Genomic DNA, 144179 nt, shown 5'->3' on the forward strand with positions numbered 1-144179 from the left:
TCTATGCATCCGACTTGCTTTTGGTATGACCAAGCTGTGCAAAGTTTTCAGTAAGGCTTGCAATTTCTCAGCATCAGAGTCGTACATTCTCCAGTACTTCCACTTCTCTTGTTTTTGCATTCAGATAAAATACAGCATCCTGTTTACAAATGACAAGATAATGGTAAATGTCATCAATAAAAAGGTATTTAGTCCTGTTCCAAAACTATTTTGTGTTTCTGAAAGGTTAGCTTGCTTCTTTCAAATTTAAAGTTTTATTTTTTCTTCTTTTTGCTTCCTCTATTTTTCGATCTTATTGTTGATATCTTTTTCTATTCCAGTCTGAAGTTACCATTTGCAGCCTAATTCTTGATAGTGGAGTGATCTGTTCAATATGCAAGAGAAGTACAGACTCTATTGATTTTCAGACATAAGAAAGAGAGATCATAAAATGTAGCATACTTAAAAAAACATCTAGAACATGTCCTCCCAAAACGTCACAATACGGATTATAAACTTGCCTCTACATGTCCACAAGCTAAATCAGACCAATTCGACTTCAAGACCTTGCACTAGTGCATGTAATGATTTTTGACATGGGAGCATTTCTTCAGAATATGTACCTGAGAAATGTACGCAGAAAAGAAAACGGAGGTAGACCCTGAGATCAACCTAAGAACTTGTGATTACTTGCATAGAGGCATCTAATGGTAATCTAAGTTCCTTTGGAAGAAACTCTCTTCAGAAAAAAAACGGATGATCAAACCTGATTACATTCGAAGTACAAAGATAACACAACTACTAAACTCTGAAGATATAAAAGTTTAGTAAGTTATAATTAAATCTGAAACTAAGCCATGACAGGACTTGGAGAGGATTAGAAAACATTTTACATATACCTTCAAAAGGTACTATAAGTTCAACAGAAATTAAAATCTGGGCACTTGCAACAAAGCTAGACAGCATTAACAGGTATTGCTGTCTTGTTTACTGAAGGTGTTACAGAATGACTCTGTCTTTTCTTCTTTCCTTTGTGAACTGAGAAATAGTGGATCAACGCAATTAGAGACTTGGCATCTGATTCTTATCCACCAAAGAACAAATTCCCACCTCGAAGAGACTATCCTGATCCTGCGAGCAGTTTCCTGGAAACGACTGTCCTGATCCTCCCAGCAGTTTTTGGCATGTTACATTGTCAGGAAAACTTAGTAAAGTATAGTTCCTCAACTTGGATCGCTCATATGTGGTCATTACTGTAAACCCAAAGGCGGGACTGGTCCAGGTGTCTACAACAGAAGAAATTGCAGGCAAGACTACTTTCTCAACACCCAGATTCGACAGCTTTTGTTCAAGCACATCCATCAGTGTCTTGCACATCCCTAGTCTCCTATACTGAAATCGTGTAGCAATAAGGGGCACTTCTGCCACTTTGTCTCCAAAAATTCTTACAGTTGCAACCGTGACAACTTCAGCCCTTTTCTCCAAGATCACAGTATAAAAGCCTCGATAATCTAGTCGTTTCACCTCAGATGACCTGCTAAAGATTACATCTTCAGCAACATCCCTCCCATTCCAAGGTTCTTTCACAGACTGGAAACATTCGTGCATCACAGTAAGAGCCTGATTCAGCTTTCTGGTTGTCTTGACATTAATTACATTTTCCACATTCTTTAGAATAGTCCAACTTAGATTATTGTCCCCAACAACAAATGTTTGCCCCAACAATTCACCAAGGCCAGCAGATATGCCCTTGCACTTTTCACTACAGAACCATTTCTTCCTCTCTGAGTCTGCAACACCATACTGACCTATGCACTTTACATGAAACTGTTGTTCGCATTGATCACATGTATTAGTTGGTTCTGAATCATCTCCTGGACCCTTGTGGCCACAAATTGTGCAACAACAAGTTGGGCAGTACCAAAACTCGCTAGCAGGAACCTCTGACAAACCAAGACATTTTGGGTGAAAAGCAGATGTGCACTGATCACACAATATTAAATCTCCTGGTTCCCGACAAACTAAGCAAAAATCATCATGTGGCTTTTGATGCATAGTCTCGCTTACTGAACCATTTTTACTCTCATTCCCTTTCGTCTTGATTCCTTTCACTTTGTTGTCAAGAGCTCCCATCTCCTGCTCTATTTGCATTAGTGATCTTCCGTCTTCAAGAAATATATGGGCTGCAGGTCTGTGATAAGTACTCTTCACATGACTCTCAAAATGACTAAGGTTGAAGACACCCTCACAACAAGAACAATCTACCCCTTCACTAGTCACCCTCCCTTCTCCCATCACACTACCATCTTTCTTTCTGTAATAAACTTTTGCCAGAGGTTTAATCATTCCACTTTTAAGAAACAGAGCCAATTTCCCCCCTGACTTCCCCCTTCCACCAGCCTTCCTCTTTCTACCCCTCTTCGACACCTTAGTATCTTTCCTTTCGGGCACAAATAAGTCATTAGAACTAGTCTCCTGCGATTCAGTGCCACCACTTACTTTTTCACTGTCTGGTTCTGATTCTCTGCACAATTCTTTATAAAATTCCGCAAAATTTTCCTCTTCGGACAAAGTATCCTCAAGCAAGGGATCATCTTCTACCCTCCCTTTCATGCAGGCCAACATCCTTTCTCCATAAACATCCCCAGAACTCAGCCTTCTCTTCTTGCTCGTCGAAGCATCCACATTGGCTTTCCCAGATTCCAGTTCAACAGCATTATCAACTGATTCAAGAACATCATGATCCTCAGTTCTTTCCACATTCTTTGGTCCAAGAACACTAGCACCCAACTGGGATTGGCTATCTAAAAAGCCCTTACACGCCATTCGAAGCGATATGTACTTCTTCTTACTATCAGGAGGACAGTACCTCAGTTCCCTCTTGCCAGGCTTCTTGATAATGTAATGAAAGCTCCATCCCATGGCTGCAAGATGTTGCTTAGCCTGCATCTGCACATCTCTCACCGACCTACTCTTCCCCGATTCATCAGAATTATAAAAATAATCGAATACTGCTTGTGGGTTGTTCTTGGGTTCAACAACATACATCTCCTCACTACTCATCGCCATAGCCTCTCTGTCTCTGTTTCACACACTGAAAAAAAAAAAAAAAGAGACATGTAAAACAACTACATAATAATAATGGATAGATAACAAAGGAAGTATACGTGTTTATGCATGTAAAGAGATTGAGTTGTTGTAAATATACAAGAGCTAAAAAATATAATCACAGCTTCTACTTTTCGATTAGGATTCAAAAACATAAGTCTAGCTATGAAAGGAAATTTTATAATTAAACGTTGGTAAAAGAGGTAACTGTCTACATAACAAAATTAATGAAACATGTAAACAAGTTCAACCAAATCATATTATAATTTTAATTTAAAGATCATCACAATTAAAATATTTAATCAAAACTAATCCATATATAAGAGCTAAAAGTATTAATCACACAACTTCTACTTTTTGACTAGGATTTAATAATATCAAGTCGCGTTATAAAGGAAACTTTATAACGGATGTTCGTAAAAGAGGTAATTGTCCTACCTCCAAAATTAAGAAAATATGTAAACAATTATTATAATTAAAATGTTTGATCAAAATTAATCCACATGAAATATGCGTATCGGAAAATTTCAATCAAATCACATTATAATTTTAATTTAATTTAATTTTATCAAAATTAAATTAAATTAGGTTTTGAATGATACGTCTATTTAAAATAAAATAGAATTTAAAGTAAGATAATATTATTTGACAAAATTAAACTTATTTAATTATAGAGGGATCATTATAAATTTTTTGTATTAGTTAATGATTTGTGTAGCATCTATTATTTTTGTGCTATATAATTGATACATAATTTTAAAGAAGCTTTTTTTGAACACATTTTAGTCTTTTATAAGATACATTTTTACTAAATTGTTGTTGTTATTAGATTATATTTTTTATAAAATTTTCTTTGTAAGTGACTGCAAGAAAGTTAGAAGTAAGGAAAAAGTAAACAAACATTTTTTGACTAAACATGATAAAATAGATCTCAATATGAAGATCATGAATTTAATTATGAATACACGTCACTTGTGGTAATATCGTTAGAAAAATTTAGTTTTCCATCAAAAAGCTTCTAGACCCTCTCTCAGGTGTCAATTTCTCTCAAGAACTGTCAATTCGAAAATTTGCTAACTAACTTTATATCCTTGAGTAGTGAAAATGAAAGGATCAAAGAGTATGATGTTGAGCTAGTTGGAAAAAAAAATATTCTATAGGCTGCATTAGTTCAAGACTACAAGTTGACTAATGAAAATTAAGATCTAATAAGATGAGGATAATGAATTTTCACAACCAAGATTAAGACTCAATCAAAGTTAAATAGAAACAAGGAATATTGTTGTACCGTTTATTCGAATAATAGTAAGAAAGGATCCAAAATCCAATGGAATCCTAAAAAGGTCTGATCAAATGCTAATTAGTTATATAAAGTTGGAAAGAAGAATACCATAATCCTGGATAGTAGATGCTTAGGACACATGATTGGAAGAAATTTTTGGCTAAATAATTTTGAAGTAAAATAGATCTCGTAGTATCTTTCAGACTTCGCAAAAAAAAAGAAATACCTTGAAATATGGCTATATTAATTAAAAATGTCATTATCAATAATGTAACACTAGTTAACAGCCAGAAACATAATTTTTGTCAATAAACTAAGTAATAATTGATTTATTGTGAACTTTGACATTAATGCTTTCACCCTGTTAAACAATAAAATCGGTCAAATTATTCATACGGGCTAAAGAAACTGGAACATATATGAAACTATCTTGAAAGATTAAAGTGAATTAAAGGCCAAAGTAACATGTCTATATGCAAGGTCTCAAAACAAGAAATCTGGAAATGGAATAAGAAATTGTGACTTGAATTTTAAAATCTTGAATCTATCAATAAGGAACATTCGAGCGACGAAACTAACTCAAGTGGACTTTATGAAAAATTGGCTATGTGATGCATGTCAAACGGTCAAGCAAATAAGAACATCATTTAAAAAGAGAGGCTATCAATATAGTTACTGATCCGCTTTATATGCTTCATTTTGATCTTTTTGGACTACTTAACATCACATCCATCAATAAAGCATGATATGCCTTAGTCATTGCGGATGACTTTACAAGATTTATTTAGGTGCATTTTCTACATAAGAAAGATGAAGCTCCACAACCTCTTATAGATCATGATATGTTGATTGAAAATAAATCTAAGTTCAAGGTGAAAGTGCGAAAAAGTAACAATGAAACATAATTTAAAAGCTCTTTGTGAAATGAAGAAATCCTTTAACTATTTTCAGAATCAGGGATGTCTTAGTAAAATGGAGCTGAAGAGAGAAAAAAGAAGACCTTCTTAATAGAAACTGCAAGGATCATGCTCGTAGAAGCTAAACTTTTATGTAAAAGTAGTAAGTGTGTGATGCTTTTCTTGAAATTGCACCTTAGTCAATACTTATGAAATACACATTATGTGTACTCAAAACAACGAGACAAATGTGAATCACTTTCACATATTTGAATGTAAATGTTTTGTACTAAAAGTGTAGTGAATATGCTCCAACAAGAAAGGTTTTCAAAGTCTACAACTTGATATCAAATCAATTAAAGTATTTACACACTTGAATGTGGTTGTAATTATCAATCTATCTAATATTAAAAATGAAAAATATTGAATAACAAACATAACTGCGATGAGTTTTATGTATGTAAACAGAATCCTAAAAAAGAACATTTACCTGAAGATTATATAATTACGTTCTCGCCAATATATTTTTTTATGTGATAAATCCTTAACAAGTTCACTTGCACCATTTCACTTGTGTTAAAATGATAAAAGTAAAAAAAATTCATTACATGATATAAAAATCATTACAAACACAAATACTGAATCTCAAAAAAATTTATGCATCTAACTAAATTGAAGTTAACATTTAAAATGGTTATGTTATTAATGCAACGACAATAATTTAAATTCACACATATCATTCTAATATAGTAAAATCAGTATTATAAATAACTTCTTCTGATTTGAGTCAAAATTTTAAGGATTTGATTGGAAATAAATTATAAAATAAAATCACAATACAAAGCTATATATATAGATTAGAGAGAGGGAAAGATAAATCTTAAAAATTGCAAATTAGAAGACGCATTATCAGAAACATTAGCAAATATACATAAATATAAAAGAATACGAACAAAAATCTTGAATTTCAAACCTTATAACTGAAGTATCGGAAACGGGTTGGATGTATTCCCAACTTTCTGGTACCAAATATATCAAGCAGCTTGAATTATCCAAGTTTATTCAACGACAGAGAGAAACAGAACTAAAAAATCGACTTGAATTTAGAGAGAGAAGAAGCAAAAATGGGGCAGAGTAATAAAGAGAGATATAGAGAAAGGGGCGAGGATATAGAGAAAGGGGTGACTGGATAGAGACTAATTGAAAACGGCCAAAATAACTCATCTATATCTTCTTTAAAATTGTATTCTTAAAATATGTGTTTACAAAACTAGCTTTCTCAAGACGCTTCAATTTAAATTTTATATAATTATATTATATATATGTTATGTATGCATATATAGTAATACACGTGAGTGGCACGGTGGTGATTTTGTGATATGAGCGCATGTTAGGGGTGAAAATGATCTGAGAGGCTGTTATTGTGAAAAATAGACAATATGCAAATAATATATATATAATATTGATTACTAATACAATTAATTACCGGATTGTTACTCTACTTATTTAAATATTTTTTTGGTTTTTTAATTACTTAAATACTTTTTATGGTATAAGTTAATCAATTTAATATATTTAATTGTCGTAGTTGCACAAGACAGTTGTGCACATATGAACTTAAGTTGATTAAAAAATTTAAATTATATCTATGTTTTTGATTTAAAATTTTCATTTTCATAAATAAGTTAAGTAATAGATGTGCTGAATGTGTGTATGGAAAGTTATATACCTAATTGTAAAGACAACCTTATCTGTTAAATATGGATGATAACTCAACACCAGGACATGACACGTAAATAATACAATGCTTGTATAGGAATGAAGAGGATACAAAGACCAAGGGTAAAAATTTCATCTATAATTTTGAAGAAATAAACTTATTGAAAAAAATTAATTAATATGTTTATGCCTCAGTGAAGAAAAAAATTGCAGCATTCAAGATTGTGAAAGCAATGAAGATGTTGTGTAAGCACTCTGAAGGTTTTAGTATTCTCAATAATTATTGTTGAAATAATATATGTTAGTGCCCAATAATGTATGAAGATAAGACTAAGTGAAATCGTGAAGGTATGAGAATCAAACAAATACAAGAGTGCCAAAAGATTTTATCTTGGCCGGCCATTTACAATCCATTAACGAAGCAACAAATATTATGTACGCTGATTAATCAACTGAGGTAGGACATAAGATATGAAGATTAAATTATGTGCTAGTCATCTATGAATAAGACCAGTTGCATTAGGCGTCTACACGAGTAATATAGATTGACATATTTATTTATTAAAAAAATTGGTGAAGTCAAAAATATTAATTTTTGAACATGACAAACAAATTAACATGAATTAGTAAGTAAATTATGCATCACCAACAGAGAAGAAGTCATTGGAAGAAACCTATCCGAGTAAATTTAAACGGTTCAAATGTACAAAAATTGAAGCCTCGAGAAAAAAATTACAAGAAAGAAAACTAGATGATTTAGTTGATAATTCAACCAAAGTTTTAGTGCTAAACAACACTTTTGCCAAGGTATGCATTCTGCCTTGCGACCAACAATAAAACACTCTTAAACTACGATATCGCAAGCCAACAACAAAAAAACTCTTAAGCCGCGATAATTAGTAGCACATAAATTGGACTAGGACTTAACAAGTGTTATAATTTATTTATAAACATATATAATTTTGTTTTATAAATTTATTATACAAATTAAATTGAATTTGTTTGAATTTGTTAGGTTTATTATTTACACTTAAATATGTTTTTTTAATAATTTTAATATGTTTATTAAATAAATTTATCATTTACATTTGAAAATAAATTTTGTAATTATAAACTTAAATAATTCGTAATTGGCCACCCTCATTCATATAAATGCATACAACAATTTATGTTAAAGAATTAGTTGAACTAGATTAGTACCCGTGCGTATGCTCGGTTATAATATATTTATTCTATAAAAAAATATTATTTTAGATGTACAATTTTAGTTATACATATATAATATTAATTTATTTAATATTTGTATACTAATATACACACACACACACACATATATATATAGGGGAGGGTTCTGGTACAAACTTACAAACTTACAAACTTTTTTTGTTCAACACATATATAACTTGAGTTCAACATTTTTTTAACATATTTTGTTGAACATCGATTAAAATAGTGGTGGAGAAGTACATAAACCAATTTTTAAATGTTAGAACTAAGGTAAACATATTATATAACTAATATTTATGATCTAGACCCTACCCAAAACCCCAGAAGTATAGTTTAAACATCTTTTTAGATATATTCAACACAATGATAATTAGTGTTCAACAACCGATGTTGAACCCCAGTTATAAATGTGTTGAAAACGCGATTTATTTATGCATTATTTATAAAAATTGCGATGTTTTTTGAAAAATTTTCAAAATGGATACTTTATATAACTAAGGATTAACACGATGGGAGAATAAAAAAAAGTTTGTAAGTTTGTAACTTAAAAAAGTTTTTATTTGATCCTATCCCTATATATATATATATTAGAGTTTTATTTTACTACAAACCCCCCTATTCTACAAACTAAAAATCAGCTAAAATATCATTAAATTCTAAAAGCAAAACCAATAATTTATCTTAAAACCCTGTCTAGCCGCCACTATTCCGCCAACGTTGCTCTAACACCCTTGTTCAGGCTCGCTCTCCACCCGATAATGACACTTCGCTTGTGGCCGCCTAGACCTCCACTAAACTCATCTTTCCCGCTCCTATCCCGACGGCGTCGGCACTCCGACCTAGCCGTCCCGGATCACCAATCACCCCTGTAGTCTCCTCCCCCTTTGATTTAAACACTCACAATCACCCCGCACAATTAACACAATCCAGTATATGCACAGTTCATATATACGTTTACTCACAAGTTTGCATCAATGTTTTGCAGGATATCACTAATTTTTAATTTTTACAACAAAAAATAAATATCATAATTTTTATTTAAAGGTTGGTTTGTATTGGATCACTAGTCTATATATAATTATTATATATAATTATGATAAGAATACCAAAAAATATTATTATTGCTATTTTGAAAATAGTATTATAAGTATCTTATATGTTTTGGTACATGAACCTAAAACTCATTCTGAATGCTCAAGTAAGAATAAACTGTCTTAAAAGTGTAATTGCCATTAATCTATTGGAGGGAAGGTTCAAGGGTGAAGCATCAGGGATATGCACACCTAAATGTTAGATCTATGGTTCACGAAGGGGAATAAGAAGGCATTTGAATGGCCCTTAATCTAATCCATCTATGATAAGTAGACCTCCGAAAGAGGGACCAGATATAATGCCAAAACCAAGATCATAAGACAAGAAATGAAGATTTACACATAGAGATACTACTAAGGGAAAACTACTTACAGAATGGAGAACAAAGGGCCAATAAGGCACACACTAACTGTTTAGAAGGAAAATACTATAATAGTTTTTTCAGGAGTACTTCAAGATTTCCTCAAAATTTACCAGAGTATCATTGAACCTACAGTGTTTAAAGATGCAATGGAAAATGATAACAAAGTGTTATAATTGGCTTTAAGTCAAATATATTATAGAATGCTAAATGATCAAAGCAAACAAAAGATTCACCCCAATCCCCAGAAATGTTGTAAAGAAGCTCTTCTCAAAGGAAAAAATTCAAAACACTGTAATAGCTTTGACAAAGGAGAATTTTCAAAAAATACTGGCACATTGAGCGCATATCATACACTTTTTCAATTCACTAGATGAGAAAAATATATGTAGAGTTCCAAAACTTGTCATCGAAATAGACTGCCCAGATCATGTAGATAAATATGTCAGTATATATAAGTACTGAAACTGAGAGTGAGCTTATGGATTCGCATGAATTTGAATAAGATAGGGGAGAGCTAGGAGAAGTAGAGGAAAAGCCTGGTATGAAAACACCAAGTAGAGTTAGTCTCTAGCAATACGAAGAAGAGCCCGGTCTCAAGCTCCAATACTGAGAGGGGGGAAATGAATGTGACACAAAATCTTTATTAAAAGAGTGATCAAGTACAAGGTGAAGCAAAAATCACACACAGAATGGGGAGAAAACTGTTATTCTCGAAGTACTTGCAGGAGGGAGGGTTGAATACAAGTACGCTGATCTAGGTTTGTTTCTCGATTATTAAAACAAATATTCAAGTAGCGACTAATCAATAAACTCGATGACGAAAAAATCTGTTTGTAATATGAACAGGTACAAACTTTCTCTACCAAGGCGTAAATATACTTTAGAAGCTACGCCATTAAACCTTGTAGTCAAAATCTCTCTCCATAAAAATATAAAGCTTCACATATTACACAATCTCTGTATTTGCTCATACTATCTTTGTATTCACTCGCACATATAACAAGAGTTTATATACTAAATTACCTATCAACTAATAACAGCAAATTCGGTCATTTTCGTGTAAATAGGAGCTATGTTCTTTGCTGCAGGTTAATGATAGTTAATCAGTACTACCTCCATCTCTTAATACTTTTCCTGTTTCTCTTTCTCACGCTTACCAAAACGCACTTTTGATCATTAATATCTCCAAGACTTTCCATCTTTGGATAAGACTTTCCTTTTCTACAACTTTTATAGACTATTTAAGCATACAAACTCTGGTAGTTTGTTAGACTTTGATTAGCAGACTTTTGTCTACACTAATACGCTCTGATCAGCTTCTTGTTGTAATATGCTAAGTACAAACTTCACTACATAGAGTCTTTTTTACCACAGACTCTGGCTAATTCTATATAGCTTCCATGCCAAACATTGTTCTCGTATTTTGATCATTATCACTATTATTTCAAACAAAAACATCTCAGATAGTTACATGATAGGAAGCGATGTCATTAGCCAGAATACACATTAAACAATATCTGACTCGCTGATCAATCTAGTTACTCGAAGAGGGCTTACATAAGATGTGAAATTGGAATCGGGGGTACTACATTATATAACACACAAACCTGATGAATGAAATTGGAAGCCAAAGAGGTGGTCACTCTCACCACCTTTTCAGATATCTCATAGAAGACAACAACTCAGTCATAGTGAACAACACGCAAGATGACATCTCAGAATTGTGCGAGCTACATATTTTGCTCGTGAAAGAGCTCAGCAATTTGAAGATTAGAAGTAAAAGAGGGAGGCCAAGAAACCTATAACAACAGAGAATAAATAGACATTTTAAATTATTCAATATAATTTGATATTCAGTCAGTCACTTGATAAAATGTACAGATAGATGGCTGAAGACTGTCAACGTAGTATTAGACAGTTAGCACAGATAGATGGCCGAAGACGGTAACATAATATATTACACAGTTATACGTACTTGAGTGATTTGCAAAGGGCTTTGAAAAATTTACATTACTTATTTTGCAGTAGATGCAACATTGACATGGAACATAATGTTTCCTCTTCCTTTACTATATCAAACATCTTCCGGACCAGTTGGAAGCTGGTCATAACCATCATGCTGTTTGGGAGTCTTTGTTTCGACAGGTTTGGGAGTCTTTGTTTCGACAGGGATGCACTTCAAAACTACGGCGATGGGCATGCTCACAAATCCTATCACAATGCTAAGCAGCCATAGTTGCCAACTTAGCGGCACAGTGCTTGCAAAAGTTCCCAGGAACTCCACTATGATAACTTGAAACACTACTGTAGATACCATAACGCCAATGAATATCCAGTTACTGAACATGCCACGAAATATGTTTATCTTTTCGATATCCCGGCTGTTTATTTCATTAAACACCTGAAATATAAAATTAGCATTGCATTTTTTTAGGATAGCCATCTAGTTCATGACATAACAACCGACTGCTCTTCAATATTTTAATTTCATTTACTAAAGAAAAACTTTATGAAAATTTTTGCAGATTAATGAGACATGATAAATTTTGCACAGAAACTAGCTATTTGTGGAAATACCTGACAAAAAACAAACGTGTTGAATATGAAAGTATTGATAATGTCCGTAGCATCTGAACCATGAATTCCCAGAATTTGCTTTCCTGCAAAGTTGAAAACAAACAGAACAGACATTTGGTAAATGCTTTGGCCTGCAATATTCCTCCACATTGCCTTGGTTATAAAACCTACGCCTCTACCAATAGGGGGCCTATTCATCAGTCCATCGTGTGGAGGTTCCGTAGCAAGTGCCAAAGCACCTAGTGTATCCATGATCAGATTAACCCATAGCAACTGAACAGCCGTAAGGGGAGCAGACCCTGATTTTAAAATTAAAGACTATTACAATTTTGTTTTTCCGGTTAAAAAAACCCGACTCCAAGAAACACTTAACAGAAAACACACCTGAGATGCATGCAGAAACAAAATTGATCATTAGAGCAACAATATTAACCGTAAGCTGGAACTGAACAAATTTTTGAATATTTATGTATACAGCTCGTCCCCATTTCGCCACGTTTACAATAGTGGAAAAGTTGTCATCCAATATGATGACATCTGCAGTTTCTTTTGCAACCTGTGGGAATAATTATGAGAAAATGGAGAACAGTAAAAAACTATACAGGAGGCAAATATAAGACTTGGATTACACTGGCTGATACGATTATTACAATCCATTTCAAGTCTTCTATTTCTTATCCAAGCACGCTCTTGTTCTTACTTGGAAAGTTTACTCCTTATTAATGAAGTACACCCTACTCAATCAGGCTATGTATAGAGATAGGATAACCAACAGAAACAGGTTATTGTCTATTTGTCGGTAGAGGTTAAGAGTTTCTTTAACATGTTTTCAAAATACACTTGGACATTATTGCACCATGAATCCATATATTTCAAAGAGAACATCAACTAACGTGGTTGTAATCAGTAAAGTTCACTACACAGATATTCGTACCTCAGTTCCAGCTATTCCCATAGCAAGTCCAATATCTGCCTCATGCAATGCAGGAGCATCATTGCTTCCATCACCGGTTACAGCTACCACCTCTTTATGCACAGTCCTCAAGTTTGTAACCAGCATATGCTTGTCCGAAGGCAAAGATCGAGCCATTACCTGTATTTTCACATTTTGAGATCACATGTCAAACATTCTTATGCAAATACCAATGCACTAAATTATAAACCTGGATTCTAGGAATTATTTCCATCAGTTCATCCGATGTTTTGTTGCGAAATTTAGATCCTTCAATGGCTAAACCCCCTTCAGTGAGTATTCCACATTCTCTTGCAATTGCCTTGGCCGTATTAATATTATCGCCAGTGACCATACGCACAGTGATTCCCGCTGCTAAACAAGTTCTTACAGCATCCCTTACCCCTGGGCGGATGGGATCCTTGATACCAACTACTGCAATTAATGTATATCCACTGTCAGGCAAGCTATTCCCATCATCATAGTTGCCAGTATCCTTAAACGCCAAGCAGATTGTTCTTAGTGCCTCACTGGCAAAACCATTGATGACATGTGTCATCATATTTACTAGTTCATCGGTCATTTCAACAGTTTCCCCATTGCTATTGACCATTTTGTCGCACATAGTCAAAATTATCTCTGATGCACCTTTGCAAAAAGCTCGTGTCCCCCCATCTGGAAGAGCCACAACTACAGCCATTGTTTTCTTTACAGAATTAAAAGGTTCAACCTTTAGTATCTTTATTTCCTGACGCTGAACTTCGAATTCCCCTCCTAGATGCAATCCATATTCTAATAGTGCAGATTCTGTCGGTGTACCTAGAATCGAAACTTTGCCATCTTTGTCCTTGACCACCTCAGCACTAGTATTTTGAAATATAGACTGCAAGAGAATGGTAGATACATTTTCTGTTACTTCTGCATTTAAAGTATCCCCAATTTCGCTTCTTTTGATCTCCTTAGCTTTTCCACATATCCATATCTTGTTAACTACCATATGGTTTGTTGTTAGTGTCCCTGTTTTGTCTGAGCATATACAAGTAGCGGAACCCATTGTTTCACATGCAGCAAGACGCCTCACTAGTGCCTTGTGACCCATTAATTTTTTCATTGCAAATGCAAGACTTAATGTCACTGCCAGAGGTAATCCTTCTGGAACAGCAACCACAATTATAGTTACAGCAGTTGCAAAGTAATCCAAAAGCTTCAGAGCATCAACAGAAGACCAACTTGTAAACTCTTGGCGAAGTGCTTTATCCACCAAAAATCTAACTGTCAACACCAAAAATGTAACCACTGCAAAGATCAGGCCGATAAAGCCTATGACTGTAGCAACACCATTCAATTTGGCTTGAAGTGGTGTTTCATCGTCACCCTCTTCACTCAATGTTTCCATCATTTTACCCCATTCAGTTCGCATACCAACAGTTGTAACAAGCATCTTACCTGATCCATCTTTTACTTTAGACCCAGCTAGTAAAAAAGGATTCTTTTCACTCTTATTTACAGGCTCACTTTCACCAGTCAAGCTTGACTCATCAATTAAGAAGCTGTATCCTGATATGAATAGCCCATCAGCTGGAATTTGGTCACCAATAGATAAGTGTACAATATCTCCAACAACAAGATCAAATATGGAAAGCTTCTGCCGCATTGCATCTCTAGTGACCTGAACAATTATTTTTTTCTTCTCTTTGTCCAAATCTCTAAACTGCAAGGATTGCTTATAGTCACTGATCGCTGTAACCATGACTACCAAAAATATACTAAGTATGATTCCTACTCCATCATACATGCCCTTCGGCCACCCTTCAGTGGCTAGTCCCACACCTATAGAAACCACAGCACAGACTATAAGGATGATGAGTGTGTAATCATGCAAAGCATCCCAGACAAACATCCAAAACCTCTTAGAAGGTTTCTCAGTGTATGTGTTGATGCCATATATCTGTTGCCTGCTAGACAAATTATCTACTTTAACACCATCGTCCAATGAAACATTTAGAGCATTAGCAATTCCTTTAACTCCATTGATGTCTTCTAATCTCCTAAGGTCGTGGGTACTAACGATATTTGCAAGTTTGTCAGGGTCAATATAGAATCCTGCTTTTATAACCTCGTCTGAGGGCTTATCATCTATAGCTGTAGGAGAAGGCAGACCATGAATGGATCAAAATATGGTATGAAATCATTGATACAATATATTTGGAACTAAGGTCCAAGGACGCAATGACCCTATATTACTAATGTCTAATGCTACCAGTTTAATATAAATGATTGAAGAAACATACCATCGAGAAATCTTATAGCAACCTTGATTGCTGTGAAAATAACTCGAAGTCTTTCCTGGGACATAATATCAAAAGGAAAGTAATAAGTTGGAGGATAAACGCTAGCTGCATCTGTATGTTGTTTAAATATTTGTATAGCTGTTGTAGTAAATGCTAGGTTCTTGGTGTCTTTTGAACAAAAAGAACCATCTTCACAACCAAAAAAAACAACAAATGAGTAATAAGAACATCTAAGAAGACATATGCATCACAAATTACTTAGAAGAGCAAAATTTTGTTTCATTGCAGCTATTGCTGTCCCATTCCTATCCAACCCTAAAATAATTCTCATTGAGTAAATTTTGAGCTTTTTAGCTTGAAAATCACAGGGCAATTAAAGAATCTCAAAATCTGATTACTATAATGAGTCCCGGACACTACTGTCTTACATATTTAGTTAATATATGTTCAGGTACCGAAATAACATTGGATTAACGACAAAGAACATCATCTTATAGGACAAATGGATAATTGATAAATACTCTAATTCAGTACGTAAGTTAAGCTATCTTTGATATCATCCCCAGGAATTCGCTTGTTGGACTTATTTATATTTTCCCGGAATGAAATATCTTGTAGTAAAGTTTCAACTCCATATACAAGGATTTGAACAGCATGATGCAGTTTTTAGAAGTAATTTATTGATTGAATATGTTGATAGTCATTTATACTTTTGTATGTTGTTCTAGTTTTTAAAAGCATTTGCTTGATCATCAAGAGATTCCAGTACTGAACTTTGTATGAAGTTGAAGGTTTTAATAAAGAAATACAGCGTATCTGCAGTCATAAAAGAAACTAAGCTTATGCACTAATCCCCGAGATGTAAAGTATCCGCGTCCAAAAACAAGACAGGTGTTTATGGAGTACGGGATCCTAATTAGATCCTTTATACTGAAATCAAACACTTGACCTGGCAACATATAGGTGAGAATGACATATAAAGGAAGCCTAACCAGTTTGTTTGATACTATCATTTGGATGTTAAGCTATAAATTTGACATATAATTAACTGCATATGATTCATTCGTAGAAGATACTCCATTAAAAAATCTGTATATAGTCAATAAGATGTTTTGAAATTTCACTGTGTCTTAAATTTACGTGTCGAGTTTGTGCATCCATCTCTAGTTTCAGAATATAAACTAATCCGTATTTGTGTCCGACACCCTTGCCAAGTCTAGATAACAAAAACATGGTCCAGAAATTCATTATCAAGAGCCAATTTGGGAAAATAATGTATTCAGACATGTGTGATGTGTGGTCCCTTTCAGCCTTGTAGAGTATTATCCTCCATGATCAGATGAAATTTCCTGGAAATTTCTTCTCTTGCCACTACTATCACCAAAGCCTTCAACTATTCTTGACCCTAAATTTCTTCAAACATGTCATTTACATGTTGAAAAAGCAGGCATAGCATTCAACTTATGCAGCACAATTATTTCCAACCACAAAATTTACAACTTGTTGAGTTAGGCCCCACTGCTATTTTCTGAGTTGATACAAAATATTCTGTGTCATTTACTTTGAACAATTTGGGTGTAAAATATCAAGGTATTTCAGAAGCTATCTGTGGTTGTAAAGTATAATATGAAAAAGCTCTGTTTTTTTTACGAAGTTAAATTTATTTAGCTTCCAGAATAGAAAGGCTGTTTTGGAAAAATGACAGAAGAAAAGTTTGTGGCTTATATAAAATGAAGAGGCACACAATGCAGGAAAAACTGCAATGTAGGGTTTGCAAACAATATTCAGCATGGAGTCAAAGTTGTTGTCGATTTAAAATTTTGACATAATACCATACAATTTGTTGGACAGGCTATAATTCAATAGTCAGATGTAAATTTCAACTAAATTTAGAAAAACAACTACCGTAGAAATGTAGAATATAGGACTCTGGGCAATATCTTCAAATTTTTGATTTTAACAGGTTAATTCGAACAACATTCAATACATGTGCATGAGTTGAAGGAATTCTAAGGGCGGTACCAACATTTCAAGAATCAGCCATGTGAGTAGTACAAAAAAGATATAAATCTGAGGTACTGTCTGGACTTATAAAAATATATGGAACTTTAATTTCAGGATATATAAGAAGTGAATAAAATTAACTTCAAAATGTAAAATGAATGTGAAGTAAATTATATCCATTATATTGTGGCATAAATAACCAAAAAGGAGGTTTGTTTAAGTCGGACTTGCATACCTGAGCATCTCGAATTTGAGTTTGAAGTAGTGATCGTTTCTGAAGATCGGGAACATGGCGGAATCGACGACGGTGATTCCTGACAAGAGCCACAGCCTTTCTCCATTTCTTCTGAGCTTCTTCTGAGGGATGCTTCCCTGTGATCACATCGAATTCTTTCTCCAAATACCACTCCATTTCAGTCTCTTCTCCCTGCGTTACCTTACGCTGCCAGACTACTATTATCACCACGTCTTAAGAATTTCTCCTTTTCTTAGGTGTGCTGTGTGCATGACATTTGACACTAAATAAAATGTGTTCATAAGTGGGCGAAAACTTACGCGTAAAATTTCCCATTTTACTGGAACAAAAGTCGTTCAAATAAATTGTCCTAGTTTTTGACATGGACACATGTCCAAAGTATTTATACATTACTCTCTCCGTCCCAAGATAAATATCATTTTGATTTTTTGTAATTTGAATTGTAAAAAAGATATATTTTTATATATTATTTTTTGGAAATTTTTTTTGAACAAAAATGTAAATGTTGAATTTTTATTCAGAAAAAATATATTTAAAAATAATGCATTGAAATTTGTTTCTTATAAATCAAATTACGTGAAAAAAGTCAAAATGACACTTAATTTGGGACAAAGAGGGTACCATATTTATTATATTTCATGATTTCTTTATTGTAAATAATCTTTGACTTTGCAGGCATATTAATTACATATTTTCATATATTGTTTATCATTTTGTTCGTAAACAAAATATTTTTTTTTTTGATGAAATGCGGGTGATTTATACCATTAAATCTCCAAGAATACAATCCTTAACATTGATCGGAACCGACCTACGATCGAAGATACAATCAGATGTGACACATGAGCAAGTTCGTGTGCCGACATATTCACAGACCGCATAATATAAATACAACCTACAGTTGTTAATACTGACGAGCTATCTCTCTGCAATCTTCAATTACATTACCAACTGACAAGCTATCTCTCTGCAATCTTCAATTACCTTGCCAAGTCTGGAGTGCATTGGAGCAGCACTTCTAATTAGTTGAATCACTACAAGACAACCAGACTCTATAGAAAACTCTGTCCACCCCATCTCCGTAGCCAAAAGTTTAAGCAAGTGAAGTAAAAGGTTTCGATATGAATGAAACCAGAGAATTAAAGTTTATCAACATTACTGAGTTTATAAAAATGTTTAACACCATTAAAGGATGTTCCTGTAGAGAGACTTTCATGATCAACATGTATTAACAGCTTGGTGTGCAAAACAATCGAAACTGAACTGCAACCGTCAAAACGGTTAAAATCAATGATTAAACTGAAGCCGGAATATTTAAAAATCGGATCATTTTAAATAGTAGAGATAAAATTGAACCCACATGATTATTCAGATATATAATAAGCTGTCTAGGAACTATAAAAAAGGAGAAAGAATGCTCCACTCATACCTAATGGCCAAACATGCCCATTGTTACAGTATTTTTGGAAGTACTATCCTTTGCAAGCAAAAAATCTAACCCATTCTATATGCCCAGAACATTTCTATGATTTTGTTACTATGCCATTTAAAGTAGTGTTAATTGTCATTTGTCAATAAACATTTAACATAGGTATCACAGGGTTCCTCACACATGTGCACCAAGAATTCATATAGGTATCTCACACGTGCGTTATGAATTCATATAAATTCTTTCATTGACGATTCATTGTGAGTGATCTGATGCACAAGGAGGTGATTAAATACCAGAACCCTTCCACTAAACTCACAAAGGAGTCATGCATGCTTGAAGAGTTTCATGCTAAGCCAATGAAAATAAACCGCAACAATTATGATAGGAAGTGTCAACGGAACCAAGAAACAGTAATATCTGCCATTAATTAGAAACAAAAGTTAGAACTTGGAAGAAAGCGTGAAGCATTAGAAAATGACATTACTTGGAACTTCATCGAATATATGCCATAACTATACCACGAGGTTTCAAGCAGCTGGGCTGCAATAATTATTTTAACAAAATATATATAACTGAACATTGTAAGAGTACCATGTCACAAACTTTAAAAGAAAAATTAAATCATGATAACTGAGTTCCTCTAAAAAACCCAAGTTGTCCGCCAACTTCTTCGACAGCAATTGACATATTTTGAAGGTTGAAAACTATTTTTCAGCAATTTTCTATTGTTAACCAAAGGGATAGATGACTGTATGACTACCAGCAGATGGGATCTTATAAATGGTGGTGAATTTCAAAGGCAGCATTTACCTCAGTCTCTTAAGTATATCATTCTTTAATAAAATGTTCTTAAAAATTTAATTAGATTCTGCTAACATAAAAGTAAAGAACCAAAGTTTATAATCCAAATGGAAAAACCAGAGAAGTTGCTGCATAAGACGAGATAAAACAACATAATTAGAACAATGGACTAGTTTTGAGTTGCTTAAAAAGGACCATTCCTCTTTTGTATTGATTTCCAACTGGCAGTAAGTTTGAGTTGCAGAACAATTAATATAATGTTGATTGTTGAAGGAATAAAAAGGCACCTGTCATTTTGAATGGCTGCTACAAAATAATATTCAGATGGTGGAAGTAACTTGGATAAAATTGCAGAATAGAGGAACGCCAAGAAAGTCATGGAGCCAACTAAGACCAAGATCAACCCTTGCACTCTGGGGGCATACAGATTTAAAACAGACAAGCCTTTCATTAAAGCACGTCAGCACGTGACAGCCAAACAGTGCTTCTCAGCTAGCAAAACCTGCTTGCAGTTCACCTCTTACAAACAAGCCAACACAAGTAGCCGGGGCAAAACAATTAACTTTTTAGCCCTCTGCACAAGAACAATAAATTTTTCAATAAAACAGACAAGTAAGGCCACCATATGCTTTGAACTAAAAGTAACCCAAACTTAAAACTATTTAAGAACCCTACTGGCTAGAGGACAAAATTTTGAAGTACAGTATAGGAGCTAAAAGTGAAGAGTTTTGTGCCATGGTAAAAGGTTTTCTGCTTATACTGATCAAAGGTCAAAATAAGGCAAAGGTGTAAATATTTTCCGAACAACCTTCTCTATGGACATATGACATATAATTTGGACCAAAGATATTTATGTTATAATAAGATACTTTTACTCCACGTCTTAGGTGTATGTTGTTACTCGTCTTGACAGAAATGATTAAGTAGTAATTCATGTTCTCTTTATTACTGAAGATATCTAATTGCTCACGCTTCTTATTCACACATACATGTATTTTCTCTATACATTTAACCAAATTTGCACGTTGATCTAGACACTGAAGCTTAACATCATTTTAGAGTCAATAACTCCTCACTGACATCGTTTGTTAGCCTGATAATCATCATTTAAATAAATTGCTTCCCTCTGTTCTTATTGGTTTATCGAGTCGTATTTACACAATCTTTAACTTCGAGAAAGGAATCAAGAAAATCTAGACACATAGACATATTGCAACACGGGTACATGAGAATCGGTCATTGAAATATAACAGCTATGTAATATAGACAGTACAATCTAATATTATATATCTCCTATCAACAACTGTTCACGCAATGTAGAATGTCCACTGAGATCAGTTTAAAGAGTTATGATGATCTTAAGTGGAACGTGCCTAACACAAAGAGATACTATCGCGCAATTCAATGGAGATTTTACAAAGTTCACATAATTATAGGCTAAATTGTGTATATTTGTGGTACAGGCATGTAAACAACATTCACAATGCTATCGAGCTGAGAGTTTATATTTCCAACCAAGTGCTCCGTAGCAAGATCACTGATAACAGAAACACGAGGCATTCTTCTAATTATACCTCAAACAGTTACATATACGATTTGACAGCGATCATTAATAGAAAAATTATCAAATGCAGAATGCATATCAATTAAGCTTACTAACATTTATTCAAGCAACAAGAATTAATATTTTAACTATGCAATGGGTATAAGATTTGAATTCAATAAGCAATATATGAAACTAGAGTTCTGCTGATGACATATATAAGTAGATATATAAAAGTTTTACCGAGGCAGAGGAGCAGAGAAATACTCAAAAGAAGCAGCCAAGTCCAAGAGATGATGGAGCGGGTCGGGTTGAGGAACCGAGACACTGTCATGAAAGCTTCTTAATCCCAAAAACAAACCAAACTTGATTTGTGTCTTCAAATCATTGTCAAAGGAATTGCTTGTTCTATTAAGAAGTGGGATCTGTTAGTACAAAATGTTTGAAATTAGATTAATTGAGAGTAAAGTTTTTGGAGTCTTTTTTTTTTTTTTTAGTATTGGAGACCATCATTTAATTCGTCCAACAATCTTTAATCTAACGGCCGACAACTAAAAAAAAAGGTATTTTAATAAACATTTAATTACATAGAAAAAATATGTACGCAAGTGATAGACATCAACAGTTGGTATAAACAATTTCATGAGGAATGAACATCTACCAGTTTTCTTATCAAAACAATCGGTAACTACGTCCTGCTTTCTTTAAAATGCTGTATCATCTCTTTGTTCTGCAATTTTTTTGTTGAGTTAAAAATTTTATCCTTCCACCTTCCCATTTGCCTGAGTTAGCAGCACCGTTAATCGATCATTCCTCTTTTCAAATTGTTGTAATTTAAATTCATTGTCTACTATAAAAACTGATTATTTTATCTCTTAATTTAAATTCATATTGTTTACCATCATAATATTATTTACCACTCTAGCCTCTACTTATCCTCCACTTTTTATTTTGTCTCATAATTTAAATTCATATTGTCTCCCATCATAATATTATTTACCACTCTAGCATCTACTTGTCCTGCACTTTTTATTTTGTCTCTTAATTAAATAAATTCATATTGTCTCCCATCATAATATTATTTATCACTCTAGCCTCATTCTGCACTAATTAAAACTATAAGGATGTTCCACAATCGTCTTCTTATTGTCTATTTTATTATTTTTAATAGATCTATATTGATTTGTAACTTTCGATTGTGGTGATGGAAGTACAGGATTTTGGTTATCACAGTGCATGCCTCCAACCGGCTATAATGACCATAAATACATATATTGAATGCATCAATAAGATAATTAATACAAAAATAAATTAATATGTTTTTAATCGTGTCCATTAAATAGATATAGAAATCGATGGTGGGAGATGCGGTCCCCAAGTCTCTAATAAGATTGGGTCTCCACAAAACCCAACTCTAATTTCGAATGTATTATTAATTTTAGGCGAAGTTATAATCCTCAGCGAATTTTGAAATTTTTTTAGTGGCCGGGAGTCAGGATTTCATTTGAAATTCTGTATTTGATCAAATAACCTGTGGCAAGTTAGATTTGGATCTCATTTGAAATCTAGAGTCTAGACATTCAAATATCAATATAAATCTGAGAATTTGAAATGACAATTCAAATCCTATCATTTGAAATCCATCATTTGAAATGAAATTCATGTTTTCAAACGGCCTCTAAAAGTATTTTTCGTAATTATATAAAAAGTAGAATTTTATTTATTTATTTTATTTTAAAAATAGAAATTGCAAAAATAATTTTTAAGTTTTAAAAATTATAAAATTACTACCTGAGGTACTTGTTCTTAGTTGTTGCAAGAGAAAACAGTCACACAACCTAATCTTCGCACTTTTTCTCTGCTAATTATCTCTGCGATCTAGCAACAAATTCCTGAATTATTTCTACGATTTCGCAACTACTTTCAGAGGTAATTCAAATCTAATCTCAATTTTGAATCTCTTTATTCTATGTGATTGAATCTGGTTGAAAATTATTCTTATATAGCCTAAATTTAAGATTGAGATATTGTTCAAACTAGTTCGTAAATTGAGTTTCATATGATTTTATACTTGATTTTAGTTGCAATTTAACTTTTAGTTATTAACTATTATTATTTGAATACAAGTCAAACATATGTAAAGTTTTGTGAGAAGTGTTGAACATTTTAGATTATTTAAAATTAACTATTTATAGTGGTTGTAATTTATTTTAATTTAGTTATACTTTATGTGTTTGTTCATGTCCTGGTTACATTTAGTACAATGCAGAGTTTTTTTATATTTTCAAGAGATTTTTAGAGAATTTTGAGTTGATTTGAATCCATGAATTTGTAGTGGTGACATTTTAGTGCTCGTTTGGTTGCCTCTCCAATACCCAGGAATTTCAACTTCCTAGGAATTAATTATAGATGAAGTTGTTTGGTTGACAAAAGTAAGGGAAGAGCAACTTCCATGGAAGTATGAATACCCATGATTTGTAGGAAGTTATTAACCCACCCCACCCTTGGTCATTGGAAATTCCCATGATTTTAAATTCCACTGTAACAACCAAACAATTATTTTCACTTCCTATATATTTTAATTACCAGGAAATTACTATTTCCCATAGGAAGTTAATTCCTGGATGCAACCAAACAAGCACTTAGTTTAAACTAGTTACGATTTATTAATCGGTACATGTGCTGTTTACAGGTACTAGAAGCAAGAGGGGTACTGTTTAATATTTTATGAAACTTGTTGAGGATTTTGTGCTGATTTGTACTAATTGATTTGAGTGGTTTGATTTTTAACTTATTTAGTTGCATTTTATGTGTCCGTATATGTTGTGTTTAAACTTGCTAGAGGTCACGGGTACTTATATTTTGAACAAACTTGTCAAAGAATTTATGATGATTTGTAGCGGTTCAATACTTAGATTATTTAGTTGAATTTTATGCATACGTGCATGCGCAGTTTAAACTTGGTAGACGTCAAAGGTACTAACATTTTCGATAAATTTGTCAAGCATTTCAAATCTAAACAGAATAAGATTAGCTTGTTTCTTCCATTTTGAGAGACAAATACCAAACTTTAATTAAAATTAATTCAAATTAAAATTATCATGTTAGTTTTAGTGAATGTGTTTGGGTGAAAGAATATAACCACTATTTTACTAAATCAAAAAAAATTGTTAATTCAAGTAAATATTATATAACTGTGCTCATGACACCTCACATATCTGGGCTCATTCAAAATGTTCTATGCTGCAATACACGCATGCATTATTATATAAAGAAGAGTAAATTACAAAGTGGTGACTGAAGTTTCGCCAAATTTTGCTAGACTTTGAAAACTAAGGAATGGTGGCTGGAGTTCACTTCAGCCTTTTAAAAAGGCGGCGGCCGTGAAACTACGTTAATTTCTCTATTAACTCCAAAAAAAAATTAAAAAAAGAAAGGGTAGATGCGGGTTTCGGGTTAAAAACTCCCAACTGATTATCCCCTAAATTCAAAACTCTCAACTTTCTCTTGTTTCATCTTGGAAACTCTTATGTGCTTACATACATATCGCATCTGTATTTGTATTTTGGTGAAGTTGATTGTGGTGTGTTGACTGGGTCGTGATGACGAGTTAGTTTCGTCGGAGTAGTTGGTGTGGTGCGTGGCGACGGTCGGAGTTCGAAAGCGAGAATTTGAGAAGGATTCTAAATTGGTGGTGGTTAGGGTTTGCATCGGAGGCGGCGAAGCCGTGTTTGGTGAGGATGGCTGCCGATTTAGGGGCTGTTGTCGGAGGTAATGATTGGATGTCGACGGAGGAATAAAGAGGCTGGACTACTGTTTGATCATATGAAAGAAAGGGAAGGAGTCGGGTGTTTGTGATTTTTGCTAGAGAGAGAAAATGTAAGACGAGGGAGAAGGAGAAAAATGGAGGTAAGAGACACTATTTTTAGAGGGTTTTGGGGTGATTTTTCTTTTCTATCTTTTTTCTAATTTTATTTTTTGGAGTTAACAGAGGAAATTAACGTAGTCTCACGGTCGCCACCTTTTTAAAATACGGAAGTGAACTCCAACCACCCATTTCGTAGTTTTCAAAATCCCGCCACCATTCTGTAAATTTGACAAACTTTGGCCACGGCTTTATCGTTACTCTATAAAGAATTTTATCGAGTTTTGTAACACTTAACCCAGACATTAGTGAAGGTAAATGTATACGCTAAAATTGGTCGGCTTCCAACTATGCCACCATGAAAGTATGCAGGGGGCACAGGTTGCAGTAGGGGTGAGCACGGTTCGGTTTGGGCGGTTTGGAGGTCCAAACCGAACCAAACTGGATTTTTCGGTTTTGAAAATTTACAAACCATAACCGAACCGAATATTATAAAAACCAATCCAAACCAAACCGATTATTAACGGATTGGTTCGGTTTGGTTTCGGTTTTTGACCAAAATATTAATAAAATTGTACATTTTTATTAATTTATAATAATTCTAGGTGCTCCTTTTTTGTCACTTAACAAAATACCTTATAAAATGATAAAGGTGAAACTTGTATAATTATTCGATATAAATAATTTTAGGTGCTATCCTTATACGTTGTAATGAAAACAAATAATTCATTTTATTTTAAAAACTAAACAAAATGTTTTATTTAAAAGAGAAAAAGAAGAAAGGTTGATTATTAATGAAGTGGGGATAAAATAAGGATGGAGAAAAAAGGGAGGGATAATCTTGAAAGTAAGAAATATTTATGATATTGATCAACACTACACTTAAATACCTAAACTAAATATATAAAAATAATAAATTTCTAATATATGTGCTAACGGTTCGGTTCAGATATTTCGGTCGGTTTGAAGTTGAAAACCGAAACCAAACCGAAATTTTTCGGTTTTCTAATTACCAAAACCAAAACCAAACCAAACCGTTAAAAAACCGAAATATTCGGTTTGGACGGTTTGGATCGGTCGGTTTGGACCGGTTTCGGATAATTATGCTCAGGCCTAGGTTGCAGACAAAAATGTTTAGTAATTTTCAAAAAAAAAATAAGCACTCGTATATCTATTATGATGGTTTGCAATATCGGATTTCAAAGCATTTATACTTGGTTAACTACGAGTCAGAATATTTAACCTTCGTAATTCCAAATTTTTGGACAACAGTAGTTGTTCACAAAATGCATTTCAAAAAAAATCATAAACACATAACAGGCTATACTCAGTGAAAACACTATAATTCTAGTCCCTCCGTTACAAATGTATGACGCTTTGATTTTTTACGCACATTTCAAAGTGTTTTGACCAAGCACCTAGAATCATCTTTTCTTTTAAAAAAAATTCTACTTTAAAATTTTGACTATATACTTTTATTTAAAAAAATAAAATTTCAAAAATAATAAATATAAGTACATCATCAAAGATTTTTAAACTACGTGCAAAAAATCAAAGCGTCATACATTTTGAAACGGAGGGAGTATTTAACAACTTACTAAATATCCACATGTATGGATATAATACAACAATAAATAACCTATATTTATAAATATTTTCATGCAAAGTTATACACTCAAAGAAAAAGTCACTATAGTTGTCATGAATAAATATATCATGATTTTTTTTTCTACAATTACCGGAAAATTAAGCATATTTAAATAAGTTCTAAGAAATCGACTTGTGTCTCCCACAAGTTATTATGTTAGTTTAGATTTAATTCTGAGCTCTAGCGGAATTTATATTGATAATGTGTTGTAATATTATGACTACGATAATATTAAACAAGGAAAAAGGCAAAGAAGATTAATTTGCTCCGTACATTTTTTCTTCTTCTGAGCTTATCTTCATAAACAATATAAAGTGATGCATCTTCGGCAAAAACTTATACTAGTATTATACTACCGGATATAGCCATACACATACTGAATGTTATTGACATAAATGTCAATCCCTTACAGCCAGACCTGAGGAATGACAAATGACAAACTTTTGCAAATTGTGTTCTTTTATTAGTGGACGGTAAATCAAAAAGAATTCAAATACTCTCACAAATCTCTTGTTACAAAGAGCAGAGGAGAATACGCTGGGCTTAGTTTTGCATAGTTTAAAAATCAAATTCTACCTGCATATGTGAGAGATGAAATCACCAAATTCTTTATGAGTATCACCTCCTTCAGCCATTGATCTCTTCATTGCAGTACTCAACTCCACTGCCCTCCTCCTTAACTCTTCTCCTTGTTTCGACGCCATCAACTCTTTCACAGCTTTCTCAATTGTCAAAGACTCCACGAACTCATCCCAATGCGCCCAATCCTTCACCACAACGCCCATTTTCAGAACCTTGGTGACCAACAAGGCATTATGAGGCTGGTCAGAATGCATAGGCCATGTTGCCATAGGCACTCCCATACTCATACTCTCCATGCATGAATTCCATCCGCAATGACTCATAAATCCTCCTGTGGACGCGTGAGCCAGAATCTCCAGCTGTGGCGCCCAATCTCTCAGTATAATCCCCTGTCCTTTCAATTTTATTCTTTCTTCGTACCCTTCTGGCAATTGACAAACTCTAGTATCTCCCACGAATATATCTCCTCTGTCAGCATCTCGCAAAACCCAAATGAATTTCTGGCCACTGTTCTCTAGGCCAACCGCAATGGCATGGATTTGTTCATTGGTTAAACTAGTTGTTGTTCCAAAAGAAACATATATGACAGAATCAGGAGCTTGATTGTCTAGCCAGTCTGAGTAGCTGTACCTCTTCTTTGCTTTGCATACCTCAACCGGATTGAATGGTCCAATAGCCCATTGCTTCGCGTTTACCTTTTCAAGTACATCCAGAAAAGGAGCTTCAATTGCTCGACAAGTATTGAAAAGTGCACCTGAACTGTATTCGCGGTACTCACTCTGGCTATTAAGCAGTTCCATCATTTCTTGAGTCATCATAGTCGTAATCCCTCCAGAAGGTATCTGATTAACGACATCATCATCCATCCCGAGAGGCTTCCCCACCATTCCCCAATAGTAAGACGAGATACAGAACGTGGAGACAGACTGAAAAGAGTAGGCCTCTCCGTTTGGTATAGAAGCCACATCCTGAATAACCGAAGGAATTATAGAGTCATAAATAACAACAAGCCTTTTAACAGTAGGTGAAAGTTCTGATAGAACAGAAGCCACAGGCTGTCGAAGGAGCAAGGCAGCATCGAAAGACGGCTGCAGGTGGGAAGGGAATTTAACAGGGTCATGGGGGTTAGGATCAGGGGAATGAAAAGCAGGGGTTGGAAACTCATGGAAATGAATCAATTGGGAATGAGTTGACAGAGGATCCCACCCCTGGATTCGAAGCCTGGCCTGGCGGCTGTGCGTGGCAGAAGCGACGTAGTGGACAGGAATATTGTAGGAGGAGATGAGGCGTGAGAGGTGGAGGAGCTGGTTGAGATGGCCTTGAGCAGGGAAAGGGACCATCACTACCACTACATTTTCATTGGCTTGCATGTCTTGGACTCCCATTTGTTTTGACTAGCTTTAGAAATCAGAATACAAGTATCTTCTCGGTGCAATTTTCTTGTATTATTATAGGAATTTTTCTACTGATACTTTTTTTGTTTTTTTGCGTATCATTGCCGAATCATTTTGTTGTTACTTTTTGTTTTTATGAGATCTGTTGTTCGTTTTATTTTTGTACTGAAATGTGTCGTCACCGCTAACGTTACAATCTGCAGAGTGTTGCTTTAGTACTTGAACTCATGTTGCCTACTTCGATTTGAAAGATTTGCAGCCATCTCCGATCAAGGGTTGGCATAAACTTCGGGAAACCGTACAATCTGAATATCCGATCCGATATATTGTCGAAAAAATTCGAAAATTCGGATATTTTATTAAAAAATCAGACCGAATATTCCGTCCAGATTTTTTATATAAATTTGAATTGGGATCGAGATCATCAAATTCGGATATGGTCGAAAAAATCTGAAAATTCGGAGATTTTCAAAAAAGTTGGACAAAATATCTCATTTGGATTTTTTTAATATAAATTCGGATCCGAATCACTAAAAGATAAGTTTACAGATACTAAAATTTAGAACTTTGCCTTTGAAATGGCTGCTAATAAATTTATAATTCCAGCTTAAACCAGATCTCAGTTGAATAAACTTGTTTTTAGTCTTGTGCTCAAACATAACTTCTAATTTGTTGAGAGATCATTTAATTTGCTGAATGATAAAAGAATAAAATGATGAATCGAGTTAGAATATTATGATTTTCAGATATCATATCATGTGTTTGGTTAGGTGTCGGAATTAATGTATTTAATATTTTTAAAAAATAAATAAATTATTTATTTAAATCAATTAATAATAATAATAATAATAATAATAATATATAAGTATTTAAAAAAGTAAAAAAAAAAAAAATAACGTTCATTATCAAACCCCTCTCTCGTGCCCATCACCATCTCTGTATCAAAAATTCATACCGACCAGTTTGATACATTAGTTCCAAAATTTAGTTTGTGACGTCGTATGAATTTGGATCTAACAAAATTCATGCCTGATTCCGGCCAAACCACATGTGCAAGAGAGAGTATCAAGCTTCTAAAATCTCGATGAAACTGATGACATCGACATGCATGACTTTTCCAATCCTGCCAAATATCTTGTTTTCTTCGTCAAATATTCTATACTGCTCCACACATCACTTGTGGTTGTCGCTAAATCAATCATAGATTCCAAAGTGTTTAACTTTCTTCGTCTACTTGTAAAGTTTCTGGTTCAACTGAAACTCTTTCCTTCTACGCAATTGTAAAAAACTAATATTAACAATTAATAAGAATTTAGTCAAAGTTGGTATAGTTTGGACATAATGAAATGCACCCATCAACTTCTGAATTCATAAATTACACAAACCATTGAGATATTGTAACTTACTGCAATGAAAACAGAGAAGAGACTGTTTAAGATAGCTACAATTATGAACTTGTAATGTGGTCGATAAAAGAATCCAATTCCAGGCCTTCTGCAACAGATTTCTTGATTTCATTTCTCAACTCCGCCGCTCTTTTCCTCATTTCATCTCCTTCATTGGATGCTATCAACTTTTTAACTGCATTTTCAATATGGAATGATTCGACTAAGTCGTTTTCTTGAGTCCATTCCTTGACATCAATGCCTAGTTTGAGTACCTTGGTTATTAGCAGAGCATTTCGAGGCTGGTCCGAATGCATTGGCCATGTAACCATAGGCACTCCCATTGTCAGGCTTTCTAAGCATGAATTCCATCCGCAGTGACTCATAAACCCCCCTGTGGAGGCATGTGCCAAGATATCCAACTGGGGTGCCCAGTCTCTCACTATCATCCCTTGTCTGGTTTCAGAGATTCTGTCTTCGTACCTCGTTGGCAAATCATATTTTCTGACATCTCCGCTGAATATATCTCCTTTATCCGCGTCTCTCAGTACCCAAACAAATTTTTGGCCACTATTTTCTAGGCCAAGTGCAATGGCATGGATTTGTTCATCAGTTAGGGTAGTTGTTGTCCCAAAAGAAACATATATCACTGAATTCAGAGCTTGATTGTCTAGCCACTGTAAGCATTTGTGTCGTAGCTGGTCTTGTTTCTGGCAAATATCTACAGGGTTGAAGGGTCCAATGGCCCAATGTTTCCTGTCTGCCTGGTATTTCTGGAGCATATCAAAGTAATGGCCTTCAATTGCTCTGGTAGTATTGTAAAGTTCACCAGAGCTGTTTTTGAGGTGAATTTGCTGTTTTTCCCAGAAAGCCGAGATTTCTGGAGTCACGTAAACTTCCAGAGAATGGAGTAGTTGAAGTATATGGTCATCATCTGAACTAGGCCTTCCTGCTATTTCCCAAATGTAGGAATAATTAAAGAAAGCAGAAGTACTCTGAAAAACATACTTGTCAACATTAGGTAAGGAAATAGAATCTTGTACCACTGCAGCCATAAAATAGTCATGAATGATGATAATTTTACGAGCAGTGGTGGAAAGAGAGGTAAGGAAGTTGCAGACAGGCTCGCGGAGGTAAATGGAGGCTTCAAATGCTGGCTGAAGTTGAGTAGGAAACTTATTTGGAGCATTGGGGTTGGGAGCTGGACACTGAAAAGCTGGGATTGGGAATTCATGAATGTAAATATTGTCATAGGCTAGAAGGTCCCATCCCTGGTGCCGACTGCTGGCTTGGCGGATATGAGTTGTGGTACTGACATAGTGGACTGGTATGTTATAAGAGGAGATGAGGCGGGAGAGATGGAGGAGTTGGCCTAAGTGGCCTTGTGCTAGTAGAGGCACCATTACCACTTTTACATCGGCATCCTTGGCCATTGCAGCTAGCTAGTGTAGTAAAACCTTTCTACCAAGTTGCTGCTTAAATAGCATTAGCATGTTTATATGAAGGGTCGCAATGCTGCATTGCCGTTTTGCTATTCGGTATTACTCTGAAAATGGGATTGAACCAACAAGGCAGTTTGGCATTACTGTACTAAAGCCGTCCAGGAGATACCATTATCAACACATCATGAAAAGTAGACTGCGATGTGGACGTCAAGCATAAGACCAAAAATTGTCTTTCATAATATGAATGATATAGGAAAATTTAATTATTTTTGTTGCAAAGTTTGGTTCCACAGGGGCTGTGAAAGCACAAGGAACACTTGCAAAATAATATCAAATGTCAATTTTGCATACGGCAATATTCCTTGTAAATACACCAGGACATTTATGTATTGCATAAGATGGTGCCTCTAGGATAACTAGAATAGCGAATGACGAAGACTGCCTGGGTTGATTCCAGTGCTCTACCATCTAATGAAATTGGATACTATCTTTACTGTACCACAAATAATGAATGGTAATGAAATTGCATAAAGATAATGAAGAGTATGAATGTGGAAGGCATTATTGCTATTGTTTTGACCTTTACAAGGACAACAAGACCTCATACATGACAACCCTATGCGAATCAAATTTCTACCTACATATGTGAGCGATGAAATCATCAAATTCTCTACGAGTATCTCCTCCTGCCACCGACTTTGTAATAGCAGTACTCAACTCAACCGCCCTCCTCCTTAACTCTTCTCCTTGTTTTGACGCCATCAACTCTCTAACAGCTTTCTCAATTGTCAAAGACTCCACAAACTCATCCCAGTGTGCCCAATCCTTCACCACAACGCCCATTTTCAGCACCTTAGTAACCAACAAGGCATTATGAGGCTGGTCAGAATGCATAGGCCATGCTGCCATAGGCACTCCCATACTCATACTCTCCATGCACGAATTCCATCCACAATGACTCATAAATCCTCCTATGGACGCGTGAGCCAGAATCTCCAGTTGTGGCGCCCAATCTCTCAATATAATCCCCTGTCCTTTTAATTTTATTCTTTCTTCATACCCTTCTGGCAATTGACATACTCTTGTATCTCCCACAAATATATCTCCTCTGTCAGCATCTCGCAAAACCCAAATGAATTTCTGGCCACTGTTTTCTAGTCCAACCGCAATGGCATGGATCTGTTCATTGGTTAGACTAGTTGTTGTTCCAAAAGAAACATATATTACAGAATCAGGAGCTTGATTGTCTAGCCAGTCCGAGTAGTTGTACCTCTGCTTTGTTGAATTCTTGGTCATCTCAATGGGATTGAATGGTCCAATAGCCCATTGTTTGGCATTTATCTTAGCAAGCACATCTAAAAATGGAGCTTCAATTGCTCGACAAGTATTGAAAAGGGCACCTGAGCTGTATTTGCGGTACTCACTCTGGCTATCAACGAGTTTCCTCATTTCTGAGGTCATGGTAGTGGCAGTTCCCTTAGAAGGTATCTTTTCTGCAACATCATCATCAATCTCAGAAGGTCTTCCCAACGCTTCCCAGTAGTAAGAGGAGATGCAGAACGTGGAGACGGACTGAAAAGAGTAGGCCTCTCCGTTTGGTATAGAAGCCACGTCCTGAATAACCGATGGAAATATTGAATCATAAATTACAACAAGCCTTTTGGCCGTAGGTGAAAGTTTGGATAGAACAGAAGCCACAGGCTGTCGAAGGAGCAAGGCAGCATCGAAAGACGGCTGCAGGTGGGAAGGGAATTTAACAGGGTCATGGGGGTTGGGATCAGGGGAGTGAAAAGCAGGGGTTGGAAATTCAAGGAAATGAATCAATTGGGAATGAGTTGACAGAGGATCCCATCCCTGGATTCGAAGCCTGGCCTGGCGGCTGTGCGTCGCAGAAGCGACGTAGTGGACAGGAATATTGTGGGAGGAGATGAGGCGTGAGAGGTGTAGGAGCTGGTTTAGATGGCCTTGTGCAGGGAAAGGGACCATGACTACTGCTACATTTTCAATGGCTTGCATGTTTTGGACTCCCATTGTTTCTGTTCTTTTGTGACTAGATGGAGTAGAAGTGTTCTGTTGATGCAATGAGTGTGTTTTCGCATCAATGATTTTATGGTTAGTTTTTTGTAGGCATATACAAAAAGGTATCGTCACTGCAAACGTTTCAAAGTGTGCACTGTTTTAGCATATCAATTCAAGTGTCTGCTGTTCGGTTGTTTGACCAATCAACAGAATTTCATCCCGAGCGCCTACCATGAGACTTCGAAGAGGTAAAAAGGCATATTTCTTTCATCCTGTCACCGCCTAATCAGGTACTCCCTCCGCCCCCGAGTTGTATACATTGCTGGACGGGGACGCGACACGGACTTTAATGCTCCTGTTTGAATGCTATATTTTTATTCAGAAAAAGAAAATTTAAAAAATAAGTTATAGAACTATATTTGTACGAGAGTATTAAAATGCGTGTCGAGCAGTAAAAAAGAAACGTATAGAATTAAATGGGACAGATGGAGTATAAAATAAGGTATTTATTAGGAATATTATTGTTTCTAAGTTTTTTTTGTAATTTTATTATTTTTCGAAAATATTTATGAAAATACCTTTAAATCTAATATAACTTTTGTTTTCTAATTTATTTTTAGTTGATTTTCTCATTGTTTTATTGATATTAGTATCATCTTGCTGGATATAATTAAATATAATATCAACAATTTTTTAAAGCTATATAAGTTTGATACTTGTTGTAGTTACGGTTGCAAATGTTGTTGGTTGCGATGCATAAAGCACAACGAAAATAATTTAAAACATGAGAAATTCAAAATTTTGATCGTAGGATCCATAAAAAAAAAGTAATATTTAATTCATGTTAAGTTTTGATCAGAAACGAATACGTAACTTTAAATTGTGTTATGAAGTGGATGTGGGAACCTTATATATTAAAATAGTAACATATAGGACATTATATACTCCCTCTGTGTTACTTTTCTTGTTCGATACGTCAGGACTGCTCATAATATGAGACAAATTACTGATTTACATCTAATTTATAAAATTAAATATAATCGTGAGTGATCTTGTGGATTCGTATTCATGAGTATTTTGATATAATGAAGTTTTTATATTTAATATTAATACGAACTTAAATATATTAACGATTAAAAGTGTGTGCTGACAAATGTTATAGAGACAAACAGAAAAAGTATTGAGAGACGGATAGAGTATTAATTATGTATTAAAGTAGTGATATTGAAGGCCTTTTGTCTATATATTTGTTTGTTTCAGGACTTCTGCTTATTTGCCAAACACTTTAATCACTTATAAGTCTTGTCTGGCTTCTAACTTCTACTCCACTTATTTATTTTAAGCAAGAAGCACTTATTTTAAGCTCAGCCAAACGGCCCCTATGTATTATCGGAATTTCTAGCGTGTGTCCAGGAGTATACACTAATAATAATTTTTTAATTAGGTGTTGATTTTTATCGACTTTTAGAGCATCTCCGATGGGGGTGTTAACTAAAATTGCCTAAAATTACAAATCATCAAAAGTATTTACTATTTTATTTTTTCTCTCTTCATTTGTATTTTTGGCAACTTTTATATAAAAATTTGCTCCAATGGTTAGCAATTTATATAAGAAACTATATATTTTCAGAGTGATATATACATTTTTTTTTATTTTAAGATGATACCAAAAGTTGGCAATTTTGCTTGGCACTCCTTCCAAATTCCACCCGAAGGGAGAGCCAACAAGGATGATACGCCAATCATGACACATGACATTTTGGGACTCTTTTTGACATCCCGATTGAAATTGCTCTTATCCCATTAATAAATGATGGTCACCTGCATGCACAAAAAACAACATCAATAAAAACCTCCCATAGAAAATTGTTGCTACTATGTGCCACGGGTGAAAGATCCATGGACTCCAACAATACTCCAAAGTGAGTTGCAAGACAACATTATTTGCTACTGAAACTAGTCACTGAGAGTCTGAATCCCATGCGATTAATTTCATTTCGTACAGAGGAACAGACATGGACACATGGTACCTGGTCAACACTCCATTTGGTTGTGATATAAATGGAAGCCATTTGGTTGTGATATAAATGTACCTAAATGCAAGTAGTTGAAGTTTATGTAAAAAATGCAAGACATAGCTAACTTGCAAACAGCTGACAATGATAGTACCATATCACTCAAAAACAACAAAACTAATTGCAGTTTATTCGAAAGCCGATGGCATTGGACTGCTAATTCAATCTCATAATATGATCGATAAACGAATCCAATTCGAGGCGACTAACCCCGCCTTGTGCTACAGATTTCTTGATGGCATTCCTCAAATCCGCTGCTCTCTTCCTCATTTCATGGCCTTCTGTGGATGATATTAACTTTTTCACTGCATTTTCAATATAGAAAGACTCAACCAAGTCATGCCCTGGAGTCCATTCCTTAACCACAATTCCTACCTTCAGTACCTTGCTTATTAGCACAGCATTTCTAGGCTGGTCTGAATGCATCGGCCATGTAGCCATAGGCACTCCCATTGTCAGGCTTTCCAAACATGAATTCCATCCGCAGTGACTCATAAACCCTCCTGTGGAGGCATGCGCCAGAATTTCTAACTGCGGCGCCCAGCCCCTCACTATCATACCTTGTCCGGTTTCTAGTATCCGGTCTTCGTACCCCATTGGCAATTCAGATTTTCTGACATCTCCCCCGAATATATCTCCTTTATCCGCGTCCCTTAAGACCCAAATGAACTTTTGGCCCCCATTCTCTAAGCCAACCGCAATGGCGTGGATTTGTTCATCAGTTAGAGAAGTTGTAGTCCCGAAAGAAACATATATCACTGAATTTGAAGCTTGATTATCCAGCCACTGCAAGCATTCGTGTCGTTGCTGATCCGGTTTCTCAAAGATATCCACCGGGTTGAACGGTCCAATGGCCCACTGTTTCTTGTCAGGTTGGAATTTCTGGAGCAAATCAAAGTAATGACCTTCAATTGATCTAGAAGTATTGTAAAGTTCACCAGAGCTGTTTTTGACGCAAATCTGTTGTTTTTCCCCATGAGCCATCGACTCGGGAGTAAAACAGCCTTCGAAAGAAGGTAATTGTTGAAATACATTGTCATCAGGAGAACCAGGCTTGCCTGCTAAATCCCAGTAGTAGGAAGAAAAAAAGAAAGCATTTGTGCTCTGAAAAATATAGGACTCAACATTAGGCAAGGACACAAAATCCTGAACCACGGAGCCCATTAGAAAGTCGTGAATGATGACAACTCTGCGAAAAGTGTTTGAAAGAGAAGTAAAAAGTCTGGCGACAGGATCGCGGAGATGAATCGAGGCTTCGAACGCTGGTTGAAGCTGAGAAGGGTATTTGGTCTGAGCATTGGGGTTAGGAGCTGGACAGTGGAAAGGTGGGATTGGGAACTCATGGACATGAATGTTGGGGTGGGCAGCGAGGTCCCAGCCCTGGTGGCGGCTGCTGGCTTGGCGGATGTGAGTGGTTGTGCTGACGTAGTGGACCGGGATGTTGTAGGAGGAGATGAGACGGGAGAGGTGGAGGAGTTGGCCCAAGTGGCCTTGGGCTAGAAATGGTACCATCACTACGGTTACTTGACTATCTTGTGCCATTGCGGCTATAGCTAGGATGCTCAAACCTCTCTGTGACTGTTATTTTTGTATGCTGTGCTATTGCGGTTAAAGAATTTATAGAAGAGGGGTCCAAATTTGGGTAGTATATATGGGTCCACTGCACAGCTTTCACGGGTAAGATGAGTTTATCTTCTGTTGTACCGGATATTCAGGTTGGACTTTGAGTCATCGTGAAAAACATTATATTCCCTCCGTTTCATAATACATGTCCACTTTTAAATAAATTATTTTTAAATAAATTACGCATATTAAGAAACACTAACTTTCTTAGAAAACATTCATTTATTATTATATTTATTGCATTAACCAAATATAATATATGATAGATATTTGATCTAGGAAAAATAACTTGATAAGATGTGGTATACACCTCATCTTGAAAATACAAATTTTGACTACAATTCATTGAAAATGGAAATGGACAAATAATTTGAAACATTTTTTTGTTCTCAATAGTGGACATGTAATAACAGATATCACTTGTAACACATATAAGTTTAAATACTATAAATCAGACTAGCAATTATTTGAGTAATTTTGACCAAATAATAAGTAGACGAGTTTCTTTTCTTTTTGACTAGCTAGACTAGAAGTAAACTCTCGTTTACGATGCTGTCACAGCATCGCGATGATATTTTGTTGTTACTCGTTTACGGGTGTCAGGGTGTGTATGGGAAAATGGCGTCATTGCGAACGTTGAAGTGGGGTGGGTTATAGAGTACTAAATAGCCTAGTAAGAGCAACTCTAAGAGCCTCCTAGTAGGCTCTTAAATATAATATAAAATAATAGGCTCTTAGCAATTTAGTGGACACTTAGGAGTGTCAACTCCAACAATACTACTTATACTTACTCTCTATTTAATATTGTTGTATGTCTGTTTTAGATTGGTTTAGGTTGTTTGATGGGTTGGTTTCGAAGGCTAATGTCCTCTAGTTTCTTCTCTGTTTGGCAGTAGGGTCTGTCTCATTCCTTCAACGTTTTTGAAGGAACTTTTTGTAAGAAACTCATGGACATTGCTAATATATGACACCCTTTTTCGCTTTTCAAAAAAAAAAAGAGAGGAGGGATGAGAGGCTCTTAACTTTTTGAAGAGCCTCTAGAAGCCTCTTGGAGTTCAATTTTCATGAATGACTCTTTATTTTTTAACTTAGGAGCCTATATAAAGAGCTTCTTGGAGATGCTCTAATAGGAATATTAAATAATTTAAGTGATTGTCAATGTAAAAGCATGAAAGTTTTTTGTGGCTTCCTCCATTCCCAATACACGGGAATATTAATGCGAGGTTACGAGAACTTGCGGTAGGGATGAGTTTTTTCCATTTCCCCCCTCCGATCCGATGAATCGGAGATTTTTTCGGTTTTGAGACGGGATCGAGAATGCAAAAATATATATATTTGTTTTGGGATAGTACTATCCGACCTTAAAATGATCCAATGTCCATGTAATTGCCGTAATCTTTACGTGTTCATAGTAAATAAGGTATTTATCATATAATAATAAAATCATACTCTATTTCAAAATATATATGAACTTCAAAAAATTACGCATATTAAAAAACTGAATAAGAAAAAGTTGTGTTAATTAAATTAAATTAAGATAATATATGGTATATGGTTGATCTTGAAAATATAAATCAGAGTTATGTGGGGAAGAGTTGATTTTAAAAATACAAATGTACATTGAAAGTTGAAATGAACAATTAATTTGAAACAAAATTTTTTTTAAAATGAACATGAACATGTATTTTAAAACGGATGTACTAATTCTCGTATATTATTTCAATAGATATATGAATACTCTAATATTCAAAAAGAAATTAGAGATGAATACACCAAAGTACAAGTTACTATGCAATTAGAGAAGACACCTCGAAGTGTTACAAGGCAATCGTGTGCTCTAAGCTAAGAAGTTATTACGGGTTCTGGTAATTATTACGTAGATTTAGTGGGTTGAACAGGTGTCATCTTCTCAGGTTGTTTTACATGCGAGTTAACAGGTGTCTTACATGCAACGCTTAGTACATGGATGACTCAAGAACACCATTTTTCCAGGAGTGTTTTGTTGGTACAACTTTCCTTCTCACGTCCAGTTTTGCTATACTCCTACTCCCTCCGTCCCACCCAATTCTTTACATTGGGTTTGGGCACGGAGGTTAAGAAATATGAATAAAGTAGTAGAAAAGAGAAAGAAAAGTGGGTGAAGTGGCGGGACCCACTGATTTTTAATAGTATATAAAAGAGAGATAGTGGAGTAAAAGTAGTGTGAAAAGGAAGAAAAAGTGGGAAAGTGGTGGGACCCATTAACTATTTTAGGAAAGTTTTGTAATGTAAAGAAATGGATGGGACGGCCAAATAAGGAAACCGTAAAGAATCTGGTGGGACGGAGGGAGTATATTACAAGGAACGCTGAATTGCATAAATTGAAAAAGTCACTCCAGATCCTCATTGTACATAATCTATCACTCAAATTGAGACAAGAACCTGATGTTTTTCCAAATTAGCTTTACACGCCGTGAACCAGGTTGACATTGTAAAGATGGTTGAATAATTATTGTGGGTGCTGGCTATTCCGGTGAGAAACGATTAACGCGTCACTTACTAATAAGGCAGCACAAAATTTTGCATTCTTGTAATGAATATCTCTGATCAATGGGCGGAGGAGCCAAGTGTACGGGTCGAATTTCCAATTTTTTCCCCGTGTCTATGATGTATAGTTATGTAATTTATTTTTTAAACTTTTTTTGAATAAAAAATAAATGTATTTAATTTTATACAGATTTTTTTTTACAAAAATAATTTATAAATCTATGCTACTTATTAATTTAAGATGTTGGCCAAATTGTCCCTATCTCAAATGAAAAAGAAGATTTGGAGTAGTAATTAACAGATTAAACAATCATTTAAGCTCTTTTAATTTCTTTTACTGGCTTAGAGCATCTCCAAGGGTATTAGCTATACTCGATTACTCGTTAGTCAAATGAGTATAAAATAGATATTATGTAAAATCTGTCGACCTCGTAAGTAATTGTGCTCCAGTGGTATTAGCTATAATGATTAGTTATACATGAAAGATTATATATTTATGGTATAGTTAAGTTTAAATAAGGTAGAAAGCTGACGTGGATGTTATAGATAATTGTTTCAGACTCGACAAATATAGAAGACCGAATAAAGAATATCTAAATTTTTCACTAACAGGTCTTATGGTTGGAGGGGCTATAATTTTTACCTAATATCTATATATAGTGGTTGGAGGAGCTATAATTTTTACCTAATATCTATATTAGTGCCACGTGGACATTTTAGCTTAAAATGTGGGAAGGGTCGGAGATGATCTTATATTACCCAAAAAAATCTAGAGTGGACTTATTCACATCCATAAATGGCTTTAAAAACCAGGCAAGTTGCCTTTTTAGTGGTAATCAATGTTTGAGAGCTTCTCCTCCAGGACCTCCACACTGTTAGCGCAGAACATAAATATAAAACCAAAGCAATTGCTTTGTACTGCCTTCAATTCTACATTATGTTTTATAATGTTTTAGTTTCACACACATTTTTATATAGGATATTTTCATAATTAATATTAAATTTTTTTCTATATTAAACTACAAACATTATATTTTAATTTAGGAAAAAAATTAAAATAATTTATGAAACTATAATTTAAAAACGTCTTAATATATGTGTCGAGTTCCCGTCCTCCAGTATATACAATTCATTGAAACAGAGCCTGTATAAAAAAAACTTAAATTATGATGCAACAATTCTACAAAATATGAGGAAAATAATTGATAAATAAACTGTCAGGACCTGAGTCCTGAGAATTAACCAGAAGACATATGCCTACCGCACTTGGTCTAAATAGATGTACTCCAGTCATAGATAAATGTACCAGGAAAAACCGGAAAAGCAAAACATACGTAGAAGGCAAAACATATACAGTATCAAGTACATTACAGCATGGTGCACTATGGCAGAGGAGAGATTTGCAAGATACTCTATAGTACTATCTTGAAGATGTTTCAAAAAGGAAGACAGCGAAAAGACCCTCCTCTACCATTATTTAAAGCTTTATTCTCTTGAAATTTTACATATCTTTCTACTAGATTATCTTTTTTAAGCCGTAAATGAACCGGACTCGCCAAGTCGATTTTTGAGTGAACCGAGTCTAGCTGAACCGATTTTTGAGCGAACGGAGCCTAGCCAAGCTGAGCCAATTTTTGACTTAATTAAGCTGAATTTCAGTTTTTTCTTAATGAACCGAGAAAGACCGAGCTTTCTTATCACAAGCTGTACAAGAAAACAGTTCAGCTCAAACTTGTTTACTTAACACCAGTGTTGTAAAAAGCGAGAATCGGACTTAGTCGGTGAAGGCACCGTCCAGCGATTAATCAGATAATCGGAGATTAATCGGAGTGATTAATCGGATCATTAATCGTAATCAATTTAATATTATTTTTTAAATCATATATATATATATATATATATATATATATATATATATATAGTTAAGTTCTATGGAGTACAAAAAAAATTGGAGTATTGGAGTACAAAGTTTGATAAAATGTAATCTAGTCATCTAAATTTCAATTTTTTTTGTCCAGTAATATTTGTAAATATTTGACAACCTGCACATTATGTTCTGCAACATAAACATCGTGATCAAATGGTAGAATAATTACTTTTATAAATCATAGGATTCTATGTTCTGCAATATAACTAATAAGCAGAACAATAATCTTAATACTTGTTAAAGTTGAAAGATATTAATGATTAATTGACAATTATGTGCAAGACAACTTATAAATGATAGATTATATCAAAATTTGGATAATCAAAGATATTATATAGGATCAAACTACAAAATTATGATTTGTACTCCAATACTCCAATGTTTTTATGTACTCCATAGAACTTAACTTTTATATATATATATATATATATATATATATATATATATATATATATATATATATGTATTAATATAATTATATATAGTATAAATTTATAGCCATATAAGATCAAAAGATTAATGATTTTTTGTAACACAAAACATGTCTTTATATACATACACAAGTCCAGTCATCTCATATATAAACTTGAATTTGATTGAATCTGTGAAGTAAGATATTATAAATTTATGTAATTAGAGATTATGAGCTAATCTTGAAAGAGAGAAAGGTAATAAAAACAACTTTAATTTCTGTGTTTGCCTTTTTGTTTTATATAAAATTAAATTTCAAATTTCAAATTTTTTTACTTTCGATTTTTAAATTTTTTAAATTCACCGATTTTTGACCGATTTTTTCCGATTAATCCCGATTTTCAGAAAAAACGCTTTTTTCACCGATTAACGCTTAATCGAGACAGTGGCCGACCGAACAGCGATTAATCGGCGATTAATCCCGATTAATCGCCGATTTTTAGAACACTGCTTAACACACACATTGTTTTTTGTTTGAGCTCGAGGTCTTAACGAGCTAACCGAAGGTTTGTTCGTAAACAACTCAATTCAATTGCGACTTATTTTTTTGTTTATGTCAAACTTGGTCGCACCAGATGGAGAGAATAATTATGTAAAATTAATATTTCTGCGTGATATTATAATTATATCAATATAAATTCCCATAGAAGGTGCCCGCTAGGGTATGTGCTTGGAGGCAGGGGTGTACATGGGTTGGTTGAACCGACCTTATTCACATGAATCAAACCAAATTTCTTAACCCGATACGTAGTTGGATTGAAAAATCGTAAATTCGATTTAAATGGGTTGGGTACGGATTTAATTTTTTTTAAAACCGTCCCAACCTAATCTAACCCAACCCAACCCAATTAAAAATAAAAAATTAATCATATATATATATATATATATATATATATATATATATATATATATATATGCAGCTTAGTATTCGGTACTCCTATCAATGCTTACTAAATCATATTCCCTGGAGTCTAAAGTTTAAGGTCCACAAGGGGGCCTTAATTTCTATCTAAAGTTTCTATTTCCAGATTACTATGTTTAGAGCATCTCCAGCAGTGTCTTAGTGTCTTCCTTGTAAATATTATAAAATATTGAATCCTAGTGATTTAGGACAAGATTTTGTATTTCAACTCCAACAATGATCCTTATAATTCATTCCTTATTATTATTATAATATAAATTTGTAAAAAGATTGATAAAAGATGGGAGGAAGAGAGAGAAAATAAGTTACAATAAGAGAGAGAAATGATTTTTTTATTAAAGAAATCAAATAAGGCATGGCTAGTGGTGCTTTATTAATAAAGCATGGAAGGAGGATCCTAGTGATTTAAGGCACCTCTAAGACACTGCTGGAGCACTAATTTATGTCACATTCCTTATAATTGGACTTAGGACATGAAATAGGGAAGCTGCTGGAGTTGCTCTTAGTACCGGTGTACTCCCTCCGTTTCATAATACATGTCCACTTAGGTGAAAAAAATTTGTTTCAAATTACTTGTCCACTTCAACTTTCCATGCAAGTTTATATTTCCAAAATCAATTCTCCATCTCATATCTCTAATTTATATTTCCAAGATTAACCATAGTCCACATATTTTGTTCATTTAATGCAATTAATACACTTTTTCCTTATCAACATACACTTTTCTTAATATGCGTGATTTTTCAAAAGTGGACATGTATTTTGAAACAAAGGGAGTATTTAATATTAAATATTTGACATTTATTGGCCCTAGACAATTGTAATATTTTGTTAAACTGACGTATGTTGTTCATTTTCATTTTTAGTCCGCATGCTATTTGATAGGAAAAATATTTATTTATTTATTAACCCGACCAAACCGATCTAAATCGAGAGTACATGGTTCGTGTTGGATTTCAAATTTAATTTAATAGATTGGATTGAAAATTTTAAAACTCGATTTGATTGGGTTGGGTCGTTAAAATCTCTTAACCCGCCCAATCCGAATCGTGTACACCCCTGCTTAGAGTCATTTTTGGAGGCATTTTTTTGTAGGATAAAAAATAAATTTATCAAAATTAATTTTTTTAGGATAACCAAACGCCGAACGTGGTATTAAACTGGGAACTTGAGACGTCGTTTGTATTAACTTTCGCCTTCCCCTTTCACTTAGAACAGAACATAAACTCGCATTTCTCTGTCTTAAAATAAACACCTTCAAACCCTAAAGCTCCCCTGAACACAAAAAATGGTGAAGAAGGGAAAAACAAAGAAAAAATATCACAAACCCTCCAAACCCCACCATCACTCAAACCAAGAAGAAGCCAAGGAGGACAAAACCATGACAGTAAAGACACTCCCAGCCGATCTTGTTCTTGAAATACTCTACAGGACTCAAGTTAAGGCACTTGTAAGATGTAAGTGTGTTGCAAAATCTTGGTATGCTCTTATTAATCACCCTTCTTTTATACAAAAGCACCTTGAGTTCAACACTCCAAGAAACACAACGCTTATATGTAATTTTGGCTATGATAGTATGTTACCAAAAAACAGTCATTTTGATGATTATAGTCGTAGACTCATTGGTTTGTTAAGTGTAACTGGGCCTCCCACTCCGCTCCTTCGAGTTGATAGACACTTTACTAATAGGCCTAATTACCCCAAGAAAATTAATTTTCCTGATTTTTCGAAGAGAATGTTTGTTGCTGGTTCGATTAATGGCATTGTTTTTTTAAGTCATACTCAAGAAATGTCGGGGCGTTTTGTTGCTTTATGGAACCCGGGTACTCATTATTGGATGCCGATTGCTCTTAAGAATTGGGATAATGCGTCGGTTGGTTTTGGGTTTGATGCGGTGCGAAGTGATTACAAAGTTATATGCATTGTTCCTGAAACTCGTCTTAAATATCTAGGACGGTCTCGGGTTGAGATTTACTCTACAAACCGGGGTTCTTGGGAAAATGTTGATGGGAAAAGCATCATTCCATTCTTTCCAATGCCTGGTATTCAACATTGTTATTGTATCGTCAAAGGTGTTCCATATTGGGTAGGGAGTGATCTACAGGCAAGAGATACAAATTCAATTAGTTTGGGAAGAATTGATCCTGTTACGGGGCGGTATAAGAGTGTAATGTATCCCAGCCATCTCCAGAATAAGGGTCGTGTGTGGGTGAATCCTGTGAAATGGAAAGATTCAGTTGCTTTTGGAGTTCTTTTCCCAGCTGGGTCTCCGAATCAGATGTTCGATTTGTATGTGCTGGCAGATGAGGACACATCTAAATGGACAAAGATGTATAGTATTGTGCCACCCAGTTGTATAAGTGATCTTAAAGGTACACGTATTGCTCAGTGCTTTAGCACAGGTGAGATTGTATTTGAGATTTCGACACAGGACCCTAATATTGTTCAAAATGTGGATTATTGCATTTGTGACCCTGAAACTAGTCGTGTGTACCGTAATAATGAAATTGAGGCATTAATTCCATTTTGGCACGAGTCATGCAGTCATGTAGAGAGCCTAGTATGTGTCAAGGGAATGATACAGATTGGAAAGGAGCACAAAGACAAAAATATTAGCTCTAAGATGGACTGGTATTTCCACTCACTAACTTTGATTTTTGTTACGTGTTGTTCATAGTTCATACTGTGCTTCCTGATTGTTATAAATCTAAATTGATGAGCATGCTAAATGATTTTAAATTTAGAGCATAACTAATCTTAGTAACTCTATGCTGACACTACTGCAGAAGTACCTAATTATCATGTTCTATGAGATGCTTATATGCATGACTGAGTTTGTTTGTTAATTCTTTGTATCATTTGTCATCTACATGTACCAGGTCTTTGCTATTTTTTGTCATTCTACTGTGTACACAGCTGTTTTTGGTCCTTCCTGTGTAACGCCTATACATAATGATTTTCAATTGCAGGACTGAATTCTTGTTGAAAGAATTTGAGTCGGCGTTACATCTTTAACTTATCTGCTGCTGGATAGGTGGTGAAGGCAGGAAAGAAGCCACCGGAGAACCCTTCAACTTTGTAATGTAATGTTTCTATTATGATATCACTTTATATCCATGTGTAAAACATCGAAGTTGACCTCTTGTTAAAATTTTAATCTACCTCAAAATAGCTTTATATGCAAGTTTTGATGGTTGGAATGTAATGTAAGATGTATGGTTATCGTAATTCTAGTTCATTTTTCGAACCCTTCTTTATCATTTTGTCTTATGTTTATCAAAAACATCTAGATTTCAACAACATTCTTGCTATTTTCGATGCCTACGAACTTGATCATAAGTTGTAAACTTATAAATTTCTTATACATAATCATCTGGGGGTCCTGTTCCCTGACAACTGATTGTCAGGGAACAGTTACACAACAACCTGTTTCTAAGCCGTTGGATCGACGATCCAACGGCTGGGGTAAAAGATTCGGTTTTTAAGTGTCCGCGGTAAATAACCGCGGATACTCTGTCATTCCGCGTTTTGTTATGCGGACACATGGGGTATCCGCGGTTATTTACCGCGGACAATCCAGAATGAACCACGCAAACTTTAAACACACATTCACAAGCATAAAACCCTAATTTTCATGTTCTCCTCCCTCTCAAACAAATAAAAATCACTCAATACCTCTCCAGATTGACTAAAGCAGCTCCACAGATAATTCTCATCCATAAAATACTGCAGATCTCCGATCCACAGCGTCCGAATTTCATCCATAAAAATACTGCAGATCTGGGGAGAGAGACATACCCTTGGAGCAGGAGGAGGTGGCTGTTGTTGGGGAAATCTGTTCTGCTCAGACCCATTCCCCTTCAACTAACTGCCTTCAGTTCAACCCGATCCGACCCTAAATTGGTTGAGGTGGGAGAGATAAGTGAAACTGGAGAGATAAGTGAAACTGGTTTGGGTGGGTGGGTTGGAAAGCCTGCGTTAATTTGTGTCGCAATCGTAAAAATACTACGGATTTTTTTGTGTCCGTGGAAAAAAAGCGCGGATACCCCATGTGTCCGCGTAACAAAACACGGAAAGACAGTGTGTCCGCGGTTATTTACCGCGGACACTTAAAAATCCTATCTTTTGTCTCAGCCGTTGGATCGTCGATCCAACGGCTTAGAAACAGGTTGTTGTGTAACTGTTCCCTGACAATCAGTTGTCAGGGAACAGGACCCATCATCTGGTGGTCATATAAGCAAATAATATGCTGTAGTTTTGCTGTTTTATTCCTTTTTTCTTTAGCTTGGTGGGAGTGAAATCAACGCAGGGGACTGAACCGGTGATCGAATTATAATTTTTAAACTTCAAAACAAATAATTTATTAACTCAGGGATGGTAATAGTTGGTAATGGTATGGTTCAAATTTGATAAAAATCAGAACAAATCATTTTTCTTTGTCAAAATCCAAACTGAACAGGATTGGTACTTAGTCCAGGGACCAAACCTAAATCACTGGTTTTTTGTTTATCAAAATCACAAAATTATATACAAAAATACTTTTAAAAATTTACAAGTCAATTTGCTTTAAAATTTAACATATTTGCAACTTGTTGCAATTATACTAAAGTTCATATTCAGTAGCCTCATTCAGATTGATTTAGTCCGGTATCCATCGGTTCAGATTGATATAGAAATAGGAAGCCTAATTATCGGATATAAAAACTTATAATCGAGGAAATACTGTTTTAGAGGTGATAAACCAATTAATCAACTTTATTATGTATCTATTTTTCTCTTTGCCAATTCTAATTTAACTGGAAAAGTGGATTGTCAATGCAAGGGATGAGGTGTGAAATTTTTATTACTTGACGCTCATTGTATTATCAATTATCTTATAGAATGGGCGCTAAATTGTTGCCACTTATAGTTTGCGGGAACCTCTTGTCATGAAATAATTTATATTCAGCAAGCTGTTGGTTTTCTGGAATGTTTAAATGTGAAGTGTTCTTAAAATTTAATTTTCTTGTATTGTTGGCATGTTTCAATTTGGTTAGGTGATCCTCCAAAAGAGAAGAAATCGCTTCAAGGAATAAGGCAAGATCTTTGTCCAGTATGGCCTTCTGTGTTAACTACAATCTAGATCATCATGATCAACTCCCTCGTGCATACTTTTAAAATTTCTAGTGAGTATTCTTTTGAGAGTAAGATTACTAATTTTCAATTATCTTGTTTGGGATTCTGATTGACCGTTTCTTGCAGACGCAGTATCCCATTTTATAGTACTATCAGTTTGGATTTCTGTATCATGTGGTTGGGTTTTGACCTGTCGGGATCAGATATAAATATGCAACTACAAATTTTAAACATTACTGAAAACAACAAGAATTTATTAGGGTTGTTTGGGTAAATTTAAGAAAAGTGTTATAATAGATTAGAAATCAAAAATAAATTACTTCTTCTGTCTTTGGGCACACAATTTAAGGTTCATTGACCGCATAGCAACATGACTTATTTTTAAAATTTTATTTTTGCTAATAAAAATTAAAATATGAAATTTTTATTTACAAAAGAAAAAATAAAAAAATAAATTTCGAAAGTAGACAGTCAATGCACTTAAAGTTACGTGCCCAAAGTCAACTAGCTCATCTAATTTGGGATGGAGGTAGTAAGATTATAAATGATCAAAGTGTTTGAGAAATAAGCAGAAGTCCTGAAACAAAAATTAGCATTCTCAATTTTGTATAAGTACTTTTGACTTTTACACAAACATGTCAAAGAAAATGGAAGCAGAATTTTTAGTAGAAAACGACATAAGTGGCGGTGCCCAAAAATGCGCATTATAAATTTGATACAAGTTAAACTAATTTTAATTACTCCAACACAGGTCCATCTTGGAGAAATAATTTTGTTTAATAAAATTTGTTCACTTCAACATTCAATTTAAGTTTATATTTCTAAAATCAACTCTCCTTCACATTTGTTTAATTTATATTTTCAATATCAATTATATTTCACATATTATGACTTAATACAACTTTTTTTATTATCAAAATTCATATTTATTAAATTATGTGATTTTTTCAAAATGGACATGTAATTTGAAACGGAAGAAGTATTTTTTTAGAGAAAAACACAGTACAAATCGATTTTAAAATTTATTGAGATGTTTATTTGAATACATTTACATAACTATCACTAAAATCAACTTCAACCATGAAAAAACTTTACCTAAAAAGTGAGTTGCATATATAAAAATAAAAAATATATATAATTTCTTAAAAATATCACACTCGAACCATATTATTGCCTTGTCTATAATTATAAAAGTGAGTTGACATATAAAAATAAAAAATATACATAATTTTAAATATCACACTCGAATCATATTATTCCCTTGTCTATAATCTATAATTATAGTTAGAGATGTGCATTCACCTAGGCCGCTCGATCTGGATCCGATGCTCACCCGGTTCGGTCATACGTAAAACATATTGAAATAAATGAGTGTACACAGAGTGCACCAACCTCATAACTGAGGTCCACACTTTGCAATTTAGTCCCATAATAAATTTGGATTTGCAAGTTCTGCAATATGTTTTACCCGCCAAAGTACTGAGCTTTCTTTAATTCTTTGCGTGTATTAATGTAGCAATAATTGTCATAACTCATGTGTCCAATCTGACACCATGATCCAAATAATTTAGATACGCCACGCCTTCTCGATGGGCATGGTAGTCTCATTCAATCCTGACAACTATGTACTACTGATTTTAAAGAATTTTCAATGTTACTGCACATATATTGTGGACAATTTGATCAAAGATGATAGTATTAATTTTTCTCATTGAATACCAGACTATCAGGTTACTGTTTAAAATCTGCGAAACGTTAATGAAATTAGCAACAGGTTGCAAGAATTTTTATTTTAAGTTGCTGAAATGAGAAATCTGAAGAAATGACATGCATATAATTCATGATTTGTAAATAACTATAGGTAATCAAACCATTCATATATCACAAGTAATTGCATTTGAATAGAGCACAGAGCCACAGTCTGTTCTTGAACGCGATTATCATGATCTTGTAATGTGGTCGATGAATGATTCCAATTCCACGCGACTAGCTCCGCCCTCTGCCACAGATTTTTTGATTTCATTTCTCAACTCCGTTGCTCTCTTCCTCATTTCATCTCCTTCATTGGATGCTATCAACTTCCTCACTGCAGTTTCAATTTGCAAGGACTCAACCAGATCATTCCTTGGAGTCCATTCCTTAACGACTATGCCTAGTTTGAGTACATTTGTTATTAGCACGGCGTTTCTAGGCTGGTCAGAATGCATTGGCCATGTAGCCATAGGCACTCCCATTGTCAGGCTTTCCAAGCATGAATTCCATCCGCAGTGACTCATAAATCCCCCTGTGGAGGTGTGCGCTAGAATCTCCAACTGTGGCGCCCAACCTCTCACAATCGTCCCTTGTCCAGCCTCAAATATTCTGTCTTCGTACCCCATTGGCAATTCATATCTTCTGACATCTTCAGTAAATATATCTCCTTTATCCGCGTCCCTCAATACCCAAATGAAATTTTGGCCACTGTTTTCTAGGCCAAGAGCAATGGCATGGATTTGTTCATCAGTTAGGGAAGTGGTTGTCCCAAAAGAAACATATATCACTGAATTTAAAGCTTGATTGTCTAGCCACTGTAAGCATTTGTGTCGTAGCTGGTCTTGTTTCTGGAAAATATCTACAGGGTTGAAGGGTCCAATGGCCCAATGTTTCTTGTCAGCCTGGAATTTCTGGAGCATATCAAAGTAATGACCTTCGATTGCTATGGAAGTATTGTAAAGTTCACCTGAGCTTTTGGTTAGGTGAATTGCTTGGTTTCTCCCAAAAGCCAACATCTCTGGAGTTACACAGCCGTCAATAGAGGGAAGTTGTTGAAGTATATTGCTGTCAGCTACAATAGGCCTGCCTGCTAAATCCCAGTAGTAGGAAAAAAGAAAAAATGAAGAAGTACTCTGAAAAGTATACGACTCAGCGTTAGGTAGGGAAGCAAAATCTTGAACCACTGAGGCCATTTGATAGTCGTGAATGATGATAATTCTTCGGGAAGTGGCAGAAAGGGAAGTAAGCAATTGGCAAACAGGGTCGCGAAGGTGAATGGAGGCTTCGAATGCTGGCTGAAGTTGGGAAGGGAATTTGGTTGGAGCATTGGGATTGGGGTCTGGACACTGAAAATATGGGATTGGAAATTCATGAAAGTGGATATTGTGGTAGGCAAGGAGGTCCCATCCCTGGTGACGGGTCCTGGCTTGGCGAATATGAGTTGTGGTGCTAACATAGTGGACCGGGATGTTGTAGGAGGAGATGAGGCGGGAGAGATGGAGGAGTTGACCCAAGTGGCCCTGTGCTAGAAATGGAACCATCACCACTGCTACTTGGTTATCTTCTGCCATTCTAGCTAGCTCAAGTATTGACTCAAGTTGCTGCTAAGTAAATAGCATCGCTGAGCTTACTTACAAAGGAACAGAGAGTAAATAGTCCTGTTAAAATATTATAATATAAGAGATCGTGAAATCTAGAAGTTCTTTTTTCCAGTAGTGCTAGGTACCCCGAATTTTTTTCCTAATGACATGATTTTGATTTGTGGGCGCATGTGTACAGGCACGAGTCACACGCGTCTGTGTCAGCATTTGTAAAAAATTTGGATAACTTTTGAGGCTGCTGCATTTTCTGTAAACTATAACAGAACTCACCTTAATACACCAATTTCTCAATTTCTGTCAATTTCTGAATTAAGTATTTCTCAATTTCTGTCACATATATAGCATAAGACACGTAATTAGATTTCAATGATTTTAGTCCAAATTGGCGATCTAGAATACTTAATTTGATAGTAATTGTTTTGTTTGGTTGAATTGGATTTAAAAGAGTAAACATTAATAATCTAGTTGATGTTAATCGAGATATCAAATGTAGTGGTTCTTGTCATATGTCCAATCTTGCACCATGGTCCAAGTGCAATAGTTATGCACGCCTTCTTGACATGGACGTGGTAGACTTTGTGATCATCTTCCTGATCTATTCTATATTGTTCCACAATAAATGTGAATTAAAAATTACAAATGTTCTTAGATTTCCATGTGTTTGATTTTCCTGTTCTTCTTCCAGGGCTGGAGAATCAGTGTGAAACTCTTGGCCAGTTAGTTGCGCCCAACATGTGATGAACTGGAAACATATATTGCATTTCTCTTATAGTCTGGAAACAACTAAAACATTATTATACCACACTAATTGCATTACATTAGATAACACATGGTTTGATAATACTGTTATTCTCTTGTGATGTGATCGACAAACGAATCCATTTCAAGGCGACTGTCTCCGCCTTCTGTCACAGATTTCTTTATGTCATTTCTATACTCTGCAGCTCTTTTCCTCATTTCATCTCCTTCTTTGGATGCTATCAATTTTTTCACTGCCTTTTCGATTTGTAAGGATCCCACCAAGTCATTTTCTGGAGTCCAGTCCTTGACGACAACGCCTAGTTTTAGTGCCTTTGTTATTAACTCAGAATTTCTAGGCTGGTCAGAATGCATTGGCCATGTAGCCATAGGCACTCCCATTGTCAGGCTTTCTAAGCATGAATTCCATCCGCAGTGACTCATAAATCCTCCTGTGGACGTGTGCGCTAAAATCTCCAACTGGGGCGCCCAACCCCTCACTATCATCCCTTGTCTGGCTTCTAATATTCTGTCTTCATACCCTGTTGGTAATTCAGCTTTTCTGACATCTCCAGTAAATATATCTCCTTTATCCGCGTCTCTCAATACCCAAATGAATCTTTGGCCACTGTTTTCTAGGCCAACAGCGATAGCATGGATTTGTTCATCAGTGAGACAAGTTGTTGTTCCAAAAGAAACATAAATCACAGAATTAGAAACTTGATTATCTAGCCATTCTAAGCATTTGTGTCGTTTCTGGTCTGGTTCTTTGCAAATGTCTACAGGATTGAATGGTCCAATGGCCCAATGTTTCTTGCCAACCTGCATTTTCTCAAACAAATCAAGGTAATAACCTTCAATTGCTCTGGATGTATTGTAAATTTCACCAGAGCTTTTTTGGACATAAATTTCTTGTTTTTCACCGAAAGCCAACAACTCTGGAGTCAGAGAACCTTCGGTAGAAATAAGTTGCTGAAGTATCTGATCATCAGCAGCAATAGGCCTGCCGGCATAATCCCAGTAGTAGGTAAAAGTAAAAAAAGCAGAACAAGTCTGGAAAGTATAACTCTCCGCATTAGGTATGGATACAAAATCTTGAACTACTGAGGCCATTAAATAGTCATGAATAATAACGATTCTTCGACTAGTGGCAGAAAGGGTAGTAAGGAGTTTGCAAACAGGACCCCTGAGGTGAATAGAGGCTTCGAAAGCTGGCTGAAGTTGAGAAGGAAATTTGCTTGGAGCATTGGGATTAGGATCTGGACAATCATAATCCGGGATTGGGTATTCATGAATATGGATATTATCATAGGCCAGGAGGTCCCATCCCTGGTGACGGCTTCTGGCTTGGCGGATGTGAGTCGTGGTGCTGACATAGTGGACCGGGATGTTATAAGTGGAGATGAGACGGGAGAGATGGAGGAGCTGACCCAGGTGGCCTTGTGCTAGAAACGGCACCATCACTACTGTTATTTGCGTATCCTTTGCCATTGCAGTACAAAAGCCTCTCTATTGCCTTGTTGCTTCTATGCTAGCTTTGAAGAGTTTATATATCAGAGGTCCCCGTGTTGCATTGTCGTCTAATGAATAGATATCATTGTAAATATTGGTATTGCGCCAAGAAGATGGTTCACTTAATTTATATTGGTGGATGAAAACCGTCCTGGAGATGCTGTTTTTAAAACGTTGACAGGGATGCATACTGAGAGCACAAGTTTAAAAAGTTTATGTACTTCCAAATTTTCTTGATTGCAATGTTCAGCTTGATTTCCAGACCAATAACATTCCTTTCATGACTCCTTAGTTTAGTTATAAATTTGTTATTGTTAATGATGTTCCATTCACTAAACTAACATTAGTTCTGGATCAGACGCATCAGCCAAAAGTAGTCTTTATCGCATAAAACAATAGCCGAATGAAGCACAAGGAAGAATAGAATTTTAATGTGCCTGATTTACATAGGCAATATTCCCTGGAAAGACACCAGGCCAGTTACGTTGGTACAAGAGCGTGCATCCAGAAAACCTAGCAACATTAGTGTCCACTGTCTACCATCTACAGAAACTGAATACCATAACTATAACTAGACCAGGCAATATAGTACACGACATGTTTCTAAACAGGTTTAAGATTAAGTACATGAATCCTTAACACGTCAGATGTGAGTTTCATCAAGTACACGAAACACAAAAGTACTACAAGTAATGTAATATTCTCAGTTCTTCTACAGAGGCTATAAGCCGATAGCTTTACTAGTCCTGGACATGGGAACCACCCTACCCACTAATAAAAATAACAATGATTTTTGGATAACTTATGGTTTAAGGTAATTTTTGTATTAATAAATATTAAAAAAAATTAGCAATTCAAAAAATTACCTCAAACTAATTTTTAACTTTAAGTTAGTTTCTGACTTCTTTCGGACTTTAAACCGACTTCTGACCTATTACATAAACAAAACTTTTTCAGTTTAAAATCGAAAATAGCTTAAAGCCTGAGTTTTAAGTCGAGGAAAACAACCTCTATGTTATAGTCAGTGTGATATTAACAACTTCAAGTTTATTGGAGATATATGTCTAGAAACTAGTGATTAATCTGGGCAAACGTTGGTGGCTTTATTACGTGACATATCACACCAGAGAGTTATTTTGTATGTTGCGCACATTGGTACCTGTTGGGTTATAAGCCTTTCGGCCCAATCCATTACGGCCCAAAGCAGGTCCAGCCCACCGTTTGAACTTAAACGTTACTATGGCAACGGTCGAGGCGAGAGAATCCCGCCTCCTTTACTCATCATAACTTCCCTCCCGCATCGGGCGGGAACGTTACATAGCAGGGCTCCTCCTCCTCCTATAAAAAGTGGGTAAATCAGTGGTAAAAGACATTCACAACTTTATACATTCTTACATACTCGCTTGCAGTTCTCTAAACCCTTCCTAGAGCCACTAACTTATTCTCACACCGGAGGTGAATCGGGGGGACAAACCCTCGCATTCTTCTCTGTTTCAGGTCATACTTCGGCTTTGGTATCCGGCAGAACTTTGGCTCTAACATTGGCGCCGTCTGTGGGAACTGCAAGTAGAATTTCTCATAAATCAACACCATGACAAACACAACCGAACAAACCACTGGAAATACCTCCAACCCAAACCCAGGTTTCGACTTTGGCAATAGTCCCGAAGGGCTGTTGCCCACCCCCGAAGAACAACAGCAGATGCTGTTGAAATGGCGAGAAGAGCAGGCTGCTAAAGCCCAATCTTCCAAGACCAAAGAGCAAGAAGCCGCCCGACTAGCCAAGAAGAGGGAAGCCGACGAACTACGGCTGAAGGCCCTCCAGCTACAAAGGGAAGAGATTGAGCTCCAAGAAAGAGCCCTCCGAGAGGCCTTGGAGGCCGAAGGAGATCGAGCGCCGGAAGGCGAAGGAAAGAAGAAGAGAAATCGGGAAGACCAAGACGGGTCTTCGGACTCCGAGTCACACTCCCGAGGGCCTCGTCACAGGCATGTCACACCTTCGGATACCGAAGGGGAGGAAGGACCCCACGTCAGGGACCGACTTCGCCGAATGGAGAAGGCCATGTTTGGGGACAAGACGTTGACCCATGAGCCAGTAATAGTCGAGGAGATCGAGCAATATCGGCCGCCCCCGGGTAGACAGTTCCCGAAAATGAATGAATTTAACGGGAAGGGCGACCCGATCGATCACTGCGACAAGTACGAGTCCCTGATGACTGGAATGGGGCATTGTGACATCATGCTATGCAAGATGTTCAAGACCTACCTGAAGGGATCTGCTACGATGTGGTACCGATCCCTACGACCAAGGTCGGTCAGTTCTTATGACCAGTTGAAACGCAAGTTCTTGAGGCACTACTCCCACTTGTGCCGAAGAGAGAAGGATACCGAAGCCCTTATCCATTGCCGACAGAGACCTAATGAGGAGTTGGGCGACTACTTGGCCAGGTTCAAGGAAGAGGCCGGAATGGTCACTAATCTGGATAAGGTGAAGGCTGCAGGATTCCTGACGGCTGGACTGGACCCGGTGAAGGGAAAGAAACTCCGATCATCTTTGTACGATATACCCCCCAAGTCACTGAATGACATCTATTTGCGGGGAGAAAGCATCAGAAGGAAGATGGAGTCCATTGGGGGACACAAGAGCGACCGGAAAGATGATCGGTACAGTTCCCGTTCGGACGGCAGGGGAAAAAGGAATGATAGCCACCGAGGCAGGAGAGATGAAAGGGATGAAAAGCTGGATCGGGGGGCCGAACGAAGGAGAGATAGAGACAGCACTGTGTTCACTCCTCTGAATACATCTGTCTCCAAGATTCTTAACGAAATTAAAGGAAAACCAGGATTCGTTCGACCGCCGAAGATGAAGATCCCAGATTACAAGAAAAACTCAGACAAGTATTGCGACTATCATCGGGACAACGGGCATAATACCGATGAATGCTACCACTTGAAAAAGTTAATAGAAAGGATGGTCAAGGCTGGTGATTTGAACCAGTATGTTAAGGATCTGAGGGATCGGTTGGGTCCCAAAGAAGATAAAGGGAAGGCGCCCGAAGAAGGAGAGAGGTACAGAGGTGAGGTCCGAACGATTTTCGGGGGAACAATTCTGGACCGAAGTAGCAAGACAGCTAAGAAGAAGTACGCCCGACAGGTCTACAACCTCTACAGCATCAACTCCACCAAACAGTCGTATCCTATAATGTTCTCACAAGAAGATTATGAGGATGTTATGTTGCCGCACGAGGATCCGTTGGTCATTAATCCCGTGATCGGTCAAAATAAGATCTGGAAGGTCCTGGTTGATGGGGGAAGTTCTGTTAACGTCCTCTACTACAACACCTACCAGAAGATGAACCTCGAAGGCAAGCAGATCGATACCTGCTATGAGGCACCCCTCTATGGGTTCGGCAACCAGCCGGTCCCGATCGAAGGTACGATCCACTTGCCCTTGTTGCTCGGTAAATCCCCTTATACTGTGGAAAAACAGGTCAAGTTCTATGTGGTCCGAGTCGAGAGTCCTTTCAATGCCATCTTGGGGAGACCTGTTCTCACTGCCTTCGAAGCCATTGCCTCTATCCCCCACCTCAAGTTGAAGTTCCCGACCGAGGAGGGGGTGGGAGAGATGAGAGGTGATCAGAAGGCTGCTAGGATCATTATGCTGGAAGACTTGGAGAAAGATAAGGATCTAGGCGGCGCCGAAGGAAACAAACGGCGCCGAACCGAAGATGGTCCTGGGGGCAGTGGCCATGCCCTACACATTGAGTTGGAAAAGTTTGGAAATGACCTCTCAAACCCGATAGCCGAACCAGGCACCGAGACCGAAGAGGTGGAATTATATGCAGGGTGCTCGGGAAAAATGGTTCGGATCGGTAAAGATATGGAACCGGGGCTGAAGGAAAAGGTGATCGATGTGGTCCGTCGGTACCACGATGTTTTTGCCTGGGGACCCGAAGACATGCCAGGGTTGGATGAGTCGATCGCTCGGCACAGGCTAAATGTTCATCCACAGGCTGTGCCCGTTAAGCAAAAAAAGAGGAACTTCGCTGTGGAGAGGCAGAAGGTGATTGAGGCCGAAGTGGAGAAGTTACTGGAGGCCAAGTTCATCGAAGAAATTGAGTATCCCGAGTGGTTGGCAAATGTGGTGGTGGTCAAAAAGTCAAACAACAAGTGGAGAATGTGTGTCGATTATACCGACCTCAACAAGAATTGCCCGAAGGATCACTACCCTTTGCCGAACATCGATCAGCTGATAGATGCCACCTCTGGCTATCAAATACTCAGCTTTTTGGATGCATTCTCAGGGTATCATCAGATCGCCATGGATGCCGAGGATATTCCGAAGACAGCATTCATCACCCCGAAGGGAACCTATGCTTACATCAAGATGCCCTTCGGCCTGAAAAATGCGGGGGCCACTTTTCAAAGGATGGTGAACAAAGTCTTCGCCGATCAAATAGGCCGAAACATGGAATGTTACGTAGATGATATGATAGTGAAGTCCTTATTTCAAGATCACGCCGATGACCTCAAGGAATGCTTCGAGACCCTGAGACGGAACAACATGAAGATCAACCCCGCCAAGTGCACCTTCGGGGTTTGTAGTGGCAAGTTCCTAGGGTACATGGTCAGCGCAAGGGGGATCGAGGCGAATCCCGAGAAGATAAAGGCAGTGATAGAAATGGAAGCCCCGAAGACCATTCGGGACATTCAGAAGCTAACGGGGCGACTGGCAGCCCTCCGAAGGTTCATCTCTCGGTCGGCAGAAAAGGCGCTCCCCTTCTTTGAAGTTTTGAAGGGAGCCAAGAATTTTGAGTGGGGGCCGAACTGCATAAAGGCCTTCGAAGAAATAAAGGAATATCTGGTTAAAGCCCCTCTGCTGCTGAGGCCCGATCCGAAGGAGACCCTCCAGTTGTACTTGGCAGTAAGTGACCGAACCCTTGGTGCGGTCTTGGTAAAGGAGCACGAGAAGAACCAACATCCGGTCTTCTATGTGTCTCATATGCTGAGGGATGCCGAAACCCGATACCCGAATGCCGAGAAGTTCGCATATGGGCTGGTCATGGCCTCCCGAAAATTGCGACACTATTTTCAAGGGCGAACGATACAAGTGGTCACCGACCAACCTCTGAAGAAGATTCTCAGCCGACCGGAGGCTTCGGGCAGAGTCGTCGCCTGGTCTGTAGAATTGGGGGAATACGACTTAGAATATGTTCCCCGAACAGCCATTAAAGCCCAAGCCTTGGTTGACTTCATGGTAGAGTGCCGTTTTTCCGGGCCGACGGACTTGGAACCAAAGGAACAGCTCATTCGGACTCCTGGTAGGTGGAAGTTGTTTGTGGATGGGTCGGTGGCCGGGTCAAAATGTGGGGCCGGATTGATCCTTTCTAGTCCCGATGGATTTGAGATTTGTCAAGCCATCCGGTTCACTTTCCCTTTGACCAACAATGAGGCCGAGTACGAAGCCCTCTTGGCAGGAATGGGTCTAGCCAAAAATCTGGAGGTAAGGCACTTGAGGGCTTTCAGCGACTCCATGCTGGTTGTCAAGCACTTTTCTGGGGAGTATGAACAGAAAGAGCCCCGAACGAAGGCTTACGCCGCTAAAGTACGCGAACAAACTCAGTTTTTCGAAACATTTGAATTGAGCGCCATCGGTCGGGAAGACAATGGCCGCGCCGATGCTCTCTCTCGATTAGCCTCGGCCGAAACACAGAATTTGACGGGGTCCATCTACTTGACGGAGGTAAAAATGCCTTCGGTCGACAAGAAAGCTTGCCTGGAAATTCATCAAGGCATAAATTGGATGACCCCCATCAGAGCATACTTGGAAAAAGGGTTCTTGCCCTTAGGGAAGAAGGAAGCCCAAAAGATAAAGTACCGAGCAGCTAGCTACACACTGATCGGGGGCCGACTCTTTAGGCGATCAGTCTCTCAGCCGCTGCTCCGATGCTTAGATCCAGAGGAACAACTTCTAGCCCTGGAGACAGTTCATGAAGGCATCTGCGGCGAGCACCTGGCCGGCCGATCCCTAGCCCTAAAGATACTTCGACAGGGATTCTTTTGGCCGACCATCAGAGAAGATGCAGCCAACTATTCAAAGAAATGCCGACAGTGTCAAATCCACAGCAATGTTCCGAAGCAGCCCCCGGAAGAAATGACTTCGGTCCTCAGCCCAATCCCTTTTTCCATGTGGGCCATCGACATAGTTGGAATCCTACCGACCAGCACTCGGCAAGCCAAATATTGCATAGTAGCCATTGACTACATGACAAAGTGGGTCGAAGCCCGACCGCTCTCAGCCATCACCGAACAGGCCGCCAAGAAATTCTTCCTGGAGCAAATAATTGTGAGGTTCGGCATACCGATGGTGTGTGTATCCGATAATGGCACTCAGTTTGTGGGGAGGAAGTTCAAAGAATTCTTGGCCAGCTTCGGCATTCAACAAAGGTTCAGCTCGGTCGGTCATCCCCAAGGAAACGGGGCGATCGAGGCAGCTAACAAGATTATCTTTCACGGAATCAAGAAGCGCCTTGGAGAAGCTAAGGGACTATGGGCCGAAGAACTCCCTTGGATCCTGTGGGCATACCGAACCACTCCTCGCTCTTCGACAGGAGAAACGCCATTTCGCTTAGCTTATGGGACCGACTCACTTGTTCCAGTTGAGGTTGGCCTAGAATCTTACCGAACCCAGGTCTTCGATCCCGACACCAATGAATATGGCCTCCGAGGCAACCTGGATCTCCTAGAGGAGGAAAGAGAGGCCGCCCATCAGAGGAACGTCCGATACCAACAGCAAGCATCTCAGTATTATGATTCGGGCATCCGAAAGCGCTCCTTTAGAGTTGGGGACATGGTTCTCCGGGATCTGGCAACTTCTATGCCAACAAAGCAAGGCAAGCTTATGCCCAACTGGGAAGGACCTTACACTGTTGTCGAGATCGTTCGGCCAGGAACCTACAAACTAGCAGCTTTGGATGGAAACCCTATTAAGAATACTTGGCACGCTTCCCAGCTCCGGAAATATTATCAGTAAGGCTTCCCGTCCGAACATTTTACTTTCGGCACTTCCTTACAATTATGTAATTATTTCCCTTACAATGAATAAAAGCTCCTACTTCAAATTTTTTGAGTAGATTCAACTTTTTTAACACTCCGACCAATCCCGTAATTCGGGGCAACCTGATCAAAATTACGGGACCGAAGGAGCTGGCCATAATTAACCTAAAATTTTTGCACGATTGTTTCTATCTCTAAATGGGGCCGATCGAATTCCTAACTTAAAGATAGTAACAGTCTCCAAATATTGGGGGAATCCAGAGGCATTGTGCTGAAGCCGATTTCTAGGCTAAAGATATACAACTTGAAAATTATGATAACATGTATCGAGACTCTTCGGTCGGAGACATACATAACACTAACCTGGAATTTAAAATAAACATGTATCGAGACTCTTCGGTCGAAGACATACATAAAATCTAAGACATGCAAAAAATTCACTACATTTGTGTTGAGACCGATCGCTCGGCCTACGAAATACAACACTTTGGACATGTGTGGAGACGATTTAAGTCAAAGACATACATCGGCATTATCTAAGCATTATCGAAGACATACATCGGAAAAAAAACATGTATGGAGATAAACCAAGTATTGAAAGCAAGCCCGAAGGCAAAATTAATTAAAAGCCCGAAGGCGAAATATTTGTACAAGCCCGAAGGCAGAACGTTTTTACAAATAAAAGCCCGAAGGCAAGCAAACTACCGAAAACTACTCCGAGTAATCGGTCTCGGGATCAGAAGAAACGACCAGAGGCTCGTCCGGATCATCACGGCCGACCGGATCCGAAGCACCTTCATCCAGAAGAAGCTTATGATCCAGGCCTTCCTTATGAGCCCGACGAACCGCCTCGTCGTACCCGATATCGAGGAACCGATCCTCTGTCTTCTCCAGGAGCTTCTTGGCCTTCTTCTCCTTCTTCCGGGCAGCTTTCAACGCCAAATTGCGGCGCTGAACCCTCCTGGTCAGGGTGTCGACCTGACCCTTCAGACGGCCTTCGGACTCCCGAACGTCCTTCAGATCCTGGTGGGCGGCGTCCAGCTCCGTCTTCAGGGCCGCCAGGGTATCTTCAGCAAGATTGGCCCTGATAGTAAGGGCGTTGACCCCGGCCATCTGCTTCTGCATATCCTGGACCTTATCGGTCACCGCCGCTGCCCATGGAGAAGCCTGCACAAAAAATAGACAAGTTAAAAAGGATATACTGGATCCATAAAATGAAAGGGATTGAAGGATGAGGACACTTACCAGAGATAAGAAGCACATCAACTGCTCGCACGCTTGCAGAGCCGTCGCCGACTCGTAAGTTCCTCGGTCGGCCGGCAAGATCTGCGATCGGCAGAAATCGCCTGCGACATCCTTAATCCGGTCAGGAGCAAGGATCGCAATTGAGTCGGTCGACAGAACCGACCACTCCGGGGCATAAGGCCGGACTTCAGACGAGCCGTCCGGCCTGTTCCTCTTCCTGGGAACATCCACAGCCGAAACCTCCACAACCTCGGAAGTTTTCTCGGCTGGCCCATCAACACGACCGACCTCGGGAGTCTTCTCCTTGGAAGCATCGGCCTGAACTATGGCCCCGACGGTCGTCTCACCGCGAGCCTTTGCTTCGGCCTCCTTCCTGGCCGCCATCGCCTTCGCGGTTTTCCGCTTCAGGGCCTCAGTTCGGGAAGACACTGCACAAGAAAACAAGTGTTAAAACGGCACAAAATATTAAGCAAAGTAATCGGCTATTAAAGGAGAAGCATTGAAGCAAAAGAAAGAATACCGTCACTACCCCAAAGAGTGAAAAGCCACTCCTTCTCCCGACTCATCGACAACAAAATCCGGTTCGGTTCCTGGACTTTGCTCAGCTTTTCAAAGTCCTCCAGATCCTTGCCGACAAGGACGGGAGTAGTGATGATCGAGGGGTCAACCTCTCTCCACGTCGAGAACTTGTGGATCGAATGACCCCCCAAGAAGAACCAGCGCTCGTGGGTCCCCTTGTTGCTTGAGTTGGTCTCACACCAATTCGGCCGGCCAGTCTTACGGCCGATGGTATAGAAACCATTACTCTTGGCATTCTTCTTGAAATCATGATGATTCCAGAAAAGAGCCGGCCGAGGGGACACGCCAGCCATCAGACACCGATGCTGGAAGACGTTTATGTACGTGAACCCATTCGGGTCCAACTGACCCAGGGCGATCCCCGTTTGCTTTAGTAGCTTCTTCAGCAAGGGGAGCATCGGAAGCCGAAAGCCACACTTAAAGGCATTTTCGGAGATGCCCACACACCTATGGCCTTCCTCCGACTCGGGAGTATGATAGATACAGTCGTTTGCGACAGCCGGGTAGATATCCCACGATCGGTGAATTTGATATTTCAGCCGAAAAGACTTCAAGTCGGCCTCGGTCAGCAACGAGGGAAAATTGGCCATAGGAAACTTCAGTGCATCACTGAAATGATCCGCAGCCGAATAAGATGTCCCGACTATATCATCCGACCGATCCATTTGCCTGCAAACGAGAGAAGGCAAACATAAGCCATGTACTCGGAAAGAAAGAAAAAGAAGAGAAAGAAACAAGCCCGAGTACAGAGGGCCGAATCGGGTCGGGCCGACGGGACTTAACAAGACCTAACCCTAAAACTAGCCCCCTCACCGCAACAGCAAAAGGAGTAAAAATCACGGCAAGTCCCCGAGTCTAAAACTCGAGAACCGCCGGAAAACCCCAACTGCAATCCTAATCTACGATAACTCAACAATACGGCATTGACATTACAAAGGCAAAAAACCAACCAAGCCAGCGAGATACCCCCGCCGGAGTTTACTACACAAACAAGTTCCTAAAATCTAAAGCAAGCCATGGAAACGGAGTAAAGTATGAAATGCTTACAAAGAAGAGAGAACAACTTACTTGTCGTAGAAGAGATGCGGAGAAAACAAGTAGAAGGAGCCGGAAAAAGAACCACCGCCGGTTAACAACTAGCGCCTGAGAGCAAAAAGCTTGAAGAGAATGGAGAGTTGAGAAGAAAACAAGAGGGTATTGGAAATATGAAAAGAAACGGGTGGTAATGATTTGTATTTATAAACGAATTGTGAAAAGGCGCGCCCTATTAATGGCACCCTTTGGAATGCACGGCCCAGATTCAGCGCGTATCTCGAGGCCACGCCATCCGGCGCCCAAACGACACCACGCGTCCATCGGACCAAGCATTTTGAAATCAGACCGAAACAACTGCTCAGCTCCCACTACAGCCTCACCCTGTCGGTCGGTCAAAGACAATTTAGGCTTCGGCCGCGTTTGAAACCCGACCGAAGCCTGGGGACATGTTGGGTTATAAGCCTTTCGGCCCAATCCATTACGGCCCAAAGCAGGTCCAGCCCACCGTTTGAACTTAAACGTTACTATGGCAACGGTCGAGGCGAGAGAATCCCGCCTCCTTTACTCATCATAACTTCCCTCCCGCATCGGGCGGGAACGTTACATAGCAGGGCTCCTCCTCCTCCTATAAAAAGTGGGTAAATCAGTGGTAAAAGACATTCACAACTTTATACATTCTTACATACTCGCTTGCAGTTCTCTAAACCCTTCCTAGAGCCACTAACTTATTCTCACACCGGAGGTGAATCGGGGGGACAAACCCTCGCATTCTTCTCTGTTTCAGGTCATACTTCGGCTTTGGTATCCGGCAGAACTTTGGCTCTAACAGTACCATCGATAAATCGTGTTGAAATGCTTATGTACGATCATAGCGAATGCTTTTAACTCGTGCCACTTTCTTAAATTTGCAGGAAGGACTCAGCAAAGTAAATCAGATTCCACTTAACATAGTTTTTTCCATGAAAGAAACAATAGGAAACTGATAAGAGGCATGGTCGACCAAAACTTTTAATGTGTATAGTGCCGACAGATAGTACAGGTAGAAGATCTAGCCAACATAAATTAGCAAGAAAAATTACTCTTCTTGGTCATAGTAACGAATCCAAATCAAAGAGCATAGAAAATTTTATCAATCCTGCCACAATGATAAACGGAAACCAACATTCATCAAATATAACTGGATTCTCAAGTGCTCAAATTTTAATAAACCAAAACTCTGGAAATTGACATCTCATCAACTTTCTAGTTTTAAAAAGCAGAAGCTATTTGATCATCCTGACTACGGCTACTTAGGCTAGTTAAAGTTTGACAATGAAGATACCTAGCACAAGCAATGGGAGAATTGAACACTATTGTTTCCCATCTCAAGTATCAGCACATGTCAGTATTAAGCCCTTTTCATTTGCCCAGTTAAAATATCTAATGCCAGCGTCTTGGAGACTTGTCAGAAGGACGGACTGGAGGTGGTGTAATGGCACGTGATAAACCTGAAAGATATGACATTTTTAGAGTCAAGAACCATATCAATATCCAAATTATAGTCAGTACCATATGCATATGCAAAATATTGTCAGTAACTCGTTGTAAAAGACTGTAAGACACCTATATATGTACACTGTTACTGATGCTTGAGATTTGACTACATATGACACTTACGATTGCCACTTGATTTGACTCCAAATGAGGGTGTACTCGACTTGACTGGGGACCAATTCCCAGCCAGCGTCTGTCTTCTCAACTTCCTCCCATCGCATGGATCTGGCAACTTCATATCAGGCGTCCTGTTGGTGGCATCAAAGGTTAATTCCTGTAGTTTTGTGTTGAGGTTTTAAAGGAGTTGCAACAATTATCTATACTTAAAATAGTGTCAACTTGTGTAATTAATGGTATATACATGAAAATGTGTATTTGTTGCCATTATAACACTTGAAGACAATGTTATAGTTTAATATACACAATTACTGTCAAGAACCTATGTCGTACATTTCCAAGAACCTTACCTTTTCTCAGAACCATTAATCAATTTCCCAATGGCGCAAAGTGATTTCTGTATCTGAGATTTTTTTCCATTTGTAGTAGCTTTCCCACTAGCTGTCTGCGACTCCGATGATTCAATCAGCTGACTTCTCGAATAATTGTCCTTTTCAAGTCTTACCACTTGACAATCAGAAACAGGACGCTTAGAAGCCATTTGATGAGGTACCTCACGTCTAAAATCACCTGCTTTTGGCTTTGAACCAGAAATTGCAGCCTGCGGCAGAGCAGGCCTTTGTGTATTCAAGAAGTCTTTGTTTTCATATCGCGGACCTTCCAAACTTAGTCTTTTAATTCGATTTTGTACAGGAGTCTTGAGCACTTTTTGGTCTTCCAGATATGCTGTCTTTGCATTATTTCCAGTTTCACTGCTTAACCTTCGGGATTGATGGGTATTTCTCTTCTGAATTGCCTCAGCTTTCTCAAACATATACTTTGCTCCTTTAGGTTCCCGTGCTTTCCCTAAATTACCTGCAATGGAAGTTCCGGTGCTTAACCTTCGGACGCTTGATAATTTTCCCAACTTCTCAGTGGGGTGGTTCTCTATGCTTAATCTTCGGACACTTGATAATTTTCCCACCTTCTCAGTGGGGTGGTTCTCAATGCTTAATCTTCGGACACTTGATGATTTTTCCACCTTCTGGGTGGAGTGGTTTCCTAGGCTCAACCTTGGTGGAGTCGTCACAACAGAAGGACTACGTAACATTTTTATTTCATTGGGTTTATTCCCCTGAGGTTTCTCTCTTCTGTCTATGCCGAAAGTTTCAGCGCTTAGCCTTCGAGCCCGTTTTGAAGTTTCATTGGTCACTGATTTTGACTTATCTGAAGGTGATTTGATTTCCTTGAGACCACTCAATTCTGAACTCTGAAGTTCCTTGTTAGACAATGCCGTTTTGAGTCTCTCAAGCTGCAAAATTTTGGCAGGAAATTAAAATTGTATATATCATGATAGCAGATATATCTAATCGAGATATATTAGTATTTTTATCACGGTGAAAAAGGAAGAAAACACATAGAGCTTATGTGTTACCGGATAAGGACAAGGTCTCTATCAGTTAAAAACTTTAAACTAATGAAAAATTATGTGCCACTAAGACCTCATGTTGCAAAGTAGATCATAATGGCTTCATTAAGATACATTATGTACAGAAACTGTTTGTTACTACCATTGTTTCTAGCCGCAATTAACATATTTTACTGCTATAGTGGTGTTTGTCGAACATTATCAACATCCAAACTGTTGTCTAATGAGTTTTCAACTTGAAAGTTACAATGGTGTTTGCATCTGTTGCAATCAGCATCCAAAGTGTCATCCAGTGAGTTTTCAGTCTTTTAATTGGTTGGCGCCAGAATTAAAAAATATGAAAATGAGAAATCAAACCAAAATTCTGATCAAATTGCTAATGCCAAGAAAAAATAATTATTCCCATTTAAGATATATAGTAATGATATCTTTATGCAGTTTAGATTCCATAATAAGATAAGAAGCAAGCCATTATTGCAGTTTATGATTAAGCAAATCCCAAACACACATCAGACATCTTAAAATAGGTGTACCTCTTTTAGAAGTTCCGCCTCTTCTGAACTAACATCAACAACCTTTATGGTTTTTTCAAGACCTCCTGTTGAATAATAAAATTACATCAGCAAAATTTTAACATGTATATATGCTTTATCAGAAAAATGATACTTCAAACCATTACATTATATCATGTCACAGTCACTAATTGCAATCAGCAATTTGTTGAAGAAACTCGATACAAAAATGTGTAATGAGTAAATGAAAACTTGACAAGAGTATGATTTCTCTAACCTTTTAGAACCTGCACCTTGTTATGCAAGTTCTTGTTCTCTTTAACAACCTTATAGTAACCAAGGGCTGCCGTAGACATCTCCTGCACCTGACTCTCTGGTCCATGTGAAGAAAGGAAACATTATTATTTTTAAGAACTATGTAGAAGTTCTCAAAAAGTAGGAATGGTTTTGAGATGTTCAATGCTTTAATCTTCAGTAAAAAGCATAAGCATTGATCATCATACTTGCATATATTGCATGTTCTAGAAATTTGTGTATATCCGTAGTTGTACATATAAGATAGAACAAACAGATTCATACCCAGCAGTTTCATGTCTGTTTGCAACTGAGACTGCAAGTCTCCAAACTCTGTCTTTGTTCTTGAGAGCAATGACTTAAGTTTCTGCAGGAGAATGATGTATCTCAATGTAACTTAAAAAGAATAAATAAATTCTGATTGGGTATGGCATAGCTACTGTGAATGAAATCAGCTAGCATCTGCATTATGCTCAAGTAAAGAGCAAAACTTTCCAATCATATAAGCTTGTGTTAAACATAGCAATAGGCATCCAAACATATAATCATAACAAAAAACAAGAATATAAATCTGTCAATTTCAGATCACCAACATAGCATATGGAATTGCTTACTGAAAGTTCATTTTCTTGCATCTTGAGAAGCTTTTCATGGTTACGGTAACCTTTACCTGAGCAAGCTCCGCGACACTGCAATAATCAAAATAAAAATAAAAAGTGTGGCATAAACATATAAATATCGGTTCAATAGAAGTTCCCTATCTAAGAAGTTCTCGCTTAAGGGAATGCTCACTGAACATGATAACAAAGTGTTAAAAATCATATATGGAAATATCATGTAACAAAGCAAACAACTGAATTTATGAATATGAGGCTGGGGTGAAAGTGTTCTGAAGGACGGCAGAAATTCTGAGTTGGACATGAGCCAAGATTATAATAAAAAGGATGGTATCGGCTGTTTTTAAGAAAGAGTAAAGAACAGGAAGAATGTGTCATAGTAAGAAATAATGTTTACGACCTCATGACGCCAATGTGTATATCATCTTCTTATCTTCTCTTATACTGTTATCAGTTCACCATTTGAACTTCGCATAAAAAACAAGTGGAGTATGATGGTAAAAATCTTTTAAAACAACTACCAGTACTCTGTCCTTATGAAGTATTGGTCCCATGGTTTGGGGATATAGGAGAATTTGTGAAATCTTCTAAAGAAGGATTTAGGTGGAATTTTTTCTAAAACAATAAATTAGAAGGTTAGAAACAGAAAGAGTATAACTACTTAATAATATAAAGAATACACCAGCTTTTTGTTCGTGGGTACATTCTCGAGCACCCTCGGACTGAGGCCCCATCACGTAAGTGGTGCATACTAGGGCTAGTAGGATAATTAGCATCTGTATTTCGTTGATTTGTCTATCTCATAAGTTTAATGTACTGTAGTAATTATTAGTGTAGAAAATGGTACGAATGAAGAGCACAACTTGAGATGAATATTAATATTACCTTCTTGTCGCCAACAATTGAACTTTCTGTTACTTTTGTTCTCAATTGTGTGATGGAATCACCTTCTTCTCTTAAAAGATCCTTTAGGGTTGGTTTCACCTGGTTGTTAAAAAAGCTATTCATGATTGCAGGGTACAAAGTTACAAAAATATCATATAAAACTGGAATCACTTGCAAGGAACTAAAATGGAGATTAATTGTTTGTGCATATGAATGTGATATCACCAATATTGCATGAATAGACATTTCCTTTTACATGAAAAACTGCATAGTACAAAGTTACATAGACTTAGAAAACAGATAGTGTGCACTATGGTCTTGAATTGAACAAACTAATCGAGATAGATATCATATATATAACTGAGAATTATTATATACTAAAGCTATATTGTACGGCACAGAGAAGGCGTTCTTAGTTGAGCTTTATTCGAGTATAGAAAATTGTTTCAATTTCCAGACAGGGACATATGTAATATTAGACGACAAGAAACTTAAATTACTCAAAATTTCATCTACTCACCTTAGGTAGCATTTTCTGTCCTTGTTCTTGTAAACAGCTTGACATACTCTTGCATAAAGAATTGAGTGTATCCTGAAGTAGAGATACTTTTAAATATGAATCAATTGTTTTATCGGTCTTTCTAATGTGTGCCCAAGGGCACATAATAATCACTAAATTCTATAAAAATGGCCTATTCTGATTGGTGGAGTTGATGTGAATGCAGGGGGGCCATTCTCATTCATTATTCATCCACCAATCAAAAGAAACTATTTTTATTGGAGTTAGGGACTATTGTGTGCCCTTGGGCACACCATAGAAAATCCCTTGTTTTATATATCTAATACTGGTCTACAGTGACATCAATATGATAAAATATACCGGATTTCTACTGCGGATGGATGTAAGAAAGTTAGCATCAATGTTTTCCTTCTTATCCACCATACACTGAGCAAGAGTCCCTACAATTAACTCTGCAATATCCAGAACTTAGATATAAGTAGAGGAACTTACTTTTCAAAAAGGGAACATAATAAACAATGAATATGGGATACTTGATATATAATAAGTTAAGGGCAATTGATAATCATAATAACATGCAACTCCACATATTCATAGCATGTAGGGTCCCTTAATTCACATAAAGCCCATTTTAGATCTATACAGTACTTGACAAAATCACATCCAGGTAATCATTTGGACTGAGAAATTGTGTGACGTGCACTCGGTAACTACGTAAATATACACTCAGAGAGGCAAGAGGGAACAGTATACCTTCAAGATTATGGGTTTCACTCTCAGCAGGTGTTTCTATATTGCAGCTTGCGGTCATTTCCAGTCTCCTATGAGCTCGGTCCAAAGAAGTTTCCTCAGAAACTTGTGAATGCATCTTACCTACAGAATGAATTGTAAATGGGGTCCTTGGAGGCTTATTAAATCCATTTCCTCCATTCATCTGCTTCCAGTCATGCAAAGCTTTAAGCTCTAGAATGCAATCAACTACTTTAGTTGATGCTCCAGCCTCCAAATTGTCCTGATAAGATACATAAGTCAGTCATTCACTACAACAAGATACCTACATTAAAGCATATCAACACAGATTTATAAAGGTAACTCACCCTTTCAAGAATAGGTGCTTCAAAAGTGGTTAACTTCAACTCTTGTGCTGCTACCAAAAAGTTCTTGACATTTTCAAAGTACTGAAAAGCTGGCAATGGCTGTGAATCCGAAGAAGGCAATCCAGATGGCAATTGCGTCTCCACAACCTTACATAAAACCAAAAAAAAAACCATCAGAGACAAAGAAACAAAAAAACAGAAAGCCTGGAAATTCAGTAAATTGTATGCACTCCCACATAAAATAGATTGAAAAATAATAGTTGCTACCTTTTGGACTGATCCTGGCTGAGTCTTGTTGATTGCATTGCACAGGACCAAACCAGTTCTCAAACAAGATATGAATTCTTTCTCAGAGGGCTGCTTTGTTATGCCAAGAGGCCCAACTAGGCTGTCTAGCCATTCAGTAGCTTGGTACCTTCTCAAGGCTTCACATTCACAAAACAAACATATAAATTGGATGAAGAAAAAACCCTTTACACATTTACAAGAATTTTATAAGATCCCATTCTAAAATAATGAAAAATCAAATCAGTTATAACGAAACATAAGTGAATAAACCTGCTTCTTCAGCTTTTCTGGCAGCCAAGTTGGTTTCATGTTGAGTTTTCACCACAGAATTCTCCATTTTACTCGAGAATAAAACCTACCATTTGACAACAAATTTAGCATTCCATTAAAACAAACAAGGAATTTAGATTTAAGATAAAAGGGCTCACCGAGTAGCTAGCCTCTGAAGGAGTTTGTAGTAGATGTTATGGAGAAATTGAGCGACGTCCTATTTATACAGGGTTTATCAATATGAATTATGGACGTTACTTCCGCTCTCATTCAAATGCCCATTTTTGTAGTATCTCTGAATTTTTCTTTAAAACACGAAAGAAGCAAATATTTGATTCGAGAAAATAGATGAAATAGTGGGGACAGTAACGATCGAGATTCTTTCAAAGAATATATAATTCTGTATAAGTATCATTTTAAAATGGAAAAATGGATTTTTCATCACCCAACTTATGGTGCTATAATTTTTTTTCTTTTATTCACTACTGTCAGGTTTGGATTTTTTTTAGTCACCAACATTAGGTTCAGATTTGATTATTAACATTATATTACTTTTTTGTAATATTATTAAAATATATTGATATCCTGCAATATAATGGTGATCGGATATATGTCTATATTTTTATATATATTACCCATATGTCCTCTAGGTAGTTTACCTTGGAGGACAAAATTTTGACACGCATTTTAAGACTTCTAAAAGTTTTAGCTTCATAAATTATTTTAATTTTTTTTCTAAATAAAATTTAACGTTTGAATTTTTATACACAAAAAGAAAATCTCAAATTTAAGTTTTGGAACTATATTTTGTAAATAGTAAGAACTTTAAAATACGTGTGTGTTAAGCAGTGTAAAAGAACTATAAAGAAATAAGAAGGACGAAGGGAATAATAATAGCATAAATGAGCCAGTAAAGTCGGGAAAAATTATAATTAGAATTCTTAAAATTCATTGAATCATCAATCTGAAATCAATGACTTCAAATAATTTATCATCTACAATCAATTCTTAAGCAAAATCGAGTCAAGTGATATTATATTTTTGTGGAGTTCAACCAACAATTTAGATATCATATGAATCTCAAATCAAGGTTAAATAATTTCTATGATTGTCTATTATACAAAAATAAGGAAGAATACTAAAAAAAAGATCAAATTTAAGTTGAAGGGATGTTGGAGCGAACAAATCAATGAAACTTTAATATTTGAAAAATAATGACAATGTATTATAAGGACAGTCATTAAAGATAAAGTTTTCCTCTCAAATAATTTTTTATCTTAAAAATTGTAATAAGTTAAGGTTATTAAGATCCAGAGATATAGAATTGGAGAGTGATCTTGGGCATAACAAGTCGTTGAAATTTTAATATTAGAAAATGATGCATTGCATTATTAGACATAGATATTGACACAAACATTGTTACATTAACCAGTGCGTACTAATGGATCATCAAGGATGTTGGTATGTCGAAAAATTTGGTAAAATTTAGTGCGTACTAATGGATCATCATGGATGTTGGTTCGTCGAAGAATTTGGTAAGGTGGATCATCACAGATCTTGGTTCGTCGAAGGATTTGGGGTGTTCTGAATTTGTGTCGCCATAGTCTCCAATGGTATTTCATCGGGTGGGAGAAGGCAAGAAAGAGACTCCGCTGGATTTGTGACGGTTAGTGTATTGACGGTTGTTGCTTTGGCAGCGTAGATGAAGCAGAACCGACATGGATGGATTACACAAAAAAAAATCAAGTTAATTCAAAAAAGTGTGCAAATAGTGGTTGTTCTTATCGAGTTTGATATCTCTGTTTCGGATCATTGTCACCCATCATCGACAAACGGGAACTGTTTAGGTAAGTTCCATGTGAAGAAGGCCATGGGCTAAGGTATATTATTATTGTATCACACACTATATTATTTATTGTGCATCAAGCCGGGGTCTTTACGGAAACAACCTCTCTGCTTTAAGGGTAGGGGCATGGCTGCGTATATCTTACCCTCCTGAGACCCTGCTCTAACCGGGATATACTGAGTATGTTTGGTTTGGTTTGGTTTATTAGTAAGGATGAATTGTTTAAAATCATTGATTCTTTCTAAAATTCTCAATACAAGTTTCCTTGATTTTAATTTTTTTTACTAGCTCATTTTACATTATTATTGCTATATATAAAGATATAAACATACATCACATACCAAAATAAATATATAGTGCTAGTAATTAAATCCGAACCTAATATTAGTGATAAAAAAAAATCCAAATCTAACATTAACTAGTAAAAGAATAAAAATTATAGTTGAGTGGTAAGTTTCTAAAAACACAATAAATTGGGTGACGAAAAAATCTATTTTCTTTTTAAAATATTTGACTTGACTTCTATAGTGTACATGTATTCAACAAAGTTCAAATTTTACCTTCACGTTTCTTGGTTTAATTATACAAATTCTATAGCTAAAGTAAAAAACTTGAGCACTTTCGACCGAGTAGAATAATTGATTTATACTATATATAAATTATAAATTTACCAGTTAAGTACATGCTATCATTGGCTGGTGATCTCATGTCAACAAAGTCAGAGAAATTTCTATCACAACATCTATCTCTCTCAGTAGTTGGATCTTTGTATGGTTTTTGAACACCAACATTGTATCATTGTGTAAATAATGGTGCTTCTCATTAGTCCTGTACTCTTTCACTTGGAAATTGGCAAAAGAGTGAATCATACACATACGGATTTGTTGTTGAATACTGGTGGCTACCGTCCCGGGAACAAATGGTTTGTGATTCCTATAGGAATACAACTCTTTGATAGCTACTGCTTGTAAGCAATTCTTTTTCGCTTTCAATATAAAAAGAAACCACTTTCCGGCAAACCTTCGGTTATATCAATAATTAATGCCCTCAAATTTGTAGGAATTTTTAATTTTTAATATAAGTTAAGAGGATGGCATCAAATTATATATAACATATCCATAGGATGAAGCCAAATTATATCAAACCTTGAAGACACTGTTCCATTTTGTAATACTGCTAACTAATATTCAACTCAGTCTTATGAAACAAAAACAGTTTTATATGGACTCCTGTCGTTGAACAAGTGTAACGCGGCTAATGACTATGTACGTAGTAAAGTAGGGAAAGCTGCAACATGGTATTAAGCACTAGAGGGAGATTAGTAAGCACCTTCTTGTTGATGGTTTTATCACTTATATCAACATCTACATAATACCCAGCTCATGAATCTGCTCCTTTACCTATCAGAATTTACAGAGGAGAAACCAATGATAATTTAATATACTAGAACAAGAAATAAACATATATATATTCTCAAGCAACACAAATAAAATACAGGTCGTTAAATTACTATCATACTCAGACACAATTCTGGCAGGAGAACTTAAGAAGACAGATGAAGAAGTCTTCTACTTAATAAAGCTGAAGACATTCAATCTGTTTCTCTTCTGTTGTGGGATTAGTAGAATACGTGACACTCAAATTAGACTTAGCAAATACAGAAGAGTGATAGTTAAAACAATAGAACTGAATAAGGTGAACAACCTGTACAGCAAAGCTTGTGATTTCTCAGAAATTGAGCAAACAATTGCTTGACGTGGACTGAGCCACAAGGCCATTTCCCCTTATAATGCTCAATAAGTATAGCTAACATGCGTTCAACAGACCCAAGAACAGCTCTGTGTATCATGACGGGTCTCTCTCTCTCTTATTTTCATCTTTTGCCGAGTACGTTAAGTTGAAACTGGAAGGAAGTTGAAAGTCTAGCTGAATGTTGATTGGATTAAAAATGACAGATGGATTCTAATTCTCTATATAACGTAATATGCAAACAACAAAACTACCTGTAAGGTGGCACACTGATTTCTTTTCATAGCATCAGAAACACTAATATCAATCTTTGGCCCATAAAATGCCCCATCACCTTCATTAACCTGATATAATTTTTCTTGGAGTTGTGAGAACATAAAAAAGAAATTGTGAATTCATCATTATGACAGTGCAAAAAGAACCTCCTAGAGAAACCTATTCTAGAACGAAATACCGATATCATCCGTCCATGACTATTTATTTTACCCGATAAAACATGCAAAAATACCATTTACACTTATTTGGCCAAAAGCAAACCCTATAGGCTATATATGTATTCAAATTCAGGGAGAATACACATCTTAATGAAGCCATTGGTGTCCAAGTGTGTAAATACCTGCACACATCTTTTTAAGAAACTTGCCGACAACCTTTGGTTCACTATTTGCCTAATAAAACTAACATATCTATTAATAGCTAGAACGGGCACAAAGAGAGAAAATTCATGACCAGGATTTCAAACTCATGGTACACAACACGACGACTAAGCCAAACCAAAGAAATCAAGTGCCTCTTGCTACAGAAGCAGGGTACGAGAAAAGTAATATTTATGCATGCCTTATGCCTACCAGCTTACTCATACGAGTGCAGAGACATTTCCGAGAAGAGCCAGAATTTGACAGTAATAACATGGAGGAAAAATGATATAAAAACAACAAACTGTAGACAATAAGTTGCAAGCACTTAATCCCAAGTAACTCAATAACAGTTAACATGCGGTTGGAAATAGGAGAAAACTAACAGCCAAGAAATTAACAGGCTCTAATAAGAAAACATGCACCAGAATACCAGGAAATAAAACAAATAACAAGAAACATGCAGTAATATACCAGAAAACCAACATTAAACAACAAGATGCATAAAAGCAATCGACAAAACAATTTAGGCCAATGTTTGTCAAAAAGGCAAATGAAAAGCAAACAAAAAATAAATTTGAGCAGCTATGTTACTCGGACTCTTCATTTGCCTCGAGTGCTTGTGTCGGACACACGACACTCGGACATGGTCGCATATGTATGGACACTTGCACACTTATTTTGGGCCAAAACATATAAAACTTACAAATTGTTGCCAAGTCTGAAATTTAGAACACGTATTTATATGGGAAACTTCCAACCAAGTCCAATTACAAAGCAGAATTTTAGCAGGTTTACGGTCTTAAAGGCAAGAAAAGAGCTACAAATAAACATCCACAAAACATGTGCTTATGAAATAAATTGAATTTTTAGGAAGTGGATGACAAAGATACTTCATACCTACCAGTCTTTACCAAGCTCATTTATTGCTTCAGTAAGAGAAGCTTCTGCTTTGCACCATGTTTCAAGATCTCCGAGATACTTTTCTGGCCTCTGCAACAAAGAACAAAAAAGTTTTAAGACACATTGTAAACTTGTCTAAGACAGATACGAAAACAAAATGAGTCCTCAAACAAACTAAAAGGATAGCTAAAGTATGTTCTCTGCGAAAATAAGGGTTTCAATTCCTATTATCATCCTTCTCGGTACATTCTCACATTAAAGAGAAAAAGGTTAGTTATCTGTTACTGATACATTAAAGATATAAAAAGATAAAAAGTAGCATATAAGTAACTATAAAGCTCAACTAATCTTTGTTCTGGTTAATGCTTCAAGCACAAGTATACAATAAAGGATATAAATTAAGACTTAATAAATATTTACTCACTGATCAGAACTCTTCCCAGTAGATACTGTTAACTAGTTATTATATATAAGATTGCCAACCAATATAAAACAAGGGTTCCAATTAAGGCGCTCAAAAAAGCTATCATAATGAAGCAACAATGCCATTCCCGAACACCAATCCTTCTTATCCACTTGATCTGTTCCCGGGAGTACCCTAAAAAAGGAACCTTTCCTCTTATCCGGCAATAACAGTGGCAAGAACTCCAACTTCTACGCCACCTGTTGTGTCAACAAGGTTTAGAACCAAATTTTATCCCCCATCACACCATCCATATAGCAATCAGCTATAAAATTCTGCAGTGAAGGTTTCCCAACTGCAAGTTCGAAGCTATTTACAGCACGGCGAAAGCAATTTGCCAAAATTATCGACTTGCTCCCACTGCAGCTGTTGACAATGCCCATGAAAGAGTCCCATTACTGGAGATCATAGTTTTTGACAATACACCAGTCAATGGTGATTCCAGGCCTTAAACAAAATTCCATATGAATGTAAGATAAACTAGATCAGATGGCACGGCACCTAAAGTCTCACTAACTTGCTTGTAAACGGCTGAAAGAAAACTTTCCTCAGAAGACTCCATTATAGCAGCTAGGTTAATGAATAAGATATCGAGAAACTAACTTTTCTTGGAGTCGCTGAATGTTGGACTGTTACCAATACTCCTTGCAGGAACAACTACCATCCTTAAAGTGGTGAAAACGCATATCTGGTGAGTAACCCATTACTCTCAATCTTTTAGAGATTTCGGTCAGCATCTCCTCAATCTCATGAATCCTAGGATGCGTCCTATCACCTGCTAAGATTTATGAACAACACCAGTTGCCTCAATTTCACTGCAGCCTGGAGTTTTAACCACGCTGTTCTGCGTCATCATCCCTCTGATTTCCCCAACATCTTGCCAATTACCTTTTGATGCATATATTAGATAATATAAGACATGAAACCCATCATGATCAGGTTGAAGTTCAATAAGCTTCCTTCCTATCCTCTCTCCCATTTCATTGTCACCATGTTTTTTTACAAGCACCAAGCAGTGCACCCCAAGTAGCGATTTCAGGAACCATAGGCATGCTTTCAATTAGCTCCTCTGCTTCTTTTAGCAATCCAGCACGCCCAAGTAGATCAACCATGCATCCATAATGTTTAATGTTAGGTGCAATTCCATGTTTCTGAATCATGCTTTCAAAGTGGCTGCGACCCTCCTCGACTACACCCATATGGCGACAAGCACTAAGAACAGCCACAAATGTTATCTCGTTAGGCTCTACACCACATTTCTTCATAACTGAAAACGTTTCAAGTGACTTTTCTACAACACCATTTATTGCAAACCCAAGAATTAGTGCATTCCAAGATGACACACCCTTGTCCTCCATACCAAGAAAAACTTCCTGTGCATTCTCTACACACCCACATTTCATGTACATGTCTACGAGGGTTGTGCCAAGAAGAGCATTGATCTTGAAACCATTCTTCCTAATGTAAGCATGTACCCATTTCCCTTGCGAAAGGGAAGCTAGGTGGGTGCGCAAGCTGAGATCACACTAACAAATGTGACTTCATCCGGCCTCACTTCTTGATGAAGCATCATTTGAAACAATGCTAATGTTTCAGCAAAGTGACCAAGTTGGGCATAACCGGATATCATTGCGCTCCATGTTACAATATCTTTCTCGGTCGTAGAGTCGAATAACTCTCTGGCCTTGTCACTTTTGCCACATTTCAAGTCACCAGAGATCATAGAGTTCCATGATATTTGATCCGACTGGCAGCTCACTTTAAATAAATTTTCAGCAGCCAATATATTCCCACATGTCGAATACATGTGAATTAAAGCATTTTGAAGGTTAACATAAGAATCAATTCCAATTCTTAAGCTAAATCTATGAATCATCTCTCCTGTCTTGACAATAGACAAATGTGTGCATGCAGAAAGTACAACAACCAACACAACCTCGTCCATTCCAATCCCACAACCATTCATTTCCGCAAACATAGTCAGCGCGTCTTCATACATCTCATTCTGCTCATAACACGAAATCAAAGCAGTCCATGAGACCAGATCCTTCGCACTAACCTCGTCAAACAACTTAAGAGCCTCACTCAATCTCCCACACCGACCTAACAACACAATCATTAAATTTGAAGCAATCACATTCCTTTCAGGCATCAAATCATACATAACCTTAGCCTCATTCACATCTCCCATCATAACATACCCCGCCAACATCGAATTCCACGAAACCAAGTCTCTAACACCACTCCCATCAAACACCTTCCTTGCATCCCTTACTCTCCCACAACCAAAATACATACTAATCAAAATATTCTTGACATAAACATCAACCTCAAACCCCACCTTCAAAACATGATTATGCGCTTGTCTCCCCTCAAAGTCTCAAACACATACCCTATAGACCCCATAGCTTGCACAAGAATTGGGTAAGTATAATTATCAGCACCCTCATTGTTCAACAACATCATTCTATAGAAAAAGACAGCACCTTTAACACAATTCTTATTTAAACAAGCCCTCATCATGGTATTATAAATAAACCCATTTGGGTTCTCAACACAATTAAAAATCCAGCAAGAATAATCAATATGAATAAAGGGTGATAAAGTTGAGAACTTTAGAAGCTTACTTGCAGCATATGTGTCTTTTATATAAGCAGTGGTGATCATTTGAGAGAGAATTTGATTGAATTGACTGTATTTTTCACATTTAAGCAGAAGGGTGTTCAAGATTGATAGATTTTTTGTTGCTTTAATGGTTCTTGCAACACTTTGCTTTGGCAGATTCATATGTGTGCGAGTACAGATGAAAATGTGCAGGTTGTATTTGAGCTTTATGTCTATAAAACTGAGACAGGTTCCAGATCAATCTTTCCATTTTGTAGCTCAATGTTGTATAATTGAGCTTTATGTCTATAAAACAAATACATCAAACTTTCCATATATAAACCGACGCAACAAGCTCAATTTTCAACTGTATGTTTAATGTACAACTTAAACTGTAACAAAATGGCAATATACATCTTGACCCTTTAGTTTCCCTTGGAAGTAAATTTCTGAAAACTAGACACAGGACTTCTCTACAAAATAATGCCTTGCTTTCCAAAAATGGTACAAAAAATATGCAGAGACTATGGTTTGAGACTATTACAACTGTTACATCCAAGTTTGCAACGAATGTCGATGTTCTATCATTTGCGTTCAACATTCAACATTCAAACCAACTCCATTAGAAGGGGATCACCAGCTGCCATTATTCTAATAAGCTTTATGAAGTCTTGCTCACTAGAGACATCCCAAGGGTGAACGGCAGGTGCTTCCGGAGAATATAATGTTGAAGAATTAGATGGCTGTTTTTGCTTATACACCATTGTATTAAAGACAGAGTCAAAGTTATCAGGTGAGTCCATTGCTAAAAAGAACATGGGAATTGCAACCTTCTGATGAATATCTAGATTGCCGACTAAATTCACAAGATCAATGTAGTCAGCTACAGATCTACGAGGTATGTAAAATACCTCAGAGCTACATAGTGTAAGGCTCATGTCACTCTTTATTGATTCCTTGTAAGTAACTTGGAAGTGAACTGGCATAGTGGTAACAACTTTCTTCACCATTTCTGCTTGTTTCCCATACCAATCTGAGTCTCCGGGAAGTTGAAAAGAACTCCAGGACTCAGACACCTATATTCACATAGTTTGGGTATGTTATGCGGGTTGTCAAGGACAAGGTAATCAAATAATCAAATAATATATCTAAAAGCTGCAAATAAAGACACTGCTGTACAGATATATTTTCAGCAACTTCGAGTGTTGAACATTACTTTTCCATATTCTGTAGAATTAACGTTATTAACAAACTGAATGTGTATCTTTTCTTATTTGGATAAGAAAGAAATGTATTGTCATCACAACTACTTTATAAGCTAGTTTCTCTTAAAGATGTGCAGAGCAAAAAAAATATGAGAATTTGCAAGCCAGCATAAGTTACAAACACAACTTTTTTAATTTCAAGAAACAAGAAGCAGAAAAAACCGACAGTCTTACGGTTAATTACCTTGTTCGGGATCCAGAGCTTATTCTTATCGGCTTGCATTAAGTTCCAGTAGTTCAGAATAGTGTTATCTTGGAGGAACAAGAACCCGTCTGCACTTGTAAATCTATTTAATATGTTTGGAAGTTGCCTGTAGACAAAATTAATATAATATTTATATAAAAAAATATGGTCATTATATGTAATGTAAATAGCAAGTAACCAGTTAGCCACGAACACAATGATAGTCTTTGAATACGCTGTTAAAATACAAGCAATAGTTCATAGTCAGATCGTATAGCACACTATCAGACCCATATATTAGTAACAGAAGGTATTAATTAATATCTTAATACCCAAAGCTTGCTTCCAACAAAATCATAATTTCAACAAGAAACCTCTTAATTTGACATTATACCATAACATGATTGTAGCCTGTATAACAAATGCCAAGGACTTCACACATCCCATCATTTTCAGCATAGTAAAATATATTTTAGGCCACAAACTACTGATACCACTGCGCCTGTATGCAAATCTCCGTATCTGTTGTAAACATGGCTTGAGCAAAAATCAGCTTCCACACGCATCACTTCTGCGCCCTTTCACTTAATTTCACTTCTATACAATTTAGCAAGCACATTCTAGATGCCAAGGACCGCAATACAATTGCATATGTTTTCATGCTTCCAACCCCCTCCCCTAATGTTCAGGTACACATAATCAACAAGTTGTTCCTAATACTCTAATAGTAAATATCCATATGTCACAACTGCATTGTATTATTATTTTGTGTTAGCTTTTGTTAAAGTCTGCAACATCGATAACTATTGTATAAAATAAAACAGCTCTAAACTAAGTCCGAATTACAACCTAAAGAACTGCGGGAATATCATGAGCCATGACCTTTTCAGAATCAACATGCATAATAGGTATTACAAAGGGTAAAAATATAGCTAGCCTCTGCAAGGGAAGAAAGTTGCATGTAATATTAATACGCTCAGTAAAGTGGGGATACAACTTACTTGTATACATGGTCAAGCTTGCCTTCTTCAACAACAAGGTCTACATTCTTCTGCTCCGATAAAATAACGACTGCTTTAAATATCCTTCCATAAAGAAGTCTCCATTCTAAAGCAGTATGTTGAACAGGTCCAGTGCAGAACATTATAAGAACCATATTCCCAAGATTCTTTCTCCACCTAATTAAGTTTCCAATTTCGTAATTCACTGTTCCAATTTCTTCAACCCCAAGATGAACAGACGGTAACTTTTGAGGTATAAATTCCTTTCGATCTCCATGGCCAATATTTGCTCGTGGTCTATCCAATTCAAGTGACATGAGCCTTGGCTGCTGGTACCCAACAGCAATCAAGTCTTGGAGCCAAGCTGCAGTAAACTTTACATCTTTCTCAGTCCAAAACCCTTCCTCGGCCATGGCAAAACTCAACTCCAATATTTTTTCAAATAATCTATGCTTATTCGATCTCCAAGAGACCAAAAAAGTAATTAGACGACCAACATTTACATGAAGATCTTTCTCTTCAGAAAACGGATAAGCTTCAATTCTGTCATAACGATGAACAGTTGGAGGATAAACAGCAACATACCCACCAATTTCCCACAAAAGCCTCTGTCCCCAATAACCCCTTAATATATCAGAAGCCATTGAACTAACTGAAACAGGAAGCATCAATCCCCAAAATGCCGATGAATGGTAGATAGTATTAAAAGAATTGACAGGCACCATAACACCTTGTGGCAATGCCACTTTCGGAGCACGATCATCAAACCTAATGTCAAAACCTTCCAAACCAGGCTTCCTTGTAAAATAAAAAACCGAATCAACATCAGGAAGCCCATTAGATATGCCCTGTTGAATAAACTGTTTACCACCAAACACTTCCGTATAATACTCTTCATGACCAATCTCACCTACATTCTCCAACGGCATTCCCCTAGGCCAGACTGACCTTTGCCCGAAATGAATATACGGATTCACAACAGTCCTATTCACATTTTCATGACTATACTGCAAAATAACCTCTTGCCTCGCGCTTTCACCAACTAACTCCACATCAAAATGCTTCCCAATATCATTATCAATGACATCACCACGATCATCCGCATCAAAAATCTTTTTCGCACCATGTTGAATCGCAAACAAATACCCAACAGACTTTCTAACATAAGAATCATAAGGCAAATAATCAACAACCCTATACCCTAACTTAACTTGCTGCTCAACAGAAAGAAAGATGGTACCTTTCAAGAACCAATCATCAGGAGTCTTGGAACTCCCAATTGCCAACACTTGCCAGCCCTGGATCTTCGCAAGATTTCGAAGCGAATCAGAAGGGTAATTCACAACAGACACAAGAATCCACTTGTCTGATCTGAAATTAGCAAAAGGGGTTGTTGTATCAGCCACTGTTTGTATATTACTCCAATCAATTTGAGGAAAATGCACAGTTTCAAGAGCCTTGGACTGAGATTGAAAGCACAAAAGTGCAGCTGAGTCACCAACATTCCTCAGAAAGAAAAGGGCTGCAACAGTAACAATTAACAGAGCAATCGCAAAGATTTTGTACAGATTATCAGAGACCCATGTGGAAAAATCAAGAGATTTTGATGGTGAGGAGCGATTTGGATGATGGGTTGGTAGTTTTGGTGATTCTTGTTTTGGGCTTGCTCGATTTTGGACCAACATTGAATCTAGTCTTTTGTAAAAACCAAAACTTTACAATAATAAACAAAAAGCAAACAGTTTAATTTGTTGCTTTGGTTCTTTCTGATCCTACCCAGTTAGTTGTTTTACAAACAGAGCTAACTGGTGATGAAGTTGGTTGGTGTATGTAGAGGTTATGATCAAGCAAAGCTAAGCTGCCGACAAGTGTGGTATGATGTACTTATGTTTTCTTATGCTTCAATCTAACTGCTACCTTCTCTTTACTCCTTGCATTTTATTAGGGTGGAATGTGCTGGTATTAGCAACAAACATCGTTATGAATTTATATATTTTTTAAATTTCGACAAAATTTTATGTGGTGCAGTTGTTAGGAAAGGATACGAGAAGATTGTTGATATAACATAGTTAAACTGCAACTTGATTATTCGATTTGAAATCACCGATTTGTGGTTTAAGCTTGAGAGTCGAGGTCCCCTGTTTAGTCTTGGAATCTATATCTTCTGCAAGTAAAATATAGTTTAAAATATCTGGTAAAATATGTTATCTTGCCAAAATATGTTTTACAAATATTATTATTTCAATAAAATCATACAAAATCTCATAAATTTACAAGTACAATATGTATTTCATATAGTACGTTTTACTATGTTCTACTTGTAAATTGTATAATATATAAAAATTTTAACGGAATAGTGATGCTTGTAGTATTTCATAGAAAAATAAATATATTTTAGAGCTTATTGCCATTCGCACCCCTATACTTCGGTCCAAAAACACTTTAGTATGCAGATTTTAGATAATTGTATTTCGCCACTCACAAGTATTTTGTGCGCGGCAATTTGCAACCCCTCCGTCAAAAATTAACAGTTCCGTTAAAAAGTTGAGGGTAGTTTTGACATTTAAAAAAAAATAAAGAATTAACCCACAATTATTGGGTTAATTAGCAGTTTAATAATTGGAAATTTAAAATATCAAATTTCCAGCTTCTTATTTGATCATGATCAAAAGGTTGTCCTCCGTTATTCTTTCATGAGATGATTCAGTCACATTTTCTGGGCAACAACCTGCAGAAGTGAGGGCAATTCTCGAGGCTTGCAGAAGTGATGTTTCTGTTCATAAGCCACGCAATTAATCAAGAAGGAGCTCATGAAATCATCCATTGTGATAAATGGCATTTCCAGCACACCGTGACTAAACTTGTGGCCTTTCCAGGTTTGAGTTTAATACCTGCTTGACGAAGTTTTGATACACAATGAATCACATGGCTTGGATTATTGTAATGCATATGATCTGGATGACTAGGTGGAATCAGACTTGCTCGGACAAAATCAAGCAAGTGTTTTCACAAGCACACTCCTCCCTCATCTTTTCTCCAGTTGATTAAACAAAAAACAAATAAATTAGGGCTAACAAACATGAGATTAGGGCTTATATAAAGTAAATGGGGGAAGAAGACTATTTGAAGTGGATTTTCCCATTTTACCCCGCCTAAAGTAATGTTAAACATAAATATTAAACGGAGATTGACGGAATGGTTGCAAATTGCCGCGCACAAAATAGATGTGGGTGGCGAAGTGCAATTATCTAAAGTCTGCATACTAAAGTGTTTTTAGGTCGAAGTCCAGGGGTGCGAATTGCAATAAGTTCTATATTTTATAATATTTTAAATTATGCTTTGCTTCCAGAACATATGTGAACTTCAAAACTCCAATAACTCTAATAAAATGAGGATTGCATAAGAATTGACTCAATAAGAGATGCTCGTAATGAGTAAAATTGGACAGAGCATTAAAATTGTTAGCTTTTGGTCCAAGAATATGGGTAATAATCAAGTCACCAAAGTGAACTCAATATATCAAATTGGTCACCGAATTTAGGACGGTCTCAAATCGATCACTTATGATTCATTTACATGTATCTCTAAATATGAATTTAAGAAGTAAATAAATTATTTATAGAGGTTTAACGCATTATTTTAGAATGTAACCACAATTAAGTATAAGGTTATGAATTCTAATATTTATATGATGATATATTTAGATTTTATCAAGTTTATTTATTATTTTTTTATTATAGAGCTATTTTTTTTATTTTAATTAAAAATAAATAGTAACTAAACTTAATAAACTCTAAATATATTATTATAAATTATAGAAGTCATAATCTTATACGTTGTGGTAATATTCAAGAATAATGTGTAAATCTCTGTAAATAATATTTTTACTCTTTGAACTCATATTTAGAAGTATGTGTAATTGGCTTAAATGACTGATTTGAGATCATCTTGAGTCTAGTGACCAACTTGATACACTGAGCCTACTTTAATGACCACCGGATTATTAACCCTCCAACGATATACAATCGGTGAAAACTCAATATTTAGATCTGAATTCAAAATGATTGGCCCAAAGATATCTCGTAGCAAGAGATAGAATTCAATTGCGTTGTAAGCTTTGGAGCATGCTTCCTGTATACATAGATCTATTTTTTATTACACACTTTTAAGTTCTTTGGCTTATAATTGTTATTTTTAAAATTTTTATTTTTTAATAAAAATATGTGATTAATATTATAATTCAGGAAAAAATCTCAAAAATTAATAATTTTAACTAAACTGTCAAATGACTTAGAAATGTATGTCAAAAGTTAAACGACCTGCATTTTATTTAAAGCGGAGGGAAGGTTCATTTTAGAATAAAGATGTGAATTGTATGAGTCGGTTAAAACTGGGGCATCAATGGTTGTGGTTGTTGGAATGTCAGTCGACAACTCAAGCTTGTGCCAATTGTTTTGTTCTTTCCGTTGAGCTGGGTCATTCGTCAAAAGTGACAATCTCATTTAATCGAACATTGTTTAGAAATTAATTAGATAAACGAGAATTATTAATATAATCATTCAGATCACTAATTTGGTTTGTTTAAGATGAACATATATTTGACTAGTAAAAGTTCAATTCATAGAAATTCGTGAAACGACTAGCCGAATGATTAGTTGATTAAACCAGCCCTCTTTCTCTCTAATTATCATTATCTTTTGGCGCGTCTTTTAAGATTTTTATAAAATATATTTACATAATATTTTTTTAAAATATTCTAGAAAATATTTGGCGTTTAAATTTTTATTCAAAAAATTAAAAAAATACATTATAAAACTATATTTTACAAAAGTCTTAAAATACGTGCAAACAGTGTACGTGGACAATCAGGCGGGAGAGAAGGAGTAACTTTTAGATTGTAGATGTAGGGGTAGCAGCATGCACTTTAATTGCCACTTTAGAGTATAATTTTATAATTTATTTTTATAAATTTTTTATCTGAACAAAAATTTAATTATTAAATTTTATTCAGAAAAAGAAAAATTTAAAAATAAGTTATATAATTATATTTTATAAAAAGTTAAAATATGTGTCAAATAGTGACTCAATGTATAGAATTGAATGAGCGAGCATCAAATAGTGATTGAATGTATAGAATTGAATGAGTGAATATTAATCGGGGCCTGATGAATGATACGTAGTTCCACAATTAATTCCACAACGCAACACGACCCCACTGAAGACATTCAGGTTGTGGTCTAACTTGAATATAACCGAATCAGTGTTGTGAAAAGCGCAAATTGGTTCTAAGCGGCAGGGGACTTTCTAGCACTTAAACGGTAAAGCGGACGTTTAAGCGGGTCAATAAACTGATTAATTAAATATAATTAAATATTTAGTTATAATATTAATATATTTAAAAATAATATTATGTTGTGTTAAGAATATGCATTTTCAATATTTTTAATAAAATAGGGTCATGTTCCAGAGAGAACCATTAGAGAGAGAACCATAGAACCCTTACCTTATTAAGTAAGGGTTCTGCAGCAGAACTTAAGTATTAGTTGGGGTTCTGCAGCAGAACTTCACAAAAAAAATGTCAATATCTATGGATTATATTTTTAAATTATTTTTGAACACACACAACGATGAAAAAACATGAAAAAAAACAAGTATTTTAGATTTAGATCCTAAAAATCTATTTAAAATTTTGGATTCTGCAGCAGAACCCTAATGGTTCTATGGTTTTATTTTAAGGAGTGGTTCTCTCTTGAGCGCGAACCTATATATATATATATATATATATATATATATATATATATATATATATATATATATATAATTTTATAATATAACTATAGTTATATTATTAAAAAATTAATATTTCAAAATTAATTTTTTTTAAAAAATTAGCAAGTCAACATCATTTTGACCGCTTAATTACCACTTAATCCCCTTAACGACCGCTTAATCCGCTTAATTGTCCGCTTAATTTTCAAAAACACTTAATTTCCCACTTAGTACAAAATCGAAGCGGTTTTGGAGCCGATTCCGCATAGACGGTCGCTTAATGCATTTTTTACAACACTGAACAGAATATATGAGAGTGAAGACCAAAATAGGGTCCAGCTGCCTCAGTTTTTTTTTTTTTTTTGCCTCAGTTTAAGAGTTCATAACTTCTAATAATATATACCTTAGATACCTACCACAAATAGCAGGTGTGGAATGTACCCAAAATTTAATGGTTGCTCACAAGTTCAAACAACAAAAAAAAGTATATAATGTCTAAGCATAGAGCAAACTTTTTTTCACAAAAAGAATTATTTAATTTAAGTTGTAGCATAGAATCCCTAAATTAGGCATACTGGCTAAAGTATTGACAATCAATTCAACAATGGTATACTAAAAACCTTATTATCCATATCATCATTGTCCGATACTTAACAAGTTAAAATTTATACTGTTGCAGAGATGTATTGCAATCAAAACCATCAGCACTCCATGCTAGTATATTTAGCTTCATTCTTCAGAGCTGCCTTTGACAATAAAGTTCTGACGACTGATTGGGTTCATGACTACGGGGGGACCAGCAGTCCTAGGCCATGCCTGGAACTTTTTGTCAGTCTCTTGTGCCCATTCTTTATTAGAAACAGTGCCTGGCGTGGTGCCTGATCCCAGAAACTAATTAGAAATGCCAATGGACCAAAGGTCCTCATCATAGGAGCAAGAAAAAAGATAATGCAGCACTAAGATAATGAACTTGCCTCCAAAGATTTTCCTGTCAGCAATGAAATAGTCGCATGTAAATGCAACTACAAATGAAGCAGCAATAGCACCAGTTATCTTCAAAGCTGCCATGTTCACGCTGCAAGAAGAGGATGGTTTGGAGTGTAAAAAATCATACTTCACATTGAAAAGCTCAGAAGTCAAAAGTCCAGCAGAACATTCAACCTCTCTTTCATAGTAAAGGAACTCATTACAGACAGTGTTATCTTCATGCCAAAGTAATATTCGGCTGAATTACTTAATCAAAACATACAGCAACACACATACAAACCTACAGTTATGTAAGGAAGCAGTCGAAAGTATACATATTTACCATAGACAACCCATGCTAGATATACAAAACCAATTTAAATTTCCAAATCAACTTTATCATCCCCCAGGATTTAATTAAAACTTCCATTCTAAATTACTTTAAGACGAATTTTCTCTGTATCCAAAAACAAAATAGACATGTAAAAATAGATTCATCTAGGAAAAAAAAGCAACAATACGGAACTAAATGAAAGATTATATTATATGGAAGTGCCAAGACCAAACTATGATCGAGAAGTGTATAACAGTAATGTTTTTGTAAAAGAAATTTCTTCATTTATTAAGATGTCTAGAAGGTATTTTACCAAAGATGTCGAGTTGCATAAAATTCAATTACGATTCACGCCTGCACTGAGGACTGATACATGTAAAATCTCAGAGAGTCAAAGACCAACAAAGGAAATAATTTGTACTAATTCTAAGTCATTAAATCATTTGTTGGGGCGAGTACATTACAAGGACCTCTGATACTGCTTATGATTCGTCTTACTCCCAAAACAATAGCAAAAAACCTAGTATAATATATAGTCCACCAAGGTGTTAGAAAGAGAAGAAGGAAGGGAATCTTCAGTTGCTTAATATCTTAATCTAGTAACTAGTTATAACTTATAACAACATTAGTGACCTTTTCTGGTTTTAACAGGCAATTTTATATAAGACTGAGTATATACAGGAGTCACCGTTGATTGAGCATGGTCATTCTCCAAACATCTTTTCTGTAAAGTCGTAACACAGTCTCTTGAATACTATGTTTTTTGTTAATGTAGTCACAGAATCATAATTGCTTTAGTAAAGTTTTGTGAATGTGCTTGGTGCGTGTATTTCAATTAACTAGAACTTTGTATATTTCTCGAAATCACAGAAACTCTAAATGTGTTGCATAGAAGCAACAATCTGTACATGGTGCTAGACACTAATTATACACTTAGGAAATATTTCAACATTTCATTCTCAGCAAGAGATAGCACATACCTTCTAAATAGCCTTTCACAAGCCACCAAAACAAGGATTTTTCAATCACGGGGAAGAATCTAGATAGACTAGTAAGAAAGGAAGAAAAAAAAAACAGAAGCTTGTACATCAAAAAAGAATAGCGTAACTTTATCTAATCCTAATATATTTTAATCTTCAAATCAGGGGAGTTGTTAGCAGTCCTGTCAAATTTGGGTTAAAAATCAAAAATGGTGTGACCAACTGTTAAGTACAAGTGGATAAAAACAAGGATTTCTAGGCTTTTATACTCTTCTCAAATTGAAAAACACTAATTCTGAACATATCCATATATAATTCTAAATTACAATAAAAGAAAAGCTAAAATCTAAAAGGCTAAACCACCACCCAAACCAATTTAAAACTCTACAAGACAAATCCTCTCCATATCAAGACAATGACATTAAAGATATTTCAAAACAACTGATTATTCAACAATACTCTTGGCTTCAGCATTGGGTTTGTATAATGCCCTATTTGGTCAAATCCATGTCCCTACTATTTTCAACAGCATTAAGTGACGTAGGCCAAGAACTAATTACAATCAACAAAAATAAACTAATGTTGTGTTTGATTGGGGTGAATGAAAATGGAGGGAATGTGATGAAATTTGAACTATAATTCAGTTAAATGTTTAACTAGAACTCATAGTCCTCCGCTTTATGAAGGAATGCTCCATTCCTTATACAATCTGTTTTCTACCCAAATCTCATCATACAAAATTTGCGCCCACTCATTTTTTTCAAGTCCTCCCTTCTCCCCTCTATTATTTCCTTTTATTTTTACTCATTTCATTTCATAGGACTCACACCTAAAAAAACAAGTTATGAAGTAGGAGAACAAACACCATGGCCAATTATAAATAATACAATAACTGTCATTAGAAGTATGAAATATCAAAACCATAAGTTAACCCCAGACATGATATTAAATCTGAATTCCCCTGTGTCCGCAGAGTAGCAAAAAACATCATAATCTTTCCCGCATGATAACAATTTAAATAACAACCCTGTCCTTTCTGTTTATAGTCTGATCTTAAAGTTAATATTAGTATAAAACACAATCACATGAAAGGATTAAACAGACATAGCAGTTAAAACACTAAACACTCCGTACATGTTTTTTTATTGAAAACAAGATTTGCACATTTGAGTTTACTGCAGCATAACAATTCAACATAAGCTCACAAAATGATTAAAAACATAATTAGCAAAAATATGATTGAAAACATATATAATCATGTACATATACATGAGAGTAACAACAAATAAACATATTCATCGAATAAATCAATATCACTTAAAATTGAAGGCTGCAAAATACAGATCTAAGCTCGAAACACACATAAACTCGACTAGATACCAAATCAAATGATTATAAACAAGCTGTGTATATAGTTTTGAGATATATCAACGAAGAACACTTAATTTCAGAGGCTTACCCAATTGATTCGCAGAGAAGAGGCGAAATGAATAGTGTTGAATGTACAGCTTTTGCACCTATACGTATACGTATTTACCTGTGTCTGGGCTTGGATTGAGTCTTGGGCCTGGATTCGGCGAGCTATCAACAAAATTATAAAATTTTAGGTAGATAAATCACAAATAAAAATTTAAAAGAAAAGATTATGCGGAAAAAGTTTTATTCTTACTGTTAGGTCCAATCAGACGTAGAAGGGGGGGTTGAATACGTCTATACCAAATTCTTCGATTAATTCGATTGCGGAATATTACTGTTTAAGTCCAGTTAAATCAATCGTAAATAAACAACTCCAGCAAGTCGGGGAATATTCTTATATTAAAAATAATCCTCGGATGCTACAAACTCCAACACGAATGTCGGCTGCAGAGACTACAAACACTCTACTACAAACTCTCGACTAAAATGATATTCTAACTTGCTCTCGAGAATGTGTATATTGTGTGCACTTTACAAAGTGTGTAGTTGTTCTCAAATGAGAACACAAAGCTCTATTTATAGACTTTGGGGACAAACTCAGCTTGTGCTTGCGCTTGGCGCAAGGAAGCTTTCAACCAATCATATTAAAGCTTCCTCGTTCCATCCTTCCTCGTTCTTGCGCCAAAACAAATCAGAAGAATTGTTAAAATGATTTAAATGGCGCAAGGAAGAAATTAAGGGCAATTTCTTTCCTCGTTCCATTCAAAACAATTCACAGTGTTTTGTTTAATATCCTGGCGCAAGGAAGCCAATGTCCTCCTCGTTCCAATTGGCGCAAGGAAGACAGTTTCTTCCTTGTTCCAATTGGCGCAAGGAAGAAAAGGTGATGGATAGAAATTGGCGCAAGGAAGAAATAAAACACTAATTTCTTCCTTGTTCCATTCTTGGCGCAAGGAGAGATTATGTGTAATTTTCTTCCTTGCTCCATTACTTGGCGCAAGGAAAGAATCATTCATAAATTCTTCCTTGCTCCATTTTCTTCCTTGTTCAAACATAGAACGAGCTAGCACACTTATACATATATATATATATGTGTGTCACATATATACATATAAGTATTTACTAGTCAATTTGGAGGATGCTTCGCCTTGACTTGATTAAGTTATCTTGACTGAGTCCTTCGAATCCAATTCACACGTACTGACGTCCTGTGCACTGGTCTGGTTCACGAACGACTAATACAGAATTAATTCTCCGTCTTCTTTTCTTGACAACATACTTAATCAGTCTCACTAGACTTGAGTATTGCTTCAGTGATTCTGATTACGAATAATCAGAGAGGATGTACTTGAATCTTCCAGAACTGAGAATCTTGATCTTTGGACAACCTTGACATCAGAAACTACTTTGACTTTATTCTTCACCGAGGCTTGAACATTTTAATGAACTTCTATCAGTGATTTGCTGTACGTCTCAGATATCTTGATTGCCTTCAACTTCTTGAATCGTATCTTCAACTCTGTAGATTCCTGTACGATACTTAGTTATTGTTTCCTGTTCTTAATCTACTGTTGAGTTATCGACATTACATTACATGTTACATTATGATTTACAATCTCCCCCTATTTGTTTGTTAGAGTTCGACAAGCAAATCCTTTAGGAGGATAACTCAACTGATATAGAAAAAGCAATTAAACTTAAGACAGGAAATAATACTAAGTACAATCTGGATTATATATTACAATTTCCAGAAATCAAAAATAAATACAAGTGGCCAATTGCTCCTCTAGACTGAGCTAATCTCTTCTTGCTTTCTTGGCTGTTGCATTTAGTAGGGCTTCTTCTGCTTTCTTCTTCGCTGCTTTCTCAGCTTTCAATTGATCTAACTTCGTCTCAATTTCTTTGATCCTGGATGTGATGATGTTATAAGCTCCAACCTCTAAAGCATTTACTGGAGGAGTCGTTTCAAATCTTCTTTGCATTTTCTCCAGAGAGGTTAGGTGCCTCATTTTCTTAAGCCTTTTGAATGGAATATTCAAATTCATTCCTTCCACTTTCATCATCAGTCTTGAAGGATGAGCACGAACTCTTTCGGTGTCTTGAGCAGTCTCAGTACATTTCTTTACTCTCAGTATTTCAAGTAGAGGGATGAGCACAGCTTTATCCTCTTTGATCACTGAGTACTTGACTTGTCGAATTGCCCGAGAGATACACTTAGAGGTGCACTCACCAATTTCTTCAAGAGTTAGCTTTTCAGGCTCAGATTTCTTGAACTTTCTGAAGGTGATGGAAGTTGGATTGTATGACACAGAAGCTGGTTTCACAACAACAGGGGTTTCAGGATCAAGAGGAGGCAGTGGATATGGTTGTTCACGTTCAACAGATTCAAGACTTTTGTTCTTCAGAGCCGCATAGTTCAGACGATAAGCATATAGAAGTTCTGCAGTAAGTCTTCCCTTTTTGGTATTCGAACATTTTCTTCTGATTTCTCCTTCCAGATAACTGAGTATTCTTGGATGATATCCTGATAATGCTTCATCTTTCAGACCAATGCTTTGGATCATCTTATCCTTGAAGTACTTGATCACTGGAGGGTTATCATGAATCTCTACACTGATGTTAGTAAGCCATTCCACTACCTTATCTCTGAAGACTTCATTGTACTTCTCACCAGTGGCAATAATCTTGTTTTTCACTACGAACAGTTCTGTCAGAGATAAGTTCCTCAGCAGCTCACAAGTCACATGTTTGAATCTTCTACTTTCACCATTCAGAATGAATGTTATATGCACGGACCATCCATGTGCAGGAATAACCATGATAGATACAGATGTGATTGCCTTGTCCAACGCTTCGTGAAACTCATGAAGATTCTCATATTTGCTTTTGAAGACGTCGAAGATTTCTTGAACTTCTTTATCATGATTACCCTTTACCACTTCAGGAAATTCAAACACTGATCTTGCAATATCCCATTCAACTCCTTGTTTCAACCTTGTTGCTTCCAGTTTCTCCCTACGTATCCGTCTTTGATTTTCAAGCCTTTCCCTTAGTCTGTTTCTCTCAAGCCTTTGCTGTCGGACAACAGGAATATCCTGAGGATTAGTAATTGGAATCTCTTCTTCTGGAAACATGTCATCATGATATGCAAGCTCGTCCACAAAGACTTCATCTACTTGCGGGATTTCTCCTTCTTCCAAATCTTCTTCATTCATCACATTTCCAGGAATGAACTCTGTCTCAACGTGTTCAGGAATATATGGTTCATCATTAAGTGGAACTCCGTCAAGTGCAGATTCAAACACTTCTTCAGTTAAGCCTTCCAACACAGCTTTGGCTTTGCCTTTTACTGCTTTTTCTACCACTCTCTCCCCCTCAGTTGATTTATCCTCCTGAGATAGTTGAGAAGCAATAGATCGTGCTTCCAAAGTTGCTAATCTCTGTTCAAGCTGGCTAGAAAATGTCTTGACTTCCAGTAACTCTTCCCTTAGCACAAGATTCTCAGCTTTTAAGTGACGAACTTCAAATTCCAGAGCTTCGAATCGAGCAAGTGATACAGTTGGTGGAGGTGAAGATATGGCTTTTGAAGGGTCCTCACTTATTCGTTCTGTAGGTGTTTCTCTCGATTCACTCAAGTTTTGATCACTCGGTTGGGCTGTGGTGTGCTGTTTAACATGTTCTGTTGGTGTATCACTCACACTCACACTAGCTCCAGCTCCAGCTCCAAGTAATAAAGATGTACCTGCAGAAGAAATCTCCCTAGCCCCTTTTAAAGAGGTCAGTGGAGGTGCAATGAGGATTCGTAAGGCCTCGTCCTCGGTTTTCTCGTCAGACGAATCTGAGTCATTAGAAGCAAGTTGCCGACTACCCGAAGGCAGTGAGTCCTTAGATGGATCTTGGATTGGAATTCCAAGGTGGGTAGACACAGGGCTCGAAGGATGTGATCCTTGAGTTGGCGAAGCACCCTGGTTTCCCACAACTGCTGTTGACAGCGAATGACTTGTAGTCAAGTCCTCTACAATTGGCTCACTTCTTGATATGAAGGGCACAATTGCAGATTGCCGTTCACCTTCCAGGGGTGAAGGGTCCCGTTGGGGATCTGGGAATGTTCCTCCCAGGAGGGTAGACAAGGATGTTGAAGTTGGCAGAACATCCAAGTTTCCCTCATTTGCCTGTGAAGGCACTGGATCCTCGAAAGAATCAAAAACAGCAGTGTCTGACCGTGACATGGTCGACAAGGTGTTTGCAACCGTCAATTCATCAAGTGTGTGCACCTTACTGTGCGAAGTAGTGATATGAGTTGGTAGTGGTGATGAAATTTGCGGTATTACAGTTGCCTCATGTTGTAGATCTCCTGAAGTGCTAAGAGATAAGGTGGTAGTGTCAGAAACAACACTTTTTAGTGGTGCACTTAGAAGATCTTCTCCCTCTCTCTCAGAATTTGTAGCTGTATGGCTAGAGGGGTGTGAGGTTTCTGCTTCAGAGGTGTGTGAAGGAATGCCTTGGTTATGAGTTTGTGGGATTGCAAACGCATTGGCATGTAGAAGAAGAGGATCATCTGTGTCTAGCATATTCATCCACAATTCATCAGGATGAAAAGATAAATTATCAGGATTAAATTCAGAAGAACCTGTTGGTTGCTCCGGAGTGTAATTGTCTGTGAATAGATCATCGTAGTTTACAGCCCTTTCAGAGATGACATCAGACTCACGTGGAGGGACTACTGGATCAGCATCAACATCCATAGGAGCATGTCCCTCAGTGGCTTCAGTCACTGGCTCTGCAGCAGGATCAGCTTCAGCAGCTTCTTCAGTATTCACATCATCCTGGATTTCAGGAGCAGCCTGTCCTTGTGGTACCTGTACCTGTACATTCATATTCTCAAAGAAATTTCTTAGTACTTGGGTTAGTACCACAGGATGATTATTTGGATAATTGGCTTTGTTATGGAGAATCATCAGCTGTTTGAGAGAAAGATAAGAGTTATTAGAAGTTACACAACGAGCATATGCAGCTTTCTCCGTTGTGGACAATGCATGATTGAGGACCAGCTGGAAGAATCGTGGATACAACATTGAAGTACGAGGTCCTGTCAGTGTCCTTTGGAACTCTTCCATGATCAGATGCCCAAAGTTGATTGGCCGGTTTTCAGCAATGGCAATGCCAAAATTCTGATTGAAAGTTGTGAGACCATGAAATCCGCCAACCTTTGGAGCAAAGACATATGATACACAGGAGAAGAAAAAGTTCCATTCCTTTGGGAGATGAGTGACATATATCTTTTTGGGTAACCTCCCTTGATCATCAAGTGAACAGTTGATCTGATTGAAAAATGCTATTCGTTCCTCTTCAGTAGGTACTGGGACAAAATTGGCAGTTGGAAGTCCCAGTACTTCATTCAGCAGTGTCTCAGTTATAGTGATGTTCCGACCTTGAATCACGCAACTTACACCTAAAACTTGATCAACATCGCTAACACGTGCTGTGTTCATAAAATCTCGAAGTAAATCATTAATCAGCAGTGTATGTTGAGTCATGGCTATACGTGCAAGTGAAGCTTCACTCAAGAAACGAACCCATCTTTTAAAATTTTGCGGTTTGATTAAATCATTATTTGCAACAATAGTGTAATTTGTCTTTGGAATTACAAAATTTGCAGCCATTTTTAATTTAAATAAATTAAAAATGAAGGAAAATTTTGTTTGTTTAGAAACGAGACAAATATATCACAATGGTACGAAAATAATAATTTAAACACGAGCCGAAAAACCCTAAATCTTATAATTTCGAAATCTGATGAAACTAAAGTATGTTGTTCCTTTCGAAATTCTAAGACTAATGGTATCGGAATCGCAAATTTTTAACACCAAAATCACGTAGAAACTAAGCCCGGAAGTTGAAAAGTCTTGAAAACCCCAACGAAAAACGATCACGGATCGTAAAGATTTTTATATGAAAAGAACGGGCTTTGCGAGGGGATTCCAAAACTATAATCAGTTTCTAAAAAGGGCAGAGTTTCGGGTTGATTTTGAGTAAAAGAACGAGGGCTGTTCTTGAGAGAAATTCGAAAATGGCGATAGATGGTTTGGTGAAGTGCACTGCGTGTATATGCATGCGGCGATAGTGGCGCAAGGAGGAGAAAAGAAAAGAAAAACAAATAACTGAAGGGATTTCCTGGCGCAAGGAAGGGAAAGCGCAAGGAGAAAAAAAATAAAAAATAAAAATAAAAACAAAAGAAGAGGCGCAAGGAGGGAAGTAACGGAAGAAAAACAAAAACAAAACAAAAAAAACATGGTTTCCTTGCGCTGACGAGATGAGGCGCAAGGAGAGAAATAAGATAAAATATATATATATATATACCCTAGCGCAAGGAAGGATTTTGATATTGTTTTAATTAACAAAAGTGTGGCGCAAGTTGGAATTCTTGAAAGAATTAATACAATAAAAATGATCCTTGGCGCCAGTTGAGAAACCTGGGCGCAGGGAGCAAATTTAATCAAGTTAAAACTAAGTTGCACCAAACATTCGATTAAAACAAAAGTAAAATTCACAGTCAGTAATTTAAATCAAATTAAACTATATTAACTATAGTCAATTCAAGTTAAATTTAACTATGCTAAAAAAAAATCACAGTTATTATTTAAATTAAATTAAACTAAATTGACTTTAGTAAACTTAATTTAAATATACTATGCTGCTTATATTAGTCTAAATTTAATTAATGGAAACTAATAATCATTGAATTGCTTCACGTCCATTAACTAATTGTAAACTAAAGATAACTGAATCATTTAAATATTTATATTCATTAATTGAATAAAAACACTTAAACAATTTATGCAATTAATTTTAACAATCTACCATTTAAGCAATTAATACACATAATCACATATATCATGGCAAATCAATTAGAACTAATTAGCAATTAAATATATAAAATACATAAAATACTGGAGACACTTGTAAATTCACAAGTCCTAGAAATATGGACATTTAAATACTTGTGAACTTACGAACAAATTGCAGTTAATGATTGTCTAATTTAATTAGACAAATTTAACATCCCAAGTTCACCAACCAATCTAGAGAAAGTGGATTCGTCTAGTGGTTTAGTGAAGATGTCTGCAATTTGTTGATCAGTAGGTACAAAGTGTAACTCTACTGTTCCATTCATGACATGCTCACGAAGAAAATGATACCTGATATCAATATGCTTTGTCCGTGTGTGTTGAACAGGATTGTTGGCAATGGCAATGGCACTCGTGTTATCACACAGAATCGGAATTTTATCCAACATGAATCCATAATCTTGTAGTTGATTCCTCATCCACAAAATTTGAGCACAGCAACTCCCAGCAGCTATGTATTCAGCTTCCGCTGTAGACGTAGACACGGAGTGTTGCTTCTTGCTGTACCATGACACCAACCTTCGTCCAAGAAACTGACAGCTTCCTGAAGTACTTTTCCTATCAATCTTACATCCTGCAAAGTCAGAATCTGTATAGCCAATCAGATCAAAACCTGTATCTTTAGGATACCATATCCCAAGATTGGGGGTTCCCTTAAGATACCTAAAAATACGCTTAACAGCTATAAGATGAGACTCTTTAGGATCAGCCTGGAATCTAGCACATAAACAAGTTGCGAACATGATATCTGGCCTACTAGCAGTTAAATACAAGAGAGAGCCAATCATACCTCGATACCTTGTGATGTCAACTGACTTACCAGATTTGTCCTGATCAAGTTTAACAGCAGTTGGCATAGGAGTTTTGGCAGGAGATGCCTCTTCCATTCCATACTTCTTCAGAAGATCCTTGATGTACTTTGATTGACAGATAAAAATACCGTCAGGCTTCTGAAGTACTTGAAGTCCTAGGAAGAAGGACAATTCTCCCATCATGCTCATCTCGTACTTACTCTGCATAAGTTTAGCAAATCTCTCGCACAAAAGATCATTAGTAGAACCAAATATAATGTCATCGACATATACTTGTACCAGAATTACATCATTCTTATGCTTTTTATGGAAAAGAGTTTTATCGATGATACCTCTGGTGAAACCATTTTCAAGTAGAAACTTGGAAAGAGTGTCATACCAGGTTCGAGGGGCTTGCTTCAGACCATAAAGTGCTTTGAAGAGAAAATACACGAAGTCTTCAAATTCCTTGTCTTCGAACCCAGGGGGTTGTTCAACATAGACTTCCTCTTCGAGATCACCATTCAGGAATGCACTTTTCACATCCATCTGATATACTTTGAAGTTGGAATGTGCAGCAAATGCTAAGAACATCCTGATTGCTTCAAGCCTAGCAACTGGAGCATAGGTTTCATCATAATCGATTCCTTCCTCTTGCGAGTAACCCTTGGCTACCAGTCTTGCCTTATTCCTCGTAACAGTACCATCTTCATCCAGCTTGTTTCTAAAAACCCATCTAGTGCCAACTATAGATTTTCCTTTAGGTCTTGGCACCAGCTTCCAAACTTTCTGCCTTTCAAATTGATTGAGTTCTTCCTGCATTGCAGATACCCAATCTGGATCATTTAGAGCCTCTTCAACTTTCTTTGGTTCTGTCTGAGACAAAAATCCAGCAAAGTTGCATTCATTTTGAGTTGCTCTTCTAGTCTGTACTCCTGTGTCAGGATCACCAATGATTTGTTCAATGGGATGGTCTCTGCTCCATACCCTTGGTCTTGGCAGATTCAATCTTGATGATTCACCGTAATCATTGTTGTGTTGAGTGTGACGACTAGTAGATCCACTAATGTGACTTGCTCCCCCTGAACTGATGCTAATCCTACTTGATGATCCTCCACTTTGACCACTGTGATCATGATGATCATTTGTATTGTTACCAACACTTCCTCCAGATGGTTCAGGATCAGCAGTTCTTTCAGTTGTATTAGGTTCTCTAGTATCAGCTTCAGGTTCATCTTCTCCAATATAGATGTCATCTAAGTTCTCAAATTCTAGAGAATCAGATTCATTTTCCTTTTGAAGACTTGGGAGCTTGGTATCATCAAACCTTACATTGATGCTTTCAATCAGCTTGTCGTCATTGATCAGATAAACCCTGTAGGCCTTAGACTCCAAAGAATAACCCAGAAAAATGCCTTCTTCAGCTTTGGCATCAAACTTTCCCAGATGCTCTTCTTTTAACACAAAGCATTTTGCACCAAACACATGAAAGTAACTCAGTGATGGTTTTCTGTTGGCCATTACTTCATAAGGAGTCTTATCCAAATCCTTGTTAATCAGGGTACGATTTTGAGTGTAGCAAGCAGTGCTTACAGCTTCAGCCCAGAAATAGATTGGAAGTCTTGATTGACTAATCATTGTCCTTGCTGCTTCAATCAAGGTTCTGTTCTTCCTTTCTACGACACCATTTTGTTGTGGAGTCCTTGGAGCTGAATACTGACGAGAGATGCCCTTATCAGTACAGAAGTCATTAAGAACAGCATTACGAAATTCTGTTCCATTATCTGATCTGATTGCCCTTACTGGCAGATCTGCTTCCTTTTCAATCTTCTTGATATGATCAATAATGACGAGTGCTGCTTCATCCTTTGAATGTAAGAATAATACCCATGTGTATTTTGAGTAGTCATCGACGATCACAAGAGCATATCTTTTCCTTGATATAGAAGGAATGTTGACTGGTCCAAACAGATCCATATGAATCAGTTGAAGGGGTGAACCAATATCAGTCATGCCTTTGCTCCTGTGTGATGCTTTCTTTCACTTCCCTTTTTCACATGCATCACAGAGTCCTTCTTGACAGAATTCTTTCTGTGGCAATCCTCTCACAAGTTCCCTTTTGACTAAAGAGTTCATAGTCTTAAAGTTCAAGTGTGAGAGCTTCCGATGCCATAACCAACTATCATCAGCAGAGGCCTTGGTGTAGAAACACTTGACCTCCCCCTTACTTGCTGAGTCTATGTCGGCTATAAACAAACTTGATTTTCTTACACCACGGAGTGTAAGATCCTTGTTCTTCCGGTTCTGGATTAAGCAAACTTCCTTCTGAAAGATTACGTCGTATCCTTTGTCACAGAACTGACTGATACTCAGTAAGTTGTGCTTAAGTCCTTCCACCAGAGAGATATCTTCAATGATGACATTTCCAACTTTCAGCTTACCATATCCCGTTGTAAAACCTTTGCTGTCATCTCCAAAGATTACAATTGGGCCGGTTCTCATCACCACATCTGTGAGCAGGGACTTTTCTCCAGTCATGTGTCTTGAACAACCACTATCAAGAACCCACACAACTTTACTTTTCCTTCCTGTGCCCTGCATTCACAAATGGATTAAACTTTCTTTGGTACCCAGACGTTCTTGGGTCCAGGTGATTTAGTAGAAACAGGATTATCAACAGAAACTGATTTAACATGTGCTTGTTCAGAGGTGACTGGACTCTTCTCCTTTTTAGTCTTAGCAAAAGTGCTTTTAGACTTGGAGTTGGGAGTTTCCTTCTTCTTAGAAGGACTAGCAGTCTTTGCCACAGGGGCAACAGAAGGTGCAGGCATATTCATATTCATGGCAGGTGATGCAGAAAAAGATGCATTCAACATGGTAAAACATGCAGACATCATATTCATAGCACATAGCATGCAACCTATTCTACCACATGGTAAATGAACAGCATTCATGTTAACAGTATTAGGCATGCTAGAAACAGAATTATCTACTTTAATCACTTTACATGCATGAGTAAGATGATTAGTAGAATTGCAATTATTACAAGCCTTTCTAGCATTAGAATTCCTAGAATTGGTGTTCTTAGGATCTAACTTGCCGTTTCTGTTGTTCTTCTTTTTGTTGGAACTAGTACTTCCTAATCCAGTTTTATCTGAGTCATCTCTGACATGGGAATTAGAAGGTACATCTTGTGATTCCTGTTTTACTTGAGGCTTAACAACTTCCTCATTTTTCAACTCTTCCTTTATGACAAGGTCTTCTTCTATCAGAGGTTCTGTTTGTGCCATTCTAAAGATAGGGGTCTTGGTGTTCTTCAGAATTTTAGGTATATTTGTTCCTTCAGGAGCATTCTCAGTTCCTGCTGAAACAAATATGCCTTCATTCTCTTTTCTCTTCTTTCTTTTAGCTCTTTCCAAAGAACTATAGTCAAGGCCAATAGCAACCTTCTTATCAACCCTTTGACTATCCAAGATCTCTTTCTGTAGAAAAGCAGAATTCTGATAGGCCCTAAGCTTAGTTTCTAGGTCAGCAATCTGAGACCTAAGGGACTCCTCAATTTCTGCACTACACTTCTCCTTATTCTCTAGATATTCAATTCTATCTTTAAGGTTAGTGTTCATGAGTTTCTCTAAAGCTAATTCATCTACTCGTTCTTCAAGTTTAGCTATATTTAGAGAAAGACTACAGTTATCTGATTCTGAAGCTAATAAACTAGTGTGCAAGTTATACATCTCTTGACCTAGTTCATTTATAGTCTTTTTATAATCAGCAGTAGTCATATCATCAACAGAAATTTCAGGAGATACCTGAGATGGAGATTCCTCGACAGTGTCAGCCATTAATGCAAATGCATAATTGCTCTGGACAGGTTCATCATCAGAATCTGTGTCATCCCAGCTTTTTCCCTCAGCAATGTAAGCCCTTCCTTTATGCTTGGCCACCATTGCTTCCAACTTAGCTTTCAGCTTCTCATTCTCTTTCTTCAGATCCTCATAAGAATTCTTCTTATCATATGAGTTGCTTCTTTCTCTGACAGGAGCCGCTTTGGGTTTCCTGCACTCTGTTGCAAAGTGCCCTAAGTCATTGCAGTTGTAGCATCTGACCTTGCTCTTGTCATACATGTTTGGTTTGAAACTGCCAGTACTCTTTGACCCTGAGCCTGAGTATCCTCCTTTACCCTGAAACTTGTTCCCTGAAGCTTTCTTGTACCGGGGGTTCTTCCTGAACTTGATATGCTTGAACCTTGCAGCCATATAAGCCATTGACTTATCTTCCAGCTGCTCCAGCTCTTCTTGAGTGTAAAACTCATCCTCCGGTTCATCAGAAGCTTCATCAACTTCAGCTTCAACAATCTCAGTAATGGTAGAAGGATAGTCAGCTTTGATGGATGAACAATCACTCTGAGCAACAGTGTGATCATTGATACCATACTCAACTAATTGTTGATAACCAAAGTATGGTTGATCAGCAATAAGTGCAGTGGTCTTCTGTAAGGCCATACTCTTGGATTCTGTTGATCCACCACCATATATAATCTTTCTCTGTTCAAGTTCCATCTCAAACGTCTTCAGTTTTCCAAACAGCTTTTCCAAAGTCATAGTCCTGAAGTCGCTTCTCTCCCGGATGGTCTCTGTCTTAACAACTAGATGGGGTGGCATCACAAATGAGAACTTTCTGTTTATCTCTTTCTGTGGATAAGTCTTTCCATGCAGGGTGAGTTCATTCAGTAACAACATGAACCTCTCGTAGATTTGAGAAATGTTCTCTCCAGGTATTGCCTGAAATGCTTCATATCTGGCAATTAGCATATCGTATCTGTTTTCCCTGACTTCTTCAGATCCCTCCATCAATGCCTCAATAGTGTCCCACATCTGCTTTGAAGTTTTCAGACTTAGTATCAGATGTGTCATTGTCTTGGTCATTGATTCAACAATTATGAGTTGCAAATTATGATCTTGTGCAACATATTCCTTATCAGTGTCAGTGTATTCACTTTTCTCTTTGGGAACAGACTTCTGTGGAATACGAACACCATTTTCAACAGATTCAGGAATAATCTTCATAGGCACAAATGGACCATTTTCCAGAATCCCAATGAACATGGGATTAGCAACTCTGATGTACAGCAACATCTTCATCTTCCAGTTGTTGTAGTCATCCTTGTCAAATGGAGGTACTTTGATTCCTAACTTGTGTGTCGACATTGTTATCAGATAAAATTACGATTGTACGGACAGCTAGCTTTTCAAATTGGTTACGGATCTCAGATCTGTATATCGATCAACCTCGCTCTGATACCAATTGTTAGGTCCAATCAGACGTAGAAGGGGGGGTTGAATACGTCTATACCAAATTCTTCGATTAATTCGATTGCGGAATATTACTGTTTAAGTCCAGTTAAATCAATCGTAAATAAACAACTCCAGCAAGTCGGGGAATATTCTTATATTAAAAATAATCCTCGGATGCTACAAACTCCAACACGAATGTCGGCTGCAGAGACTACAAACACTCTACTACAAACTCTCGACTAAAATGATATTCTAACTTGCTCTCGAGAATGTGTATATTGTGTGCACTTTACAAAGTGTGTAGTTGTTCTCAAATGAGAACACAAAGCTCTATTTATAGACTTTGGGGACAAACTCAGCTTGTGCTTGCGCTTGGCGCAAGGAAGCTTTCAACCAATCATATTAAAGCTTCCTCGTTCCATCCTTCCTCGTTCTTGCGCCAAAACAAATCAGAAGAATTGTTAAAATGATTTAAATGGCGCAAGGAAGAAATTAAGGGCAATTTCTTTCCTCGTTCCATTCAAAACAATTCACAGTGTTTTGTTTAATATCCTGGCGCAAGGAAGCCAATGTCCTCCTCGTTCCAATTGGCGCAAGGAAGACAGTTTCTTCCTTGTTCCAATTGGCGCAAGGAAGAAAAGGTGATGGATAGAAATTGGCGCAAGGAAGAAATAAAACACTAATTTCTTCCTTGTTCCATTCTTGGCGCAAGGAGAGATTATGTGTAATTTTCTTCCTTGCTCCATTACTTGGCGCAAGGAAAGAATCATTCATAAATTCTTCCTTGCTCCATTTTCTTCCTTGTTCAAACATAGAACGAGCTAGCACACTTATACATATATATATATATATGTGTGTCACATATATACATATAAGTATTTACTAGTCAATTTGGAGGATGCTTCGCCTTGACTTGATTAAGTTATCTTGACTGAGTCCTTCGAATCCAATTCACACGTACTGACGTCATGTGCACTGGTCTGGTTCACGAACGACTAATACAGAATTAATTCTCCGTCTTCTTTTCTTGACAACATACTTAATCAGTCTCACTAGACTTGAGTATTGCTTCAGTGATTCTGATTACGAATAATCAGAGAGGATGTACTTGAATCTTCCAGAACTGAGAATCTTGATCTTTGGACAACCTTGACATCAGAAACTACTTTGACTTTATTCTTCACCGAGGCTTGAACATTTTAATGAACTTCTATCAGTGATTTGCTGTACGTCTCAGATATCTTGATTGCCTTCAACTTCTTGAATCGTATCTTCAACTCTGTAGATTCCTGTACGATACTTAGTTATTGTTTCCTGTTCTTAATCTACTGTTGAGTTATCGACATTACATTACATGTTACATTATGATTTACACTTACACGGGCACAGTGTTGTAAAAAGCGGGAATCGGACTTAGTCGGTGAGGGTACCGTCCAGCGATTAATCGGATAATCGGAGATTAATCGGAGTGATTAATCGAATCATTAATCGTAATCAATTTAATATTATTTTTAAATTATATATATATTTATAAAATTATATATAATATAAATTTATAATCATATAAAATCAAAAGAGTAATGATTTTTTATAACCCAAAACATGCCTTTATATACATATACAAGCCTAGTCATCTCATATATTTGATTCAATCTGCTAAGGAATATATGTTGCAAATTTAAATAATTAGAGTTTGGAAGTTAATATTAAAAGAGTGAAACGTGATAAAAACAAATTTAATTTATGTGTTTTGTCTTTCTGTGCCTTTTATTTTATTTAAAATTAAATTTAAAATTTTAAAATTTTTTCACTTTTTTTAAATTTTTTTAAATTCACCGATTTTTGACCGATTTTTTCCGATTAATCCCGACTTTTGACCGATTAATCCCGATTTTCAGAAAAAACGATTTTTTCACCGATTAACGCTTAATCGAGACGGTGGCCGACCGAACAGCGATTAATCGGCGATTAATCCCGATTAATCGCCGACTTTTAGAACACTGCACGGGCAGTATTATTAACTATATATATTTGATTGATCATATTTGCCAGGAGATTTGATATAGTTATTCTCATATGAAAATAATTTATTTCATACTTATGATAATTTTGTCTTTGTCTCATGTTCGTAACGCAAAGGATTCAGGATTTGATAGATATTTTAGAGCAATTATGAAAAATAGTTTTATAAATTGTATTCAATTTTTCTTTTTTTCAATTTATGAAGAATAGTTTTATAAATTTAGTATCTAAATTTTTGTTAGAAAAAATATTTCAAAAATATACTATAAAATTATCGTGTAAAAGCCAAGTTTACCATTTTTTCAACATTCAGTGTCTAAAATATCATGAATCAGAAAAACTGACTTAAATAACCAGTTAAATACGCATATCACACATGCGTTTATAACAGTTACGCAAATGTATGATGCGAGTAGTTTATTATATGAATGATCCACATCTCTAAATGCCGAGATACGCATATTTCATATGCGTGTTTCTTTTAACATTGTATCTGCACGCATTCGCACGATGCGACTATTTGCATTTGATGGGATTGATATAAACCTTTTTTGTGCTTCTTCTCTTTTATCATCGTGTTGTCATCTCTTTTTAGACTATACATAAACATTATACTTACTTATCAACGACTCTATCAATATGCGAGCACGAGACAAGCGCATGTTCAACATGCGTGTATCTTTATTCCAGTACACCGTCTTCATAAAGAATGCGTCATGCACACATATTATTCTTAAAAAGGTGTTGTCTGATATGAGGGCCTCCATGACACACATGTTTGGGCATATAATAAAATTGTAGTTTGGTGTTTTGCAATACTTTAGAGCACTTGACCTTTTTAAGTATGTGCATGCTGTATATAATATTTAATTTAATATTTCCGCAGTATTTTAGAAAATTTATTAGCATTCTAGAAAATTTAACCATAAAATATAGGGCGCTATGTTTATACGTTTGTAAGATTTTTCTTTATATTGGTTTAATATATTTTGTCTGGGACTCTTTCTGAATTGATATCGTGGAGAGTTTGAAGAGAGGCTGTTAGGAATATGTGATGCTTGATGATACAAAGTATTTTATTCTTACTTAGAATAAAATTGCATGTAGCTGATCAATTGATGACATGCCAAGACAGCATCAATTGATCAGATTAACCCATCAACGGATGATGAGATACTGTAACAAAGCTGGAGTATCTTAGCAGTTGATGTAATAATAATGAGTACTTTTAGGTTAGCAGTTGATCTATCAATGGATGTTTAGATAGGGTGACATAATTGTAAATATGAGAAGTTATGTAATCTATCCAAGTGAAGTGAAGATCGATCGCTAATTATGAAGTATCAATGGCTAATTTGGAGGAGACTATAAACCGCTACATCAACTCCATTATCCCATATATCAAGGAAGACTATCAACTGCTATTTCAGAATAGTATCAACTGGTAATATTAGCAGTTGACAGCTACAAGTCAAGATAAAGACAAAGAGCACATGGGTTGATGTGACAGATGCTGCACCAGTTTTGGAAGCTAAACAAAAGCAGTTTAGTCAAATATTGAGAACCTCGAAGCCTACCATTTCTGGCAAAGCAACAAGAATTTCAAGCTGCCAAATGCAATGTCAAGTCCAAGAAATTCTATATTTGTATTAGCTAGAAAGTTAGTAGGACAATGCTTTTACAGACTAGTTTTGTTTGTAATAGTATATATTCACTTTGTAATTTTACATTTCAAAGTATCCAAACACCAAGAACTGAAGAGCAAAGCATTAGAGAAAGTTAGCAAGAAATTGTAAGCTTCTGCTCTTCATTCTTTTGTAAGCAGCCAAGTATTTTTACTTGGAAGGTTCTTAATATAAAAATCTCTCAGGTGGATCAAACAATCCACCTGAAATTTTTTAAGATCCTTGTTCTTTAAATTTCTGTTTTAGCTTTTATGTTCTTTTGTAGTTTGAATATAATCTGTTGTGCAAAAGTTGTTGAAATTTTTATAGATTGTATTCAACCCCCCTCCCCCCCCCCTTCTACAATCTAACTTATTGTTTGCATTGTCTAAATAACAGAGGCTAAAGAAGTTTTGTAAAATATCTGAAATTCACATATCAGTTTTTTTTAATGTTGGATAGTTTTTGGAGGTCCTCTTCAGAAACACCATGCCTTCCACTTTAATGGTAAACGTTGCTGAATTTCTCAAGTAAAGTTTTTCACCGGCATCGGAAACTTTGAGGATAGAGAAAGTCGTCTTGTCAGAGCAAACATATATATGCCTTGTAGCTCCTGTATCAATCCACCATTCCTTTCAATTAGAGCCTACCTAGTTCACTTCAGAGAAAAGGTGCATAGCATGTTCTTAAGTATATATAACCATGGCAAAAACATGTGAATGGACATCTAATTAAAAACATATTTCACATTATGAAAGCACATATTTCTCTAAAGGGAATATACTGGTATATACAACACATGATTAGAAGGAAATGTAAGAATCAAAATAACATTTTAAGGTATCATGACACGCTTCTTTTCAAGTGCTTGACATTAATTTCAACAACTTCCATACGCTTTGCAAAATAATACATTTACTACTTGTTGCGGAACTAATGCAACTTGTCCTTCTGAAGAGCTTTCATGAATTACTCTAATAATCCTATCAAGATTTATGTGCAAATTGATAATAGCATAACATTAAATATGAATTACAACATGTGTGATGTGTGTGATGTACATCGACGTGCTGCAATTAATATAGTTTACGTTAATTACTAACTTTATTTTATTCATTTGTTTTAGATTTCATATGCAGTTATTTATTTATTTAACTTGTCAAATTTAACAAAAAAAATTATAACTAATTTTATAATATATATTTCGCCGTCATTAACAGTTTATAACATTTACATGTCTAATATCATAAATCAACAAAACTATCAAATACTGCAAATATTATATTACTTTAGTTAATTGTTTTCATATTTTTATTATATTGAATACAGATGGTTCCTAGTTATTTATTAGGGGTATTCAGAACTACTGTATTAGTCAATTATTTTCAAAAGACAGTATATTAAGTACTACAATCGTGTATTTATGAAATTAATGAGGAGATGTTGAAAATATATGTTGTTTAGACTCAAAAGCTAAAAGCTATGAAATTCAACCGGGTGTAATTATGTTTGAATTATAGGATGCAACGATACCGCATCTCACAAATTTCATCCTAATCTACACTTATTCAACCCAACCCAGTGGAAATATTAATCGTATTTTGATTCGAACAGATAATATGTTCGGCTGAGTTATTTATTGCATGCTTGGATACGTTATTTTCATAGCAGGACATTGATCGATAACAACTATAACTGGATTCTTTCCCGTGGCCTTTACAAAATGATTAAACGCCCAACTATAATGGAAAAAACTCTCTTGACATAATAGACAAGCTGTAAAGCTCACACACTTGTCATATTCATCTACTCTAGTAAATGGTGCAAAGATCATATTATACCTACACACAAATCAAATCACTAAGAAAATAAACCATTCATTGAGTTTAAAAGGCCCAATCACAAATAAATGCTACAACCTTCATTCGCTTAATTTGCGTATTCAAACAAGAAGCAATTATTTCTTCTTGCACTTTATAAAAAATAGCAAGCATGAAAAAGAGCACTTAATTTCGACTCATTATCCATCTTATTAGTTTTCTTTTTCTCTGTCTATCCATTCCACTTTGATAACGTATCAAAAATTCACAAAAACTGTCATTGTTTTTTTAAATTGCCCACAAAAGTTTTCGAAAAAATGCATCGGTAAAAATTTAAGAATAATGTTTTTGAAAGTATTAAAGTTCGGAGGTATATAAATTTAATACGAAAACCATGTATATAATAAATAACTCAACCGAACATTTTGTCTGTTCGACTCAAAATACCATTTGGTGCCGTTTAGAAACATGGATTTCATTTCAAATTCTAGATTTAAAATCCAAATCTAAATTCCTATATTTGAAATCCAAATTTCCTGTTTGGGATATCTTAGTATTTCAAAAGCTGAATTTGGAATTTAAACAAATTTTTTACCTAAAAACTTAATCATAACTCCAAAATTTAATGACAAATGCGTTCTTCAATATTTATCTAAATAATATTTTGAAGTAGGCGATACATAAGATAAATATTTAATGTGTCTAGGATAAAATATTCTAACTAGTCATCAATGTGTAACAAAACTTTATCTAATTTATCATCATCCGGCAGGCTCTTAGCATTTGCCATAGGGTTGAAATCTCCATCACCCTTGTTCTCCTCATTTATTTGATGAAATAGGATTTAAGTGAGTACTCCACCCATTTGTGTACTCCACAAACGATAACTCATGCGATCAAGAGCTAGTGGCAAAGTATTCTAGTGAGCTATATGCTCTTTTCCTGATCTTTTAGTTCCCATCCTGCAACAAAGTAAGTTCCCTCATTAATTCACAATATACACTGACTTCACACACTTAGATGAATATTCTAAGTAGGCTACACATAGTTAGAATATTCTTCTAGATGAATATTCTACTAAAACTCAATTATTAATGAGTAATCACTAGTACTGTATCATTTACTCATGTTAGTTCCATGTGACATAAATTGAGCAGACTAATAAACAAACTTCAAAATTATGCTACAGAGAATAGCTTAGACTATTAATCTACAAAGTTGGGCAAAATGTACCGAAAGAAATTGTCTATCAAGTCAAAGATGTGTGTACACATTGTGCATCTTCTTACTTCCTGCCATCTGTTAATCCACATACTTGGAATAGAGAAATAATCGACGAAAGTTTCTTCATTTTGGGCACAACATATAGTCTAAACTATGTAGGTCATATCATTAAAGGCTAAAATATACTACTACAAAGGAATGAATAATAAAATTTGTAAGTGAAGGCTTCACAAAAGATTACACTAACATGATATAATGAATTTAGTCACCTTTCACTAGAATGCACCAATGCACAGTCCTTACGTAATGGATTTTACTAGAAATCGTGTCCAACTGTTGAGAGCATTGTAAAGAAAGTTTTAGCCCAATATATATCTAAATCGTCGTCTCTTGCTGCACCGTTGCTGCGAATACCCCTAATAAATGAATATGAACCATCTGTATTCAATATAATAAAAATATGAAAACAATTAACTAAAGTTATGCTCAATGTTATAGAATAAAAGCTAAAGACACTTTTTGTTTGAGTTACATGAATAAAAGCTGTTATATATTGAAAGCTATATGTTATTAGAAAATAGAAGGCATAAACGAAATATATAGCAAAGATCAGTGGAAATTAATAATAAACTGGAGAATCGGAGACTCAATATAAGTCATAAGATTAAAGCAAGTAGAGCAAAATACATACCAGTGGTGGATGTTGTGAATGCTGGCATTAGAAGGGGGTTAACACACCATGAGTTTAAATAATGTTAATCACTTTTAAAACTCTTCAAGTAAGACAGTTAAATTCATATATATGTAAAATTTTAAGTTGTAGATGTTAAACCTTAAAGTTAGGATCTAGCTTTCCAGCTAAAGCAAGCACCAGTGTAGACTTTTCAGAATTTGGGAGACCTATAAGCAATGTCATCCTGCAGCACATTGCATACCAACAAAAACACTCTTTAGATAAAATTTCTTCAAAAACACAATCTCATCAAGTCTGAAATAAATAATGTGAATAGTGAATCCCACCTGGAAGGCCTAATGATTCCACTAATATCATCAAGGATAGTGCATTGCTTCTTGTTATTTGGTAGAACCCGAAAAACGCTCAACAATCCTGGTTGAAAACCAAACTAGGAAATGAACATTATCAGATACATATATGACCAGGTAAGTCCATTTAAAAAGTGTAGTTTGTGTTGGATTCTCATACCCTATTCTCCTTCAGATCATATGTAAAACTACTAATCTCACAACTACTAACCATAGTCCCCTTAATTCACATAAAATTAAGCAATTAACATATCTTAAATTTCTACTTACATTAGGCATATTTTGAAATGTATAAGCATCAACCAAGTCAAAACAGAAATGTCAACTACATCATATTATAATCCACATATAATTACTACTTAGCATAACAAACGTCTCGCAATCATCCGACAAAAACACCAAAACAATTCTACTTAACTCCATCAAGAAACATTTATTTTACCACTAAACACATTTATTTTTAAATCGCTACTTAAAGCATAATATTTAATAATAATAACAATAATAATAATAATTGTTATAATAATTTGGATGACCCAGGATGTTAGATTTTATATATTGAGTTTAATTGGTGTTCAGTTATGTAATTATGGTCTTAACAAATCATATTTTATGAGAAATAAAATATAATGATAGTGTTTTTTGTATTTTTTTAAAGTAATCTCTCTAAACTGCAACCCTTTGTAGAGTATTATATATATAAGATCATATAGAAATAAATTAGATAGATGCTGAATCTAAACTTCGACTATATAACATTACTCATCCTATAACTGCCATCACTCGTTGGGGGCTAATCCCGGTCGTACAGAATCCATTCGGGGTCAACTAAAACCTCATCAAGACTCCGAACAAGTTCTAGACAGTCTCTAGGTACAAGAGCTCTCATTAGGCATTTTAAGTTCAACTTTGATCTCATTAAGTCTCACCCTGACCCTGATCCCAAATCCGTTCCGATTCTCTCAATTTGTATTTAATTTTCATTTATATGATTTTTATGTAGTTTCAATTAAACAATTTTTTTTAGATGATAAATTAGAAAGAGCTCAAACAGAAAATAAATATATATATAGACACTCAATAGCAAATGAAAATGTTTGGTGTACAAAATTTTATATATAATGACATGTGGTGGGTTGTAATTGGAATGGTCCAGTATCAACAACCCCAATTAAAACATTCCACATCACATCAGCGGTCAAGTCTATGTACAAATTTTCTTTACACAATTTTGTGTACTTAGCACTACTCAATAGCAAATGCAAATTAGTCTGTTATTGATCATTCCCCTGAAATCTTGATACAACTGCTATCTTGAACTACATAACAACGGCGGGCTTTTATTTTACCTATATCTTTATGTAGAGTGGTCTATATATATATACAGCACAAATTATTTTACGATACATGATTTTATCAGGATATATGCAGGTGTATCCATGTCAATATATACTCAGGTACGAAATGGGTTTAAAGACTCTGAAATCCTCGTCAATTATCAGGACAGCGGGGAGAAACAGTTCCACTTTCTTCAAGCTCAACATTTTTGCAGACAGCTTTGACCTTTTCGCCATCTTGTCCTGTTAACTTGATGTCTCTGAGTACAATGTTTTGGCATGGATGGTTCTTGCTGCAATTAAAATTAATAGCCACATCTGTCGCACTTGTTCCTTTTATATTCTCGTACAACACATTCTTCACTTGAACAGCTGATTTCTGTTGGATTTATCATGTTTCAGAATTAAGTACATCAAGTGAAAACACCACGAATTTATTAAAAATAAATTAATGTTAGTATGTTTTTACCTGTTGTTTACATGGCTTGGACTGATCACAATAGTTTTGATTTATGATGATCGGGTTTTCGACGTCTTTCATGTCTATGTTCTTGAAATTAATGTTGCTTGCGCTTCCTGATCCTCCCTGTGCAATATGGACACAAGTGCGATTAACAATCTGTTCTAAAAAGTAGTTGTCTCTGTTTTTTTCTTTAATTATTTACTACCTGATATGTCTTGATCCTGACTCCATTCATAGTTCCAGAGAGCTTAGCTCCATTCACAGTTACATCAGACACATGAGCTTCTGAATTTCCATCTCCTAAACTTCCGATGCTGAGCAATATAATCGAGCAAGATGAGAAATATTAAAAAAAAACCCGTAAGTTATGATATATGCACAATAATTTTATACCTATATTTGATGAAGAAGGGAACTAAATGATTACAAATTCAGATTGTAGTGTATCTAAATATGTACCTAATACCATGGCCCGGTCCACAGGTTAGATCTGTGATTTTCAGCTTCTTAGTTCCATCTTCAATTGAAACACAATCATCGCCTAAATTTAATCCATCAAACAGCCATGAGTTATTCACAGGTTATATCTGTGATTTTCAGCTCTTCTTAGAGCTGAATAAAAATGTCTCTGCATAATTTGAAGTACAAGGAAAATGATACCTGTCTTAATAACGGAGCTAGATAATTGCATGTTTTTAGTGCGAGTGATGTGAATTCCGTCTGTGTTAGGGCTATCTCCAGGTGCCGTTACTCTGAGATCCGAAGCCTGGACAGTCTCACATCTCTCGAACGATACTTGTATTTGTTGAGCATTTTGTATATTCAGGTTCTTCACTGTTAATTTGTTTACCCTGTAGAAGGTCAATGCCTGACATTCAAAGAAACACCGTTAAACCATTAAACAAGACATAGAAATCATAATCAACCGAAGAAGCGAGGACAAGGGTGCGCTAGTATTGCGGGTGCGTGGTGCAGGGACATGAGAATTCGATAAATATAATAATATTGGGGATTCAGGTGCAGGGACATGGCGTATATAAATATAAATGTTCACATATATTTCATGTTAGACATACTAAACTTTTTAACAGAACTTAAATATGTATGAAAATTCTACTAATGCATAATTTGTTCATTTAAACATGAAAATATAAGTGAAATCCCTTTCATTTATGACAAGAAAAACATGAGTATCAATACTTTTATATTTGCCAATAGACATTGATGCTTTTTTTTTCTGGACTAGCTTTCGCGCATCTCGACTAATCCAGAGAACTGCTGGCACACTCGTACCCACCGAGCATGGCAGTCCTACTATTGATGCTCAATTTTGTGGAAGTAGTTAGTTAAGAAAATTTTTGACTAAAAATCTTGAAAAAATATTTTAGATTAGGATTGTGCAAGAGAACTCCGGCCGTGTCCGATACTGGGACAGCCATGTCCATGTATTATCTGATATGGGAAACGGCAGGGGGACCAAAGTGTCCCTGCTTCCTAGTAATTAACTATCACAGTGTGCCTGTTGCGAACACTTTGGTACATGGCTAGTAAAATTGTATACGTACTGTTGGTGCGTCCGTGCAGGGCTGCATACACAAAAAAACAGATACTAAAATTCAGTATGTGGATTCTTTTCAGTCACAGAAAATTAACCAAAATAGAAACCTGAATAAGGATGTTTGTTTGAAAACTAACCTTTGATTCGTCGATTTTACAAGAGTTCTCCCACCAAATCTTGCCATTCCCGTCGATAACTCCACCTCCTTGAACCACCAGATTCTTGATATTTTCGAACATTAGCCAGTGTCTCTTGTCGTTCTTGTAGTCTCCTCGATTGTTCGATGCTAAAACAGTACCGGCTACCTGTTTGTCATTTAGATGATTGTGTGAAGAGCATTAGACATGTAGCAAACAATCATCAAAGACAATAGAGTTTGTAAGTCACCTGCACAGTTAAAGCAGCTTTGCAAGGGCCTTCGAAAGTAATTTGCTTCACAAGATATTTTTTGTTCTTGGGTACCATAAAAATGGCCCCCGACGATGAACAAGCCTCTTTCCATGCCTTCTCAAATGCCTGATCAGGCGCGATAACAGTTGAAATCAACAATACAAACACGACATGCATGCGTAACATTTAGGAGCATTAGTGTCAAAATACACGAGGACTTCATGAAATTTCTGAATGTTATAAATTCTTATGAGCATGCATACCATTGTGTCATCAGATTTACCGTCACCTTTAGCTCCATAACTCTGCACACTCACAGTTTTAGCCGAAGTCTCTGCCGCAAGCTTCTCTAAGTAGCTTTCGATTCCGGTTCCCACGTCTGGCAAGTCCGGGGACATGCCATCAGAGTAGTACTTGCCGTCAGAGCTTAAGAATTCTGAAGGATATGCTCGAGAGTCGTATCCAGTTTCTCGATCATAAACACCATCATGGTAATCACCAAACCGATATATATCATCATGCACCTGTAAAACATCTTCAAGACTCCAGGAAGCTGAGATAGAACACAGAAAAATAATGATGGTGAAGTGGAATATATATTTGCGTGGAGCCATTAGTAATGATACTAGGTTTCCTTTGCGAGATCAAAGAAGATATGTGGGACAATGTACTAATTATGAATCTTATCAGATCTATAAGCAACTAGAGATGAAGTTAAGTACAATGTGATGATGGGTTACATATTTATAGAAGGAGGATAGGGTTTGGATCAGAAAGAGACTTGTGGTCATGACTCTTTGTGGTATGCAATGCTGGGGAGAGATTTAGACGAAATGCTCTCTTTGATTGATAGCTTGTGACTTTATGTACCCGTCCATTAATACTATTTCTCCTTCTTCTCATTTTTCCCATCTGCTGAGTCGTGTGAATTATTCACACAGTATGTAATGTCACAAAAATGAATGGTATAATTGCTGCTGTCAAAATAATTTCAAGTTCTATACGTGTACAATTTACATATATGCACGTTATAACCGATAATAATAACTAAAGGCATTATGTACTATATATTTTTATATTGGTAAGAGTAAATAATAATTTTTTGAGTAGTTAAAATAAAAAAACACTTAATATCAGCCGTGTATATTGAATTTATATTTGATAGATTATTAAATATTCGATTATAAAGAGTAAATTAAATATATGATACTTTTGACCTTAAATATCCTGCATGGGTTCCAAAGCCAAATCTCAACACAAAGGTGCAAGACTGGAGATTGTTTGTCCCGGCTTTAAGCCGAGACTAAAGCTGTATGTAATTTTAAGCTGAAAATTGTCTATTTATGTAATAAGTCAGAAAACGGTTTAAAATCAGAAATAAGTCAGAAGCTGATTTAAAGTCGGAAGTTAATTTGAGATATTTTTTTCAGTGACTTAATTTTTTAAAACTATTTTTTGTTAAAACTTATCTCTTAGTCATAACTTACCCATAAATTAATTTTATTTTTACTTTTATATTTTTAATAATCTTAAATCATTAATAAGTCAAAATTAGTCAAACATATATTTTAAACTCCCGCCTTATCACATAAGTCACGTTAAGTCATAAGTCACAAACTCAGCCGAACGGCCTTTTGAACTTTGAGATAAATGGAGACAAGCTGTCCCTCGAATCAAGACTTTTAACTTTGGAAAAATAGATTTTTTTACCATTAAATTTATTATGTTTTTAGAAATTTACCACTCAACATAAATTTTTTGTATTTTACTCACTAATGTTAGGTTTAGTTTTTTTTTACCGCTAAAATTAGGTTCAAATTTGATTATTAGCATTATATTCATTTTTTGTAGCATTATTACAGTACAGTGATAGTCTGTAATATTTTGATGATTTGATATACGACCATATCTTTATATACAGTAGTACTTTTATGTTTTCAAAATCGTTTACCTTGGTGATGAGAGTTTGACACACAATTTACAACTTCTAAAAGATGTGGTTTCATAAATTATTTTATTTTTTTTATTCCGAATAAAAATTAGCGTTTGAATTTTGATACACAAAAAAATCTCTCAAAAAATAAGCTATGAAACTATGTTTTATAATAGTCTTAAAGTACGTGCTAAGTAGTAGAAAAAACAGTAAACAAATGAGAAAGATGGAGGGAGTAATAATAACATAAAATGATACATTATATAAGATACAATTATTAAAATTTATGAAGATAAAATTTATTTTTACCCTGAAAATTAATTTTAATAACATAAAATGATGCATTATAGAATATAAAGTTATTAAAATTTATGAAGATAAAATCTATCTTTACCCTGAAAATTTTTATAAGATAAACTTATTAAAATTTATGAGCATAAATTTAAGAGAGATCTTATGCTAAACTAGTCATTGAAACTTTAATAATGAAAGATGATGCATCGTATCACTCAATTAGACTTTATCTTATCAGGGAGGATGAATTGTTTGGAGTCATTGATTCCATATTGATGATATAATGAATTTTTAGAATTCTAAATACGGTTTGTTCTGAATTTAATTTTTTACCAGCTCATTGTATGTTATTAATGCTATATATAAAGATATAGACATACATCATATCATCAAAATTATATTAATAATGCTAAAAAAACTATCATAATGTTAGTAATTAAATCCGAATCCAAGTCAGTGACTAAAAAAATCCAAACCTGACATTAGTGAGTAAAAGGAAAAATACTAATAAATTTTTAAAGACATAATAAATTGGGTGACAAAAAAATCTATGTTCAACGTAACTTTTGAGGTCAGTATGTGTTGGTGTTTGTTGAGACGAAAATAAATCACATGATTCAGTATTAAAAGCATTTTTAGCCATGCATTAATTCGATCGTAACTAATAAAGAGTTCAAAGTTCCTACTCCCTCCGTCCCAGTCATTTGTATACAAATGGCTGGGACACGGAGACCAAGAAACTGGGTAAAAAATGAGTAAAGTTGAATGAAAAGTGGGTATAGTGGTGGGACCCATTTATATTTAATAATAAATTTGAGATAGTGGAGGAAAGTAGTGGGTGTAATAGTGTTTATATTATTATAAAATGGAGATAGTGGAAGAAAGTAGTTGATGTAATGATGTTTTATATTATAAAAGTTTACTACTTTTGGAATGTATACAATTAATGGGACGTCCAAAAAGGAAACTGTATACAATTCATTGGGACGGAGGAAGTAATAGATATGGATGATTAACTAACCGTCCCTAGTCCAATTTGTCATGATTGAATATCACAGTCGGCTGATTACATATGTACATTTACGAAATGCGTAATTGCTCAAATACCAAAATTACGTGCCTTACTAGTTCTGAGATTTAGAGGCGTTGAGACAAGTTAAAAAAAACGATTTCTTATTTGTAGTTAAGAGGTGGATGAGAAGTGATAAGTAAATAAGTTAATAAAATATTTGAAAAAGAAACAGAAGTTTTAAGAAAAAAATTGACATTCTTAACTTCTTAAAATATTCTACTTATTTACACAAACAGATAAAAAAAAATAGAAACAACAAGCCACTCCTCATCGTGAACAAACGGGCACTTACACAGTTACACTTCTGGACTATCCTTCTTTGCAACTAGAATTCTTTTAATTTTCTTATATACTTCTTTTTAACGTAGCTATCTACTCTCTCCATCTCATATTATGTGTCTTATTTTGATTATTTTATAGTTAAATTGACCAAATTTTGACTACAAATTATATAAATTTTATATTTAATAAAAATGTTAAAATTTGTATCATTAAAAAATAGATCCAATCTACTTTAAAATGTATTTCCAGTTTTTTGAGATCACTACAAGAAAAATGGCTAAAAGCGACCAACGAAATTTGGTAGCTTTTATTTAAAAACGACCATATGTGGTCGTTTTTAAGCAAAAGCGACCGGAAAGGGCTGTAAATTTGAAGAGGGGCGCTTTTATCGATTTTGGTCGTTTTTATATAAAAGATATTACTTTGCTGGTCGGTTTTGTTAGAAAATAAATTCCTTTAAATCAGTTCAAATCTTTGGCCTTATTTTGAATTTTCTATCCTTTCAAAATAAATTCTACCAATATTGATTGAATTTGAAAAGCGGCCATAATTCTTTTCTGTCACTTTTATATGGCTATTTTCGGGAAAAAAGACAGAATTTTTTGTTGTTGCTACCTCCTGTTTAGTTTAGTGCACAGCTCGACTAATTATCCACCATTCAAATAAGCCATGTATCCATGTATTGGGGGAGGTGCGTTAACGAAATATAATTTAATAAACACAAAAAGAAGTTGTCATAGTCCGTAAATAATTCACAGTAATAACACAGTTTCCTCCTTTGCTTTATTACTAGCTTTAGACAACTTAGTGCTGGATGCCCTATATCCATATCAACCTCAAAATCATCGTAAATGACTAAACTAGAATTATCATATTTATATTTTCAAAAAAAAAAAGAATTTTTATATTTATATTATAATTACTATTCATAAAATTAAAAGCAACCACAGACAATTGTTCACTACACCATAAAAGGTCTTTCGCAACGCCATCCTCGTGAATGTTGCTAGATTATGTTACCTTAGGTATACCTCTTCTACCCTACAACAACATTATGTTTTTTATGTTAGCTTAGCCACAAATGTCATGTTGCCTTAGCTAGAATTTGTGTGAGGTTGCAACATTCATGGCAATATGTTAGCTTAAGCTAGTAGAAGGTATATATACTAATTTTTTTTTACATATAATTAAAAGTAAATATAATTATTTTATTTAAAATAAAAAATACAAATTGTGTAATTATAAAAACTAAATATATGGCATAGTGGTCATAAATTTTATGTTGCAGAAGGCCTTTTATGGCGTAGTGGTTGGTCGCTTTTGTATTTAAAAGCGACTAAACAAAAGCTACCACATACATAAGTTACTGTTATTGGTCAGCGGGAATCTTCCCACCTAAAAAAAATTAAAAATGACCGCAAAACATTATTGGTCGCTTTTATATTTAAAAGCGACCAAACAAAAACTACCACATACAAAAACTATCATTAACGGTCGTTTTTATTACTCTGTCAATTAAAATTTGTATTGTTACTAAAAAAAACGATCCATGGTGGTGGTTTTTATTGTTGGTGGCTTTTAATTGGTTGCTTTTAGTTAATTATATTTTTTAGTGATAATTAATAATTTTTTTTTAATTATTGATCAAAATTTAGTCAATTTGACAATATAATAATAAATATAATACATATAATATGAGATGGAGGGAGTATTATTTCCAGTTATTGACCTCACCAATCAAACACCATATATACAGTAATGATTCGATCGACTCGACTCGAGTGATTATCAAATTACTCATTTTCGTATACTTGTATTTGAATTTGTAGACAATAATTAAAAATTTATAAGTACTCGAGTAATTATATACTCTAACTAAAATAAAATTATTAATAGAGTCTTATATCAATATAAATATTATTTAGATGATGTATATTATACATAATAATATAGATAGTTTTACAAATTCGAATTAAATATCTTGAATAAATATGTATATTCGAGTACTCTTAAATTAGTTGAACTATTCTAAATAAATATGACCGTATATCATAGTAATAGAATTTGACTCGCTATTCGTTTGAATTATAAAACTGGATTCAAATTCTCTCCTTTTTTACACAAATATGGATTATATTCATTTTTAAGAAGCATCCGAGTTCGAATCTGAAATACTCGAATTCGTTTTCACCACCACATATATAATGTTGGGTACTACACGTCAACAATAGGAAAGTTATATAAATCAACAAGAAAAGTAAGATGAGTATTAAATAAATTAAATCGTAAAGGCAGTGAATATTATATAAAATCAGTGACTGAAATTAGCAAGAAAAGAAGAAGCACTTGATTAATAAAAACAGGTGAGTTCACTGGTACAAACTGAACTTTCAGCGTCGGTCAAATAACCCTTAAGGCATCAGTTAAGTGGCGAAACTAATGTGGGAGACGCCATAGGTATAGACCTATAGCGTCTATACCTATAACGTCGGTTAATCTGGCGACGCTTATCATCTTTAGCGTTGGTTAAAGAACAATGCAAAAAGGCCATCAATCGACGCTTTTGGTTGCCAATTCTTAGAGAAGTCTTGACAATTTTTGAAGAGATTATCCTCCACTTAAGTTGTGAAAGGTTTAGCAATATCACTCGCATGATAAAACAACTATGAGTAGCGTGTGTACAAGTAGGACAATACTCAGTAGCAACTAGCACCTCAGTTCACTTAAAAACTATGTAATTGTATATGTGCAACTTGTAAGTAGTGGGCGGAGAGAAAGAGAGATCCGCAGCTAGTATTTTCCACGGTTGTGTGCCTATTGTCCAAGCATTTTATGTGTATATATTATACAAAACAAATGTAATTGTAACATATTGAATTAAACAAAATATTTAGATTTAATTAACTTTAATATCAAAATATACAGTTATAGTTTCTCAAAATCCCCATCAATATTTTTCGTATATTATATACAAAAAAGTATGACATATTTATTCATATCATAATAATATTAAATATGCAATTATTTTTGTTTGGAAGACTTGAACTTCTATTCGGTACATTTATTCAAAGATTATATAACATTTAAGCTACACATCAACATGTGATATTATTTTGAAAATCGTAATGGATAAATCATTAAATCTTGTAACATGTTTTTATATTTTGTTATACTATTTCAATAATATAATGCTTAATGATATTATAAATATCTTACTTCTATAAATATGGATAAAAAGAGCCAATTGTCCTGGAGATTACCGTTATACCATTATTTAGCAAAAAAATAACAAAGATGTTATTATTTTCTAATTAATTTTAAAAATAGATGAAATATTATTAATGTAGGATCTCTTAAATCATGCATCACCCCTCATTATATTATATTTATATTTTTGTTGTAGTTCTTGAATAATAGAATTTGATTGATATTATATATATAACATAAATATAATTACATAAATGAACATAATTTGTGGTATCATATTTTTATTTGTTGTAATATTTTTAAATAATATAAATTAAGTTAATTTTTATCATAACATTAGTTCGATTCGAAGATTATCGAGTTGAGTTTGTTGTTTATTTTATTGGACATTTTTTGTTTTTCAAATTGAATTTTTTTTTTGAATTAAGTTGGTGTTTATCTTATTGAATCTTTTATGTGGTTCAAATTGAAGTTTTTATAGAGTGAGTTGAGTTCAAATCACTCGCGAACAAGTCAAATAATTTCAATATTTTTTTATTTGATTTTCTTAATTTTTTGCTCGTTTAGAATTTTAATTAAATAAATTATAATCGAATATTACCAAATGCAATAAAAAAAGTGTCCAATAAATAAAATAGAATAAAAGTTCATTTATTCTCTTCCTAACCATTTCGAGTTTGATCAGTTTACCGAATCAAGATCGAAATGAACCCTAATAAAACTCTATTCAACTCGAGTTCTTTATCACACTATTTTTGTTGTTCAAACTCGATAATGAACCGACTTGAGATCTTAACCAACAATTACGTTTGTCTATGGTCCTTATATCTTCCTTCATTTCTTCGATTTATCTACTAAAAAAATCTTTAATCCTCAGACACCGGAGAATCGGAGAAATCAATTTGATATTGGTTGAATTAAGTCAGGGATGAGGACATGTCATCACTTTCATGACATAAAACCTATCGCTGATGCAAAAATTATTCCCTGGAGCACAATTTTTTTATAAATGGATGTGAATATGTATTTTGCCCGGTTAAAAGAAATCTAGTCAAACATATTGATATAAAGACCTATCATCAATATATATTAGAATATATTTTTTTTAAAAATGATGCATTAACATGAGATATGAACCTCCGAGATCTGATGAAACGAGTATTTATAAACATGTAGCTTTTTTAATTTAAAGATCCCTCAATTGAAAGACAATATAATTATTATTCATCTATTACCATAACAAAATTAAATATCATTGTCAAGTCTATAATTAACAAATAGTTCGATGCATGAATTAAAAGAATGTAAGAGTGTGTATATATGATCTTCAATATGAGTTTCGGTTTCTCAAACTGCACATCATCGAATTTTCTTTGTTTGGCCGATTTATAAATTTTGTCAAAAAATTCATATGACATTATCAAATTTTTTTTTTCAAATACAAAAATATATAAAATATGATTGAATTATCAAGTATATTTTAAAAATCAAAAAATAATTAAATCAAAATTCAAAATTATTAAATAGAATAAATGACAAATTTGGAATATGATTTAAATTAGAGACTGGTGTCGTGCGCACAACATTCACGCTAATTATAATAAAATTATCAATGTTACTGTCTCGAACAATTTACCCCCTCTATTTTTTTATATGATATTTTAACATTCGACATATATTTTTAAATACTTTAACGGAATAGTTAGTAAAATTAATTTGAATTTTTTTTTTAAAAATAATTATATAATAAAATTTTTATTTATAAAAAATGAATCAAAAACAATATTTCTTTTATTATACAATCAATCCAATTAAAAATATGAGTTTACTAAAGCGTCTTAGGGCATCTCCAATCTCTGCTTTATAACCTCTTTTATCTTCATATATGAAGTTAAAACACCTAAATTCATCTCCAATGTACAATATCTCTATCTTTATATATAAAGCAAACAACTATCCATCTTCAAATTTGAAAGAACACTGTAGAAATAAAGTCAGGGGAATAAACTATACATATTCATACAAGCATGGTCAATCATTGATATATAAAGCTAAAATAGGTTCGGAGTACAATTACATTGTTAAATATATTAATTAAATGGATTTGAAGTAATTGTAAAATATATTAATAAAATAGATATAAAATTAAAGTTGAAGGAATGATTGGAAAAAAATTAGTGATATGAAGTGAAAAAGGTGAAAATTTAAAAATAAAATTGTTTTAAAATAAAGTAATGGTTGGAGATGTTCTTAACGTCCCCGAGAGTAACGTATCACTGATGAGATGGTATGATTGATGATGGTTAGCTAACTATTCAATTCAACAGAGTCACTCAATTTCTGAGCTGTCAATATACAGTATTTCTCTTCGGAAAAGATTGCCATCTAATCTATCTATCTTTAGCTGCTGAAAACATTTTGCTTTCGCTTCTAAATCATAAAACAAAATTCTTTGGTTCATAATATTAATATTAATTATTAATATAATTAAGACCCTTATCTAATGAGAATTCTGCATCCTCACCAGAAATTCTAATTTTTGTTAGGCAGAACACTGTACCCTCCACCATATTACGTGCTTAGATAAACTTAATTGGCCCTCCTCAGACGAGACAATTACCATCCTCTGAATCAATGGTTCACTAATAATTTGTTAGTTATCAGGGAATGTGCGATCGCACGGACCACTATTTTTCTAAGGCTGTGTTCATTTCATGGAATGAATGAGGGGAGAATTAAATGAAAAATTATATAGAAGTGTTAAGGAGAAAGAAGAAGGTATGAAATAATAGTGACAAAATATGAATGTATTTAAATTTTTTGTGAGAAAGATTGTGAATAAACATGATGTATAAATGGAATGAGCATTCTTTCCAAAACATGTGGAAACATGTGGGTTAGAGTTATAGTTAAAATAGTAAGATTGGAATGATTGGAGGAATGAAAATTATATACATTTTTTTATCAACACCATTCACTCCAATTGAACACAACCTAAGTGTTTTATTTGATAAACGCACGGACCACTAATTTAGGAGAGCATTTTTTCATATGTGCTTATTTTTATAGATATAGTTTCCAAGTAGAACCTCCTTCACGAGAGACTGAGGGAATTGCGATCTTAACGACAAATTTATTTTTAGTTCTATGGATAACCAGTAAAGGATATTAGCCTAACCTAACAAAACTCTCTTGCTCTCTTTTCTTTTTCTAGCCACCATCGGAGATTTCATCGATTTTCACCGAATGAAAAGCTCCAGATCAGTTCAGTTCTCTTGATTTGTTTTTGTTTTCTCAACAATACTCTCCACCAGATCTATTCGTAGATATTAGATCTACTCGATTTTCAAGATTTTGATTTGGTGATAAATCAATTTGGATGATTCAATGACGAGTTAAGCAATCGCGATTCAGTTTTAGCCATATCTGATATTTATATTCGGTAAGGTAGGGATCGTGTGAATTGACCCTCGACAATGGTATGAGTTCAAAATCGTTGTTCTTATTGCGTTTATATGTATTTGTGTGGTTCGCTTACTACTAGATTTATAAGACTTTTTATTGTATATTGTGTTTTAGACATGTTGTATATTTAGTTTTAATTATTGTGTCCCTTTCGAGAGAGTGCCATAGTTGATGGCTTTTTGATCGTATTTTGCGATTTTGATTGTCGTTGATTAACGATTGTGTCATTTTAGATGACTTTGTTTCGGTGCCTGACATAATCTTTTGTGCGTGATTCTTTTTTTCTCTCCACCTTTTTCCTCTCCTTTTTAATTTTTTCCTTTTCTCGGTTTTGTTTTTCATCTGGGTTTTCTTCTCAGTCATTAAAATTTTATTGACTAAATTTTCGGGGTCATCTTTGCATGACCTTTGGTTAGTCGATAGACTTTTTTGAATGAAAGTTCTCCTTTCTTCTTAGTTCTGCGGATTTTGCTTTTTTTTTTTTTTGAGTGTTTTTCTTCAGACATCAAAAATTATATCTAATTTCTGGTGAGACGTTTCGACATGTCCTTCGCTTCGATGAAAGTTTTTTATATATGAAAGAAGCTTTTTCAAACTTTTCGGTATTGTATTTCGATACAATTCACTGACGTGATAGTCTTATGACAAAAAAGTAAAGGATATTTTACACAGAACAAAAAAAAGACGGTGTATGTATATATTTAATCATATGTACAGTTAAAGATTCTTGCCATGTTAGAATGGATTATCTCTGTTAAAGTTTCCTAAGTTTCCATATTTATTATTCATATTCGCCTAATTAATTGTTTTTATTACTTACATGTTATATTTCTGTTACTTATAAAAAATTACAAGATATAACTCGATCACTTAATCATATCAAATTCATATCTAAAGGTTCTTGTAATTCTTTTCTGTCAATAATGGTGATCGATTAATTAACCTACAAAAGAGAGGAGAGAAAAAGACTCGCCGATGAAATAAAAGATCGCATCAGCGGTTAGAGCATCTCACAACAGCAGCGTTGATATTTGGGATTAAACAATTTGGTTGAGAAGACAAGATCTGTAAAGATATAATATTATTAAAAAAGGTGTTCTCTTACCAAACTACAAAACTACATGTTTATGTGATTATTTGTTGATTTTTTTTTTAAAATATTGTGTTATAATTGGTGTTGTGGTTCATACTTCAATTTTTTGATTAGTTTATAATTGTGTGCTTAAATTTATTATTGTATGGGTTGTTTTGTATCATATTTTGTCGTTTTGTCCGTTTTAATTGTCCGGGCATGAGAAGATTTGATAGGTAAAATCAAACTTATGTTATGTTGTTCTGTATACTCATATTGTTTTCTGTTAGTTTTATCATTAGTGAGCATGATGAGCACGGTGGTGGTACAGAGGTGGCACAATTAGTGAGTGATATTAAATTTAGAATATTCTGATTGCCTATTATATTACATCATTTAAGTTTTAGAATTTTGGCTAGTGACAACTTTTAAATTTATTGTTTGTTTCGAATAGTAGTAATTGTAGATTTCAATTTCAGTTTTTTGGAATGATTAGCTGACTCTATGGAAAGTTGTTTATCTTTAAAATTTTAATTTTCTATACATGCTTCAATTTTAATTTTAATTTTTGTGGTCTCATTATCTTTTGTTGATAATCGTACCTGAATTTATTAATTCATGAGGGGCCATATAAGATGGATTTATTGTTCTTTTATGAGATATTATTAATTATACCATTTATATTTGGTTGTTGTATACCAAATTTATATTGTGCTCATAAAAAGAAATTAGCTAAAATTATGACATACTTGTTTTTCACAAGATTTTGTCTTTTAATTTTAGCTATGTTTTCAATTTCCAATTTTATTTTCCTATATGTATTATTATGAATTTTTCCTATTGATAAGCAATTATTTTTATGTGAGATTTGAACTTTATTATATATTTATTTATTAGGTATCTAACCAAAGAGACTTCATTATCTCTATGGTGTAGATTTTTTAATATTTTGATTTACTTTCCTTATTTTTTAACGGGTTATATATCAAACTGGCCACCCATTACGTCAAAATGTCTCACTTTACCCATCCATCTCATCGGGGACTCGTTTAAGCCACTATAAACCAAATATATATCATTTTACTCACATCCCTATTTATACCTATTTACTTAATCATTTATAAAAAATCAATCGTTTGTTTTTTTTACCACAAAACCACCTTGAGTACCTTCATAATTGTCTCTATTATTCATCAAAATAATTTAGAAATTTCTAAGGCAACATACTTAGGGTGATCACATAAATATATATATTTATTTCTAAATTTTTTTTTTAATAAATAGCTATGTTGCTTTATTAATTTCCAAATTATTTTGATAAATACTAGAGACAGTTATGAAGGTACTCGAGGTGGTTTTGTAGCAAAAAAACAAATGGTTAATTTTTGATAAATGATTAAATAAAAATGTATGAATAGTATTGTGGGTAAAATGATATATATTTTGTTTGCAGTGGCTCAAACGAGTCCCCGATGAGATGGGTGGGTAAAGTGAGACATTTTGACGTAATGAGTGACCAGTTTGATATAAAACCCAGTCTCTATAATATATTTCATTCATTTATTTATTTGTAATTACTAATTGGTTTTCCCTTCTCCTAAGTTGTTTTAATCGATTTTATTGTTTTATTGTATATATTAATCTATTATGTTCTTTTATTTATGTGATATTTTTCAAGGTACTCGGTCGGAAAAAGGATGAAAAGCAGAGCAGGACCTTCTATGAGTGTTTTCTTATCGAATATTAAAACTTTATTGTCTAAATGTTCCCAGTCATCTTTGCATGTCTGAGGGTTAGATGATAAATTTTTTTGAACGAAAAGAACTCTTGGAAGTAAACTCATTATACGAAGAAGTATCTTGTGCCAAAAAAAAACCACATCAAATTCATATCTGAATTCTTTTCATTTTATCAGGTTCGAATCGGAATACATTTCAAAAAATTTAGTAGTCGATGGTTAAAAAAAGACAGTAGTTGAAGGCTTTCTATTGATTATATGGCCCTAAATTCAATAACTATCAAGAACCGCTTTCCATTTCTGGTTATTGAGGAGTTGCTGGCGGAATTGAGAGGAAGTTCTATTTATACCAAACTTGACCGAAGGAGCGGCTATTGCCAAACACGAGTGCAAGAGGAGAATATTTCTAAGACGACATTCAAAACACACCAAGGTCATTACGAGTTATGGTCATGCCATTGGGAATAACCTACACTCTAGACATAGGAATAACCTACGCTCCAATAAACTTTTAAAGCTTGATGAACAAGATATTTTCTAAGTTTTTACATAGCTTTGTGTTAGTTTTCTTTGATGATATATTGATCTATAACACCTCAATTGAAGAGCACGCTACCCATCTTAGGCTGGGTCTAGAGCTGTAAAGGTAACCTAAGTTATTAGTTAAGCTTTCTGAATGTCGATTTGCCAAGAAAAAAGTCAAATATTCAGGGCATCTTATTAAGAAATGGCGTGGAAGCTTACAAGAATAAGATCACTATAATGCAAAATTAACTAGTCCCTTCATCTGCTAATGCTTAAGAGAGTTCCTCAGATTAACGGGGTACTATAGGAGCAGAGACAGATCTAGGAATCTAAATATATTCGTTGAACTTTTAGAGTTGGATTTCAAATTTTAAAATTGAATAAATTTCATAAACGAAAACGTATTCGATAATTTGGAAGTGACGTATTCCACTCCTTCTACGTCACTTTGTGACTAACACGTATTCACCACATGCCAGTAAAAAGTGACTAACACGTATTCACCACATGCCACTAAAAATTAGACTCAAATACTCTAATATCTTGTCGCCGAGCAGCCTATCTAAAGTCATGTTAGCTGCGAGATTTAAGACCTCCATGTCCATTCTTAATTGATCACTGCATGCACTTTTGGGTTTGCTCATCTTTATTTTCCTCATATATGGTCAACGACATATTAAAAATAATTATTATTACAATATATAATTGTTTTTTAATTATTAAAGTATACCCATGCATCGCAAAGATATAGGCTACTAGAATATTAATAAAAATTACAAAATTATTAATAATAACGAAAGTATAGAAAATATATATTTGAATTTGTTACTTGTGAGTACTTTTGCGAGGATGTATAAGCTAGTGTTGAAATCAAATACTATACTATTAAAATAGTAATTTTAAAAGTTTGGTTGATCGGTCGGTTAGTACCTGTGTCGAATGATGGGGCCTACTTGTATAATCAATTATCCCTTTCAACTAAAACTATAATCTCTTATATATTTTTTAACAAAAAAAAACTCAATTTTCTAAAAATAACATTGAACAACATAACTACCACCTTTGTTTAACTAAAACACATTATCTTTTTCAAATTCCTAACTAAAAAGTCAATTTTCTAAAAATAACGCATGCAACATACATATAAGAATGATAATATTATTATATATAATTATTAATATACAACCGCCGGATGTTTCAACTAAATACATTAATGTTATTTTTAATTACTCCATGTTATCATTTTAAAAATAATATCATAGATCTATACTATCTATCTATACTATCCTATACTATATACTATACTATACTATATTATTATTATTATTATTGTTCTATTAAAACTGAAATATTAATAATTTTATTTGCCGGTCGATTTTATCAGTCAGTCAATATTATTTTAAGGATCTCCTTAATATATAACATGTTTTAATAAATCTTTTTATCATCAATTAAGTTAAAACATTGAAAAATTTGGTAAATATTATCAATTTATATTTTAATTATATTATTTAAAATATAAACGATAAAATTATAAAAATTATGAATCAGCTGTGTAATGTATAAATATTTGAGTGTGATGCTAAGCTGGTGGTCGATCCAGTGAATGGGAGCACTTACAACTCAAATTTCGATATGATTATTGAGGATTGTAAGGTCATCTTCAAGAATGGAACTAGTTTTTAGCTTAAATTTTGGTTCAAATTTAGACCGAACTATTCTTCCATTCCAACAGTTTGACCTAAATTTTGGTCCAAATTCATTTATAATATATTATTCTTCTAACTATTTTTATATTATTATTTTAATCTTTATACAATAATATAAGATTTCATATTAATAGTAAACTTAATAAATTCATTATATTAGAAAAACTTTATATTTAAACAAAAAAAATAAAAGAAAACTTAACATTTTACTTAATTTAAAATAAAAATTACGAAGATTCAATACTACCTCTGAGTAGTGCAGAGCATGGGCCGGTTCGGCTCGGTTTCCGGATAAAACCGGAACCGCAACCATATATTTTCGGTTTTTAAAATCAAAAACCGCAACCGCCGGTTCGGATTTGGTTTCGATTTCGGTTTAAAAACCTCGGTTCGGTTATAATTGTTTCGGTTTCGGTTACAAAACCGCACAAATATAAGAATGAAAAATCAAATCTAACATACACTGGTCTGCTTGATAAAAAAGATACCAACAAGTATATCTTGTTCGACCAATGAAAAGAAATAAATGCAACTATTAGTACACAGATCAAAGATCCCACGAAGAAAATGTAAGGCAGTATATGAAATGGTATTGTACCAACTGAGAAAAACAGGATGCATAAAGAAACATGAATGTTGCAACTAAACATAGAAAACCAGAAGCAAATACAATCGCAAATATGATCTGCAAGGCCAAATTCTAACTTACAAATTGATAGTAACACAATACTAACACAGATTTGTGTTTTCTTCGAGTATTTGAATAGATTTCTTGATTTTAAAATATGATATAGTAGATTATATATTTATTATATATATAATATTTATTATTTGATTATTATTTTAATAATCGGTTCGGTTTTTATCGGTTCGGTTGGAAGATATAACCGGAACCCAACCATTCAAATCAGATCGGTTTTTAATTTTTCGGTTTCAGATTGGTAATTTCCGAGTCAGTTTTTTCCGTTTTTTCTCGGTTCCGTTTCCAAATTAGTTTTTTTGTTCAGCCTTAACTCCGAGTTAATATAATATTGTCACAAATGCTCAATTAATGCATCTCGGTGTGCAATATGAGCTTCTTTATTTTTTTTTATTTTTCGATGTCGTCCAAGGAAATGTTGAAATCTAGCATTTTCATCATTATCGAATGTAATCTTTATCATACTGAATGTAATCTTTATCTCATGTTTAATGAATCGTTAATTTGAATTATTTTAAGAATGTTTAATTTTATTATATTTCATAATTGATATATATATATATATATATATATATATATAATTATTTAAGTAAAATATATTAAATATAATTTATAACTATTTAATAATTATATTAACATATAATCATAATTAATTAAGTATACAAAAGATAAAAAATTATTATAATATTACTAAAAAGATTTAGGCTGGTGAATTGTGCCGGCCTAAATTTAGGCCAGTATGTTCATCGACTTAAATTTGGACCAAGATTTATACCAATATTGGGAAGATTTAGGCCGAAACCTGCCCAAATTTGGATCTTTTAGGTCACTGTTGGATTTGCCCTAAGGACCTTCTAAAACATTTTGAGGAAGTATTTGAAGAAGTGTTAGTAGTGTTTGTTTATAGATCTCTGTAAGGGCCTACGTCAGATCTTTTCGAGTGGTTTGATATTGTTCCGAATTTTATCGAATGTAATCATTTAATTGATTTAATTGATTTTAGTATGTTATTTGTTTTATCACCTGGTTGTATCGACAGTTGGCGATTTGTCTCGGCTATATTATATTCAAGTTAATGAAATCTTCTTGCATTTAAACAAAAAAAATCTCGCTTCAGAGGTAGCTTCTTAATGCAAGTTCGTTTTATTTAAAAAAAAAAAAGTAAATTAAAATCCGACCTGTCTTCTTTTGGACTAAAAATATGAAAGTTTTCATAAAATTTGTTTGCAACTCCCCCTTATTTTACCTTTTCTCAGCATATAGTATAATTTAAAAACACTTGTGTGTTCGAGAGTTTCATATCATATCAATTGACCCACCTTCTACAACTGAGAAGACAAGAACAACAAGAAGAATTTTTTTTGTTTGCTTCAAAACACACACACACACACACTATTTTTGAGGTATCATTTTATTGATTTTAGCTACAATTATATGGGTTTCTCTAGAAATCTTTTCTGTCTTGGCTCCCATTAATTTGTTAATGAATTTTTGTGTGTTAGAGAATGAAAAAACATACGAGCTTGTATTTATGTTCTTGCCTTTTTGTTGATATTGTGATTTTGAATCCGCTAATACAATGTGTTCATTGCCCTGTTGTTTGTTTATTTGTATCTGGGTTGGCTTCTTATATATATTCAAGATCCCCATTTACTTATATTAGGGGTTGGCTTATATATGTGTGTGTGTGTATGTATATTCAAGATCAGATTTTTACCATTGATTTCGAGGGTTTTGAATGTTTTAAAGCTTTTTTAATAGTTTAAGATCTTGCAAGCTGGTTATGCTTTAATATTTATATTTTTCATATGTGATTTATCAGGAATCTTGAATTGGAAGATTGATTCAATCTATGGTAAGTTGAAGCTTTTTAAATCTTGGTTTTTTGAAACATTGGTTATGGTGTGTGTTGTTAAAGTGATGGTCTTGTTGTGATCTAATCCTTTTGGAGATTTTTTTATTAGGGGGAAGCTCCAGCCTTTTTACTCGAAAATCTGCAGGAGGATGACACGAATGTGTTTCATTTGAAATCAGAAGGCACCCAAACAGCTACAGTTATCGGTAGCAAAACAGTATGTTTATTGAAGTCACTGTTATTCATTATGTCCTGCTAACTGAGAACACTATGCTGACCACAATTTTTTTTAATGTGATTCTTTGCCTTGATTAGTATGTTATTGGTTGGGCTAATGATAAAGTGGCAACTTCTGGAGTTCGTATTTTCGACAAATGTACCAATGAATGGTAAGTTATACTAAAGCTATTGCCACTACCAGTAGATACTTGAATGTGTAATGTGGTTTTACTAACTATATGTGTTATTTCAGGGTTATTCCTACTGTTCTGGGAACAAAACCCAAACCATTTAGGGGCCACTTAGCTATGCTTTATTGTGAAGATCGGATTTTGGTTGTGAAGGAAAGCTCGACCTTCGATGAGTGCATCTGGTTTTTGGAGGTTGGTATTCGAATAAGTGAAACTCCAGCAAAAGTCTCTTTTGCAAGTTTTCGTTTTTTTAGCACGGGATGCATATTTTTATTGTAGGGCCACATGGAAGAGAAATATATGATGTAGCACTATTTGACTGTTCTCTGAACACACACGTTAATATTACATCAATTCCATTTACATAATTGGATTTTGCATTTAATATATAATTTCTTTATTCATTATGCTAGGTGAACACACAATATATTTGAAAGCAGCAAAAGAATTTTGAAACTCAGGTGGTTGCTTGGAGTCGGGGAGTCATAGGCGATGCCGAGAAGCCTATTGTTATAAGTGGACCTTCTGGAGTGGGCAAAGGTACATTAATAAACAAACTGATGGACGAATTTCCAGCCATGTTTGGGTTCTCAGTGAGCCACACAACTCGTGCACCAAGGGACGGGGAGAGGAACGGTGTCCATTATAATTTCACTGAACGCAGTGTTATGGAGCAGGATATAAAGGATGGCAAGTTCCTTGAGTTTGCTGCGGTGCATGGAAATCTGTATGGAACCAGTATAGAAGCAGTTGATGTAGTTGCAGATGCTGGAAAGGTATATATATTACACAAATGGTCTCTATCATTCCTGAAATAATGTCTTCATACAAAATAGAATTATGCAGTGTAACCCCTGTTATGATCTATTGAATTAAATCATGGCAATTTAAGCAGTCGGCAGAAGGTAAAGGTTATCATATTGATCCAGGCCATGAGTAATTCTCATTATTCTCTTGGATGTGTCCATATAGTTAAAGAATTTTCTTATAGACCGTGGTTTAAAATATGGCCACCAAGCTTTGTATATGCATCATTCTGCTAGAAAGTAACCTTAGAGTTGTAAAAGTATCTCTCAGTTTAATAATCGAAGATAGTTATAGTTGAGTGATTTCACAGAAGCAACTTTGACCAATGCATGTCAGTCTTATCCGCTAGAAAGTGTTGGCAAACAGAAAGATACTTCAAATTTTCTGTTGCACGTAGTATGATGTTTGTGGCTCTTGCTTCAATAACATATATACATGTATCAAATTGGTTTGTCGTTAAGGTAACCTAGCGGATTTATTTAATGTAGAGATGCATCCTTGACATTGATGTTCAAGGGGCAAGGTCCGTGAGGGATAGTTGTCTTGAAGCAATATTCATCTTTGTGTCCCCTCCCTCGTTTGAGGAACTTGAGAAGCGCCTTCGCGCAAGGTGACCTCAGTTGAAGCTACAACTTTTTGATCTCACCTTTTCCATTTGTTACTAATCTTGTTCCTTTAATTTAAACAGGGGGACTGAGACCGAGGAACAGATCCAAAAGCGACTTCGAAATGCTAAGAATGAGCTCGAAAAAGGAAGAGAGCCTGGCCTGTTTGACCATATGTTGGTAAATGATGACTTTGACTCTTGCTACATGAGTCTTAAGGTGATTCCTTATCTTACTCCTTTCTTTCCTGGAATATTTGGATCAATGAGGAGAATTTCTTCTCCAATACGATTAAATAATTTTTATTATGCCTGATTTTTCAGAAACTCTTGGGTCTTGATGGAGCCATAAATGAAACCCCATGCTGTTCTTGTAAGTGACTCCCTATGAACTATGATATAGGACTATGATCCTTGGTTTAAGTTTTCGTTAGATTAATAATTGACCATATATGTTTATAAACTTAGCTTTGGAAATGGGATATCTGCCTCTGGTCGATTCTGCATCTAAAAGTGATGAAAAGATTCTGATAAAATGCAAAACGGGGGAATCGGAGAAAGCCTCCCAAAAAATGTATGTTTTAGGTTACTTGTATCCTTTACCTAATGCCATACTAGTGAAAAAAAATATATTAATTTATGGATCCTTTATATATAGGATTACACTGGATTTATCTTCTATTAAAGGAGGGGCGCCAGCTCGGACAAGAGGCCTTAATATGTATTATGCTGAAGATCTTACACCGAATGGCTCAACTGATGAGAAGTTGAGCTAATGATTTACAATCCTAGTAGCTAACTTAGTTTATTTCATCTAGTTTTAAATTAACGTGTACCTGTATTCTTAATCGAGTTTAAGACACTGAAGCAATGATCTTTAATTATGTAGCAGATTAGTCTTTTCCACTGTCCCTGACAAAGATGATTTGCTTTTAAGGAATCATTTCTTTTTACATTGTAGATAGCTTAAATTTTATATTGTTCAAGCCAAATTTCCTGAAATGTAAATGATCGGAAAGCATAATTTTGTTTGATGTGACATCAGATCAAGTTGAGTCTGCATGGTAACCTAAGTAAACCGAATTTCTTGTTCGAATTCTGAGGTCCTTAAACGAGTCGAAATCCATTTCTAATGTATTTTGGAGTTGAAGATAAAGGTTCTGATTAATTTTAAGTCTGTTAAATTAGGGTTCACGATTGGAATGATGATTAATATGTTCAAGTTGTCAATTAAGTTCTGAGACCAAGGTAGATTGAGTTCTGAGCCCAAGTATCTTGAATCAAAATTATTGCCATAGTCTCCTCGCCGTAGTGAACTTAAGAAAATAAATGCTTTCATAAGATATTATTGTAGTGTAGTAGTAACATGTATACATGATGATGGGTGGGTTGCTAGATTGCATGTAGATTCTAGGGCTCCACCACCTTTTACATTGTCTCTCCTATTATATCCTTAATCTTTTGTACAAGGTATAGCCAACCATTCTCCTGTTCTCCTTGTGAATCTAATGATGTTCAGCAAGGAAATCAGATAACACTCTTCGCAGGTGGATACGGGTGTCAACCATCGTGTTCGAGCAAGTTCAGTGCATAGCTGTGTTGGAACAAGTTTAGTGCATAGCTATTAAAAACAACTTTTTGGTTTCCAATTATAGCAATGGTTATAGCCATTTTAGCTTTAGTATTGTACTTGCTGTTGGATCCGACACCAGTTATCGCAGGGCAGTAAGTGCCCACAATCTGAATTCTGAGACTGAGAGAAAGGAAGGTAATGATTCATATAGAACTTACTAGTTTATTTCATCTTGGCCTCTACATTTATGCATATATTTGGTGTGCTGATTCTTGATAGGTAGATGCAGAGCATATTCACAAGAAACAAAAGAACAGCAGGCATGGTATGAGTCATGGGATCATATGATGTGTAGCTTCCCACTCTCCAGATAATAGTTACCTTCCACATTTTATGCATCTGTCAACTTGTGGGCTCTATTGTTCACAACTTATATATATTTGGCTCACTCGAACATTCTATTTCAACCTGTATAGTCCATTTCTTCTAGCATTTAGCAATGGACCCCGACCCCATCTCCCCCATACACGCATCCATTCCTCACCTTGGATTATTCAGAAAAAGAATGATATTGTCTGCGAATTGCATGAGAGATTGGCAGAGTACAATTTGGTAGGGTAATACCTTGGATTAGTTTCATTTCCACCGCTTTTTGTAACATTCTTGCCAGTGATTCCCCAACTAAGTTAAACAAGGGGGACAAAGGGTCCCCTTGCCGCAGCCCTCTCGAGGGAGCAAACTCCTCCGACAGGCTTCCATTCACCAAAACTGAAATCCTTGATGAGAGAAAAATTTCTTTTATCCAAGTTATCCATTTGCCTTCAAATTCCATTGTTTGCATATATAACCTCGAGCAGAAAATCCCAATTAACTCTGTCAAATGCCTTTTCAAAATCAATTTTAAGGACTATTCCCTTCGACTTCCGGCCTTGCAAAGCTGCTAATACCTCATTAGCTAGGAGGATGCTATCCGAAATCTGCCTCCCTTTAATGAAAGCCGTCTGAGTCTAGCTTACCAGGGATGGCATTATTTTAATCAACCGCCTTGCCAGAACCTTTGTTAAAAGCTTCATTATCGCATTCATGAGGCTAATGGGTCTAAAATCTGCTGGAGATTTCGGATCCTTCGTCTTTGGAATTAAATCTATGAAGGACGAATTGTAGCCTTTTAAAATCCGATTCTGCTCATGGAATTCCTTGAAGAAAATCATAATATCATTCTTTATCTTTGGCCAAACACCTTTGAGAACTCCTGCATTCATTCTGTCCGGACCCGGGGCTTTTGTAGAGTCCGTGTTATCTAGTGCCGCCTTAACTTCTTCCATGGAGAAATCCCTCACCATGCTCCATTTGTATGATGGAGGAATGACATCGAACAAGCCTTTAGGGAGCGAGAACACCTTCTCTGTGGTTGTTGAGACAAGCAAGTCTTTGAAAAAACCATAGAATATTTTCTTTATTTCTTGAGGATTTGTGACAATAGTATCATCCCTTATGATCCTGTTGGTAGTATTTGAACTTCTCCGCCTAGCAATGGCTTTGTGGAAAAAACTAATATTTTTCTCCCCATTGAGCTGCCAATTTACTCTTGATTTCTGACAAAGCATAATGGCTTTCATGGAATACAGTTTCTCCAAATCTTCCTGAAGTTGTGTTCTACTCAAGGATATTGTCTCCCCTGCATCTAACTTGATCTGTTCATTTTCAAGCTCCGTAATTCTACCATTTATGTCTCTGTCTTGACTGTTGCTCCACTCTCTCGCAACCTCTCGTATTCTTCTGAACTTTGCATTCATATTTGAAGATGTGCATTCTGCCCATGTCTTGTTCATCAATGCTAAAAAGGATTCATCCTGTAACCAGCAATTATAGAACTTGAAAGGTTTTGGACCCTAGTCCCTTCCACTATTTTTTAGAATGAGTGGTTTATGATCAGAGGTTCGTCTTCTTCCGGCTTGCAGTACTGAGTCGCCCTTCATATACCACGCAGATGACACAAAAACTCTGTCCAGTTTACTAGATTTGTTGTCCGCGCCATACCAAGTGTAAGCAGAATTATTGAACAAATCAGTATCTACTGTCTGAAATACACAATTCTTCCTGTCTGATTCGCTTCTTACTGCGTTAAAGTCCCCTAAGAGCATGATGTATTCTTCACTTAAATGTCATAGCACATATAATAAATCACCCCAAAGAACTCGTTTTTGTCTCCTATTCTGTGGAGCATAAACATTGAGAAAAGCTATTCCTTTCTCATCATTAAGTGCACCCCTGAATAAAATCCAATTTGGATTGCTTTTAAAAGAAATCAGTTTGAAAGCCCCGACCTGCCATAATGTTAATAATCCACCTGGGAATCCCCTTGAAGGTGCTTCCACCCAATCTACATCACTTCCCATGCCCAAGGATTCTATTAACTTCTTGTTCCATGCAAGACATTTTGTTTCCTGAATGAAAAGAACTGTAGGGTGCAATTTATTCACCAACTGACGTACCAAAAATCTGCTGAGCGAGCTATTGGCTCCTCTCAAATTCCAAGAGATATAAGGTTCTACTATCATGAGAAGATCATTGTGAATGAACTGACGAGGGAGAAATTTTTAATTCAAATTTCCCCTGATAATCCTGACCGAATTTTCCTTTGAACTTAATGGAAGTAGTCCCATTAAGACACCTGACTCATAGACAGCCTCCACTTCATCAAAGGACGAGTTGAGAAAATGATGGGAGCATTGTTGTAGGCCTTCCCCTTTTGATTTTTTCCTACGAGGTAGTTTAAAGTGCTTGTTTAACTGCTTTGTGTTTGGTTTTCTCGGACGACCCCTCTGAATCTACAGTTTAAATGCTTCCTAACTCTGAATCTACAGTTTAAAATTTCCTGTGCTACGGTTCCACCTAGGGCTTTGACCGCAACTTGGTGTTTGTTTGACACCATCACTTTAAACATCCTAGGTCCAATCCAAGGAGCAAAGCCCAAGGAGCATATAACTATTAACTACTGAAGGCTACATGTCCCTGGTAATGGGTTGCCTTGGCCACTAGGTGAAACCCGTGCTTGCTGCATGTTTTGAACAGATGATTCTCTAGCGTGAGGTTTAGGGCCTGTAGTTAATAAGGCTAGACTCATATAATCAATCATGTATTGCTCCTCTGTGGTCTTTACAGAAACAGGAGATAAAACCAATGCATTTGCCAGTGAAGGTTCAGTTTCACTAGCTCCAAGATTGTGTTTTGTGATGTGGCCTACTGAGGTTTAGAATGCCTGAAATAGCAAAGCTGTTAAGGGATAATAAGATAAGAGGGTAGCAAGGTCTTTTGGTTTTACCATCTCCTGTTCCCGAGCTTGAAAACGAATGAATGCCTCCTTCTACTTTAGCTGGACCAAGTGTTTTCTGTGTCTTCCTTTTAGGCTTTTCCATAAGTCCTTCTGATTTTGACAAGTTGGTCCTTGATGACAGTGCACTGGACTTCTCAGAGTGCTTAGTCAGGAGCCTTGATTTGCATTGGTGCTGGCTTTGCCTTGCTTTCAGATACATGCCTGTCATTTAATTTGTGTGTTCTTCGTCCTAAGAGCAAATGGTGTGATCTGTGGTGTGTAGGAGTGAAATGCAAGAGGGAGTAATCTTATCCCTTGATAAAAACATATAATCATCAACCTAGAAATAAAAACCTGCTTTCAGAGACAAATACATACAACTTTGGATGCATCCAAAGGTTCTATTCTAAACATCTACGAAATTGCAGTATAGTTCAGGTACGGAATTTATTTCAGTTGTTGATAAAAAAAAATAAAATTGTTGTGTGAAGCTTCAACTACAACAAAAAACACATTTTCATACCAAATATGATACCAAAATAAAAGCTCTGTTTATTTTTCTTTTCTATTAATATAAACATTATGTATATCTCTTGTCAAAAAGAAAGAGCATCCTCTATATTTGTATATATGTTTACATGAAATAGTAAAAAAAGGATTTTATGATAAGATCAAGCGCAACAGATTCCCTTGCAGCAATATATGATTGTGAAATGTGTCAGTAAGACTAACCATCAAGCTAACCGTGCAAATTCATCTTCTTCTTTCTCTGTTTCAGTTGCAGCATTTATCACCATAGTTGAAGGTGAAGAGGGTACAACAAGTGGTGATGAGCTTAATTTTTTAAGTTCGTCGACTTTCTGGCTAGAACTAGATACTTCCGTAAATTGACGTATGGAGCTCATCACATAAGTTGGCAGAGTCCTGCAGCTATAGCATCATGTTTAGCAAGTCATTTTGTGTGAACTGATTCAAAATCACATACTTATTAATGCAAAGCTTCGATGTCTATATAATTCAAATGTTTAAAACACGGTCGGAAAACAATATTGGCGTATAAATAAACTGCTTTTTTAAGTTTGAGATTTGCTAGTTTGTTCAGATTGAACTGAATGAACCTTCTTCTTAGTCATTAGAGTTCTGTCAAATATGAGTTGGGTACTATATTGAAGATAGATCACCTGAAAATGTCATGCATAAAATGCACATGCTGCCTAAATAGAAGCTAAAATGAGATTCTCCTGAGTGACAATGTACTATATATATCTCGGTCACAAACTCATTCATCATCTTTATTGTTCTGTGCCCTTAACTTTTGAGAATTGACTTTCATAACCTCGTATTTCGACCACAAGCACCACCACAGCAACCAAACTTAGGCGAAGAACCTTTTGTCGCGTATGAAACGTATATTCAAAACACTATACAGATGCGTGATAAACGGGCACATCGTCAGCTACAAAATGACTTGGTTGAGCATATCTCGCAATTTCATATTAATCGTTAATTTTTTTTTATTGTAATGTTTTTAATTTAATGCTTTCTCGTGTCTTTTTTTAATGTAATATTTTTCCTTATATTTGTCTTTTTAATAATATTATTTAATTATGGTGCATATTTTTTATTTTATAAATTACCATTTTATTATAAATATAATATAATAACGAAATAATGGGTCCAACATAATTGGTAAATGGGCGTAGCGTTGCACAGACATGACCAATTTCATTTCAGGGCCTGGTTTAGTATACGTGGCATATAAGTGGGGTCGGGGGAAATGGGAAATGGTCAGGGGGCGCCGGGGTTGCTCTCAGAAACTGTTAAAAATATCGTACAAACTGGTTGATGCTCCTCCGTATTGAAGCCTTTACAAGACGTCTCGCGGGTTTGAGGCAGAATCTAAAATAAAGTGCATTTTGTGTACCTGCAATTTAAGCGAGACATCACTTGCAATACTGTACTTCTCAAATCACCACATGCAATATCACAGTTCATAATCCGATACAGTTTATACAATCCCGTCTATAATTCTTAACAACGTTAACAGACAAAATGGATATTTGTGTTATTTTAACAGCTTTTTTGTGCTTCTTTTTGCTATTTGCAACCTCCCAAATCATTCTACAGCCTCACGCAACTCTAATTTTCCATCTGTTTATGCTAGTCGGAAAATTAGAGTTGCGTGAGGCTGTAGAATGATTTAGGAAGGTTGCAGTTTCGTTATATAGCAAAAAAAGCACAAAAGAGTCATTACAGAGATGAAACTACACAAATACCCCTTTGTCTGTTAATGACGTTAATAATAAGTCTTTCTTCCGAATAAGCTGAAATGTTAAACTGGAGGCCAACCAAAATGTAAAAAATATATGCATTCACTTATAAAAAGACCTACACAAAAAGATGTAGTAGTTCTAAACTGTATTTCTATCTACAATACAAAAATTGGATTACAATTCTGTTAAACAAACCCTCTTGCTCCCATGTCCACCAAAATCTCAACCATTTCCTGTTAATTAAATGTTAAGTCAATTTGTAGTAAGCAACAGTCTAATACAAACTATGTACAAGTAGAAGTGCCAGAGATTGGCATATGCAGATATGCTTGACTTACTGAAAGGGAAACTGGATTATGGAATCTTTTGTTCATCTAGAGCGAACTCTCATAATTTGCATCCCACATACAAGAACACGATAGATTATACCACTGACTGAAAATATCAATCCTGCCCTTTATTACGAGTTGTCCCACATCGGTTGTGGGAGGAGCAGAAATCTAGAATATAAGCAGTTAGAACAACTCCAATAGTACGAGGCCTTTTGGGATGGGAGGTGCTGGCTTTAGAAATAAAAGCCTGCTTTCAGAGTCAAATACATACAACTTTGGATGCAGCCAAAGGTTCTATTTTAAACACATACACACTTGGCCTGAGCATCCTGCCCAATATACTAAGTCCAAGACTCCACATCTTCTAGCACTTAGCTTCCCACGAATATAACCTAAGCGTCCATCAACTCAGGTTGGACACCACTGTCCAGGCACCAGCGCCCACCAACGCCCTGTCTGCGCTTTGCCACTGCCCAGCTCAGCGGCTGCCCTTGGAGTTGCCCCAACGCTCCAAGTCCAAATCTCACAAAACCACTCAAGGGTCTTTCTAAACCAATCCAAGCAAACTCAAGGCGACAAGTCCATATGCTAATTGCACTACGCCATAAGTGCTTATATGCAACATTTCGTGTTGTTGCATTACACCCCATATGGTGTTGCCTTAGACCAGAAATCAAGATACCCAACACTTTTTGTGTGTTGCGTCTGCGGCCGTTGCCTTTGACCTCTAATGCAACACTTATCCATTCTAATGCAACAGCAAAAATATATTGCTTTAGAAGGATAATGGAACACCAAATGCT

General features: G+C 35.5%; 12 protein-coding genes, 1 long non-coding RNA gene and 2 pseudogenes across 13 annotated transcripts; 3 read left to right on the forward strand and 12 right to left on the reverse strand.

Moving 5' to 3' along the window:
- Window positions 1-921: 921 nt before the first annotated feature.
- Window positions 922-3160, reverse strand: LOC108222469 (increased DNA methylation 1). Its single transcript, XM_017396390.2, has one exon. It carries the CDS (start codon window positions 3046-3048, stop codon window positions 1042-1044), a length of 2007 nt encoding a protein of 668 aa, XP_017251879.1. The 5' UTR covers window positions 3049-3160; the 3' UTR covers window positions 922-1041.
- An 8317-nt stretch (window positions 3161-11477) lies between these two features.
- Window positions 11478-18077, reverse strand: LOC108223550 (calcium-transporting ATPase 4, plasma membrane-type). The gene is made up of 7 exons (XM_017397872.2): window positions 17727-18077; window positions 15488-15542; window positions 13408-15338; window positions 13179-13337; window positions 12629-12800; window positions 12245-12543; window positions 11478-12068 (listed from the first exon to the last, which is right to left on the reverse strand). Exons 1-7 carry the CDS (start codon window positions 17901-17903, stop codon window positions 11742-11744), a joined length of 3120 nt encoding a protein of 1039 aa, XP_017253361.1. The 5' UTR covers window positions 17904-18077; the 3' UTR covers window positions 11478-11741.
- A 9274-nt stretch (window positions 18078-27351) lies between these two features.
- LOC108220444 (uncharacterized) lies at window positions 27352-34019 on the reverse strand. Its single transcript, XM_017394217.2, has 4 exons — window positions 32480-34019; window positions 32194-32284; window positions 30465-31839; window positions 27352-28876 (listed from the first exon to the last, which is right to left on the reverse strand). The coding sequence occupies exons 1-4, from the start codon at window positions 33871-33873 to the stop codon at window positions 27609-27611; spliced, it is 4128 nt and encodes a 1375-aa protein (XP_017249706.2). The 5' UTR covers window positions 33874-34019; the 3' UTR covers window positions 27352-27608.
- A 1810-nt stretch (window positions 34020-35829) lies between these two features.
- Window positions 35830-37538, reverse strand: LOC108221056 (zeatin O-glucosyltransferase). Its single transcript, XM_017394956.2, has one exon. It carries the CDS (start codon window positions 37476-37478, stop codon window positions 36093-36095), a length of 1386 nt encoding a protein of 461 aa, XP_017250445.1. The 5' UTR covers window positions 37479-37538; the 3' UTR covers window positions 35830-36092.
- A 7045-nt stretch (window positions 37539-44583) lies between these two features.
- LOC108220756 (putative F-box protein At1g46984) lies at window positions 44584-46652 on the forward strand. The gene is made up of 2 exons (XM_017394608.2): window positions 44584-46036; window positions 46375-46652. The coding sequence occupies exons 1-2, from the start codon at window positions 44694-44696 to the stop codon at window positions 46418-46420; spliced, it is 1389 nt and encodes a 462-aa protein (XP_017250097.1). The 5' UTR covers window positions 44584-44693; the 3' UTR covers window positions 46421-46652.
- Window positions 46653-50339: 3687 nt separating this feature from the next.
- On the reverse strand, window positions 50340-52005 carry LOC108220888 (zeatin O-glucosyltransferase). Its single transcript, XM_017394770.2, has one exon. It carries the CDS (start codon window positions 51841-51843, stop codon window positions 50461-50463), a length of 1383 nt encoding a protein of 460 aa, XP_017250259.1. The 5' UTR covers window positions 51844-52005; the 3' UTR covers window positions 50340-50460.
- A 606-nt stretch (window positions 52006-52611) lies between these two features.
- On the reverse strand, window positions 52612-54223 carry LOC108222094 (zeatin O-glucosyltransferase). Its single transcript, XM_017395988.2, has one exon. The coding sequence runs from the start codon at window positions 54100-54102 to the stop codon at window positions 52720-52722; it is 1383 nt and encodes a 460-aa protein (XP_017251477.1). The 5' UTR covers window positions 54103-54223; the 3' UTR covers window positions 52612-52719.
- Window positions 54224-55714: 1491 nt separating this feature from the next.
- LOC135152721 (uncharacterized) lies at window positions 55715-61156 on the forward strand. The gene has a single exon (XM_064093805.1). It carries the CDS (start codon window positions 55715-55717, stop codon window positions 61154-61156), a length of 5442 nt encoding a protein of 1813 aa, XP_063949875.1.
- A 591-nt stretch (window positions 61157-61747) lies between these two features.
- On the reverse strand, window positions 61748-63305 carry LOC135152997 (uncharacterized). Its single transcript, XM_064094551.1, has 2 exons — window positions 62425-63305; window positions 61748-62346 (listed from the first exon to the last, which is right to left on the reverse strand). Exons 1-2 carry the CDS (start codon window positions 62806-62808, stop codon window positions 61891-61893), a joined length of 840 nt encoding a protein of 279 aa, XP_063950621.1. The 5' UTR covers window positions 62809-63305; the 3' UTR covers window positions 61748-61890.
- A 1848-nt stretch (window positions 63306-65153) lies between these two features.
- LOC108223270 (kinesin-like protein KIN-14L) lies at window positions 65154-71826 on the reverse strand. Its single transcript, XM_064093022.1, has 15 exons — window positions 71738-71826; window positions 71580-71664; window positions 71289-71446; window positions 71022-71168; window positions 70678-70936; window positions 70285-70376; window positions 69925-69996; window positions 69405-69503; window positions 68517-68591; window positions 68188-68269; window positions 67886-67981; window positions 67630-67694; window positions 66039-66979; window positions 65695-65819; window positions 65154-65525 (listed from the first exon to the last, which is right to left on the reverse strand). Exons 2-15 carry the CDS (start codon window positions 71644-71646, stop codon window positions 65458-65460), a joined length of 2346 nt encoding a protein of 781 aa, XP_063949092.1. The 5' UTR covers window positions 71647-71664; window positions 71738-71826; the 3' UTR covers window positions 65154-65457.
- A 3265-nt stretch (window positions 71827-75091) lies between these two features.
- On the reverse strand, window positions 75092-79994 carry LOC108223272 (pentatricopeptide repeat-containing protein At1g05750, chloroplastic-like; annotated as a pseudogene).
- Window positions 79995-80115: 121 nt separating this feature from the next.
- Window positions 80116-84183, reverse strand: LOC108223271 (probable glycosyltransferase STELLO1). Its single transcript, XM_017397436.2, has 3 exons — window positions 82230-84183; window positions 81229-81355; window positions 80116-80855 (listed from the first exon to the last, which is right to left on the reverse strand). The coding sequence occupies exons 1-3, from the start codon at window positions 83912-83914 to the stop codon at window positions 80388-80390; spliced, it is 2280 nt and encodes a 759-aa protein (XP_017252925.1). The 5' UTR covers window positions 83915-84183; the 3' UTR covers window positions 80116-80387.
- A 4317-nt stretch (window positions 84184-88500) lies between these two features.
- On the reverse strand, window positions 88501-91897 carry LOC135152992 (uncharacterized). The gene is made up of 3 exons (XR_010292413.1): window positions 91738-91897; window positions 88973-89073; window positions 88501-88876 (listed from the first exon to the last, which is right to left on the reverse strand). It is a non-coding gene; the product is annotated as an uncharacterized LOC135152992 (long non-coding RNA).
- A 21822-nt stretch (window positions 91898-113719) lies between these two features.
- LOC108222189 (polygalacturonase) lies at window positions 113720-117019 on the reverse strand. The gene is made up of 9 exons (XM_017396095.2): window positions 116473-117019; window positions 116207-116335; window positions 115957-116124; window positions 115827-115847; window positions 114922-115129; window positions 114721-114802; window positions 114467-114575; window positions 114268-114384; window positions 113720-114177 (listed from the first exon to the last, which is right to left on the reverse strand). Exons 1-9 carry the CDS (start codon window positions 116821-116823, stop codon window positions 113953-113955), a joined length of 1410 nt encoding a protein of 469 aa, XP_017251584.1. The 5' UTR covers window positions 116824-117019; the 3' UTR covers window positions 113720-113952.
- A 16461-nt stretch (window positions 117020-133480) lies between these two features.
- On the forward strand, window positions 133481-136835 carry LOC108220545 (guanylate kinase 2-like; annotated as a pseudogene).
- The last annotated feature ends 7344 nt before the right edge of the window (window positions 136836-144179 follow it).

The sequence above is a fragment of the Daucus carota genome, chromosome 5 (genome assembly GCF_001625215.2).
Source record: "Daucus carota subsp. sativus chromosome 5, DH1 v3.0, whole genome shotgun sequence".
In the NCBI taxonomy this organism is placed as follows: Eukaryota; Viridiplantae; Streptophyta; class Magnoliopsida; order Apiales; family Apiaceae; genus Daucus; species Daucus carota.

Bases quoted from the DNA above. Each gene is read 5' to 3' on its own strand.
- LOC108222469 (XM_017396390.2), bottom strand. From the start codon at position 3,048: ATGGCGATGAGTAGTGAGGAGATGTATGTTGTTGAACCCAAGAACAAC.
- LOC108223550 (XM_017397872.2), bottom strand. From the start codon at position 17,903: ATGGAGTGGTATTTGGAGAAAGAATTCGATGTGATCACAGGGAAGCAT. The intron at 13,338-13,407 runs GTTTATAATTTA...GTGAAAATACAG, and splicing joins AAATAATTCCTAGAATCCAG to GTAATGGCTCGATCTTTGCC. The intron at 12,069-12,244 runs GTATTTCCACAA...TTTATATTTCAG, and splicing joins ACACGTTTGTTTTTTGTCAG to GTGTTTAATGAAATAAACAG.
- LOC108220444 (XM_017394217.2), bottom strand. From the start codon at position 33,873: ATGGGAGTCCAAAACATGCAAGCCATTGAAAATGTAGCAGTAGTCATG. The intron at 32,285-32,479 runs GTAGAAATTTGA...GAATCAACCCAG, and splicing joins TTCATCGCTCACATATGTAG to GCAGTCTTCGTCATTCGCTA. The intron at 28,877-30,464 runs CATAATTGTAGC...ATATTCCTGTCC, and splicing joins TATCGACCACATTACAAGTT to ACTACGTCGCTTCTGCCACG.
- LOC108221056 (XM_017394956.2), bottom strand. From the start codon at position 37,478: ATGGCACAAGATAGTCAAGTAACCGTAGTGATGGTACCATTTCTAGCC.
- LOC108220756 (XM_017394608.2), top strand. From the start codon at position 44,694: ATGGTGAAGAAGGGAAAAACAAAGAAAAAATATCACAAACCCTCCAAA. The intron at 46,037-46,374 runs GTATTTCCACTC...TTTCAATTGCAG, and splicing joins ATTAGCTCTAAGATGGACTG to GACTGAATTCTTGTTGAAAG.
- LOC108220888 (XM_017394770.2), bottom strand. From the start codon at position 51,843: ATGGCAGAAGATAACCAAGTAGCAGTGGTGATGGTTCCATTTCTAGCA.
- LOC108222094 (XM_017395988.2), bottom strand. From the start codon at position 54,102: ATGGCAAAGGATACGCAAATAACAGTAGTGATGGTGCCGTTTCTAGCA.
- LOC135152721 (XM_064093805.1), top strand. From the start codon at position 55,715: ATGACAAACACAACCGAACAAACCACTGGAAATACCTCCAACCCAAAC.
- LOC135152997 (XM_064094551.1), bottom strand. From the start codon at position 62,808: ATGGCGGCCAGGAAGGAGGCCGAAGCAAAGGCTCGCGGTGAGACGACC. The intron at 62,347-62,424 runs GTAAGTGTCCTC...TTTTTTGTGCAG, and splicing joins TGATGTGCTTCTTATCTCTG to GCTTCTCCATGGGCAGCGGC.
- LOC108223270 (XM_064093022.1), bottom strand. From the start codon at position 71,646: ATGGAGAATTCTGTGGTGAAAACTCAACATGAAACCAACTTGGCTGCC. The intron at 69,504-69,924 runs GTGAGTAGATGA...TTTAACAACCAG, and splicing joins GACAGAAAATGCTACCTAAG to GTGAAACCAACCCTAAAGGA. The intron at 65,526-65,694 runs GTAAGTGTCATA...CATATCTTTCAG, and splicing joins AGTCAAATCAAGTGGCAATC to GTTTATCACGTGCCATTACA.
- LOC108223271 (XM_017397436.2), bottom strand. From the start codon at position 83,914: ATGTTGGTCCAAAATCGAGCAAGCCCAAAACAAGAATCACCAAAACTA. The intron at 81,356-82,229 runs GTAAGTTGTATC...TTTTGTCTACAG, and splicing joins AAGCTTGACCATGTATACAA to GCAACTTCCAAACATATTAA. The intron at 80,856-81,228 runs GTAATTAACCGT...ATGTGAATATAG, and splicing joins AGCTCTGGATCCCGAACAAG to GTGTCTGAGTCCTGGAGTTC.
- LOC108222189 (XM_017396095.2), bottom strand. From the start codon at position 116,823: ATGGCTCCACGCAAATATATATTCCACTTCACCATCATTATTTTTCTG. The intron at 114,576-114,720 runs GTACATATTTAG...TATATTGCTCAG, and splicing joins GGACCGGGCCATGGTATTAG to CATCGGAAGTTTAGGAGATG. The intron at 114,178-114,267 runs GTAAAAACATAC...TAAATCCAACAG, and splicing joins CCAAGCCATGTAAACAACAG to AAATCAGCTGTTCAAGTGAA.